At 42.6% G+C, this 144,179-nt stretch overlaps 11 protein-coding genes and 1 pseudogene across 12 annotated transcripts; 2 read left to right on the plus strand and 10 right to left on the minus strand.

The window, feature by feature from the left end:
* Positions 1 to 9,892: 9,892 nt before the first annotated feature.
* Positions 9,893 to 10,225, minus strand: LOC308426314 (developmental pluripotency-associated protein 3-like; the record flags this gene model as incomplete). Its single annotated transcript, XM_080924045.1, has 1 exon — positions 9,893 to 10,225. One exon carries the CDS (start codon positions 10,223 to 10,225, stop codon positions 9,893 to 9,895), a length of 333 nt encoding a protein of 110 aa, XP_080780171.1.
* Positions 10,226 to 13,042: 2,817 nt separating this feature from the next.
* On the plus strand, positions 13,043 to 16,881 carry LOC308426315 (protein RoBo-1-like; the record flags this gene model as incomplete). Its single annotated transcript, XM_080924046.1, has 5 exons — positions 13,043 to 13,115; positions 13,496 to 13,606; positions 14,016 to 14,168; positions 15,078 to 15,209; positions 16,655 to 16,881. 5 exons carry the CDS (start codon positions 13,043 to 13,045, stop codon positions 16,879 to 16,881), a joined length of 696 nt encoding a protein of 231 aa, XP_080780172.1.
* Positions 16,882 to 30,089: 13,208 nt separating this feature from the next.
* LOC308426316 (protein RoBo-1-like) lies at positions 30,090 to 34,950 on the plus strand (the record flags this gene model as incomplete). The annotated part of the gene is made up of 4 exons (XM_080924047.1): positions 30,090 to 30,174; positions 31,031 to 31,120; positions 31,844 to 31,972; positions 34,760 to 34,950. 4 exons carry the CDS (start codon positions 30,090 to 30,092, stop codon positions 34,948 to 34,950), a joined length of 495 nt encoding a protein of 164 aa, XP_080780173.1.
* Positions 34,951 to 39,071: 4,121 nt separating this feature from the next.
* Positions 39,072 to 45,940, minus strand: LOC308425307 (uncharacterized protein; the record flags this gene model as incomplete). Its single annotated transcript, XM_080922527.1, has 3 exons — positions 39,072 to 39,265; positions 39,779 to 39,955; positions 45,874 to 45,940. The coding sequence occupies 3 exons, from the start codon at positions 45,938 to 45,940 to the stop codon at positions 39,072 to 39,074; spliced, it is 438 nt and encodes a 145-aa protein (XP_080778653.1).
* A 2,463-nt stretch (positions 45,941 to 48,403) lies between these two features.
* LOC308426210 (olfactory receptor 2T1-like) lies at positions 48,404 to 49,351 on the minus strand (the record flags this gene model as incomplete). The annotated part of the gene is made up of 1 exon (XM_080923977.1): positions 48,404 to 49,351. The coding sequence occupies one exon, from the start codon at positions 49,349 to 49,351 to the stop codon at positions 48,404 to 48,406; it is 948 nt and encodes a 315-aa protein (XP_080780103.1).
* Positions 49,352 to 69,436: 20,085 nt separating this feature from the next.
* LOC308426317 (olfactory receptor 2T2-like) lies at positions 69,437 to 70,390 on the minus strand (the record flags this gene model as incomplete). Its single annotated transcript, XM_080924048.1, has 1 exon — positions 69,437 to 70,390. One exon carries the CDS (start codon positions 70,388 to 70,390, stop codon positions 69,437 to 69,439), a length of 954 nt encoding a protein of 317 aa, XP_080780174.1.
* Positions 70,391 to 82,337: 11,947 nt separating this feature from the next.
* Positions 82,338 to 83,345, minus strand: LOC308426206 (olfactory receptor 2T27-like; the record flags this gene model as incomplete). The annotated part of the gene is made up of 1 exon (XM_080923973.1): positions 82,338 to 83,345. The coding sequence occupies one exon, from the start codon at positions 83,343 to 83,345 to the stop codon at positions 82,338 to 82,340; it is 1,008 nt and encodes a 335-aa protein (XP_080780099.1).
* A 13,520-nt stretch (positions 83,346 to 96,865) lies between these two features.
* On the minus strand, positions 96,866 to 97,828 carry LOC308426318 (olfactory receptor 2T29-like; the record flags this gene model as incomplete). Its single annotated transcript, XM_080924049.1, has 1 exon — positions 96,866 to 97,828. One exon carries the CDS (start codon positions 97,826 to 97,828, stop codon positions 96,866 to 96,868), a length of 963 nt encoding a protein of 320 aa, XP_080780175.1.
* An 11,582-nt stretch (positions 97,829 to 109,410) lies between these two features.
* Positions 109,411 to 110,373, minus strand: LOC308426320 (olfactory receptor 2T29-like; the record flags this gene model as incomplete). The annotated part of the gene is made up of 1 exon (XM_080924051.1): positions 109,411 to 110,373. One exon carries the CDS (start codon positions 110,371 to 110,373, stop codon positions 109,411 to 109,413), a length of 963 nt encoding a protein of 320 aa, XP_080780177.1.
* An 11,659-nt stretch (positions 110,374 to 122,032) lies between these two features.
* LOC308426321 (isopentenyl-diphosphate Delta-isomerase 1-like) lies at positions 122,033 to 122,684 on the minus strand (annotated as a pseudogene). The gene has a single exon. The product of its transcript is annotated as an isopentenyl-diphosphate Delta-isomerase 1-like (transcript).
* A 1,781-nt stretch (positions 122,685 to 124,465) lies between these two features.
* Positions 124,466 to 125,416, minus strand: LOC308426209 (olfactory receptor 2T29-like; the record flags this gene model as incomplete). Its single annotated transcript, XM_080923976.1, has 1 exon — positions 124,466 to 125,416. The coding sequence occupies one exon, from the start codon at positions 125,414 to 125,416 to the stop codon at positions 124,466 to 124,468; it is 951 nt and encodes a 316-aa protein (XP_080780102.1).
* Positions 125,417 to 134,775: 9,359 nt separating this feature from the next.
* On the minus strand, positions 134,776 to 135,732 carry LOC308426222 (olfactory receptor 2T29-like; the record flags this gene model as incomplete). Its single annotated transcript, XM_080923987.1, has 1 exon — positions 134,776 to 135,732. The coding sequence occupies exon 1, from the start codon at positions 135,721 to 135,723 to the stop codon at positions 134,776 to 134,778; it is 948 nt and encodes a 315-aa protein (XP_080780113.1). The 5' UTR covers positions 135,724 to 135,732.
* Positions 135,733 to 144,179: the final 8,447 nt, after the last annotated feature.

Raw genomic sequence — 144,179 nt, forward strand, 5'->3', positions numbered from 1 at the left:
TGGCTTTTTTTGGGGAAACACGAACAACTCATGTCTAGGGAGTCCATTCACCCTAGATACAAACCAATGGCATGAGAGAAATGATTCCACACAAATCGGCTTTGGTTAGCCAGTGACTTTACCGGGTAGCTTTCAGGCACCTTAGTGAGAATTCCTTACACCAGTGGTTTCCACTTCCCAATGCTGTGGCCCTTTAATATAATTCCTCATATTGTGTTGACCCCCAAACTTGAAATTATTTAGTTGCTACTTTATAACTATAATTTTGGTACTGTTATGAGTCATAATGCAAATATCTGATATGTGGCTTTCAATGGGGTCTCAACCTACTGGTTGAGGTCTGCTGCTGTACACCAATATGGCTGAGTTGAAGGCAGCTGCATGGCTGAAAAGCCCATCCTTGTTTGGGAGAGCAGGACTGATATTCTAAAGAGCGCTGGATTACTGAACACAATCTATAGGTTTGTGTAATCCCCATAAAAAACGCAACAATATTTTTCACAGAACTTAAAAAGAGTCTCAACATTCATACCGGAGCACAAAGTGCCCTGAACAGTCAAAACAGCCTGATCATAAAGAGCAGTATTAGATAACAGAATTTCCAATCTCCATAGTAACAAGTATCCATAGTAACAAGTATCCATAGTAACAAGTATCCATAGTAACAAGATCAATGTGGTACTTTCACAAAACACATGATGACCAGTGGAGTGGAATAAAGTGCCCTGGAGTAAACCCACACAGTTGAAACCACATAACTTTTTAACAAAGTTGTCAAAGAAAGACAGACTCCTTGACAAATGCTTCTATGGAACATGAATATCCATGTAGTCTTAGCCAATGTTCTACTGTGGTGAATTGAATACCTTCAGAGGTTCAGTCCATTATCATCATGGAGAGAAGCATGGCAGCATCCAAGCAGACATGGTGCTGGAGGAGCTGAGAGTTTGACATCTGGATCTGCAGGCAGCAGAAAGAGAGAGAGAGAGAGAGAGAGAGAGAGAGAGAGAGAGAGAGAGAGAGAGAGAGAGAGAGAGAAAGCCATTGGGCCTGGCTTGGGCTCCTGAAATCTCACATCCCAACCCCCAGTGACACCCTTCCTTCAACAAGGCCACACCAACTTCACCAACACTATATCTTCTAATAGTGTCGCTCCCTTGTGACCAAGCATTCAAGTTTATGAGCCTATGGGGACCATGTTCATTTAAACTGTCACACACAGGGGTTGGAGAGATGTCCCAGTGGTTAAGAACACTGACTGCTCTTCCAGAGGTCCTGAGTTCAATTCCCAGCAACCACATGGTGGCTCACAACCGTTTGTAACAGGATCTGATGTTCTCTTCTGGTGTGTCTGAAGACAGCTACAGTGTACTTATATACATTAAATAAATAAATATTAAAAAATATAACTATCACATACATATAGATGAATAAAACTAGATCCACATCTCTGACTTTACATTGCCCCCCGCCACAAACAAAACAAAATGGATAAAAGACCTTAAGGTTAAAAAAACCTGAAACTTTGAAACTTCTAAAGAAAAACACAGAAAAACTTACAAGATAAAGACATAGTTAGTTTCTGGGGAAAAAACCCATAAAAGCCAACCAAACAAAAGACCTCTAACAGCACAGAAAAGAACCCCAAGACTTAGAAATTGGGGTGCTGTCACATTAAGAAGCTCTGCACACCATAGCAAACAAGCACCACACTAAAGAAACAGCTGCAGGACTGGGGGTGGGGGTGGGTTGCCAGCTACGTATCAGTGGATTACTATCTAGAAAATGTAAAAATCCCCCACAACCAGAAACCCATCCAATCAAAAGCTGAGCTAGTAATACAATAATTCTAGAATAAGAAATAGAAATGGCCAGTAAATGCTTTTTAAATGTGATGGGTTAACATTATATTAGGTTTTAATTACTATACTTAAGGTACCTGGCACCAAGTCTGCACCTAAGAGTGCTCCCAAGATACAGCACCTAGTCATAGAAGCCCGGGGCTTATAAAGGCAAACACATAAAGTTATAATTTCAGATCTTGCAGTTATCTTTTTGAGCACAGTAAACAAGTCTGATAACAAAAGCAGAAGCAGCAGCTAGTCTTAGACCCATTATTATCTTGCAAGAACAGCAAATTTTATAAGATCAGTCAAATTAGGAATAATATTCAGTTTCTGGGAACAAAGGAATGTGGACTGCTAGGGTACATCCTGTACAAGTTAGGGGATTACATGTTACAGGCACATACATATGCATATGTGTATATATATGAATATGTATATGCACATACATGTATATATATATGCATACAGATAAGCATATGTGTATATATACCCACATACCCCCCCACACACCGCTTAAGCATAGTAATTAAAACCTAATATAATGTTTACCCATCACATTCATGCCCTTGAGTTGTTTCAATGAGTCAAATCTTTGATTCTCTGGCAGATGACATGTTCATATTTTTAAAGCCATATAATAACCTTTTGGTAGAGGGGAACTAGTTTCGTTTGGACCTAACATTCTAGCCTTTTGTTGAATAAAAGAGATGACGTAATCTCTTCTGTAATTGCTTCTCAGCTTCTCAGGGTGTTTTTTTCAGGGACAAGAAAGTTGGCCAGGAGGGGATTCAAGTAATGGGCGGTAGGGGATAGGTAGGGACTCATCAGAAACATCTGGTTTGTTGACCCAGATGGAGAGACAGGATTCAGTCACATAGATAGAACTGGCTTTTATCAGCTTTCAGAAAATTTAGGGTTCTCTAATTTGGAGCAGTTTGTAGTCTGAAGATGATTCCTGATGGTGTCTGTCAGCTGAGTGGAAATCTACTGGGATGGATATAGACTAGGAGCAGAAGTTAAAGTTTAGGAACTCAAAGGATAACTTTACATTTGGAACTTCCACCTCGGTATACGCAGTAGGAGGGGAAGCTTAGGCTGTTGATTGACAGGAATATTTATCTGGAGCCCATTTGACCTGTGACAGGTGGATCCAAGTTGTGATTTCCTAAAGCTTCCATGAATTAAAAAATTTACAGAAAGAGATAAAAGTTTTAGATATATTAGTATTACCAATGTTTGTGATTTGTACTAAAATCTATATTGTAGGAAAAGCAGTAGACTAATGCCTTTGAGATGCAGTAAAAGCTTGGGGATCCAAAAGGTTGTTCTGAGTTTAAAATATATGGCTGGATGTGTGTGTGTGTGTGTGTGTGTGTGTGTGTGTGTGTGTGTGTGTGTGTGTGTAGAACGAAGAGAGATTTTTAGCATAAAAGAGGCATATTTATGTTTATATTTAGAAGACATCCAAAGAAAATTCAAAATTTTAAACTTGTGACTATGAATACATTCCTCAGTGCTTTATCAAGCCTAGATTAATAACTTATTAGAAAGTTATTGGTTAATATGTTAAAACTTTGAACTTTGGAAAGTTTGACATCATGTACTAATTTTAAGCTTTATTTTTTAGAATGTCTAATAAATTTATTAAAGTCCAATCAAAGTTAGCACAAGTGAGTTTTTATTTACTATGATCAATCACTATTTTTTTCTTTTGGAAAAAGAACTAAATAGCAACAGGTATTCTGAATGTCAACTTTATCTCAAATGTCATGAGCTATAATCTGGCCAGGGTTTTGGAGAGACTAAGATGGCTGAGATATTTATTATTCTTGATAATGGATAATAAAGGGTTGAAGATCACACATGCATATATAGCTGAAGAGTTAGGGCCACAGCCATAAGCACTAGAAACTTGAGATATTTTCTTTTGGTGAAGCACATAGGCCCATCTGAAGACTGTCACTGTGCCTAGGAAGCTTCTCTCTCCACACCATGAATTACTTTCTATTTGTTATTTTTACTTGAACAAAAGAAGAAGGAAAAGGGCAAAGGGTGCTAATGTACAGCCTGTATAAGCTAGGGGTATATATGTTAGAGGCATTTAAAATATTTGTACATTTTATCATCTTATACATAGCAATTCAAACCTTAAATGTAATGACTCTTCTTGCTTCACATGTACAATAAGCATGCATTTTAAAGTCTGAATATCAACATCATCGGCATCATCGTCATCATCATTATCTTCTTTCTAGTGTGGTAAGATTTAAATACATAAATAAAGTATAAAATCATCATGTGCTCTGGACTTCTGTGAAGTCTGAAGGTGCCTGACCCCCAAATTTCCACCTGAGAACTCTTAAACCTGATAAACAACTTCAGGAAAGTGGTTGGATATAAAATTAACTCAAACAAATCAGTAACCTTCCTCTACTCAAAGGATAAACAGGTTGAAAATAAATTAGGGAAATGACACTCTTTACCATAGTCCCAAATAATATAAAATATCTTGGTGTGACTCTAACCAAGCAAGTGACAGATCTGTATGACAAGAACTTCAAGTCTCTGAAGAACAAAATTGACGAAGATCTCAGAAAATGGAAAGAATCTCATGGATTGGAAGAATCAACATTGTAAAAATGGCCATCTTGCCAAAAGCAATCTACAGATTCAATGCAATCCCCATCAAAATTCCAACCCAATTTTTCATAGAGTTAGAAAGAGCAATTTCAATTTTATTTGGAATAAAAAAAACCCCAGGATATCAAAAACTATTCTCAACAACAAAAGAACTTCTGGGGGGGATCACCATTCCTGACCTCAAGCTGTATTACAGAGTGATAAAAACTGTATGGTATTGGCCCAGAGACAGGAAGTTAGATCAATAAAATAGAATTCAAGATCCAGAATGAACCCATACACCTATGGTCATTTGATCTTTGACAAAGGAACTAAAACCATCCAATGGAAAAAAGAGCATTTTCAACAAATGGTGCTGGTCCAACTGGCATTCAGCATGCAGAAGAATGCAAATTCATCCATTCTTATCACCCAGTACAAAGCTCAAGTCCTCCTCTTGGGTGTATCTGCTTCTTTTTGTTCTAGAGCTTTCAGCTGTGCTGTCAAGCTGCTAGTGTATGCTCTTTTTGGTTTCTTTTTGGAAGCACCCAGAGCTATGAGTTTTCCTCTTAGTACTGCTTTCATTGCATCCCATAAGTTTGGGTACGTAGTGGTGTCATTTTCATTAAATTCTAAAAATTCTTAATTTCTTTCTTTATTTCTTTCTTGACCAAGCTATCATTGAGCAGAACATTGTTCAGCTTCCATGTGTATGTGGTTTTTTGTTGTTTTTGTTGTTATTAAAGACCAGCCTTAGTGCATAGTGTTCTGACAGGATGCCTGGGAGCATTTCAATCTTCTTGTATCTGTTGAGGTCTGTTTTGTGACCGACTATATGGTCAGTTTTGGAGGATGTACTGTTAGGTGCTGAGAAGAATGTGTATTCTTTTATTTTTGGATGAAATGTCCTGTAGATGTCTGTTAATCCAGTTGGTTCATAGCCTCTGCTAGTTTCGCTGTGTCTCTGTTCACAGCTGTGTTTCTGTTTCTGTCTCCATGATCTGTCATGGGGTGATGAAGTCTCCCTCTATTTCTGTGTGTGGTGTAATATATGCTTTGAACTTTAGCAGAACATTTCTTATAAATGTGGGTGCCCTTGTATTTGGAGCATACATGTTCAAGATTGAGAGTTAATCTTGATAGATTTTTCCTGTGATGAGTAAAAAGTGTTCTTTCTTATCTTTTTTGATGTCTTTTGGTTGAAAATTTATTTTATTTGATATTAGAATAGTTACTCCAGTTTGTTTCCTGGGCCCATTTGGTTGGAAGGTTTTTTCCCAGTCTTTTACTCTGAAGTAGTGTCTGTTTCTGTCTCTGGGATGAGTTTTCTGTAGGCAGCAAAATGCTGGATCCTATTTACATAGTCTGATAGTCTATGTCTTTTTATTGGGGATTTGAGTCCATTGATGTTAAGAGAAATTATGGAATAGTGCTTTTTGTTTCCTGTTATCTTTGTTGTTAGAGGTAGACTTGTGTTTGTATGCTTTTCTTCTTTTGGGTTTTTTTGCGTGATTATTATTATTATTATTATTATTATTATTATTGTTTATTTATTTTGCTTTTCCTTGGGTGTAGTTTCCTTCCTTGTGTTGGATTTTTTTATTTTTAATTCTCTGTAGGGCTGGATTTGTGGACAGATATTGTGAAAATTTGGTTTTGTCCTGGAATATCTTGGTTTCTCCATCTATGGTGATTAAGAGTTTTGCTGGATATAGTAACCTGGGCTGATATTTGTGTTCTCTTAGTGTCTGTATGATGTCTGTCCAGGATCGTCTAGCTTCCATAGTCTCTGTTGAGAAGTCTGGAGTAATTCTGATTGGTCTGCCTTTATATGTTACTTGTCCTTTTTCCTTTACAGCTTTTAGGATTCTTTCTTTGTTTCAAATATTCGGTGTTTTGACTATTAAGTGTTGAGAGGAGTTTCTTTTCTGGTCCAATTTATTTGGAGTTCTGTAGGCTTCCTACATGTTCATGGTCATCTCATTCTTAAGAGCAAGAAAGTTTTCTTCTATGATTTTGTTGAAGATATTTACTGTGCCTTATAATTGATATTCTTCACCCTCTTCTACACCTATTATCCTTGGGTTTGGTTTCTCATTGTGTCCTGGATCTCCTGGACATTTTGGGTTAGGAGATTTTTTTGTTTTTGCAGTTTCTCTGACTGTTTTGTCTATGTTTTCTATGTTGTCTTCGGCCCCTGAGATTCTCTCTTTCATCTCTTGTAGTTTGTTGGTGATGCTTGCATCTGTAACTCCTGATTTCCTTTCTTTCTTTCTTTCTTTCTTTCTTTCTTTCTTTTTTCTTTCTTTCTTTCTTTCTTTCTTTCTTTCTTTCTTTCTTTCTTTCTTTCTTTCTTTCTTTTTTTGGTTTTTCATCTCCAGGGTTGTCTCTTTTTGTATTTTCTTTATTGTTTCTATATGGTTTTCAATTCCTTTATCTGTTTGGTTGTGTTTTTCGAGTGATTTTTTCTGGTTCTCCTGTAATTGTTTAAGGGAGTTACTTTGTGCTTCTCCAAGATCTCCATCATCATCATCATGAAGTATGATTTGATTTCAATTCTGAGTTTTGTTTTTCTGGTGTGTTTGGCAATCCACTACTTGCTGTAATGGGAGAACTGGGTTCTGATGTTTCCAGGTTGTCTTGATTTCCATTGCTTCCTCTTGCCATCTTGTTATTTGTGATTATAGGTAATCTTGTCTCTGTTTGAAGCCTGTTTCGCCTGTGGATCCTTCTGCATAATAAAACCTTAAATAGAAGAACATTTCAAGCAGCACAAGTGCTCACTGTCATCTCCCATCCTAACTGTACCCTTTATTCTTCCAGATGCTTCTGTTCAGGAATGTCTTTGGGACTTTTTGAACACTGACATTAATCAGAACTACAAGAAAACAAAGCATCTCTTACTCCAGTGGATGATGTCATCTGACTTTGGACCTATTTCCTTATGATAGAACATTGTCTTCCTCCTGGTTCTCTTTACACATTCATGAAGTTCCTTGTGCCTGATGATACCTGTTGCAGCAATCTAAACAGCAGGACTTTGCCTTTTCTTCACATTCAGACACTCATTCAAATCCTTCCATATAAAGATCTGCCAACTCAGTCAGAGGTCTTCACTAGATGCGCATGAAATTGCTTTAGTACATAACAAAAGATGATACTTACTGGTCCTACCAAAGCTAAGTGCCCACCATAAAAACGGGTTCAATGAGGCAATATGCAAAGAATCTCAAAAGCCACAAACTTAATCTTCAATTCCCACAGGGTAATCAAGAACATACCCAGGAGCCTCTGAGGCTGTTGTGGTCATGTGAGACATGTGGTAGGTGACAATGGACTTATTATTCTTTGGTTCCTCAGGAGCATCAGCTGACTGGAGCTTTTGCTCTGCACAATCTTATGAGGCCTCTCCAGTTGTGGAAACTTCACTTTTGTAGATGGCTGAGAAATCCAACCACATTTCTTTATTTTTTTTCTCCTATCTAGGAAACCTATGCTGTTTATTTGACTTAGACATTGGGAACAATGCTGCCACCAACACTGATGTGTAGATACCGATGTGATACCTTAACTCAGAGTCCCAAAGGAGTGCTGGTGGTAAATTATTTTTAGTTTTTTGAGAACTATCTATATTGATTTCCACAGTAGCTGTGCTAGCTTATAATCTGCTCAGGACTCTGGAATTCCTTTTGGCCCACATACTAGCCATCATTTGATATTATTTGTTTTCTTAATTAGTGACATTTTGAGGAGGATGTGATGACATCTCAACAAAGCTTCTATGTGAGGATAGAGGTTAAGGTTTTTTTGATGGGTTTGCCACGTCAGCCATGTTTCAAGGTGCCCTTGAAATCCCACTGAGGTGCGTACAGCTCTGAGGGCCAACGCTGCTATTTCAGAACCCTGTCTGTCTTTTTTTTCCCCCTCGTGCTAGGTAACCTGACTTTTCCAGCCCACTTTCCTAAACCTTGCAAGTGTTTTTAGAAAGCATATGAAATTTTATGGCTCAAAACGCCCTCACCATTTGCAGGGCTCACTGTGTTTGCTTATGGGGACTCAGAGTAGTTGCCAAAGCTCTCGGCACACTTCACCGAGTTTTGCTGTTGGGATGACTGAAATTTTGTATCACAGACTTGCAGATTCACACCCACCATTGAGACAAGAATGGGACTTTCAGACCTGAAAGAACCCAGTTTGTCTGACAATGCCTTTACTGCCAGCTTCTCTAAGGCTGTCATGTTTGAGCATTGTTCATGACATAGAATAGTTGTCAGGACCTTGTGGTTCTTGATCCCTCATTATAACTTGCCCAGAATTCTCTTTAAGAAAGAAAATGTTTAAAACTGTTCTTTGAAGCTGTTCTATCATCTCCTAATCTGCCTAAGCACGAGCTTGCAAGCACTGCTGTGACAGCGCACCACAGTGAGTTGACACACAACACCATCTGTTCCCATGATCCTGGAGGCTGGAAGTGTGACATCCAGGGCCAGCAGGCTTGGTTTCTCTGAGGCTCTGTCTTTGACTGTGGTCTTCTCCTCCATGTATTTACATGGCCTGTACTCAGCATATGTTGAGTCCTGACCTTTTGTTGGATAAAGATCCACAAGAATGACCTTGCCTTGACCCATTTCTAGGAAGACAGTGCTTTTAAATAAAGTTATATTCTGGGGCACAGAGATTCTCTCTTCTATGTTTTTTTTTTAATGTCTGTCTTTTGGAGACTCTTTTTTGTGAATATATCAACCATTTGTTTTTAAATATTACACATGAACAAATAAAAAATCAAGACAAGTATTTTCCAGATCTTGCTGAGAAGACTATGGAGCCAAACTTGGAAAACAGAGAGGCGGGAGCAGGAGTTATGAGAACAGCTAGGCCTCATGGAGACCCTGCCTCAAACAGAAATAAGCAGGGTTTGTAGCACACATCAAATTCTGGACATCACGAGTGCAAAAAGTAAAGATAAAAAATTGCCTGTATTACAAATTTCTGCAAACTAGAAAATCCAAAGATCTGTTCCAATTACCTTCTACACCAAACTACTCTGAATTCTACTTACATTATTTCTCAGCCCCGGGAGGGAGGCTTCTAAAGTTCACAGGATGCTTTGACTCACTCTCCATTCTTTGGGTAAATTTAAGCCACTTACATGAATCCAAACATCACACATCCTATAATTTAAAAGTTAATTAACAAGTTAGAAGATTCCCCAACACCAGGACAAGTTTAATCTTAAACACAAAGCAGCTTTCACATCTGCTGTGTGGCATCACTAACCGGAATGACAGTGGACAATTTAAACCGACTGTCCTAATTCTTGCCGATTGTAGCATTCTCAGAAGAATCCCGTCTTTGATAAAGGCAGAAAGTGCAGAGACATTGGAATGGTTCGCCGTTCCCTTCAATCCTACAAGCCTTTTATGTCTCTACTCAATCTGAACAAGTCTCCTCATTTTATCTATGGGATCTTTCAGCACCGGCAATGTGTGGACCTTGCTCTTGGGAAAAGTGCTTTGAATACCCCTCAAGATTCTTTCACTTCTGTTCTCCCCAGGTCCGCTCTCAATATGGCAAGGGAGGCTGTGACGATGTGCTGACCGCTTGGCACTGGGGTTCAGGGTTAGCTTTTTCATAACTGTTACTAGTGTTTCTGGGTGTAGGATTTCTAAAACTGAATTATTGGATGAGTCCCCTTTATCTTTGGTCTGAGGAGTTTCTGGGTCCACAACTGGGTTGACCTTTTCTGACGGCTCCTCCATGGCGGTGGGCAGAAACCTCAAAAACTAGCTCTGAACAAAATTGCTTAGTGTTTGAAAAGACTGAGAACCAAGAAAACCCAACCAGTAGAGGTGAAGTGAGCTTTGGAGACTCTTTGTTGCTAACAACAAGTAGATCCCAGTCTCCTTCTGCTATTACTTCATCTGCATGTTTGAACATTGGCCTGGGGGCTGGTGAATATACCCTGTCCTCAGACCAGGGAGGGTCAGAAAGGTTTAAAGTTGAAGACTGGGGACACTACCCTTGAGCCAGAACTTGTAATTGAGGAAGGGCTGTTTCTTGGCACAAAGGTCATAGCAATAAGTAGAGGAAGGCTCATAAAACACTCAGATACTTCTGTTTTAAAAAAATGTGTGAGCATTTGTGGGGATGCAGAGTGTGGTCTGATTCTGCACTATCAGCTCATTTCAGTGGATTTAGCTGAAACCCGAACTTGAATTGGCTGTGAGGCATTTTCTCACTACTGTTTGGTGCCTGGAAGCTGTATAGACAGTGCCCTGAATTTTCCGTCAAGTTCTGGCTGGTACACAAAGAGTAAATGTTGAGATAGAAATCTCAGAAAACACCAGTAGAAAAAAAAATGATTCCTTTATGGAAATTTTGCATTCTCTCTGTCTCTCCCTCTCTCTCTTCTCTTCCTTCTCTGCCTCTTTCTTCACCTCTTCCTTTCTTTCTCTCCCCTTCTTTTTCTCTTCCTCCTACACCCTCTTTATTAGACAGGGTTTTATTATGAATCCCTGAATGGCTTAGACACCATTTGTAAATCAGGCTTGTCTGTAACTCACAAGGATCTGTCAGTTTCTTCCTTCTGAGTGTTGGGATTAAAAGCATGTATCATACCATTAAGTCACACTCAATTTCCCCTGTAACATTGCTGGCTAATGCTCAGAAAGCCTGAGATTCCAGATGGGTGATCGAACGCTTAGCTGACCCAGCCATATGCAGACAAAGAGTTCAGACGAGAAAATGTTGGCACTGCTGAGCCCTCCTTGATGGTTGAGTTAGAGGTAGGAAGAGGAGTCTGTTGACCAGGTTAGGAAGTTAGACAGGCTCCTTGGTGTGGCACCAGCCAACACAAAGCAGGCTACAGTTGTGTGCAATAGAGATCAAGTCTCTCCACAGTCCATTACATAGGGAGAGTATCTATATGTGATCATGTAAAATCATGTCAGCTAGCTGGGCCTTTTAGAGCTCAGGTTATTTGAGTAGTCTTAATCTGGAAAGGGTTAGGTTTGTGTGGCTCTCTGAGTGTCTAGCTGTAGTACTTAATGACATATTGGGCAGGTCATGCCAGGCATCTGAAAGCCTGGAGAACCTCTGTTCACCACAGTGCTTGCTGGAGACACTTGTTAGGTCTGGGCACTAACAGAGACCTTGCCAGTTTCCTCGTTGCTCTTGTAGACGTGTGCTATGCCTCCATCTCTGTTTATTTCTTGGACGTGATGAACAACACTCTTGACCACCAAAAACAAAGCTCAGCTTTCTTTTTCCTTGGGGCTCCATGTCAAGGTTTGGTTGATCTTTGTGTCTGTTAAAATGTCCCCTCCAATACTCCCGTACTCCAGCCTCGGGGAGTCTGGATAGCCATTCTGTCTCTTTCCTGCAGCCCCAGCATTCTTCAACATAATGAGTTGCTAGGTGGGCTCTCTCTGATCTCCATGTTTGCCCCATAGTCCTGGATTTTGAAGAAATGTAATTAAGATCTGGACAACTGCAGAAGGGCAGATGACTTGTTGACTCTCTCTTGTTTATTTATTCATTATATACATAGACTGATACAAAGTTAGCTGGAGTTTGGCATAAAAGTAGGAAGGACGACAAAGAATACATTGTAGAGACACATAACCAGCTCTTCTGCAGCCAAGATGCATGTGGGTCCTGGGGTCTGGTTCTGGGTGGGAAGAATGGAGTCCATGAGAGGAAATTCTGGGAATTTGCACAGAGGAAAAGTAAGCCACATGCTGCAGGCCACAATCCTATACTTTGAAACTTGTGATTGCCTAAAGTGTCTCCTGTGGTTCAGTGGAGGTCCAGGACTATCGTAACCTACTCCCCATCCCCAGCAGCCAGAGGTTCAAAAGCACTGTTCTCTAGAGGATCAGGAAGTTTTGTGCACTTGGCTTCATGCCAAGATACTATTTACAGTGCCTTCATTGCAGGCAATGGTCCTCTGGGCTATAAAAGTGACAGCGAGGTAGAGAAGAGGTTCTCCATTCATTCTCTCTCTAGGCGAGATCGCTTCTTCTCCAGCTCAAGGGAGTCATTTCAGAAGAGCAGGGATTCTTCTTGGTGAGTGTTTCCATTGTGGGCTATGACACCTGGAATCCATCCATTAGGGGAAGGTGACTTAGGAAGTGGTGAAGCCATGTCTTTAGCTAAGGGTCTGATTGCTCTTGAACATCATAGCCTAGAACTTTCTTGTACATAGAGAGCCTCTCTACCTGCCTCCCCTGCCTCCAGAGGAGTAATTTCTTGGCGAATTCAGTCATTTCATTTGTGGAAGGAGATCTACCATCTTCCAGACCCGCCCAAGTGAGGAAGACTTTTCCTTAGATGCTTCCGTGACTGATACGACATCTATTATTGTGTTTTTCGGCCCCCCAAAGAGTCATATGTAGCACAAAGCTAGGGCTTTACAATTCCGGTCTACAGAATAATTGAATAAATGAACAACTGAATGAATGAACAAGTAGACTAACAACACAGCCTAGTGTGTGGGTTACTGGGTTCCATGGCTGGGCCCCTCAGCTCTGACTCTTCCGTCTTCATCTGGGTCTCATGCAGTGTTCTTGGGAGTCATGTTCTGGTCCTCAGTCTCGAAGAGCCTCCTTGCTGTCTGTGTTCTCACCGAGTTTGCTGTGATTGTTGTGGGTAAGAGTCAAAGAGAGGGGCCAGAGTGATGGCTTGGAGCTTAGGAGCACTTGACATTGCTGAGAACCTGGGTTCAGTTCTCAGCACCCACAGGACTTGTAACTGTCTGTAACTCCAGCACACTCTTCTGGACTCACACATGTGTGATGCACTTCAATGCATCCATGCAAATCACTAATACGTATAAAATAAAAATTGATAAATAAATCTTAGGAGAGTAAACAGGACTTTCCTTTCTCCCAAAGATGGGAAGAGGAGGTGAGTAGGTCATGGGCTGCTCAAGTGGAGAGCTTCGTGGTTCCTTGATTGCTAGGGCTCTTCGTATGTTGGAAACAGCAGCCACAGTGCCCTCCTTTTGCTCATGTTTATTCCTCCTTCAGCGAATTTCACTTGTGAAAGCTCTATGTGCACAAATGGATTCTGTCAGACCACCAGTGCATGTGAAACCAATCAAAGCTGCTTCAGCCAAACACAGGAACTTAGAATGCCAGGTAAGCCGCCCCTCATCCTGTGATGCCTCTTTCAATGTATCCTCCTTTCCTCTCAGGTTGGGTTGGGAGTGTGGCTGCTTCAAGCACGAGGCCAAAGCGAAGGTCTCAGAGGCACTGGTTCCCCCACCAACCTCATTCACCCGGTTTGGAGTGGTCACCCCCACCCTACCCTACTTTCCCTTGCAGTACTGGGGATCAAACTCACAGCATCTTGTATGCTAAGCCCTACCCCAGATCACCCTGTTTGTAACAAATCATCCCTCTGTAGCTTTGTTCTCCGAAACAGAGGTCCCTTTGGAGAAGTGAAACCATCAAGTGATTGAACAAAGTTTATTTCAACACTGGAGGCTTCATTCTCTCTGGGGCTCAGAAGGACCACTTTTTTATGAGGGCTTTTGGTTCTCTGCAGAGGCATCCAGAAATCTAACTCTAAATCAGAAAGGCTGTTCTCCAGATGGATGTACTGGACTAGCATTCTCGGTGACACTGGGGGACAAACGGACATTTAGATATGACCAGCAATGTTGTAGTACTGATATGTGCAACAAAGCAGACACGAAATGTGAGTGAAGTTCATCTCTGCCCCCTTGGTACCTGTCCCATGCCCCCTTGGTACCTGCTCCATGCCCCTTGATAATCTGCTCTATGGTCCCTCCATGGTTCCTCTGACTTCTGTGGCAAGAATGCTGCTCGCTTGTTTTTCCTTATGTCTGAGGCCACTGTCCTTTGGAAGCCAAGGGTAGAGACAAGCCTGGGTGGGAGAATGAGTGACAGTTGAAAGCCTTGGACTGGAGCTCATTCTTTTGAGTCTATTGATTTAAACGTGCTCCTCTCCCCCTCCCTCCATCTGAGAGATTTTTTCCCCACCTATTCAATCCCTTATCTTTGTTTTTGTTGTGAACATGGAATCTTGCCGTGTTTCCCAGGCTTGTCTTGAATTCCTAGACTTAATTAAGTAATCCTCCTGCTTCAGTCTCCTAAATAGGAATGTGTGTATTTGTTTGTGTGCATGCGTGTATCTGTCTGTCTGTCTGTCTGTCTGTCTGTCTGTCTGTCTCTCTCTCTCTCTCTCTCTCTCTCTCTCTTTCTCTCTCTCTGTATGTCTGTGTGTATGTGTGTGTTGCACCTGGCTAATTTCTTATCCTTTGATCAGCATTTTTTTTAGATCACAGATTATCTTCTTTTTCGATATATAGGAATTTTTCTCCTGCCACAGCAGAGAGGGAAGTGACTGAAGAAATGTGAAGCTATTTGGGTGTACAACCATTACCAAAGAATCTAGGGAAACCTGCCTCCCATCAACCCCCTCTGCCCCCACCTGCGCTTCCTACAGCATTTTAGTTGTATCTTTGTCTTGTTTTGTACAACCATGAAAGAACAATGATGTTGGATCGGGTGAGGTAGTGAAGAGCTCAGCTATTTTTTTTTCCCGCCTATCCCTCAAGATTAATACATTCCCCTCTCCGTCCAGCATCGCAGGTGCCTGCAAAAGCCAATGGCGTTCAGTGTCTTGCCTGCTATATGGAGGCAGGTATGCTGTGCATTCCGACTCCCCTGAAGTGCACAGGGAGCGAGACGAAGTGCATTACGGTTATCGGCACAGGTATGACGATCTCTTCAAGCATCTTGCTGTTCGCACAGTTCAGGGTACAGTGTTTCAGCCATTTACCACCGCACATTACGCCACAGCCTAACAGGTGAAAACGGGAACTGTTCATCAGCACTCGGTATCCGAAAGTCCATAGGCGCAGAACCTCATTGCTGCGCGCATGCGCAGCTGGCTCAGGGCGTCTCATCAAGCTGAGCTCTGCGAGATGGGCCTGATGAAAGCAGAGCATCCTAAAGCTGTTTTCTCCACAGAGGGAGGGCAACAAAGAGCTAAGTGTTTGGTTGTTCCTCTAAACCTTAGGAGACATTGGCTCCAAGAAAGGAGTTGACAGAAAAAAAGTTGAGGTAGGGGCTGGGAATTGAGGGAAGCAGAGAGAGAAAAAAAAATTAAGTGCTTGCCATATGGGAGTCAGGTTTGGGCACTTGTGTTGCTGGGATATTCTGGAATGGGACCTTGACCAGAAGTGCACAGTGACAACACTTGAGCTCTAGGTACCTTCATCACTGCTGTTGTGATGACTCAGACCTCATCAATAAACACCCAAGTTTTGCTTAAAGCCACTGGCTTTAGTAAAATACTTAAAATGTAGGAGAAATGTATGTATTCATTGTGAGAAACACAGATATGTTTTCAGAGATTCGCTGTAAAAACAACCGTATGGGTTTTCTGGACTGTATGTGGTTGGGATGAGTTAGCAGCTCCTGGTGAAGATATGAGATGTTGTGTGGAATGAGAGTTGTTTTAGGAGCTGATTTAGTGGTGGACAGAGAGCTTGGTGGGTCTGGAGGCAAGCTATGCTTTTATTAGGAATATACTTTAACAGAGGTTATGGGGTGAGCAAGGGAAGGGCTCTTTGTCCAGACAAGTTGAATGAATGAGGAAAACAGGCTGTCACAGAATGCAGAGGAGGGTTGAAGCCATCCACAGTGGGACAGGCTTCTACCCCAGTTTACCTTGGGAAACAGAGATGTCCAGGGGGTTCGGTAGTTATTCTCATAGGGAACTCAAAGCTCTGAGAAGAAGGGATGTCTGTTTGTGGGGGGATCCACAGTATTTTCTTCAATGAAGCCTGGGCCGAGTAGACAGATAACTTAGAAGGGTTTTAGCCAACACTGAGGCTGTACATCTGGCCTTCCTTCCTGCGTGCTTCAAGATCATCTCTCCTAGTGAGTGGGCATCCAAGGCCCCAGTGTTGGTATTGCGTCTGAGATGTGACGGTCGCTATAAGGTTCCTTCTAAACTGGGGAGGCAATAGGACCAGAGGATAGTAAAGCTGGGCCTCTGCATGCATGGGATGGAGCTGGATGCGTGCATCTCAGGAGAGAGGCAGAAGCTATGGAGTCTGGATTGTCCTAAGCACAGTTCCCTTTCCTAATGGCTGCGGGTGAGGAGGGCAGAAGAGAGGAAAGGGAAAACTAACTCCTGTGTCTTTTTCTTAGCCGCTGGAAGCAGTGGTCCCCTTTCGTTAATGATGGTTGGAATGGGCTGTGCGACAGAAAGCGCCTGCAACCGGTATATGACCGTCTTTGACACCGTCAATATCCGTACCTTCTGCTCCAGTGGGTTCCCTTTCCCGTCAGTTCCAGATAGCATGGGCCTTCGACCTACGGCCACGTCAACCGTACCAGTTCTGATTAGTCTACTCTTGCTGAAAGTCTTGTTTTGATTTTGCAGGCTCAGGCCATCCCACAGTCCTACACACACACTTGGAGGAATTCCTTCAGTGAGAATTAAAACTTGGTGACTGATGATTTTGTATTTCAGCATTAAATCTCCAATCCATTTTCAGTCCTACTTAATCTTAAAAATTGTGTGTGTGTGTGCTTGTGTGTGTGTGTGTTTGTGTGTGTGTATGTGTGTGTGTGTGATTGTGTGTGTGTGTGTGTGTGTGTGTGTGTGTTGCTAGTCCAGGTGAGTTCAGAAGAGTGTCAGATCTCCTTTGGCTGGACTTACAGGCGTTGTGAAATGCTTGGTGTGGGTGCTAAGAACTGAACTCTTGTTCGCTGTGAAAACATGATTTTTAATTGCTGACCCACCTCTTCAGGCCCCTATGAGCCATTGTGTAACAACCTTTTCTTCATTATCTGTAGCATGTCCAAGACATCTGAGATGAAATTCTACACTTAATATTGTTTCCACCATCCCTTGAGCCGTATATCCCAGAACATATCTTTTCTGATCGTTAATCTCTACTCGTAATCTCTAAATGATTCTTATTAAGGAAAATGAGTTTGAGTGGATAATTCAGGGCCTGGGAGCATCATTCCTCACAGTTTATAATAGCACAGCTCAAGTATAACTAGATATGGTACCCAAGCTCAACACTCAGGATGCTGGCCAGGAACGTATCACATGTTTCACAGTGAGTTTCTGGATAGCCAGAAAATGGACAACAAGACCTTGTTCCAATAAATAAACTAAAACAAGGCACACATCAAGTATAAGAGGAAGTGTCGGGCACTCTCAAAGCTCTCTCACCTCAGAACCATGACCATGGATTCTCATCAGCACCCACTCTGTACTCCTGTAGCTCAGGAGGGATGGGTACCAGGCGGAGGTTGTCTGTCAAAGTTGTAGATACCCGTTTGAAATGATGAAGATAGTAGCACCAAGATCCCTAAAAGCTGCCCCATCTCACTGCAGGGTTTGGACCATTGTTAGCATCTGCCCCTCCTCCTGTGATGCCAGTGAGCCGAATGGAACTCTGGGAGAGAAGTAGTCCTGCTTTAGGGGACTCACTAAGGGCTGCGGCTATCCTTGGGAGAGGATTCAGCTGACAAAGCACGGTTGACTATCAGGAGAGCAGTCCTTTGACAGAGCTGTTGCAGGACATTCTCTCCAAGGAGTTCTAGTCATGATGCATGGTGTTCCATATGATGGTTGGCGAGAAATAAGGAAACCCCTTCCATTGCCTCCCGGTGGAACTGTGCAACAGGGGGTGGCCTGTCATAGACCATCAAGTCCAGAAGCTGATGAGACACAGTCTGCCTTGTGAGCCTAAGAACCAGGGAAGGCGTTTCTCGGCCTGTAGTTGTTTGTGGTAGTTGCTATTGCTTCCTCTCTGCCCAGAGGGACATAGTGGTGCAGCCACCTGGCTCTCTGTCACTACTCCTGGCTCCTCCTTGGGTATGCTTCTATAATGAAGGCTTGGCACTCTCTAAGGTCCAGTCACACCCTTCACGTCTGTTAAACAATTCCTGGGGGTTGCAGTTAGGGCCTTCCTCTGCGCCTGTAACTAATGCTCCACTCTGCAAACCCACACCGGACACCAGAAACCTCTGCCTATTCTTGGTGGTTAACACATCCTCCTCAAAACCCCCTCTGACCTACCAGCCCTTAAGTCTGTGAGTGACAATATGTCTGGACTCTGTCCTCTCTCTGCTGCCTACATGCTCATGTGTGTGGCTGTCGTCCCTTTTGTGGTACGTCAGCTCCTTAGCCTTCCTTTCCTTTCCCGATCCCAGGACTCCTCGGGTCTGGCTGTGTCTGCATTTACATCATCTGCCTGAAAGCTGGGAGGCCGTCTCTTCTTTGGTTGTGCTGGGTCCCAGTGCCCTGTACAGCTGTCCCATGGAGCCTGTAGATACTGTATTCACAGGTCAAAGGAGGATAACGCTGGGGCTTCTAGCCTTCTGTTTCCCCGCATGTCCCTTATATTAACTCTTCTGGTCATATTCTTGCTCAGTTCAGTATATCACATTTAGTCTAGTGAGGGGAGTCTCAGAACTCTTGGTACATATTTTTAGTCCTCAATTTGCCTACCTTTCCCCCTTCAAATGAAATACATGAAGAATAACTGAGACTTCTGGGGTCAGCTTTTCCATCTTATTCAGGTCCCCTAAAGGGCTTCTCTCCAGTCATTGTCCAGAGTCTGGAGTCCAGAGACGTTCAGACCACCCCATAGTGAGATCAGCCCCTAAATGGAAGCAGTGGCCCCACAAGAGAAGTAAGTTTGTCCTTCGAGCAGGAACAGCTATTTTATGGGGACCAGACTGTTTCCTCAAGAGGCAAGTCTACTAGATGGCACAGATGTATGCAGTTACACAGGACAGAGTTAGACTCTTTGATTTTAGAGTTGCTGACTCAAGTTGCAAGCACTCGCACTCGTGCATGTGGCCACACACACACCATTAAATACATTTTGACTTGGAATTAGGATATAACTTATGATGACTTCTGAAATGTCCCTAAATACATTAGTATCTTTGATCATAAACATGAAGTCTTTATGAACTCTGGAAAACACTGGAACTGCTCTGCTTCCATGGTGAGTTCATGCTGTATCTAGGCTCAGTGCTTCCATGGTGAGTTCATGCTGTATCTAGGCTCAGGTTTAATACCTAATCTCATCTCACTGTTCTGTGGCACGCACTGTCTCTTCCTTCTCCATCCTCTGAGAAAACGAACACTTACTGTCCAGACCCGAGTAATCATTTTTATGTGCAGGGGTGCTTCTGGGTACATTCACAGTGTTTGCAACCGGCACAACCAATAACTGCATAGGCCTTATCGCCCCCAAACACATATTACACCAGTATATAATGCTATTATCTATCTGGGTGTCCTAAAATTAGCTATAGAGACGGCCATAGGTCACGTGACCTGGACCTCATATGGCTTCCTGTTGCATATCACTGACGAAAACATTGTCTCTGTCTGGAGATTTTAGTGGAAGCTATTCTATACAATAGCTCCCCAAGAACTAGTGTGCAAGGGCTGTCACCACACTGGACCACAGATAGAGGGCAGAAACATGGCCTCACAGTCTCCTCATTAATGACCTTTGGGAAGACTGTCTCCAAATGCAGTTATATTCTCAGGTATGGTGAGAGGTCGAGTCTTTCAAATTAATTTTTCTCTGTACTTCTCTTTTACACACAGACCTTTGCACTTTTATATCTGACAGAGGGTTAACACCTATAATTTACAAAGATCAAACTCAAACAATCCAACAGGCAGCCAGCCAGACAAACCAATCCCCCCCAATGAAAGATCAATAAAACAAGTAAAAAATGGGTTAATGAGCTAAACAGAGTTCTCAAGAGAGAAGAAATGCAAACAGTATTCAACATCCTTAGCTATCATAGAAATTACAATTTAAGCTATTTTGAACTATCTTAGACTGCTGTTATCAAGAAAACAAACACTAGACTGGAATTGATTGGGAAAAGAAGAAACCTTATTTCTGGTCATATAGGTACAGTATTTATTCTATAAAATTGGCTATACCCATGTTAACTCTGAGTGTATGTTGAGAATTTTAATGCCCTCTTGATGGATGATTTTCTTAATTGTAGTGAGGTGACTGTTATCTCTTCTGATTCGTTGTGCTAAGGTTTATTTTGTCAGATTTAAAAATAATAATGACCTGGTTGATTTCTAGCTACATGCTTGCAACATTCTTTCCATGTTTTTACTCCAAATTTGGCATCTGTCTTTCATCACAAAGCTTGTTCTTTTGAGGTAATAAATATATAAACTCCGTATTTTAATTTAGCTGGATAGACTATTTTTTTTAAATGTGGAATTAAGAGCACTAATACTAAGATAAATTATTGGAAAGTATGGATTAATTTACAGCATTTTGTAGAATTTATAGTGTTTAATGTTTCTTTTTTTTTTACTCCTCTCTTGCGTAACTATTGTTTCTCCAATGTTAGAAAACTTAAGCTATGACTTTACTAAAACACCCTCTCCCTGCCCCTCACCAGCTGATGCACTCTGGAGCACTGGCCCAACCCCTTCCTTGCCTTGGCAGTGTGGGAGAGCTGGCCATGGTGGCAAGGATGCAGGAGAGTTGGCCCTGATGGTGTGGCCATGGGAGAGCTGGCCTTCAGTGGTGTTGGTTTGGGGAAGGAGGGCAGGCCCCCCAACTCAACTTCCACCCAGGCCCAGATCCAGGGCTTTGAGTTGGCCCCCCCTGTCAAGGTCCCACCCTGACACCCAGGAAATGGGTGGAATGCATCATCAGACTGATCAGAAGCTGATGGCTTCTGGCAATTCAGCTCTCTTTTATGCCCCTGAGGCCAAAAGCTGATGGCTTCTTGCAATTGACTCTTTCTTACTGTTCTGGGGGCCAAAGCTGTTCCTGGCAATGTGGCTCCCCCTTGCTCTCCTGAGGCTAAAAGCTGAAGGCTTCTGGCAATTAGCTGCTGCTGATAGCAGTAGGGAACTGGGAAAAGAAATTTAGCTACTTGGGCTCTTCACTTTTTTTATTTTAATTAATCATTTTATTCACTTACATTTCAAATGATATTCCCCTTCCCGGTTTCCCTCCCCTTTGCCTCTATGAGGGTGTTCCTTCACCTACTCACCCACTTCTGCCTCACTGCTCTAGAACCCCCCCGATGCTGGGGCATCAGGCCTCCACAGGACCAAGGGCCTCTCCTCCTACTGATGCTCAATAAGGCCATCCTCTGCTACATATGTATCTGGAGCCATGGGTCCCTCCATGTGTGCTCTTTGGTTGGTGGTTTAGTCCCTGGGAGCTCTGGGTGGTCTGGTTGGTTGATATTATTCAGGGGTGGCTGGCTGACCAGGGGAGAAGCTCAGAGTTCATTAACTCTTTGTGAACTACAGAGAAAGGAAAAGAAAGTCAGGTGTACACACACACACACATACACACACACACACACACACACACACACACACACACACCACTGGATGAAGCAGGAAAGGGCTACACCAAGCTTTTAGTTTTGCTTTCACCTTTTTATAGCTTTTTAGACAAAGTCTTCTGTGTAAGAAAAAAGTACCCATAGATAAAATGTTAGGCAAAAGGGGATTGTGGCAGAATGTAGATTATAAACTAAAAGCAGCGTTTCATTCTATAAGCTCATTATGAATTCAAAGCAATAGTCTTACATGGCCTTGTTTTATCATAGTGCACACCTTCAGGTCTCATCTTTGGCCCTGACCTAGACTGAATATTTTTCCTTAACTGTAAATTTGTTCCAAGCCCATTTTCTTTTCTCAGTACAATTAACTTGTGACAAAGAACTCTGCCTGTAGCCTTTTATTCTACCGGGGGCTTGAAATTATGTGAATCAATTTGGGAGTTCTATAAAATAATTTTTAGAAATTATGAAATCATCAGTTTGTCTAAACAGAATTATTACATGAAAGTACATCTTTGTATTGATCTGCAGAAAATTTGTCCAATAGGGTGGGCTGAAGCCCAGGATGCTTTGGCTATGTATTGGTGGCAGGAAAGGTATATTAGCATCAAGAAGCAAGCCTGAGGCAAAGCCTCTGGGGTCCATGCCTCTCAGAACACGCCCACTGCAGTCATGCAAACTGCTGGACCATTTCCAGAGGCCTCACTTGCTTGCCATAGCCTTTTCTGCATGGATCCTGTCAGCCACCCAACATCTTTTCTATTTGCTAGAGTTTTGTGAAGGGACATGTCCTGCCGACCCCTACAACTCAGGGCAATGGCGGGATATCGGAGAGAGGGTCCGATATTGGTGTTGTAGCAAAAACCAGAGGTATGGAACTGGCCTGATGAGTCATTGCAACGAACATTTGTAAGTAGAGCTGTCTGGGCAAAAGGATGCACTGTGTGACACACTGCAACTTTCAAATACCGCTACAACTAAGGAGTATGTGATAGAGATGGGGGAAGATGGCGGAGTTGAATGCACAAGAACCCTGAGGTTGAAGGAGATTTTTTTTTTTCTAATTTTTTGTTTTTAAATTTTTTATTTACTTTTTGGGGCAGGTTATAAGAGCGGAAAGCAGGTATGGAAGGACTGGGAAATGAGGGGGTTTCGGGTGCATAATGTGAAATTCCCAAAGAATTAATAAAAATTGTGTTAAAATATTTTCTATGCCTTTAGAATAAAGGCGCCAACGGCTTCCTACATTCTTTCCCTTTCTACTTACGGTTTTTAGATTTGATCTTTTCATAGTGTTCTGTCTATTTTGAAAGTACTGCCTACAATAGCTCATCTGGAATGGTGCCTGGCCGACTCCACTCAAGTATCAAGAAATACAACTTCCAACTGTGGCAACAGTAGCAGAACTTATGGAGGGAAAAAACCCCAGTTTATTGAACTTTTCCTTTTTTTCCAGGTGAATTATATGGATTAAATCAATAAAAATGTTTCAAAAACCGTTACACTGTGCATGTAGAAATATACAGTGATAGAAAAGAAATAAAGGTGTTGCCCAAATCAGGTTTCAAAGGCCTTTCCTGTTCCTGAAGTGTGGTCCCATTTCCTTGCACACCAAACAGACGGCATAGTTCAATACTGCCATCCGTGTGTTTTAGACACCAGCTTCACAGAGCTGAGGCATCTCCCGGAATGGCCAAGCATCCCCCAGGCTCAGGAGGTTTCTACACTGGCACCCTGAACATTAGCTTAAGTACTGACTTAACTTAAAACCTTCAAGCTGAAACTCTGTGTAGTCAGCCACATTTCCACTAGATCCTCTTGAAGTGTGTGTGGTCCTGTGGGCTGATGTTGCAACTGCCAAGTCCTGTCTGTCACCTCTTCCACTTAGCTAACAACCTCTCCCAGCCCAGTTTCTAAATCTAGAGGACGTTTAGTGTTTTGTGATTCGATGCTTACAATGCTTGCTCTGGTCATTCACATACAGGCAGAACAGTTTCAATGAACTCTCAGACCCCGAGCCTTGATTGAATTCTTCATATTGAGGTGTGGAAACATGAAAACCTACAGATTCACACTCTCCATTGGAGTGAGAACTTGACTCTCAGACTTGAAACAGTTCACTCTCTGGTAAGGCTTTAACTGCCAGTCTGGAGGAGTCTAACTTGTGCTAACATGGACTGTCTTGGAGTACTGACGTTTGTGATATTGAATAGGAACTAGTCAGGACCCTGTGAGCTAGCCTGTGGCTCTTTCCTTGTTCCCACATTGTAGTTTGCCTAAAGTTCTCTTAAAGCATGCTCAGAGCCTTTGTAAAGCTGGATTATTCTAGTCTTCTGGTCTACCAAAGTTTGAGTGTGCAAGCTCTGCAATGCACCCCAGAGGGACAGCACTCACAGTAGGGTCTCTGACCTTGGGATCCTGGAAGGTGAAGTGTAAGATCCAGTGTCAGCACTTTTTTTTTTTCTCTGTCCACTGTAGGTGACTGCCTCTTCTGTCTTCATGTGGTTTTTTTCTCTGCCCATGGCAGTTCCTGACTCCTTGTTCTTACTGTGTTAGATGAGGTCACACAGATAGCCTCCTTTTGATTTATTTGTGGGAAGACTGTGTCCTCAAATACAGTTACATTCTAGTATATGGGTGGTTAAGTCTTTAAAAACAAACCCTGTGGTCTTGCTCTTTCCCTAATAACCAACAATGCTTATTCACCCTGCTTCTGGTCTATCCACATCCTAGAACATGGGTCCCCAGGCTGGTGAATATACTCTGTCTATAGCCGTTAGAAACAGTCAGATGCTTTGAAAGTTCAAGACAGGGGACGCCACCTTCAACTCAAATTCTATAACTGAGAAAGATGTGGGTTTTCTGCCTGTTGTCTGGCGTGGGCGTGGTACTGAGTAGAAGCAGGCTTTCAGGGCAGACCAGTAGATGTTAGTGGAGCCGGATGCTCAGTGTGTGTTGGGAGGAAGAGCGTGGCTGATGCTGCAGTGTCTGCCCATCTCACCGAGAACTTGAGTTGGCTATGGGTTATTCCCTCACTAATTTTGGGGGCCTGGTACTTGTGTCAGTTGCAGGCTGAGCACTATGAAGTCTGCTTTTTAAACTAATGGACAAAAAAAAAAAAACTGGTTTGTTTATGGGAGTTCAAGTTTGCTTGCAGTAATTTTCTTTTTTAAAGTTCTGCTATAATGTTCTGAATGCTTTATTGGTTCATGGTCAGAAGGCTGCATGCTTTCAGAAGGATGAGCTAGTAGCTAGGGACTGGACCATGAGCTAATAAACAGGTCGATATAAGAGGAATCCCAATTGCTGATGTGCCTTTGGCGACTGACTGAGTTTGATATAATGTGAAGGGTCTGTGGTCCAGGCTCTGAAGGAACACAGGATCTCTAATGTGCATGGGGTTCAAAGGAGGTGCCGTCCTGCATTTAACTACCTGTACTTGTGCAGAAAATAGATCAAACTGCCCTATAGCTCCTTATACTGGTGGAGCAGGAGTGGGGGAAGGGGAAGGGGAGAGAGAGAATCTGTGGGAAAGTGTGAGAGTGTGTCTGTCAGCAAGGTGTTTAGGCTGAAGTTTCTGTAACGGCTGTGAACATGGAAGTTTGCCGAGGAAGGCTAGCAACCCAGGATGTGATGCCGTGTGTAATGTATGATTTGGATGACCCAGTGACCCCAGACATGGGAATGCCTGGAGACCCTGACCTTCTGTTACCTTCTGCTGATGCCGTTGGGAGCTAGCTACCTTGTGACTGTCTTCATTGTTCCTGTACGTTTGGCTCCTGTGTCTGTATCTGTACTTTTTTTCTCTCTTGTCTGTGGTGTACAACACTGTGGAACTGCACGTCCAGCCAGAGAGGGTTCGTGTGATTGTGTAGATCAGAAATTCCAGAATCATCTGAGTTGTGACTCTTTCCCAGGAACGCACCAGATGTTCTCCTGAGTAGAAAAAGGCAGGCAGGACCTCCCCCTCTCCCACATGTCCCTCACCACAATGACCTTGGGGGCCTCAGGACATATTCTGAATAACCTGACATACTTGCAGATCAACTTCTTGGCATTGCAAACTGTTCAGATATGATTGGATTATTTGAATTCTAAACCGTGGTGAGTGAAAATAGCTCTCGTTTAAAGTCAAGAACCTCTTTCCCACTCTGCCTCTCTTCAGGCTTTGTTCTCTGTAATCCAACCTGGTTTGAACTTGCTGGGTATGTGAGGATGGCCTTGGACTTGCGGTCTTCCTGAGTCCTGAGATTATAGGTGTTCGTCACCATGCCCACGGTTTATGAAGTGCTGAGAATCAAACCGAATGTGTGCTGCCTAAGCATTCTACCACCTTACCTCCACCACAGCTCACCCCCCTTTTATGTTGATAGGGAGGCTGCTAAAGATGGAAAATGCTGTCTGGACAGTTTGTGATTGTTGATCCTTTGCCATCTCCTCTGCCTTCATACCCTTCATTACTGGTTTTGATATACATATCACACACACACACACACACACATACACACACACACACACACACACACACACACACACACGCACGCACACATGCACACACACATGCACACACACAAGCACCATGTATATGTCTTGACAAAGAAAAATTACTTATATTTGTGGAGTAAGATGTTGGTATCACATATACATTGTTTTACATTTACATCTTGGTCATAATACCTATCTCCTCAAACACTGGTCATCTCTTTGTCGTAAGACTATAGAAGTCTTTTCTTTCTTTCTTTCTTCTTCTTCTTCTTTTTTTTTTTGGATCTCAATACCCTTTCACCATTTCATTATTTCAAGACATTTTCATCAGTTTTTTTTTTTCCATTTCAAAATGTTGTTGCCCACATCCTTCCTTCGTTTTCATTTTATGGGTGTGGGCGTTAGTGAGTGACAGCTTGTGTGTTACAGTAGTTTCCGTTCTGTGGTCTTAGGCCTTTTTCAGACATGTTTATGTTTTCCTGGTGAGGAGATTTTTAGAATGTATGTTTGCAATCCAGATGAGACTCGACTTTGTTATTATTCAAAGTGGTGTGTGTGTGTGTGTGTGTGTGTGTGTGTGTGTTGTGACTTTCTTGTTTAGATAAGGCTGTTGGAGAGAACTTTGCTATGTACTCTCATCTGAATCTATCACTGGCTCCAGTTCACCTGCTTGCCCTGTCCTGTCAGAAGCCCCATCTTTCTGCTGTTTGCTGGCACCAACCCTTAGCATTTCCCCTTGGCCCTGGGGGAACTTAAGAGGGAGTTTTACTATCATTGTTGCTCCTTCTGACTGTATCCCTACCACCCTGCTCTCTCCACTGCCAGTTCTCCTCATTCTCTGGGGACCCAATGCCCATTAGGAACAGGTCAAGTATTGGTTGAATGTAGCACCAGCCTCCAACCATACACACACACACACACACACACACACACACACACACACACACACACACACACCTGACCTGCTGGGCAGGAAGGAGGACGTTCTAAGGAGACACGTGGGTTTGCCACTTCCACTAAGAAAATGAAAGTCCCCAGGAATCTGGTGCTGAGGGAAAAAAAGACCTTAGTCAGAGGTAGATCTGTCTCCTATAAATAGTTCCCAGTTTTGATAATTTGTTAAATTGCGTTACAGGAGACACTGGAGCCTAGACAGCTATGGGGGATATCCCTGCTTTGGGCAGAACTACTACTATAGGCATGTAACTGGCTCTATACTTAAGCATTAATCTCATGTCAGGATCCTAAAGAGAGACTTAGGAGGTAGGTCACCAAACCTCTTTGTACCTCTTCCCAGTGTGGCCACATTGAATACATCTGTTTTTCATGTTCTTGATTTTTACTCGTTTAGTTGGCTTTATTAATAGGTGTCAGACATGGGTGATTAAAGCTGTTAGGCCCAGGTTCTGATTTTCAATAACTAATTATATTTTAAAGTTGGTAGTTCATACCCTGTCTCTCAGCAGGCTTGGTGCTGGTGTTCTGGAAGTCAGATATCTCCTAAGATGAAGCCCAGGTATAAGATTTCTCTTACAGACACTAGGCCCAGGTATAATATTTCTCTAACGAGAGGAGAGGGACTTCTTAAGGCTCCCATTGGAGAAAGGCTAACCTATAACTCAGGGCTGTCAGACACACAGGATGACACCACAGCACGAGAAAGACTGTCATCTCTGGGTATCTAGGTCTCTGCAGATGCTTTTGTTGGCTGCTACAGTCTGAAGAATGATGCTTCTGGTCCCAAGAATGAGCAGGAGATGGAGAATCCTTGAGGCAGTCTGTGGGAGCATTCTGAAGCCAAATGTGCATGGGATAGAAAACATGGGATAGTGAATCCTCCAGGTCTCCAGAAAACACCCATCTTTGTGAAACTGAATCTGCCAACTTCCCCACAGTGATCACGGGTTAGCACACATACCGGATTGGTTGTCACCATGGAGGTTTCACTATGTCTTGGCCCAGGAGTGGAAAGTTGTCACATAATTGGGTAGTTCCTGGCCAGTGGGAGTGGTGTGCTATGTTCTTCACTGATAAATGACAGCAGCCTAAGGTTCACAGTGACAGAGAAAGCAGAGTTCTGACTGGCCTGCTGTGTAGAATCCAGGCCACTGGCAGTGGGTGACAGCCCAGCTGAGGTTAATTGAAGTCTCATCCCAGGCTCTCCTGTAAGTCTGGCCTCTTGGTCTCATGTCTTCTTTGCAGGAACCTTCCCTATCTCCAGCTTCCTCAGCTGGTCAGGGAGATACATGGTCCAGAGCTAGAAGCCTTAATAATCTGAGCAGGTAAGGGAGGAATGAAATGTACAGCCTTGGACATTGACTTAGGGGTACTGCAAAGGACATCAAGGTAAGTGGCTTGGGGTTGAGTTGTTAGGAAACTCATGGTTCTCTACAAGGCAGGGAGTTGGGATTTCTTTCTAGGCTGGCAAAATTCAACAGGACCCTTTCCTTGCCCAGAATTCCAGTGCCCCTCTCCTATACCTATCCGCCAACTTCTGAGGTATCTGGACATCCCCGATGTGTTTTTTCTGCAGCCTCCACCTTCTTCCACATCAGCACATCTGGGTCCCAGGAAGGTCCTCACTGCCCTCACTCAGCACACAGTCCTGGACTTTGAGAGTATGTGATCAAATTCTGGACGATTGCAGGAAGGTGGAGGATGCGAGAGTCCCCCCTAGCTTATTGTTTCTCTTCATTGCAAAGAAATGTAGTGCTTCTGTCCTAACAAGAGTTTGGCATAAGAATAGGCAGAAAGAGGAAGAAGACGTAGAGAAACACAGTCCCTCACTGGCAGATATGCCTATGTGTCCAGGAGAAAGGAAGGGATGGGACTTTGCTGAGGCAATGCTGGGTTTCTCCTGAGGAAATGCTAGCCACACACACCATGGCCAAGCTCCATTTCATAACTTTTGCACATAAGAGACTCCTGCATAGCTCACTGGAGCTCTGTGACCTTGATATGCCCCCTTCCTTCCTCTGCCAACCAGAGGCACAGGAAGAGCTGCCTTCATGGTCTCTGTCTCTGGGAGATCATGTGTGCTCAACTGTATGCAATGATTCTATAAATTTACAATGTTCTAACCTGCAAGGGAATTACTACTAGGTTATAGAAGTCAGCAGCAGTGAGGACAGAGGGAGCCTGTTCTCCACACTCATCGAACGTGGTCCTTTCCTCCTGTCTCTAGCTGAGAACATTGGGTTTTTCTCTCCTTCTCAGGAAATCAGGAATAACTCTTGGTGAACATTTCTAGTATGTGGTTGTGACAGATGGTGACTTTGGAAGTGGTGAGTCCTTAGCTGATGAACACAATGGTCCAGAACTTTCTAGCACGTGGAGAGCCTCCACCTGCTCCCCAGAGGAGCAACCTTGTGACCAACTCAACCACTTGAGCAGTAGAAGGAGATCTAGTACCTTCCAGACCCAGGCAAGAAGAACGCTTCCACGAGCAAACGTTTTTCCCAGAGATGGCACTTGCCTTGCTTCCTTGATAATGGATGTAGCATCTTTTCCAGTTTTACATCCTTCTAAATGGCCACATCTGGCATATGGGGAGTGTTTGATAAAATCTAGCTTGTAGAATAAATAAATAAATAAATAAATAAATAAATAAATAAATAAATAAATGATGAATGAATGAATGAATGAATAATGAATAAATGAATGGAAACATGAATAGACAATGTTGCTTGGGCATTTGGGTTGCTAGATTACTAAAGGTGAGCCCCTTAGCCCTGATTAGTTTGTCCTTACTTTTGTCCCTTGTGCAGTGTTCATGGGAGTCACCATGTCCTGGTTCTTGGTCCTGAAGAGCCTCCTTGCTGTCTGCATCATCTCTTACTTATCTGTCAGCTCTGTGGGTAAGAGGAGTTAGACAGTTTTTGTTTCAAGGATGGGAAAAAGTGGGAGTTGGGCAATAAGGTGCCGTAGGAGAACTTCACAGACCACTCAAGCCTCTGGGAGTACCTTCAACATTCACAGCTCCTTGACCCCTGGGAAAGGTTGTCAGTAGCTGCAGAGATTTGAGACAGCTTTCTGAATATGCTTATTTTCTGTCTGCAGAGAGTTACGGTTGTGTAAGAAAAACATGCATTAATGGAAGATGTGATCCTAATCCAAACACTTGTGAATCTTCTAAAGGTTGTTTTTCCCAACGGCAAGAAGTTGAAGTTGAAAGTAAGCCAGTCCTCAGTCTTACGGTCTTCTAGTTTATCTTTGGCTCCTTCAAGGGTGGAGCTGGGAATGTGGGCTTCTGTGAGGTAGTGGGGAAAATAATACTGGATGTAGTCACTAGGGATAGAGCTGAAAGACCCTGGTTCTGTTTCTCAAATCAGCCTCACAGGGCTACTGGAGATGAAAGAGTGAGCCCACACTTATTTCTTTTGCCATGCTAGGGGTCAAATTCATGGCACCAGACATGCTAAGTGAACAATCTACCACTGAGCCCCATCCCCATTGCAGCAAACCGTCCCTCTGCTGATTTGTTCTCTGAAACAATCGCAGAGGGACTCTTGGAGCAAAGAGATGTAAAGACAGAGAGGATAAAGGGACAGACTCCTTACTACTGGATGCTCATCCTCTCTGTGTTTCACAAGAGAACAATGCCTCTGTGTGTGTGTGTGTGTGTGTGTGTGTGTGTTTGCTTCACAGCAATTCAACCATCAAAACAAATATTTGAAGAGAAAGGCTGTTCTGAAGACGGTTGCACTGAACTAGCATTCTCAGCAACACTGGGGAAGTGTCGGACGTTTAGATTTGACCGTCAATGCTGCTACACTCAACGGTGCAACAGAGATCCCATTAAGGGTGAGTGTGGCTGTCTCTGTACCTCCACTATCTGCTCTGTGGCTCCTTTGCTTTTCCAAGGGACTCATCTCACTGTGCTGGGACACAGCTCTGATACTTGTCTTTTGTGTATAACGATCCTTGGAAATGGTCCTTCCCCAGTGAGGTAGACTGAGTGGGGATTAGACAGCAGGCGTCGGTCTTGGGGTCTTGGGAATTTTCTCTAAATATGCATCTCATGGTTTAACTGCGTTGCAATCAATGCCCCTCTGACCAACAGCCTTTTCTCACCTATTTAATTTTCCAGGTTCACTTTTTTGTTTTGTTGGGAAGTAGTCTTGCTGTGTTTTGGATGTTTGTCTTCAACTTCTTAGTTCAAGCAGTCCTCCTGCCTCAGCCTCCAAAGCCAGGGTAGCTGGAAGCACAGGTGTGTGTGGACCACACCTGGGTCACCCCTCACCCTTCGAACAGCATTGTTTTAGAAAACACAGATCATCTCCTCTCCCAAGGCAGAGATCAGAGTAACTGATGAAGGTGTTGACGGCTCTGAGTTCCCATGAGGTCCTCCAGGGCGCTCTCACCCCAGTACCTTTCTCCTGTATCTCCTCCCTGCTCAGCCTCATCGCAACGCTTTTTTGGTGGAACCATGGAAAAACCCTGCATTAGATGAGTAGTGGATAGACATGTTCTCGGCTGTTTCTTCTGCCTGTTTCCCAAGATGAAAACTTTTCTCTCTCCATTCAGTGTCTTCATTGTCTTCAGAACCCAATGGCGTTGAATGCCCCACCTGCTACAGCGAACAGGGCAGCTGTAACCCAGTTCCCCTGAAGTGCACAGGGGCAGAGACAACGTGTGTTAATATTACTGGCAGAGGTATGGTTATTCCCTTGAATGTTTTGTTAGGGGCACAGGGGGTTATTCATCACTATGTAGTGAATTATGCCAGATGTAGCAACTGAAAACAGCACACACTTGCTCTATCTCAGTATGTGTAACCCAAGAACAGCCAGGTGTTCGGGCCTGGGGTGTGGGGCATCTTTGAAACCTGTCTCCACACGGAGAAAGTGGTCGTATGGGGCCATGTGCTTCTAAGGTTTGGAGGGAGTCATTTGTTGGGAGGCTTAGGGAGTTAAGGGTGTAAGGGAAGAGACGGGCACGAAGGAATGTAACTGCTTCCCTCTGAAGAGTCAGATTGGAACATCTGTGTTGCTATGACATCCTGGAAGTGTGGGGTGATGGCACTTCAGGACCAGATGTCTTTGCCACTGCTGCCATGATGACAACCAAAGCCTGGGAACAAGCACTCACGTTTTACCTGGAGTCATTCTAAATTTAGAAAAGCATATAATTTTTTATTAAGAGAAAGTTATATATTTATTAAAAAGGGTCCTGCCAGGGGCTTGCCATGGCCTTTTGGGGTTCAGAGGGGAGGTGGAAGACAGCATTGGATGAAGGCCAAAAGACTGATGACCCCCAGCCTTTTAATTCTAACTGTACTGGGGGCTAGAAGCTGAAACTTCTGGAAACTTAACACTCTCTCGCTTATTCTGTGGCTGAAAACCACTGGCTTGTTTTCTCTTTAACTCTCTGTGCCTTATAAAAGCTGCATTTTTACTTCTTAACTCTCTGTGCCTTATTAAATTCTGTATTTTTACTTCATAATTCTCTGTGCCTTATTAAATCCTGGATTTTTACTTCACAGCTCTCTGTGCTTTAGAAAGCACTGTATCTCTATTTTATAACTCTCTGTGCCTTATTAAATGTGGAAAACTTCACTCTTTCTTACTGTTCTGTGGGTAAGTAAGTGCTGGAACTCAACTCTGTGCTTAAATAAGCAAGTTATGTGTAACTTTCTTCTCATGTGTGGTTAGTTCAGCTCTGGTTTCTGGTGATTGACACGTGCTGTTTAGGAGCGGGAAATTAGGTAAGGATTTTTCGAGTGTGCTCTTTCTCTGTCAGAGTCAGACAGGAGTCCCTGACTGGCTGGACAAGAGGCTCTGAGCTTATTAACACTTTTTGAACTCAAGAAAAAAGAAAGCAAAGGAAAGAAGTCACTCAGAGCACAGAAACTGCTACACCACTGTGTTCCTGCTTTCTAGTTTTTTTTTTTTTAAGACAAAAAATTCTCTGAGTAAGAAAAAATAGCTTCATAGATAAAATGTTACAAAAAAAGGGAGGAGTTACAGAAAGGTATCAATGACAAAGCAACAGTTTTTACATGGCCTTGCCTAGTCATAGTGCATACCTGTGGCTTCATCCTCGAATGGATTTTCTTGAACACAGATTTGTCTCCTGTTAGTGTGATCATGAAAGCTCATTGTATTTCTTGCTCTGCAACCTTCACTTACTATTTATGAGAAGTGGACACATTCTATCCTTGATTCTAACCTTATTACATCTGTCTAGCAAAACAACTAACGACATTTCTTAACACTTTCTTTTAGAAAAACTATTTGGATTAAGCCAGGAATTCAGTAAAATTATTAATTCACCTAAACAGCATTGGTTCGTGAACGTTCATCTTCATGTTGATCTGCAGGAAATTTGCCCAATAGGTTGGGCTGATGCCCAGAAATTGTTAGACTGTGGAACAGTGATGGGGAGGCTGACCAATAGCAAGAAGCAATCCTGGGATGAAGTCTTTTGGTCCTTACCTCTCTTTCTATCGTAGAGTAGGCAAAACAAAAACAAAACCCAAAATGAAACAAACAAACAAACAAACAAACAAAAAAACCAAACCAAACCAAAACAAAACAAAATGGTGGGCCAAGTTCTTAAAAGTTATCTGCTAGCCCTTAGCCTTTTCGAGATGGCTCCTGACAGAGCCCATACACCATTGAGGCAGGAACTTGGAAGCCAACTGTAGGGTTTTTCTTTCTGGAATGCACAGCCAGAGGGAGGGGCTGGCAACTTGTCTATGAGCAATATATGGAAAATTTCATGGAACCATAGAATGATTGGTGTTTGGGGTGCTGATTAAAGGGTAGACTGAGAATCTGATGGGACTGGAGGCAAGTACACTTTTACTTGGAAAGACTTTTGACAGACAGAAGTTCCCCAAGCAAGGGAAGGGTCCTTTGTCTAAATGAGTTGACGTGAATGAGAAAAAATATGGTGTCACAGTTGCAAAAGATGATTAAAACCATCCACAGTGGGACAGGCTTCTACCTCAGCTTACCTTGGGAAAGAGATATCTGGTGTGTTCTGTAGTTATCCTCATAGGGTACTCAGAGCCCTTATAAGGATGTCAGTTTGTGAGGGATTCACAGTATTTTCCTCCAGGTAAGGAAAGAAAGGCTAGAGTGGGGAAGACAGGTTACAGGAGAAGGGTTTTAGCCAACAACTGAGACCCTGCATCTGGCCTTCATCCTCACCTGCATCAAGCTCCTCTCTCCAACTGAATGGGTACCCAGAGGCCTCATTGACAGTCTTGTGCCCAAGACACCGGGGTCCTTTTAAGGATCCTTCTATACAGAAGAGATGGGGGGTGGGGTGGGGCAGAGGACAAGAAGGCTCAGCTTCTCCATGGATAGATCTGTGCTCACAACCTCGAACAGATGTGGGAGTTGTGGATTCTGGATGGAGCTGAGCAGTTTCCTTTCAAAGGATGTGGGTGAGGAAGGGAGAGGAAGAGTGACTCCTGGGTCTTTTCACTAACAGGAAGGCCAGAAAACTCATACCTCGTTGAGATACACGGGATGGGCTGTGCAACCAAGACTGCCTGCGGCCTGAAGAACAGGACCGTCTTGGGTATTCAAATTCACACCTCCTGCTTCAGTGGGAGCCCTCCACCACTCAGGCCTGTCTTGTCTGTTCTGACCAGCCTTTTCCTGGTCAAAGCTTTGCTTTGATCCTTTGGGGACTGTCACTCTCGTGATCCTTCCCATTTAAACACATCGACATTTTGTTACTCCTTTACCCAGCAGAGGAGAAATAAAAACCAGTGGTTGTTTGTACTTTAGACTGAGAACTCGTTCTTTCTTTTCTCTGTGTTCCAGGTACAGTTCACAAGGCTGATCACTCCTGTCCCTACCCACACCTTCAGCCACTATCTCCAGTGTACAACCTTTTGCAATATAGTCGGTTTTCAGAATTCTTTCCTCTTTTTCTTCCTTATCTCCCTCCTTCCCTTTCTCCTTCTTTCCTTTCTTCCTTCCATAAATCTGAAGGTCCACCTCACCCCCAGCCACTGGGATTACAGGCATGGGTGGCCAGCCATATTTAGTGCTCCCCCCCAATGTAGGTGCTGGGAATTTCAACTTGGGTCCCCAGGCTTACACAGCAAGTGCTCTTACCCATGGAGCCATCTTCCTGGGCTTAAATGCCACACAGTATCAAGCCAGCCAAGTCCCTGCCTGGATGGGAAGGGGGATCATAATGTTCCACCCTTACCCGAGGAGCCACAGACAATTGAAGTCTTCTTGGGAAGGAGAGTGAGTTTCCTCCAGAGTGATGACCTCTGAGAGGCTATGCATGTTTCAGTACACAGCCCTACATCCATGTGTGTACAGGCATCATAAAAATGGAGCATACAAAGGAAGGAAAGGGATGAGAATAGGAAAGGAATTGGAGGGGATGGAATTGAGGGGAGGGGGTTAACTAAAATGTAATATGCACATGTATGAAATTAAATGTGTTCATATCTGTAAGAAATGATAACAAATACAAAAAGGGAAGAAACGCATGCACACACACACATACACATACATACACACACATACACACATACACACATGCACACACATACACATACACACACATACACACATACACACATGCACACACACACATACACACATACACACATACACACACAAACACACACACACACACACACACACACACACACACACACACACACACACACCACAAATGTACATACACACAAGATTAGAGGAAATCCACCTTAGAGACCTAAGTTGTGGAAAGAGGCATAACGAGATAAGGGGGATGCAGTCATTGTGACCCACAGAGGCAGAGAAACAGGCAGATCTCTATGAGTTAAGGGCTAGCCTGCTCTACATAGTGAGTTCTAAGCCAGCAAAGGCTACTCAGGGAGACCTTACCTTAACAAAACAAAACCAATCAAATGGCACAAAATTTTGGGGGAACATCTTCCCCTAGTGGCCACTTATGGCATAACTGATAATTTAGCCAATTTTCGTTTTCCCTCTTTTCTCTTCATTTTATTAGCTCTAACCATGCTGCCCTTGGGCTCCATGGCACTTCTGGGAGAGCTCTGTCACTTGAAGTCAGTGTGGGTGACACCTCAGGGACCCACGAATCCCTCAGTGGATGTCTGTAGCGGAGACAGGCCAGCTGAAGTCTTCAGGGGTGATAGCTAATCAGGTTCTCCCAATTCCTGCTAAGAGGGGAAGTTATGGCTGCAGGTGGGTCTCATGGCCCTGGCTGACTTTGAAGCTTAGTGGGGACTGAAGACAGGGTTGGGATGGGCAGATGGTGCTGAGACTCAGGGGCTTCTCGGGTGTAGCGCTTGTGAAGCAGCAGAGAGCCAAGCATGGAGGCACAGTCTGGGGGTGCAGGGAAAGAACCTGGGGGGTGCAGCCTAGGCCTCTGTCTGCAGTGACTCAGCTACGCCACAATTCATATCTGCCGCCATGTCTGCTCTGTGCCGGAGGCTTCAGGGCCAGGTCGTTTGCTGCTATGTGTATGGATACAGTGTCTGGGAGGGCCCTGGGAAAAGTGAGACCTCAGAACTCACCTGTAGGCTGCTGCCACTTTGTAGGGTGGCGGCCGCTCCTTTGTGTCATGGTTTAACAGCAATTGCTGCTTTGGGGTGCCTGGTCTGGGGATTCATGGGGTGTTGAGCCACATGGGTTCTGTGGGTGTTTACAGGCATGACTGCTGGCCACCCAGTGGCAAGAGACAATGTGCCTTCTGGTGGGAGCTGCCTGGGGACCCTAGTGGTTCATTACAGGTGGCTGGTACTGACAGTGATGGCATATGCTGTATCTGCCCACTCTCAGGAGTGGAGGCATGGAAGGATAAGGGGTGGGGGTGTCGGGGTGGGGGCGACTCATCTAATCTGATCTATGGATACAGTTTGTAGGTGTACTCTATCATTTTCCCCACTGTATTTCTGTAGATTCTATAATGGTTCTTTGGGGTCATTCTGATTTATGGCTAATTATGGTTGGGCTGTCATGGGTAGATGGATGCTGGTGGTATTTCTTACTCTGATATCCTGGTGATGATTTGTGATCTGACTTTGAATCTGAAGTGTATCAGTTTCAGAGCGGATTGATCCAGTTAATGGCACTGACTCCTGTGTTCTCTAGGTATTGCTTATAAGCAACAGTGTTAGGCACAGTGTTATACTGGAGAGGTAGCTTGGCTTTAAAAGCACTTGAAGCTCTTGCCGAGGACCTGAATTTAGCTCATAATCACCTCCAGCTGCAAGGACCCAACGTCCTCTTGTGGTCTTCTAAGACACTGCAGTCACACCACAAGTAACCTTTTAAAGAATGTGTAAGTTCATTGTTATTGATTTGTCTTGTGGAAAGCTTCACCTTGGATATAAATTCTATTATTTAGCAAGATCGTGTGAGATTAAAAAATGATCAAATCAACTGACATAGGTTGGGGCTGTGTGTGTGTGTGTGTGTGTGTGTGTGTGTGATTAAAACAAGCACACTTCAAAAAGAGAGATGGTAGTTGTGGCAAAGCTTGATTCAGAGCAATCTATCCTGAGTTTCTGGTTCTCGGCCTGAGATGAGTTGTCCGGTGTCAGGTTCCTTGGCTATCCTAAGGATCAGAGGAGGATCCACATTATTCAGAGACACTTCTGTCGGGCTCTCTCTCCAGGGAACTGAAGAGCAGCTGACTGCTCTCCATTGCACACCAGCACCATGCTCGGCTCAGGAAGTCCACAGTGCTGAGCAGCACCTCCGTGGTGTATTACACACCAACCACTTGTTTGCTCTCTTTTTCTTTGTTCAGCCCCTGCTAGGAACCTCAGACACGGAGTTGTAATCTCTTCCTATCTTCATCTCTGTGTCCCAACCGTTCCCACATGACAGAACACAGATCTCACATTTTACCCATTAGCTTAGCTCAGCCTTTTCCTAGTCATGGCTACAATCTTTCATCTCCACCGAGTGTCTAAGCTGGATCCAGGGCTAGTGTATTAATTCATACATTGATTTCTAATCATGTTTGTGATTACATTTAATCTGTTCTGAATGCTCAGAAACCTTAAAGACATGGCTTGGTAGCTGTTTCCTCTAAAGTGGCGGTTCTTGACCTGTGGGTTGGGCCCATCAGAAAACACATATTTCTCAACATTGTAGGAAACCCCATCCATAAATTTAATTTTGTTGCTACTTCATAACTGTAAGTTTGCTCCTGAGCGATGTGCTAGTCCCCAATGCCATCGGAACTATGTGTTATTTGATGGTTACTCCCCAACGCTACTCTAAAGCATTTTCCTAGGAAGGAAGGAAGGAGGCTCATTAGACTCAGGAAACTCAAAAAGTTACAAGATTCACAAGGCCCCTTATGGTTCTGCAGATGCTGGGGGGGGGGGGGGACTGGTGGGATCAGCAGTCAGTTGTGCTGAGAGCTCTTAGGATGCAGCTTTTCTGAGCTGTTACCCAGGCTGGAGGTTGTCTTACTGGAGATTAGTGCCACTGTTGACACCCCCACATTCCATAAGCAACACCCAAAGCTCACCGATTTACTAAATGAGGCATGGGCAGAATCTTTCCTTTGGTTTGCCATCGGTGACCCATTTTCAGTGAATGAACAGATGCTGGGTCATTCATCACTTCCCAGGGAGTCACACAAAGGTTCTGTCCCATTCCCCGTGTGGCTGGGTATACACTAAACTCTGTAGAACCCGTAAGTAGATAATTGACTACTCTTGTATCGAAGTTGACAACCAATGAGATAAACAGACAAAAACCTGCAACTTTAATTCTTCGGTGATGGTGGCTGAGCCTCTTGCAGCTGCTCAGTGAAGCAGTTTCTTCAGGAAGAGAACAAAGAAGATGGGGGTCAGGGGTCTGATTCTGGGTCCATTACTGATGGCTGATTTACAGATTTCACTTTTGTTACTGATGGTAAAACCCATATAAGCGGTCACCGTGTCTTTGCATTGTTCCATGGTTATGCATTTCTTCAGCTGAATGGGTATGTTGTTGACACCTGCAGGAAAAACACATGACATATTTCTTTCCTTGGCCTTAGGTCCCACTTTCGACCCACACAGACTGGCCCTTAGATGGAGGCAGACCAGCTGACTTCTCACAGGACTCAGACACAGGGTCTTCCAGTCCCTAACTTTCCCTCAAGCCATGTCAGTCAAGTACTGGTAGTATGTCTTCTATACATCAGTGGACGGACCCTTCGCTACCCAGCAGTGACTCGCTAGCACCGGGGTGCTGCAGTGTTTTGGCTGACACTGTGCAGCAGTGGTGGGTAGACACCTGCAGTGTGCTGGGAGCATCCCGCATGCTGCTGCTGCTGCTGCTGCTGCTGCTGCTGCTTGGAGCTGTGCAGACTTGCACTGCAGCCAGGCACGTGTTTTAGGACCATGAAGACATTACCTCTGATTCTTGGCTCGAGCTGCTTATTATAACAGCAACAGCCACTGGAGTTACCGTTTGTGACTCTGCTCTACGCCCTTCAACGTGCTTTCGGGTCCCTTCTCTCAGGCACCTGTGTTCACGAGGCCGGAGAGCTCCACACACTTTATCTTGTTCGCGGAGCACCACTTGAGCTCTGGACTGCACTCCCTCCCCTTCACGGTGAAGCATGTGGGGCACTTGAGACCGCTGGAGGTAAATTCATCCACGTCCTTCTCCTCTAGCTCGCTCATTGTAATTTCCCAGGAGTCTGTAGGGGGAGGGGGAGGGGAGGAGAGAAGACAAGACAGAAAACTGGCTGGCCATTGGTCAGAGCTGAGAGAAATACATATGCCCAAAGAGCCACAGCTTGGTGTGGTCTTCTCCACTCGGCCTCCCCTCTACTCTACCCTTGCCCTTCTCGAGTGGAACTTTCCACTCCATGACCCCCAGGCTTCGAGGAACATGCTCTCTGATGGGGAAGACACAGCGTCTGCAATAATAATGCTACACAGAGAAATGAATGCATTGGAGAGTTCGGGGAGGCTTGCAGCACACAGGGCTCAGAGAAGCCCTCAATGAAAGGCGATGTTGTGAGTGGAGTCACAGGGGAGGTTTAGTTCCAAACACTTGCAGGAAGAATTTGGCCTTGGAAGCACAGGATAGGCTCCAAGTGACAAGGTAGAGCCTGTCACTTTTTTTTTTTTTTTTTTTTTTTTTTTTTTTTTTTGTTTTTTCTTTTTTTCTTTTTTTCCTTCCTGCGTCCTCTCTGCCTCCGGGAATCCATAACAATCTTTCTAGAGTGGCCAAGTCCTGTCATAACCCATGACAGCCACCATGGAGACATGTGATGGGGACACAGATTTGCTGCCTTTCAATAGAGAGAGAGGTCCTTGGCAGAGGAGAGAGTGAGGGGAGCTAGGAATGAAGAGGCAGAGACGGCGAAGGAAGAGAAGGCCAGGGCTCTCTGCAGAAGTGCTCTGTGGCCCCGAGGCAAGAAAACCATGAGGGTATGCCCACTGGAGCCTCCACACTGTTTCCTGACCTACCTTGGGCACCAAGAGTTTTGGGATTCCATGTTTAGAAAGAGTGAGGACTGCCCATACAGCTGGAGGAGGAACGGGCAAGTTGGCCCCGAGTCATGGTGATGCTCTCCATGGGGAGGAAGAAGGTCACACAGAGAGAAGACATGGGCTGGGTGGCAGATGGAATACCTTTGAGCTTTCTTCCCTGGCAAGGGACTATGGTAGGTGTGAAAGATCCCCGGGCCTTTGTTTTTCTGAAGGATTAGAGCATTTTAATAATTGTGCTTACTGTGTGCTTTTCAATTACTGTCCCACATTGCTCCGGCCCAGCTAATGGGAGGGTCAATATGTCTCCACTTTGGGCAGAAGCAGGAGCTGATGCAACAGGGCCCTTAGATGCCTGAATGACCCAGGCACTGAAATCCTCAGACACCCAGGGTGAGCCTAGCTTTGTCTCCCTCCAGAGTGAGACTTTTGGAGCCCAGTCCAAAGCAATGAAAATTAAAAAAAGAGAGACAAAGAGGAAAAGAGAGATAGAGAGAAATAATTTATAAAAGTACAAAAAGTTTAATACTCAAAGCAATAAAAATCTGAGAAAAAATCTCAAAAAGAATGCCAACCATTAACAGTAAAGAGATGTCCCAGAACTCTGAAAATATGGGAATGTCTCTTCCTTCTTTCTCCTGCGAATTCCCTTTCTACTACACCTAATGTGACTATTTTGATTAAAATCAAAATTAAATATAATTAAAATGTGTGTCTTGGGAGTGCTTCAGGACTGTGCAGCTAGACCATCTGTGTATATCAATCCCTGTGGCGCGCACAAAAGTTAGTGGTGAATGAGAGCCCGCTGCACCATTTAACTCTGGTAGTTTCACTGGGGCCACATGTTAAGAGGAGGGTCATTTGAGGCAAGGAGTCCAAGGGCAGGCTGGGTAACATAGACTCTGTCTGAAAGTGAAGTGACAAGTGAACAGACAGACAGACAGACAAATCCCAAACAACAAAAGTCAACAAGACATTAGCTTTACTTCTGGGGGCAGGATTTGATGATGTAGAATCAGTTTACTATCGGTCCTGTGGTGATCTGAATTTGCTTGGCCCATACGGAGTGGTACTTTTAGGAGGTGTGGCCTTGTTGGAGGTGTGTCACTTTTGGGGGTGGGCTTTGGAGGTCTCTTCCTATGCTTAGGCTCTACACCGTGTGGAAGAGAGCATCCTTCTAACTGCCTGAAGATGCTGGCCTTCTCCTGGCTGACTTATGATTGGGATGTAGAACTCTGAGCTTCTCAGGCATCATGTCTGCCTGGATGCTGCCATGCTTCCTGCCATGATGATGATGGAACCTCTGAAACTGTACGTCAGCTCCAGTGAAATGCTTTCATTTGTGTGCTTTGGTCATGGTGCCTCTCATAGCATTGGGAAACCCCAACTAAGACAGGTACCAACTGTCGAGTCCAGCAGTACCTATGCACTTCTGCTCGGTAACCGTGTTCATGTCAGCTCTTTTTTTGCAGCTGTCTGGGAGGGTAAGTGGTTGGAGATGACTATGCTCCCATGAAGAGGCCCAGCTATGAGGCAGGAGGATGCAGTGGGCATGCTTTTGATAGAGGCAGGCAGGACATCGCACACTTGGTATATAATTCTGCCCTGGAATCAGGAAAGAAACTAGTGTAGGTGTTTTCCTGAGTGGCCACCTCTGGAAAAGTCTGTAGAAAGGGGCAGCGGTGCTGTCATCAGAAGCTGGCGTGTGGTGTAGAGAGGGTTTTTTAGCCATGGGCATCTATTATTTAAAAGCTGTAAGCACAAATAATTAAAATGGGAGAAAAGGGAATATGGGTTATAGAGTTTTGCTCTTGGTGGGAAAGGGGCCTATTTTGGCTGGAGAGATGGCTCAGTGGTTAGGAGCACCTACTACTCTTCCAGAGGACTTCGGTTTGATGCCCAGCGTCCACATTGTGTTTCACAATCATTGGTAACTCCTGTTCCAGGGGGTCTTATGCCCTCCTCTGGTCGGATGCTGGCTCTCAGAGCACTGGTGCCTGACCCAGGAATGGAATTATTGAATGTGCTGTGCAGATTGGTCGGTAGCGCTTTCCCTGCTCCCTCAGCCAGATGCACACGTCACACTAACTACCATAAACCAATTATTAAACTCAACGCTTGCTTCTTTTTAAAGTTCAGGTTTGGCCTCTGTTAAGGTGCTGAGCACACTGGGCTATTTGTACAAAAAAAAAAAAAAAAAAAAGAAAGAAAAAAAAAAGGCAACCGCCCTTCCTGCCTCTTGTGAAGATGGGTGAGTCTTGACAGGAAACCCTTAGTGACAGTGGCCCTGGGTCATGGGTGTGGCAAGATATGACAGAATGGGAACGGAAAAGAGGCTTTGGGGGTTTTATACCAGGTTAAAACTCTGCACATTTCATCTTCTAGGGCTTTTCTTTTCCTAAAAACAAACAAAAGTGATTTCCCACAACCTGTTGACAGGAAGCAGGAGGGGAGAAAAATTAAGAAGATGGATATTATTCATAACAGCTACATAATGGGTTCAACAACAGAATGGATTAAAAAATGTGGACTTTTTTCAGCAATAAAGAAGTTATGTTATTTGTAGGAAAATGGATATAAGTGGAGTAACCAAATCAAAGGAGTTAAGACAGTCTCAGAAAGGCAAATGCCATGTTCCTCTAGTGTGTGGTACCTATCTTATACAGGTATATAAAATCTTTTCTGTACATATGATGTGAAAGAATCAAAACTGTCTAAAGGAAGTAAGGGGGATGGTGAGAGAGGAGTGGAAAATAATAAATGTACGTTCATGTGTGAAAATGTCCTTATATAGCATAGAATTATGATGAACATATTCAATGATTTTACATATGAAAATGTCCTTATATAGGACAGAACTTTGATGTATACAACACATATGTATACAAATGTTGTTACATAACATAGAATTATGATGTATACAATGCATGCATGTATACAAATGTCCTTACATAACATAAAATTATTATGATGTATATAATGTATGCATGTATGCAAATGTCCTTATATAGCATAGTATTATGATGTATATAATGTATGCATGCATGCAGATGTCCTTATATAGCATAGAAGTAAGCATAATAAATATATACATGTTTGCAAATATCTTTATATGCCATGGAAGTAAATATAATGAACATAAACAATGCACGCATATACGAAAACGTCCTTATATAGCATAGAAGTAAATCCAGTGACCACTGTGTGCAAAGACAATTTTAAAGCAGGGAAGAGCTAGAATTTCACATACAGCTGTAATTGGCATCAGAAGCTGCCTTTGCTAAAATGTGATGACTCCGTAAGAGAGCTCACGGAGAAACCTGGACTCTCTGTCTTCCTTCTGCTGTCTCCTTTATGGATGAAGGCGGACGCAAGTCATTGTCCCTAACTGTCCCCGAGCTCCACCCAATGCCCACAAAGCAAAACCGCAGGACACAGAGAGTGTCTGTCCAGAGAGGGTAGGCTGCCAAACTGGTCAGTCTGTAGGAGCCAGATCGGTCACCTCAAGGATGCCACCTTTGGGCCACCCTGCAGAACCTGATCTGAGACAGTGAAGGACCATTTCACGTCTTGATCAGGATTGCTGACTTACACAGACTTCAAGTCCGATTTCTCCTCTCTTACCACTGCCCTCGAACATGGACGTGGGGGTAACTGGACCCCTTGGCTTATTCCTCTCCCAGTGTGGCTGCATCAAAACTTCTGCTGTTTGCAGTCATTTGCTTCTTTATTTGAAGCATGGGGGGCGGGGTTTGGGGGGGAGCAAGTGGCAGATGGCAGGTGGCTGCCAGAGGTTCAGTCATTGCCCTAAATCTCTGCTAACAAACTTATGGTGATCTTTTGTTTACAGCAGCACCCTAAATTGACTCTTCACAAACTCTCCCTGATGGCTGTTTTTTTTTTTTTTTTCTTTTTTTTTTTTTTTTACTGTGACAATGGGTCTGTTAGTGGAAAGAAGGGGTGGATGACGCATGCAGGTTCCAGTCATCTCTCCCTTTACCTGTCAAAGTGGAAATAACTTTTTCCCACCGTACTGTGTGGAAAATGAAAATTATGAGGGTATGCATGAGTCCCTGACCATCCAATTAGTGGGCTGAGTGGTTGTGTGGTTAGCTTGGGAGGATCTGCTAGCAAGGGGAAGGTGGATATTCAAAGGAGGCGGGGTGACTTGATTCCTTGCCCTGGCTAGAACAAGGGAATGAGGGAAGGGCAGACACCCAGACACACACACACACACACACACACACACACACACACACACAGAGAGAGAGAGAGAGAGAGAGAGAGAGAGAGAGAGAGAGAGAGACTTGCTTTAAAAATTAATATGGCTCATCTATGATTCCAGCATGTGGGATGAAGAGTGAAGAGGCAGGGGCATTTTTCTGAGTGAGACCACCCTGAGTCTCAAGGATGAAGGAGACCTCATCTCAACAGTAACAACAAAAACCCATAAAGTGACCATGCTTCACTAACTGCATGCCGAGGTCTGAAACAAGAGCCCCTTGTGCTAGGATGAAAGGTAGCGGCAGCTTATACAGGGCACCCAGCTCTCGGGGCAAACAGGAAAGAGGCAGAGGTACTTCACTGGAAGCCTTGCACCTTAGTCCCCTTCTCTCAACATGAAGACCCTTCTAGCAAACAAGGGAAAAGCTCTAAGACCTTAGCGAGTGGACAGCATTGTGTTAGTCTGAGCTCATGCACGTCCCCACAATCCCAAGGAGCTGACATCACATCCTTAACTCTCTAGAAGGGACAAAGGATGCAGATAGGCTCAGCTGTCCCCCGAAGTCGGGGGTCAGGAGGGGACACTCATGACTGTCTGGGCCATAGTGCTGTCGAGTAGACTGCACGTGATCTGCAGGCACAAACCATGTGTGTTGGTTCACTGTAGGTGCCAGGCAGAGAGCACAGTGTGACATGGCACTGAAGGGGCGACACTTTGGGATTGTGAAGACACACACGCTGTTGGGAACGGTGGGGAAGGTGGAGATGTGGGGATATAAGTTAGACTAGGGTAGAGAACGCAAAAAAGAATTCAGGATGAAGAAGCTATAGAAATGTAAGCTGGGCTGGGCTGGTGGGGGGGGGCGGCGATACGATTGCTCCATTCTACCCTCACCTGTAGAGAAGGGCATGAAGGCGAGGCTACAGGCCAAGAGAAGCCTGCTCGGGGTGGCAGGGTGCATGGTCCAGACTGCTAGGTCCCGTCTCTATGGAGAGAGCATGGTCAGGTGGGAGTTCACGCAAAGCAATAAGGTCCAGTCCCCCCTGCCCCCTCCCTTCCCCATGTGGGCAGCATTGCCTCCCAGTCTGAAGCTCCTCGCAACCGGAGCCAGGGCTCTAAGTGTCCTATGCTGTATATAGAGAGCAAGCTCGGCGGCTGAGTGGGTCATGCTGACAGCCTGGCTCTGGGGGATTCTGGGGACACTAAGAAACCACCTACACTTGTAAAGCCTGAAGGGAACTCTGGCCCATTTTTTCTCCTTTTTACAAGGCTAAACTGAAATGGATGGGTGAAGGCAGTTTAACAGGTTCATTTGGATGAACATCATGTCTTCTGGATGAACTGGGAAGGTAGGGTGGCCAGGGTAAAACCAAGAACCAGTACCAAGTGCTGGGGTCCGGGGCGCTGCTCTTCCTAAAGTAGGCCAAACTGCACTGCGCATGCGTGTGGTGCGGGGGCATGGGCTCCAGGTATTATCCTGCTCTCATTGGTCTGCACCTTACACTCGTCCCGCCTTCTTGGAGTCTTGACCAATGAGATGTCACTGCCTCTAGTTCCCAAGTGACTAGAGATTATCATGCCAGGGGATTTCTGCAGGTCTGAGAAACTAGAGGCCAGAAGAGGTTTTTTAATCCACCCCTCACTACCCGGTTAAAGATGTCTCCTTGTGGCTGGCTGCCTTCGCTACTGTCTGGAAGACCCTCTGACGAGAAGTACCCATGTACTTTTAACTGACACTCGTTCCTCACCGGCAATGCCTTCCAGTAAGTGAGGCACGGAGAGTATCAACTCTTCATTTCAGGGCATTTTCTAAGCCCTCTCTGTCACTGTCATTTTTTTGAAAGGGCGTATGTGTCTGTTTTGTGTAGGCACGTGACTACCAGACCCTAGCACTGTGCCTTAGCTGTGAGCATGCTGTCAGAGACAGATCCTAAAGGTAGCAGAATTCTTCCGCTGACCCCAATGTTGAATTTTTGCTTTTCCATCAGCTGCAGAAACCCCATGTGGTTTCTTGAAACAACCATCAACAGATGAATGGATAAAGAAAAGATGCCATATATACACAACGGGACATTATTTAGCCAAAATAAAGAAGGAGGTCTTGTGTTCTGCTACAATATATGTTAGAAATGAAACTATCAGAAACTTTAGGAAGCCCAAGGGTCATTGGGCTATCAGAAACTTTAGGAAGCCCAATCGCATTGGGGAAGCGGCCTCCACTTGTAGTGAGAGTTCTCTAACCAGGAAGCAGTGGAGAGGAGGGTGCAGAGGAGGTTGGGAAAGCATGGGGTATGAGATGAGACCATGTGGCCAGACTTTCACAAGGCTTTGTGGAAGGATGAATTCGAAACGCCTCTGAAATATTCTGTGGGCATGTGGAGTTAGAATGGGTGTGTGCTGAGAGAGGGGGTTGGGAAGTCTGGCTGACTTCCTGTATGTATGTGTAGCTAACTTTGGAGCCAGGTGACGGCTGAAACCATGGCCTTAAATCGTGCGTGCGTGCGTGTGTCTGTGCGTGCGTGTGCGTGAAGGGAAAGGGCTAACCTCAGGCTTTAAAGGCCTTCATCATTTAATAGGAAAGACTTCCTTCCTGTCATTTTATAGGAAAGGGGAAGAGGTAGGGACATGGAATCATTGGCAAGGCAGGAACAAGTTCCAAGACGCTGGTAACAGGAGCAACAGTACTGAGATCGGGTAAGGAAATGTTCTTTGCAGTTTTTTTATTTATCCAGTATTTGTTACTGATCACATGCTCCAGGTTCCCTCCTAGAAGCTGACCGTGTGGCATTAAAGAAGCAAATCCCCTGCCTTCTGGGTCTGTATACTCTAATGGGGGAAAGGAAACCTCAAATCCACAAATAGGACGAGGGCAAGGTGTTCAGGGAGCCATGGTGGATGGAATAGCATTGCGGATGTTTCTGGTGTTTTAAGTGTCAGGTGCGGTTCCTGCCATAGAGGACTCTGCTGAGGACCTGTGCTGAGGGTGCTGAGGCAGGACAGTGTGCTTAAGGACAGGGTGCTGATAGGGAAGCTTGAGGAAATAGCCAGGGATGAGAGAGTTTGTGGGTCCTTGGCATTTACTGCGGCGGGAGGGGAAGCTCTTGGACCCTCAGTGATACAGAGGGGATGGGTTATTTTTTTGGTCCACAGAGAAGGCTAGGGTGTTCTGAGGTGGAGGGGAGTCAGAGTAGACAACTCTCTGAAGAAAGAAAGCAGTGACTTGGAGCTTGGAGGTGGGGTAGTGATGGCTTCTTCTTTCACTTCTCTGCATATGAATTTGGGAGTTGACTTCCTGGCTTGCTGGGGAGTCCTGGAATAGGATCCTGAAGTTACTGAAGTCGAGGCCCTTCTCCCTGCCTTGGCATTTAGTGCAGAAGCTGCTGCTGGGAGCCGAGGTACCTGTCTCTCTCTCCTCTCTCAGGTCTCAGGCATTCCTACTGAGACCACACCGCCCCATGGCTTTCTTCATTGCCCCCGTGACTTCCTTGTTCCTGAGGCTGTAGATGACAGGGTTAAGCATGGGTGTGAGAACGGTGTAAAAGACGGACACGACATCATCTTGGCCTGGGGAGTGATAGGAAGCAGGTAACATGTAGGTGTAGACGAGGGGCCCGTAGAAGAGATTGACGACTGTCAGGTGAGAGGAGCACGTGGCCAGGGCCTTCTGACGCCCCTCCACAGAGTGCATCCGGAGCACAGCAGCCAGGATGAGGGCATAGGAGGCAGTAATGAACGTAATGGGCACCAGGAGGACCACCACGCCTGTCACAAATAGTACCTGCTCATAGGCTTCTGTGTCTGCACAGGCCAGCATCAGCAGCGAGGGCACCTCACAGAAGAAGTGGGAGATCTTCCGAGATCCACAGTAGGGGAACTGAAGGGTCAGAGAAGTCTGAATGGAGGCGTTGAGGGATCCTCCCAACCAGGAAGCCACAACCATGAGCAGGCACACCTGGCGGCTCATGAGCACTGGGTAGCGCAGAGGGTTGCAGATAGCCACATAACGGTCGTAAGCCATGAGGGCCAGCAGGAGGCACTCTGCAGCCCCCAGGAACATGAAGAAAAACATCTGTGCCCCACAGCCTCCAAAAGAGATGCTTGTCCAACCAAAGAGGAAGCCTACTATCATCTTGGGGACAGTGACTGATGTAAAGAAGATGTCCAGAAAGGACAACTGGCTGAGGAGAAAGTACATGGGGGTGTGGAGTCGGGTGTCAATCCAAATCAAAAGGACCATGGCTGTGTTGCCCACCATAGCAAGGATGTAGACCAACATCACCATGCTGAACAGGAACAGGTGTATCTGGCTGTTGTTAAAAAGGCTTGTCAACACAAAGCCAGTGGTGGAGTAGTTCCAGTGCTCACTGCCCATCTCCTGCTGAGCTGCACTGTGGGGAGAAAGAATCAGTTCACTAGTGGCAGCGGGGGGAGGGGAGGGAATTTTTTTCCCTAGACTTATGCCTGACTGGAGGGCTAGATCCGCACCTGTGTGAGTTATACTGTTCAACATTCTTGCTGATGTGAGGGTTTGTGTGATTCATTTTTCTTACAAGTAAGAGTTGTGGGTGGAGGATCCTTCTGGTTTCCGCCTGCATCCAGATCTGACCCCGTGCCAGAGCACTCTGTACCCAGACCCCGGTGGGAGAGAGCCTGTCTCACAGAAGTGCTGACATATCTGAGAACACAGGTGAGACCACCACCTCTGCTAAAATCCCTGGCCTAAGAGAAGTCCGCCTGGAGCCCCCAGGACACAGAAACTGAGGAACAGCCTGGGACAGAATCCTTATGGTTTCTGCTTGTGCCTGGAACTGACTCTGTGCTACAGCTCTCTATACCTAGAACCTGCTGGGAGAGAACTGGTCCCCCAGAAGTGCCGAAACACCTGAGAGCACAGGAGGAACAAGCCACTGCCAGAATCAACAAGACCAGCAAACCCCAGAGATATTCAGATAGTGAGAGGCAAATCCAAGAACCCAAACAACAGAAACCAAGGCCACTTGGCATCATCAGAACGCAGTTCTTCCACAACAGCAAGTCCTGAATACCCCAACACACCAGAAGAGCAAGATTCTGATTTCAAATCACAACTCATGATGATGTTAGAGGACTTTAAGAACATCATCAACAACTCTCTTAAAGAAATACAGGACAACACAGGTAAGCAGGTAGAAACCCTTAAAGAGGAAACACAAAAATCAATAAAACAGATGAAGGAATTGAACAATACCATCCAGGATCTAAAAATGGAAATAGAAACAATAAAGAAACCACAAAGGGAGACACTCATGGAGACAGAAAACCTAGGAAAGAGATTAGGAGTCATAGACGCAAGCATCACCAACAGAATACAAGAGATAGAAGAGAGAATCTCAGGGGCACAAGATATCATAGGAAACTTTGCCACAACAATCAAAGAAATGTAAAATGCAAAAATCTCCTAACTCAAAACCTACAGGAAATTCAGGACACAATGAAAAGATCAAACCTGAGAATAATAGGCATTGAAGAGAGCAAATATTCCCAACTTAAAGGGCCAGTAAATATCTTCAAAAAATTATAGAAGAACTGAAAGAGATGCCCATAAACATACAATAAGCCTACAAAACTCCAAATAGAACCAGAAAATAAATTCCTCTCATCACATAATAATCAAAACACTAAATGCACAAAACAAAGAAAGAATATTAAAAGCAGTAAGAAAAAATGGTCAAGTAACCTATAAAGGGAAACCTATCAGAGTCACACCAGATTTCTTGAGACTATGAAAGCTAGAAGATCCTGGGCAGATGTCATACAGCTCTAGGAGAACAAATGGCAGCCCAGGCTACGATGTCCAGCAAAACTCTCAATTAACATATATGGAGAAACCAAGATATCCCATGACAAAACCCAATTTACACAATATCTTTCTACAAATCCAGTAATCTTCTTTCAACTAACCCAAAAGAAGACAGCCACACAAACATAATTCCACTTCTAACAACAAAAGTAACAGGAAACAACAATTATTGGTCTGCAGTATCTCTCAACATCAAGGGACTAAAATCCTTAATAAAAAGACACAGACTAACAGACTGGATATGTAAAGAGAACCCAACATTTTGCTGCAGTCAGGAAACATACCCCAGTGATAAAGAGAGAAACTACCTCAGAGTAAAAGGTTGGAAAACAATTTTCTAAGCACATGGTCCTAAGAAACAAGCTAGGGTAGCCATTCTAATGTCTAATAACATCGACTTTCAACCAAAAGTTATCAAAAAAGATAAGGAAGGACAGTTCATACTTGTCGAAGAAAAAAATTGATGAACTCTCAATTCTGAATATCTATGCTCCAAATGCAAGCGCACCTACATTCATAAAAGAAACCTTACTAAAACTCAAAGCACACATTGTAGGTCACACAATAATAATGGAAGACTTCAACACCCCACTCTCATCAAAGGACAGATCATGGAAACAGAAACCGAACAGAGACACAGTAAAACTAACAGAAGTTATGAACCAAATTGATTTAACAGATATCTATATAACATTTCATCCTAAAACAAATATATATACCTTCTTCTCAGCACTTCATGGTACCTTCTCCAAAATTGACCATATAATCGATCACACAACAGGCCTCAACAGATACAAGAAGATTGAAATAATCTCATGCATCCTATCAGATCACTGTGAGTAAGACTGGTCTTCAATAACAACAAAAAGAACAGAAATTCCGCATACACATGGAAGCTGAACAATGCTCTACTCAATGATAACTTGGTCAAGGAAGAAAGAAAGAAAGAAAGAAAGAAAGAAAGAAAAGAAAGAAAGAAAGAAAGAAAGAAAGAAAAGAAAGAAAGAAAGAAAGAAAGAAAAGAAAGTCAGAAAGAAAGAAGTTAAAGTCTTTTTAGAATTTAATGAAAATAAAGGCACAACATACCCAAACCTATGGGACACAATGAAAGCAGTGCTAAGAGGAAAACTCATTGCTCTGAGTGCCTCCAAAAAGAAACTGGAGAGAGCATATACACTAACAGCTTGTCATCACATCTGAAAGCTCTAGAACAAAAAGAAGAAAATGTACCCAAGAGGGGTGGATGGGAGGAAATAAACTCAGGGCTGAAATCAAACAAATATAAACAAAAAGAACTATACAAAGAATCATTGAAAGCAGGAGTTGATTCTTTGAGAAAATCAACAAGATAGATAAACTAACCATAGGGCACAGAGACAGTATCCAAATGAACAAAATCAGAAATGAAAGGAAAAACATAACAACAGAAACTGAGAAAATTAAAAAAAAAAATCATGAGATGCTACTACAAAAGTCTATTCTCAACAAAACCAGAAAATTTGGATGAAACGGACAATTTTCTAGACAGATACTAGGTACCAAAGTTAAATATGGATCAGATAAACCATCTAAACTGTTCCATAACCCTCAAAGAAATAGAAGAAGTCATCAAAAGTCTCCCAGCAGCAACAGCAACAACAAAGCCCAGGACCACATTGGGTTAGTGCAGAATTCTATCTTCACAGAAGACCTAATTTCAATACTCTCTAAACTATTTCACAAAATAGAAAAAGAAAAAACACTACCCAAATCCTTTTATGAAGCCACAATTACACTATACCCAAACCACACAAAGACCCAACAAAGACAGAAAACTTCAGACTATTTCCTTATGAATATTGATGCAAAAATACTCAATAAAATTCTTGCTAACTGAATTCAAGATCACATTAAAATGATCATTCATCATGATCAAGTAGGCTTTATCCCAGAAATTCAGGGATGATTCAATATATGGAAATCCATTAACATAATCCACTATATAAACAAACTCAAAGGAAAAAAAAAACCACCTGATCATCTCATTAGATACTGAGAAAGAATTTGACAAAAGTCTGGGAAAAATTAGAAATTCAAGGTTCATACCTAAACATAGTAAAAGTAATATACAGCAAACCAGTAGCCAACATCAAACTAAATGGAGAGGAACTTGAAGCAATCCCACTAAAATCAGGACTAGACAAGGATGCCCACTCTCTCCCTACCTAGTCAATATAGTACTCGAAGTCCTAGCTAAAGCAATTAGACAAAAAAAGGAGGTCAAGGGCATACAAATTGAAAAGAAAGATGTCAATATCACTATTTGCAGATGATATGATAATACACTTAAGTGACCACCAAAATTCTACTTGAGAACTCCTACAGCTGATAAACAACTTGAGCAAAGTGGCTGCATATAAAACTAACGCAAACAAACCAGTAGCCTTTCTCTACTCGAAGGATTAACAGGCCGAGAAAATAATATAAAGTACATGGGTGTGATTCTAACCAAGCAAGTAAAAGATCTGTGTGGCAAGAACTTTAAGTCTCTGAAGAAAGAAATTGAAGAAGATCTCTGAAGATGGAAAGATCTCCCATGCTCATGGATTGGCAGGATTAATACAGTAAATGGCCATTCTGCCAAGCAAGCTACAGATTCAATGCAACACCAATGGCTTATGCTCTAAGATCAAGAATAGACAAATGGGACCTCATGAAATTTCTAAGCTTCTGTAAGGCAAAGGACATTGTCATTAGAATAAAATGACAACCAACAGAATGAGAAAAGATATTTGCCAATCCTGCATCCAATAGAGAGCTATATATACAAAGAACTCAATAAGTTAGACTTAAGAGAATTAAATAACCCCATTTAAAAATGCGGGACAGCTAAATAAAGAATTCTCAACTGAGGAGTATTGAATGGCTGAGAAGCACCAAAAGAAATGTTTAGCATCCTTAGTCATCAGGGTAATGCAAATCAAAACAATCCTGAGATTCCACTTCACACCAGTCAGAATGGCTAAGATCAAAAATTCAGGTGACAGCAGATGCTGTCAGGATGTGGAGAAAGAGGAACTCTCCTCCATGTTTGGTGGGATTGCAACCTGGTACAAATGCTCTGGAAACCAGTCTGGAGGTTCATCAGAAAATTGGACATAGTACTACCAGAGGACCCAGCTATACCACTCCTGGGCATATACCCAAAAGATTCTCCAACATATAATAAGGACACATGCCCCACTATGTTTATAGCAGCCTTATTTATAATAGCCGCAAGCTGAAAAGAACCCAGATGTCCTTCAACAGAGGAATGGATACAAAGAATGTGGGAGCTTTACACAATGGGATACTACTCAGCTATTAAAAACAATGACTTCATGAAATTCTTAGGCAAATGGATGGAAGTAGACAATATCCTCAATGACGTAACCCAATCACAAAATACCGCACATGGTATGCACTCTCTGATAAGTGGATGTTAGCCTCAAAGCGCGGAATACCTAAGATACAATTCACAGACCACATGAAGCTCAAGAAGAAGGAAGACCAAAGTGTGGATGCTTCAGTCTCTCTTAGAAGGGGGAACAAAAATATTCACAGGAGAAAATATGGAGACAAAGTTTGGGGCAGAGATGAAAGGAAAGGCCAACCAGAGATTACCTCACCTGGAGATCCAGCCCATATACAGCCACCAAAACCCAGACAATATTGCTGATGTCAAGAAGTACATGCTGACAGGAACCTGATATAGCTGTCTCCTGAGAGGCTCTGTCATATTTGACGAATACAGAGGTGAATACTCACAGCCAACCATTGAACTGAAAACAGGATCCCCAGTGGAGGAGTTAAAGGACTGAAGGTTTTCAACCTCATAAGTACAACAATACCAATCAACCAGAGCTTCCAGGAACTAAACCACTATCCAAAGAGTACACATGGATGGATCTGTGGCTCCAGCTGTATATGTAGCAGAGGATGGACTTGTTGGGTGTCAATGAAAAGATAAGCCCTTGGTCCTGCCAAGACTCGATGCTCCAGTGTAGGGGAATGTAAGGGCAGGGAGGTGAGAGGGGTGGGTGGTAGGGGGCACCCCTATAGAAGCAGGGGAGAAGGGATGGAATTGGGGGTTTATGGAGGGGAAACCAGTGAAGGGGATAACATTTGAAATGTAAATAAAATATATCCAATAATAATAATAATAATTAAAAAAGAGCTGTGGGTATACCTGAGAAGGGACATTTTGTTGTCTGCCAAAGCTGCCTGCCCAGGCCCCTTTTTCCATTATGGTCCTGACCACCAGGAGACTCACATTTGGGTTTTTGTGCTTTCCGTACAGTTATCGCTTTTTATGTTCTTTTACAATATGTGTTCATCTTCACACAATTGCTTTCTCGTCTTCAATAATTTCATAAATGAGTCTTATCTCAGCCGTCAGAGCCCCTGTCACATTCTGATGCCCACCAGATGGTGAAGACACTGGCCCCTTGTAAGAAGGAAACCCAACTGGCATAACTTCTCTTAAAAGCACCAGACAAGTTCCTCTATCCTAATACTGCATTCATTCAGGTGAGCTAAAGTCTTAAAGAACAGCTCAGAGAAGCTATGATGGGAAACAAACTACCCAAAGGCAGTGTTTGGAGGCTGGAAAGGGGGAAAGCTCAGGCGAATTTCTCATGCAATAAGGATGAGGCTATAGGTAAATTCCCTTCACCCAAATCTCTCTTTTTACCATGGAATGTTGCCACAGTGTTCCCAGCATCCATAATCCCAGGGAATGCCTTAAACCCTACCCTGCGAGGGTCTGACAGCAAATGACTTAAGTGGAGGGACTGAACAAATGTAAAAGAAGCTGCCTAGAGTTCCACAAAGGAGCTGTGGACTCAAGAGAGCCCTGCTGTTGGCAGATGGGTCCCCAGGACAGAGCAGGGTGAGATGCAAATGTGACAGATGGTGGCCTACGTCCCCCACTCTTCTGAGAATCACTAACAGGGATGAAAAGTCTGAGTGGTTGTTTCCTGTCCACAGATCTTGTCTCCAAGAATGCTTGCTTGCTGGTTTTAAATTTTAACTAATTTTTTTGAGATAGGTTGCCATATATTCAGACCAGCCTCAAACTCAATATGTGGCCAAGGAAAACTTTGAACTTTTCTGATTCTCCTGCCTCTACATCCCAGGTGAAATTATAGGCATGCACCTGACGCCTGGCTTTATGAGGTGCAAGGGATGGAACCCAGGCTTGTTGCATGACAGGTAAGCATTCTACCCATTGAGGTATAGCACCATCCTTGTTTCCGACTGCTTTGATGGGTAATCTGGGTTAAGATCCACTAACTAGACCCCAGCCTCAATCTCAGCATCTCTCTGCTGTGTGTGAAACCAGGATGAGGGGGTCTCACAGTAAGACAATCAGGAGCAGGGGTAAAAAGCATCGGTCTTCTCTTACGCTCCTATAAGCAGCCCTGTCTATGACTTCAACCTCACCATTCCCAGGCTCCCCACTCTGGGAGCACAAGATCTCAAACACTATTCAAAGGTGTTCAGAGCTGGACTGTTTCAGGGTCCCAGAATCTACTCTGAAACCTGACTCGGGAGTAGAGAAAAACAAAAACAAAACAAACAAAAACACAACATAACAAAACAAAACAAACAACAAAAAAAACCAACCACAAGACAACAAGCACTCAAGACTAATTCCTAATAATATACTTGCCTGCATGTCCTCAATAGGCAAACAATCCATTCTAGATTCTACAGCCCAGCATTTTCTAGTATCAGGGGTTACAGTCTGGGACACCTATCTTCTTGTCCTAGATGATTCCAGGAGAGAGTCTGGGCAACTAGAAATGATGCCTGTATCCAGAGCCACTTCAAAGCATTTGAACCAGGACATTACCACTGCTTACCTATCTTGCTCATTCATGCTCACAGCAAAAGCAAAACCAACCAAACAAAACCAAGGGAAAGTCAGCCAGGCTGTAGTGCAGTTGGGAGTGCTTGCCTTAGTGTCCACAAGCCCTGGGTTTGATCTTCAGCTACATAAACCGGACACAGTGTTGTGTGCCTAAAATCTCAGCAGCTGAGAGGTGGAGACAGGAGGATCAGAAGTTCAAGGTCGTCTTTGTCTACAATAGTGAATTTGAGGCCAGCTGGGGATACACGAGAACTTGTCTCAAACCCAAAATAACAACAAACCAGGAAGAGTTTGTCGGCACTCCCTCTGACTCCTGCTCAACCACGGTACTTTCTGATACAACCCTGTGTAACATGGTGTGTTCCTTCCTGTTGGGGAACCGGGAGTATTTAACCATCTTGTCTATGGTCTCCTGATCTGCTGACCTTGTACTAAAATAAAAATGAAGCGTCAGGTGTGCTCAAGACTTTCCCGTAAAGAGAATAAGAACTTTTGGCATTTTGTTAGCACAGCTTGCTTTATGTCTCCAAAATCTCAGATTTTATATCTGGAAAGAACCTCGCTGTTTGCGAGCAATATGAAACATGGTCAACAACCTTGGCCTTTCATCTGCAGCTGGAGTCGTCACGGCTATCCTGCCATGCCCTCGCTCAGCCTCAGCACCGCTGGCATTCATGGCTGGGTAATCCTTTGCAGTCAGTGATGCCCGTGTGTTGTACAACACTTGGCGCCATACCTCACCGTTTCCTCTAGATGGCAGTAGCAACCTGACCAAGGCTCTCAAGACCTCATGCTGCAGGTGTAGCCACCCCATCAACCCTGGGGAATCTCTTCAGGAAAGCATTTCCCTTCCCTCCCCTCCACTGAGACAAATTAAAAAGGCTAGGAACTCACACAGTGCAATATTTTTATTCTGAACTGGCTGAATGCCCTTCAGATTTTATCTGGTTTAACGCACAGTGCTTAGTATGTTTATAAGTTGCTAGTTTGTAACCCCCTGATTCCTAGCTATGCACATTGTGCGGGGTACTCAGCTAACTCCAGGTCTCTTATCTCAAAGAATGAGTGCATGAAGCGGTGAGTGCCTGGGAGTGTCTGACCAGCATTAGCTGCTGCTGGCTGCAATGCTGTGGCCATGGCATAGCTTACACACACTTCTATGTAAGGTGGGGTGCCTGTGTACACGACCCAGGGGTATTGTGAGTGCAGAATAAAACTAGCAGGTGTGCCATTTCCAGAGCATCATGGAAAGCGACTCCTTTCATACAAACAACTTAATTTCACATCATAACCAAATGCTTCTTTCTCTGCAAAGGGCTTGCAGCCACGTGTAGACCCCCCTTTCTCTGTTTCTACCCCCATGCCATGGTCATGTGAGGTTAACATCCCATTTGGAAGAACAAGGCACTCCTGTTGACACAGCAGTGCTTCCTCTTTTGTTCCAACAAGGGTTTTCTTCCCCTGGTAGGATTTCAGAGTTGATGGACACATGTGCACTTCAATGCCTGTAACAGGTGCCTATGTGTACATTACACACTTCTCTGTATGCTCTCTCTCTCTCTCTCTCTCTCTCTCTCTCTCTCTCTCTCTGTGTGTGTGTGTGTGTGTGTGTGTGTGTGTGGGTGGGTGGGTGAGAGAGAGAGAGAGAGAGAGAGAGAGAGAGAGGGAGAGGGAGAGGGAGAGGGAGAGGGAGAGGGAGGGAGAGGGAGAGAGAGAGAGAGAGAGAGAGAGAGAGAGAGAGAGAGAGAGAGAGAGAATATTACTCAAAGAAATTCTTTTTCATCTATAATGTTCCAGAAGAGATGAGGATTTTTCCCTCTTGTCTCTTCCAGCATCTTCCAGCATGTAGAGAGCAGGACTGGCAGACTTTAGACACTGAGGACTTATAAGTAAAGGGATTCGTGGTTGTGACTTACATGTTTGCTATTACAGGCTGCATCTAGTCCAGGGTTTGCTGGGTTGTTTTGACTCCTTCTGGTTTTTCTGGGCCCACTTCACATCTTGTTCAGTCCCATGATCGGGCTGGTATTCCATCCCTCCCACCACGCACACACTCAGAAGGGATAGCCTTAATTTAACCCCATCAGGCATTTGTCGTTAGAAAAACCCGCTGACCATCAGAGATACAACTGCCGAGACCTGGAGAGAGCAGAGAACTCTTTCCCTCCACAACTCACCTCACTCCGTCCCAGTCCGTGATGCCCATCAGAAGCCTGCCTCTCTTGTTGACTTTTCTCCTTCTTCCATGTTCATGCAGAGCTGTAGGCTGAGGTCCAGAGACCAATGTGCCTCTCTTGGGATGACTGCATGGAGAGCCATGAAAGCCGAGGGTGGAACTTGTCCCCTTCACACAGGGCAAAGAACTCTCACATTCCTTAGGGCCCCTTCCCTGCACAGTATATTCTATTGAGCTTTACTGCAAGAATAGTAAAGAGGTGGCTCTCTCTCGCATGTCCACACCCCCACAACTGCCACCATTGAGAGGGTCTCATGATTGACCTGCCCTGATTCCCCTATGTTCAGGACTTCAATGACACAGTCCTGGGGACTGCTTGTCATTTCCCCATGCAGTTCAGCCTCACACAGCAAGCTTACTGAGAAGCTGGAAACAGCCACATCCTAAGTCAAGGGACTTAGAAGTCTGCGGTCTTCATTTTGAAATGATCTTCACAGTGCTGCAACCCCCAGCGCCTGTGCTATGCCTCTAAAAGCATCCACTTAACTGGCCCAGAGACACAGCCCGGTCTTTGGAAGGTTTTAAGAAAAGCTCTGAGCACTCACAAATCTACTGAGTTAGGGACTTCCTGGGCAGGAATGATAGGTAACCGCACTGCAGCAGTGGGCTCCTGAGAAGCACCATGCATCGTGTGTCTGCTGTGAAAACCCCCAGGCTCCAACTCGGATCCAACAAGTGAGAACCTGGGCGGATCTCAGAAGTCTATCTCAGCAGCCTTCCAAGTAAGCCACTAAGAGGACTCCTGAGAACCGTTGCCCTAGCTACATGTTCACAAGCAGGAGTTAAATGTCCCTCGGGGGACCTTTGTCCATGTCTGAAGACCAGTTTGGTGGTCATGAGGAAGAAGAGGGATGCTGCTGGCATCCAACTGGGGAGAAGCCAGGCACACTCCAAGGATCTCCCTACAGCCACAGTTCTGAGGCCCAGTAAGTCCCCTCCTGTTCTCCCCTTGTCTGTGGTGAGCCTGAAGTCTCCCAAACATATGTGAGGGTGCTTCTATTCCTTTTCCTGTGTAGGAGGTGAATTAGCACGTTGAGGGGTAGTGTGAATGGGATTGATCACTACAGATCATCTGAGGAGGAAAGGCTAAGAATCAGCTAGAAGACTGTGTGCATGTTTATGTGTAGGATGCATATGTGCACACACGTGTGTGATCATGTGTGTGGAGATCAGAGGACAACCCTGGGTGTCCCTCCTGAGACACTAACTTGTGTTTTGAGTCTGGCTATTTTCCAAGCAGGGGTCCTCATATCTTTTCTTTCTCAGTACCAGAATAAAAGCATACCACCATGCCTGGCTTTTTGTGTGGATTCTAGGGGATCAAACCCACGGTCTCAAGCTTGCAAGGCAAATATTTTACTGACTGCAGCATCTCAAAAGCAAAGAAGAAACCCTCTAAATACTTTTGAGTCCCATCCTCTGCAGCACCCAAACATCCTCAGCTCAAGCTTCTGGGAATTCAGACATAGTTGGCTCTAAGCAAGTAAGCAATGGCTTGGCACAAACAGCTGACTGAGCAGATGAGTATTCGGGTGTGAGAGACACAGTAAACAGGCGGAACCTTTTACCCTGCAGAGCCCAGGGATTTTCTGGGCTCCTCTGAGTATGAGAAAGCTAGAGCTGCCACAGGGCCCCTGATGATTGATAGGGCAGATGCTTGACCCACAGATAGGATATTACGGTTTTTGCTTCACTGTTCTGCAGGCTGTCTGGGTCATGATAAGAGTTGCTAATTTCTGAGACGTTTTGTCACTGGCTGGAGCAGTTCCGGGGAGGAGAGGTTGCTTCCTCTGTGCTGTACAGCCACGGGACACTGGGATTTCTCAGGTCCAGGGTCTCTGGATGCAGATGTGCTATCTTTCCTTTATGAACCAGGACCACACACATAGTTCTTCACAGCTATAGAAAGCCGAGACTCCGAGATGACGGAGTGGTGGGTTCAGACCAAAAGTCAGGTCTTGTTCTGACATTTGCTCTCCAAAACCTCACATCTCCAAAAATAGTGAACGGCAGTCTACCAATCATTTAAGAGACAGCAGTGAGCAGACTTAGCATAACTTGCAGACTGTGATCACTGTGTCCCACGACATACAACTTGCAGACAATGATCAAGCTAAACCTAGGTGCAAATATCTAAAGAAATGGAATGTCTATGGGGAGATATACAAGCTGATGAACCAGACGTGTGGTTCTCAGCTCTTCTGTGCCCCAACTAAGTACCTGAACAGAGAGAAGCTTAGGGCCAGTGAACAGAGACAGCTGGGCTCCCAGGAAGCAGGACAACCCAGCAGAGTGGGATTTGTCTTTAAAAGAGCAGGTGAAGGAAGGTTTGGGCTCTTTAACCTCCCTCAGTCAGTTCTGAGGGTGAGCTTTTCCTTACCTGTGCACAGATGTGAGGCCTGTCTGTCACTGGGTTGGTGGAATCTTCCAAATCTGAAACCCAGAGATCCTACAGGATCCTAAGTGTTTCCTTGAATTCTGAGCAGGAAACTCAAGTGGTTCTTCAAAGGGAAACAAACTAGATCTCAAATTGGAAATAGCTTGTGTCAAAATCTGCAATAGAACTCTTCAGTTCTAGAGAAGTGGAGTCTTTCACACACACACACACACACACACACACACACACACACACACACACAAACACCTCAGCTGTAGTGAAGGACTATCAGGGGCACGAGGGCCCTCAGACTATTGTTCTAAATCACATATATATTCATAAAATGCTTGGGCAATCTTGGGTGCAAGTCAACATATCAACAGAGCATCAGCTTGGTGTCTGGGGGAAACTACCTCACCAGTGAGCAATTAGAGACGTCTAAGTCTTCCCTTCCTCCCTTGTTTCTCCCCCTCCCTCTCTCTTATCTTTTTCTTATATCAGCTGAAGTTGGCTTCAGTTATAACATGTATTTATGTATGTATGTATGTATGTATGTATGTATGTATGTATGTATGTATATATGTATGTATGTATGTATTTTCTCTTTTCAGGTTTCTCTATGTAACCCTGGCTGTCCTGAAACTCACTCTGTAGATCAGGATGGCTTTGAACTCAGAGATTCACCTGCCTGTGTGCTGGGATTAAAGGCATGTGCCAACCACTCCTTGCTTTAGTTATAATTTTTTTAAAAAAGATTTATTTATTATTTATATGAGTACAATGTAGCTGTCTTCAGACACACCAGAAGAGGGCATCAGATCCCACTACAGATGGTTGTGAGCCACCATGTGGTTGCTGGGAATTGAACTCAGGACCTCTGGAAGAGCAGTCAGTGCTCTTAACTGCTGAGCCATCTCTCCAGCTCCAGTTATATTTGTTTTTCAAACGTCTTACTGTTCTAATGTGCTTTTATTTGTCAACTTGAAAGAAATTAGGATGGGAAGTGAGCTCCTCTTGCTTTAACTCCTGTATTGTGTTAGATATGTACAACCTGTCTCAGTTATACAACAGCACGACGTGGTAGGTCAGTCACTGAAAACACAGATAGTTAAGTAGTTCAGTGCCCAGGTCACCTGCACAACCAACAGCAGATCTGAGATGTGGGCACGGTCAATGGTCATCATGGAGCCCATTCCCTTCCTGGCCTTCCACATGGCCTGTGTGTACCACACCAGACCTGTGTTTGTCCTTGGGACTTAGGTCATCGCAGGTACACAGGTGCCTGAGTGAGATTGAAGCTGTTCTCTCGTGCCATGCCCTCTTCCACCTGAATCTCATATAGTCCAGGGTGGCCTTGAGCATTTCTATGTAGCCAAAGATGACTTTGACTCCAGGTCCTGCTGCTTCTATCACCTAAGTGCTAAGGTTACAGGCATTCACCGGAAATGCCAGTTTCATATGGTGCTGAGGGTTGAAACCAGGGTCTCATGCATGGGCAAGCAGGGTACCAACGGACATACACCCCAGGCCTTCTCACACTTTGCCCAACAATACTTATAAAGTACCTGCAAGGCAAGGATGCACTAGGGAAGCATAGCTTACCCTAATGCTATTCTGGTTTATAAGCATCAGATGAAGTTTTCCATGAGGTCATGTGGCCCAATTCTCTGCACAGGTAGAGTTTAAGCTAGCTACCATGGCAGAGTGCTCTGGGATGCTCCCCAGGCACACTGAACTGGTAGAAGGAATGGCTGGTAGTCTGGTTTGGCTTGCTTTTGCTTAATTTGTATCCTCTGCTTGGTGCTTCACAGAACAGAGCAGGGGCAGTCAATTCCTGTCTCCTGTTACTGAACGCTCATTAGTTTTAAATGGTGTCTTTGCAACTCTGTCCTCCATGTGTCTTTTGTCTCTTGATGACCTCCCCTCCTCATTATGTTCTAAGTTCTTTATGCTTTGTGCATGTTGTGGTCATCCAGGTTCCCTGTTCTGACTGTTAGAGATGTGGTGGTCACTTCTAGGATCTTAAATACAATTTCTGTTGTTTCTGTTTGAATCATCCCATTGCATAATTTATTGTTTAGGTGATGGTAGCTGTAGGTCCCTAGCTAGTTGCATCATTGCTTAAAACTGGCCTCATTCCACTTTGGCATAGCCTGATTTTAGATCTGTGTCTACTGTCCTGTATTATCCCCCACTGTAATGTTCTTACACAGACGAGCAACTAAATATCGTTACAGGAAATGTGGTCATTCTGGTATTTTTCCTAAAATAATGAGTATTTTTGTTAATGTACTGTTTCAGAGCCAGGGAGATGGCTCAGCTGGTGAAATGCTTGTCTTTGAAGCACAAGGACTGAGCTTGGCTCCTAGAATTTACCCAACAAAGCTGAGCTTGTTGATGTGTGCTTAACCCTAGCACTGGAGATGTAGAGACAAGTGGTAGAGGATCTTTAGGGCTCACTGACCAGCCAACCTAGTCTCGCCAGTGAGTTTTAGACCAAGGAGGGACTCTGTCTCAAAAACAAGGTAGATATAACCTAAGGGATACTATCTGAAGTTGACCTTTGACCTTCACCTGCATGTGCAAACATGTGTATTCGTGTACTCATAAGGACATACACACATACATGCATATACAGGTGTATATACTCACACAAAAGAAGAAATGTAATATTCTGAAATGAGTGTTTTCTTTAAAGATTTATTTATTTATTTTATGTGGGTACATTGTTGCTCACATAAAGTGCAAGAGGAGGGCATCGGGTCCTGTTACAGATGGTTGTGAGCCACCATGTGGTTGCTGGGATTTGAACTGAGGACCTTTGGTAGAGCAGTCAGTGCTCTAACCACTGAGCCATCTCTCCAGCCCCTAAAATGAGTGTTTTAAACCTCTGACACTTTGATTATTATTTAGCCTAACAATATAAATAGCCACCACTCATCATAGTCTTGATACGTCGGGCGTGGATGTAGGGCTTTTCATTACATCAGCAACCATGAGATATGAACCACCACATCTGTGGGCTTCAAGGCAGCAGGGACAGTCACATGACTGTCTTGGGGCCAAGAGGCTGAGCCGGGATTTAAACCAAGGAACGGCAGGCCCCACAACTTGCTCTAAAGGTAGGCTTTGAAATGTCAGACTCCAGAGCGTCAGTGAAGGTGCTTTTAAAGAACATTGATTGTGTGTCCTCATCACACACAGGGCTGTGTTGTGTAAGGACACTTGTGCACAGCGTGCACTGTGCACTGAGCACACTTCCACTGTCTCCCCCACTTCCCATGGACCATCTCTGTCCCCAGACAGTTTCTCTTCTATTTCTGTGTCACATATATGTACATGATTTTATGTCTGTATGGAATCTAGGAACCACGAATGACAGAAAACATATCGTCTTTATCTTCCATCCACAAAAGCGTTTTGCCGATGCCACCGAGGGGGATTTGGCATTCTCAGGAGCAGCTGCTGTCTCCCTGACTCCAGCAGCCTAGGTTAGTGCTGATCTGGACAGACACATCAGGAGCAGCCCTTTAGTGCTGAGTCCTGACCAGTCAAATAAGTTTACGGAAGCATTACCTCAAGTAATCGGTTTCCACGGAACCTGAAACCCCAAATTGTACGTACTAAGTTTTGTGTGCATATTCAGATTTGGTAGCAACACAGATTAACAAAATATTTAGGAAACGCTTTGGTCCTACACTTTCATTTCTGTGAACTTATGCGGAAACAGTTATGCATGAAGGTGACAAAGTCACAGGCTCATAGCTTCCACGAAGGTGACAAAGTCACAGGCTCATAGCTTCCACGGAGCTCAGACTATCACAGTCCAAGATGGAAAAAGCAAATGCTACCAAGCTATTGATACGTAAGTATGTACATGTTCTTGGATCTACCCCATGGAGTGTAATTAATCCTTAAAAATGACCATGATTAATATGTAGTGAAAGCAAGGATGGTGTGACATACAATGTTAAACCTTATTATAATTACAATGGTAAAAACTGCGTTTTCCACACATGGGAAGTGGAGGGAAATTGAACTCTGAGATAATCAGTCATTAGCATTTTACCTGCTTCCTTAATATAATTACCACAAAGTCATAATAATACATGGGGTGAGATTAAACTGAATGTTTTCACTCAGTTTAAAGTAAAATTTAAATTGTCAGGCTGTTGAGTCAGACTGAACCATGGTAAAGAAAGTGTGTATGTTTTATGCCATCCCTAAGGAACTCAGAAATTGTACAATTTCTTTTGAACTCCCCTATGTTGACTGGCAACAGTGGAGATAATTATTTCTGTGTATTGGTACAAAGTCATTTTCTAGATTTGAATTAAGGGTGGGGAGGACCAAATCCCGGCAGGGTAAAAAGCCACCATGGTGGTTCCGGACGCTCCTCCAGAGGGTTCCATCACTCTCCTGACACTCCCTGCTGTGGTGCGCAGTGATGCCTGGTGGGCAGCTCTGACAAGCAGTGACAGTCTTTGGCATACATTCAGATAATGAGAACGAACCTGTTCCCATACACTCTGTTCACGAGCTCTTAGGGACTCACAACCAACAGGGACATGAGAGACACCCAGGGAAAATTCCCAGGCCTCATGGGGACTTTTCAGAATTAGAAAATTTCCAATGTGTTGATTTTTTCATGTGGATAATTAGGGGATCTTTCACAGACAGCAAGCCTTCCCACCTCAGCCTCACACCTCAGCCTCACACCTCAGCCTCACACCTCAGCCTCACACCTCAGCCTCACACCATAGCCCTCACACCTCAGACTCATCCTTTCCACTTCATCCTTCACACCTCAGCGTTCCACCTCAGCCTTCCAACTCAGCACTCATACATCATCCTTCTCATTTTGTCTTTCATACCTCAGCCTTCCACCTCAGCCTTTCCATCTCAGTCTCACACTTACCTACCTTACCTGTCCTACCTTAGCATTCCCACCTCAGCCCTCACCCCTTGGGTTTCTCAGCACATCATACCTCAACCCTCACAGCTCAGCCTTCCAACTTTAGCCCCTCACACTCAACTTTCCCACTCACCCTTTCCCTCTCCGACCCCATACCTTTTCCCACCCCAGCCCGCACACTTCATTTAAGCCTTCCCACCTTAGCGGCCAACATCAGCCTCATACCTCAGCCCTCACACCTCAAATTCACCTTCTAGCCTCATACCTCACCCTTCTACTTTAGTTCTTCCATATCAGCCCTAACACCTCAGCTTTCCTACCTCTCATTCTGTCCTTTTACCATAGCACTCACACTCTGGCTTTCATCCCTAGGCCCTCACACCTCAGACCTCACATTTCAACCTTCCAACCTCAGCCCTCTCACCTCAGCTTTCTTTTCTTAACACTCCCGCCTCAGTTCTCTTACCTCAGCCCTGCCATCATGGCCTCACACCTTATCCCTCACACCTCAGCTTTCCTACCTCAGCCTCACACCTCTGCCCTTACCAATCAGCTTTTCCACCACAACTCTCACACCTTGGCTTCACACCTCAGCCTTCAAACCTCAGCTTTACCAACTCTGCCTCATACCTCAGCCTCCTACCTTAGCTTTTCCACCTCAGCCTCCCACCTCAGCCCTCATATCTCAGACCCCACACTGACGTCCCACCTTAGCCCTCATGCCTCAACCCTCCAACCTCATCCATTCCATTTCAACCTTCCTACTCAGCCTCATACCTCAGACCTAACACAGTCTCCTCTTTATCTTTGGAAGGCTTCATTTCTGTCCATCTGTGCCTCAGTGGAGTGGTCTACCTCTCAATTGCCATGTGATATTCACACCTCATTTCTTTTTGGTACCCCTGAACAACTTTAAAATTCAATGCATTTGACATACATAAAATATTTTATTCAAAAATTGATCAATTACAGCTTCTATGCTCATGTGGTGAAAAAGTATGTCACGGTTTTGGAATGTAACAATGTCAAAAGATTTAATCAATATAATTATATCAAAGCATATCATATCACATCAAATACCACATTCAATGATGACAATATTTAAAATTTACTCAGTAGATTGAAATCTGTAACAATAATTTGCTGTATTCATTAGGCTGTGTTATAATTCATCCCAAGTGTGAAAATACACTTTATTTCTCTTAACTGAGGTGTTGTGCTCTTTAATGAATCTTTGAAGCATTTATTTATTGTGTGTATGTGTGTGTGTGTGTGTGTGTGTGTGTGTGTGTGTGTGTGTACATGTTTGTGTGTCAGCATATGTGGAGGTCCGGGGACACTGTGGGAGTCAGATCTACCACGTGGATCCCAGGGATCAGACTCAGACCATCAGGCTTGGCAACTAGGTCTGTCACCCACTGGCCAACAACTTTTCAAACATGGTGTTTATGCTGGTTCATCTTCATCATCACCTTTCCTGGAGTCAAGAATTCTAAAGAACATTATTGTGGAACATCTTTGTGCTGGTCTCTGGGTATTTTCAAAGAGGATTAGGGGCAGACACACCCACATTGGACATCATCATGGGATGATGTCCCGGACTGTAGAACATGGAGAGATAAAGCTGTGTAAACCACAAATTCCCCTTTCTCCACCTTCCTGCTCACCCAGAAATGAGCACACAGCCTTCCACAGGTACCATGCCTTCCCTACCATGACTGTGCCCTCAGACTGTAAGCTAAAACTCACCTCTCCTGTTTAAAGTTCTGTCTTACCAGGTACTTAGAGCAAGAGAACAGTCAGTAATACACCATCTAATGCTTGGGACATCTTCGCAGGTTCTGGCGCTTAAACAGCACACTTTGCAGACTCCCTGCAGTTCTTGACCACTGAGTTTGGTTGTCCAGCTCTGGACTTTGTGTGGTCCTTATCTGCATATGCCAAGGCACACTGTCAATCAGTCCCTTAGGGAAGTCTAACAACTCTTGTCCTGGGTCTTTTGGTCTTTTATTCGGGGTGTCAGCAGGTGCAGTTCCATCCTTGGAAGGGCAGCAAACGGTCCCTTTCCCCCAGTTCTTCTGCTGTGCTGACTGAGGAGCTACTCACGACTGAGGAGCGATTCCAGCATGTCAGCGGCTTTGGGCTTGCACATTTCCATCATGAACCTTACAATACTGAAAAGGAGAGCGTGTCTCTCCTTCATTAGAGCAACATCTCACACGTAGCCCAGGGACGCGCTCCCCTTTGAGCTTACTTTGAGACATGAAGCCATTTATCACTTCATGTGTTAGGTCAGTAATACTTGCTAACCATTCCTTTGTGGAAAACACTGGTGGGAGAGAGACCAAAATAAGGAGGAAGAACTTGAGGAATTTTCCTTGTGGGAAATCCTGCAATAGCCAATCTTATTAGCTTTCATTAAACTCCAAGGACCAGAAACTGATGCTATGTCCAGGTCATCATAAAAAAAAAAAAAAAAAGCTGACCTATAGAATGTTTTCTTTATTTGTTTGGGGTTACATGATAGAGCTGGGAGCTCAGCACTTTTGCACACATTTTATTTAAATTAATGAGCCTGACCAGCTGTAGTTACAGTTTCTCTGATTCACCGTCCACTACAAGTGACCATTTCAGGAGGATCCAGTCCCTATCAAAGGACAGCAGAGTACTGCACACTGCTCCCAGCTTCCGTCTGCATCACTGCTTTCCCACAATGCATTCTTCATACTCCCATAATGCACCATTCTTCGTACCTAGAGGTATTCTCTCATTATTATTTTTTGTTACAGAAAAATGAGAGGCTGCTCCTATGATCTCCCTGAGAATGTGACGACACTGGATACAGAGCAAGTTCTCATTAAACATTTATTAATGAATTGGCCATTGATGGTGCTGTAGGGAATATGAATGGGGTGGATCATTCTTAAAATACCGGAGCAACATTCCTTGAGCCATCAACTGTTCTCTGCAGTTTGACTTGTTTTGTTACAGAGAAGGGGCTTCTTTGATGGGGTGAGAGCTGCATATAGTTGTGGGTATAAGACTACGTATGTAGAATGCAGTTTGGAATTATATTATGTCGCCCTGGTTGGCTTGGGACTCACTGCATAGATCAGGATGCCCAGAAACTCTCAGAGACCTGTCTGGCTCTGCCTCCAAAGTGCTGGGATTAAGGAGTGCACCACCATACCTGTCTTCTACTTGAAAATGAGTCGTCGACTCATTACTTTTCTCAGGGCAGCAAGCACCTCCTTGTTCCTCAGGCTGTAGATGAGAGGGTTGAGCATGGGGGTGAAGATGGTGTTAACCATGGAGAGTATTTCATCCTGTTCCGGAGTGTGGAAAGAGTCAGGGGTCATGTAGATGATCATGGCCGGCCCATAGTAGAGGCTCACAACTGCCAGGTGAGAGGAACACGTGGCCAGGGCTTTCCTCCTGCCCTCTGGAGAATTCATCCGAAGCACAGCCAAGAAGATGAGCAGGTAGGAGGCCATGATGAGTCCCAAGGGGAGGAGAACAAACACGATGCAAATTATGGATACAACTGTTTCATACAAGGAAGTGTCCTCACAAGAGAGCCTCAGGACAGCGGGCATCTCACAGAAGAAGTGGTGGATCTCCCTGGAGCCACAGAATGGGAAGTGCATAGTGTAAATGGTGTTGATGAGAGAATTCAGGGAACCTCCACCCCAGGACACTAGGGCCATCCACAGACAGACTCTAGAGTTCATGATAATTGAATATCTCAAGGGATTACAGACAGCCACGTAGCGGTCATAAGCCATGAGGGTCAGAAGGAGACACTCACTACCCCCAAGGGCAAAGAAAAAGAAAATCTGGGTCCCGCAGGCAACTTTGGAGATGCTTTTCTTTCTGGAGAAAAAGTTGACCACCATCTTCGGGACAGTCGTGGAAATTAAGGCCAAGTCAATGAGAGAGAGGTGGCTGAGCAGTATGTACATTGGGGTGTGGAGGCGAGAGTCTGCCCAGATCAAGAGGACCAGGATGGCATTCCCCGTGAACGCGATGAGATAGATCAGGAGAATGGAAATGATGAGAATGCCCAGATAGTGCAGGTCTGGGAAAAGCCCCAGGAGAATGAAGTCTGCTGAGGTCCCATTTCCTCTGCTAATGTCCTGGACTCCCAACATTGAGCTAGGTAGCACATAGAAAACATTAGAAATGTGATCAGAATCACCTCCTTAGAATAGCATTAGCAAATTCAAGAAAAACAAGGTTGACAGATGGGACCAGACTTATATTTTAAAATAAAACTGAATCTCATGAAAATATATTTAGGTATGCAAGTTGAGGTCTTAAGACTGAGTTAAGGTCAGGGTTAATTAAATATTTTGTTTGTGACATTGATGCTGATGTGGGATGGTGCAAGTATGAACAGACCAGAGAGGTGCTCCTGCCCCCCCAAATTGGCTTCAGAGACAAAGAGATAGCTCAGAGGTTAAGAGCGCTTGCTGCTCTTCCAGAGGACCTGAGTTCACATATATGTAGCAGCTAGCTCAAAACTGTCTAGAACTCCCTATCCAGGGGGATCTGATGGCTTCTTCCGCAAGTACACACACACACACACACACACACACACACAGACACACACGCAGACAGATAGAGCATTAAAAAGTAGTTGGATCCTTTTGTAATATTTGTTAAATAATCAGATTACATTTGATGATTATAAATACTTCTCAAAGTTCTTGAGATTTGAACAATTTGCCATGTATATAGCCTAGTATTGGGAGCCTTCCCTCAGGAGGAAGAGATCATGGGATGCAGAAAAGGAGGATGCAGACACGGATTGGCACCATGAACCACACAGTAGACAATGCCAGAAGAAATATGATTTGGAGTTAGGGATGCTTCTTTTAAGTCACCGTCTCCAAGGACCATATAGTGTTCTGAAGAACACTAGGGAGTTCCTCTAGCCACAGTGTATATCTTTGACAAATGCATTTTGACAGGATGGTTGTGATCTCAGGGGTCACCCAACTCATGCAGAGGAGAAAAATGTGGGACAATTAGAGTAGCAGGTGTGGGCTGTTTTTGTTTTGTAAGAGCTTGGTCTTTGCATTTCAGAAATACTTTTTTTGAAGTAAAGATAAGTATCATTGGAAAGGTCTTGTTCTACACTCACTTTTTTTGAGATATTTTTAGTCAAATGCAATCAGAGAAAATGGAACACTTTTATTTATTTATTTTTTTTTTGGTATCAGGTTCTGTTCGAATCCTGGGCTCTGGTAACTCAATGACTGATTCGTCTACATGCCAATATGGTAACATGTTGGTCTGGTCAGCACATCTTAAAGTGCAATTAGACTGTTTACAAAGATGTCCGGGAGCTAGAGTGCATCACAATGTTTGCTTTGGGTGTTCCAGGCTCTGGGTTCAACCTTCAGCATCACATACAGAAAATCTGAATTCATCATTTGCCTCAGCCTCTGCTAACAATCTTACTAATTTATTTCTGGTGGAACTACTTCCCTTGTTAGTTTCAATGTGCTTGGTGGAGGCATTTTTTAGTATCCAGATAAAGCAGCTGACAGTTCCGGATAGTCACCCCCATGATGTGGGTGCCCACCTACTCACCTGGGCACAGCACCATCTCGCTGAATGTGAGCTTGCTTTCCACCACCCCAGTTGTAATTATGGGATGTCCTTGAACTAATCTGAAATGAAATTCAATACTCAACTTTGGACCTCTCTTTAAAATTGGAGAAAATGAGGTGAGAGATCTAGGAAGCTGGTCTTTGGGGTCCTTGGTACTTCAGTATAGCAGGCCATCTCCCTAATAGCATAAGTTGTAGAGTGTTCCCAGCCCCAAGACAATGTTGCTCCAGCAGACCCTCACTCTGGCTCTGCTTCTCTCCCAGTAGAGCCTGCATGGGACAATCATCCCTCTCTAGAGAGCAGATGAGGCAATTCTAGAAACCTCTTTCATCTCCAAAGCACATTGGATGCTAATGAGAGCAAGGGGACTTGGAAGATTTGGAGCACATCCTCCTAACATGCTCTTACAGCTTGTCCCCCTTACCAGAGAGACACATTTCTTACAACTAAACTACACATCACTGTCCCACAAAGATCAGCATCTACTCTCCATCGGGTATTTTTAAGGTCATGGGAAATTAGTTTTGATCTTAAAGAGGAACTTTAGGCTTTGTGATCATGTGATAATAGGGTTTGATAATAGGGTTACTGGACAGCTAAGTGAGTAAATGAGAATTGGCTTCTTCATTGATCAGTGAATGATCAATGTTGTTTGGCTTAACCTACACAAGTAACAGGCATTTCTGGTTATGGATGAGTCGGCCTGGGAGAAGCCCTGCTTTACCATCAGGTCTGTACCTCAGCGCCATCACATGGTGACTGTGCATAAAACCATTTAATACCAAGAAAGGCAAAGGTAGGAGGAAAGAACGTATACAGGAGAAGAGGCATGAACCTGGCTGAGACCAGGCTGAGGATCCCACACATGTTATTTTAAGCACTCACCTGTGTGAATGGCGTCTGTGATTCTACCGGTTGTGACCAGTGTTCTGTCTTCTCAGACTATCACCATGTGTGGTCCCAACACTGGGGTGATCAGGTCCTAAGTCAGAGCTTCTCCTTGAAGCCTGGCATAGCAGACTTGGATGCTGCACACTGAGCTCTGGCCAACTTTCTTCTTGAGCCTGGTTAGACTCGAAGAACAGTTAGATAAAAATCATGGTTAGAGAAAGGTAATAAAGGTCATTATGAAATTCAAATACATTTCTGGAAGGGAAGAAATATCAATCTATAGAAAGATGTCCATGGTTGAAGCAGTGTGCCACACTGAGCAGGAGGGGATCCTGTGGTAAGTCCTTCGCAAATTACTCTAAAAGCTCCTTGAAGTTGCTTGGTTGTAGCTCAAACATGAGCCACCATGTTTGTCCAAGATCAGTATAGATACAGTTCCTGGATTTGATCTAGGCAGTTTGATTATGTTTGATTATTTAAGCTAGTTACTCTCTCAATGCTTCACCCACCTCCCTGGTGACTGACAACCAAGTCAGGAATGGTGCATCTGGAACATTGTTGAGGGACAGGAATTGGGGCCAGTGGGGAAGCACATCGCTGGGTGGCCTTTCTCTCCTCCCTGCCCCCACATTTCCTACTCTAGGTAGAGCCACTGTCCCTACTTGCATCTATAGATCTCAGGTTCTGGGGAGGAAACTCTCACTGATTACCGCAGGGCACAAATGACTCCATCTTGAGAGGATTTACCTGGGACTGAGCCTCCCTTCGATTCAGCAAGGAATAGATTAGACTGCTCGTACCCAGTGAGTAATGACCTCAGAAAAACGTGGCCTCCGCAAGTAGAGTCTGGCTCCTCTGGAAAATCCACTCAGTTGACAGATTGATCTGAGACACGCAGAAGAGAAGAAAGCTTGCTCAGTGCGTACCATGCCACAGCAGAGACTGTGACAGCCCAGAAATAAGGAATTGATGGGAGACTGCATCTCAGACAGGAACGCCTCTATTACATAATCACTTCTGGGAGTCCCCGCCCTGTCGCCTTTCCCCTCTGGGAATCTTGCCCCCAGACATCAATTAGTTGTATTCTTTGATAGATGCTTGCCTTTCTTTTGGTTTTCAGCATAACTGTCTGATCAAGTTCTAGGGACTTCAGAGAGTGATGCTTACATCTTATTGGGGCATCTGAGGTGACAGAGGTCAGGGATCCACCTTGGAAGCTTCCACTGAAAGGATATTCTCCCAGCTTAACATAGGTACAATCAACTATAACTGACTTCATGGTTACTTTTGAACTTCCCACATTAGATTTTATGTCTCTTTGAAATTTATTCTTTTATAGTCTTAAATATATTGCAAAATATGCTTTGATTATATTCTCCCCTATTAACCTCTCTTGCCTTTTCTCCCTTCCACCAGACCCCTATTTCCTCCCAACTAACATTCCTACTATTTTTACATCTTTTTATTTTTCTTTGTTTGTGGTCTACAACATCTATTTGAGGTTGCCTGCATGAGCATGATTGTGGCATTATTTGCTTGGGCAACTTAGGGATGACTTCATCACTGAGAAATTTGACCTCCTTCTTCCCCCAGCAACCATGAACTATTCACAGCTCCTCAGGGAGGGGTGGAGCCTCACCCCATGATGGACTGTTGATAGTCTCAGCTGGTAGACCTGAGTTCAGAAAGACCCTATCCATTTGATCTATACTCAGTTGTTTCTAAACAAGTCACACCCAGAAACTTGAATGGGTGTGAATGGGAACACTTGCTAACTGTCAGACATCAGATGGAAAGAGAGGTTGAAAACCTCCTAATTGTTGGTAATGTAGTGTACCACCAAGCCTGCCCATTGTTACCTGGCCATTCTCCATAGGAGGAGCTTGAAGAGTTCATACTGGTAGCCAATGTCTAGATTGAGGGATTCAAGGGCTCATATTTGGTTGTAGCCTAAAGCAAAATGCTGCCATTGGCCATAGATCTGGGAGTGAAAGTTTTTTTTCTTTCTTATAAGTCACTGAGATTCGAGGGTCTGTTCACATCATCACATTAATGAAGCAACACTTAACTGATAAAGACAGGTGACATGACCTTAGCATATCACATTGAACTTAGGTCAATCATAGCCATGGAGGCACTCCCAAGTCTCTTGCCCAACATGAACTATGCCAGTATCTGTACCAATGTTATCTTCCTGTTGAGCCTTGTTGCATTTTCTGAGAGCCTCCTCTTCAACCTCTTGCTATGGTGGACGTGGTGTATCATTGTCGGGTGTACTTTCTCCTCAGCCAGTTTTCCATTTTTCAGCAACAGTGTTCCAATGGTGGCAATCAACTTTTCTTTCTGGAAGAAGGACACATTTTGTCTTTATAGTCTTATATATCGTTTATTCTTGAGGATGCTCAAATCATCCTGTTGACACCCATATCCCTAAGATATCCCATTCAATATTTCTACAGTTTGTTTACCTAACCTGGACCAGCATTATTCAGTGACAGGGTCCGAAGGGAGAGTATCAGGAGATGAGAAAATAAAGAGGATATGTAAGCTGGGGTCAAGAGATCTTACATTAGCCATGTCTTATGCCAAGCAAATATATTAAGAAGTATATAGCATCTTATATACAATTTTCAAAGGAAAAATGAGACAGATTCAGTGGGAAGCTGTCATTCAGTGAGATGAAGTCAACAGGAAGCTATTTGAGTAATGTTACGTAAAGGGTATTCAGGATATCTAAAACATGTCACAGACTAAGCACTCAGTGACATTGGGACAGTTAAATTCAGTTTCTTCAGGAGGAAAAGCCAAGTTTGTAGGAATTGAATCCCTAACTCCTTCGAGCCCTGGTAGCAGCCCCACACTGGACCTTGCCAATTCTACCCCTGGACAAGGATGCAGAACTAGGCTTTTTTTTTTTTTTTTTTTTTTTGTCCTCTTATCAGGGCCTCTGAAAAGCCTTGGAGTGGCCTGGCTGTCAACATTTACCAGTGGCCATAGAGTCCTGGGTTGAGGGGACACTGTAACTTCTACAATTCCTGCATCCTATACCACGATCTGCCAATTGACAATCCAATAAAACCCACCATTTCTACTGTGATGTTCCAGGGATTGTGAGGATCTTTCACAGACTCCCCTACCTGTGAGCTGGGGGTTTTGGGGAAGGTCAGTAACATTCATGATTATCACCACCTTGGTACTATCATGGCTTCTTATACACTCATCTTCTTCAAAGTTCTTTGCATAAGTCCCTCAAGGAAGAGGCAATGTCTTCTCATTCTCATCTTTTGCTGATATATTTGCCTAAAACTGTGCCTTTATATATACACAGGACCTGTACCAACTCTACTCCTGAGAGGGTGCAGGTTGCATCTGTTTTGTAAGGTCCTCACAGTCTGATGGTCAAACATGTGTGCACTTATTTTCATGTATATACCTGCCATTTGTCCTCTCTCTCCTGAAGAGTGTCTAACCGATTCTTTCATCCCTCTCTGCTTCCTGATTGTGCATGAGATATGAGTACTTGCTTCAAATGCCTGCTGTTTTCACTCTTTCACCATGAGAGTCTATACCCTTGAACTATGAACTAAAATAATGTCCCTTTCACTTAGAAAAGTATCTACCACGTTCAATTGTAGATCAGATTATTTGTTCTTTTATACTTGATTTTGAGCTCTTTATATATTCTGGATGAACTGCCCATCAGAGAAATGCCTGGTGGATATTCTCTTCCATTTTGCAGTCTGGGCTGTCTGCACTATGCTGTTTCTCTGTCTTTTCAGCAACCTTTTATTTTGGTGCTACCATTCCCTTGGCTATTGGAGAAGATCCATGGTAATATCATATCCTGTTGTGTCCCCTGTTTTCTTATAACATGTTAAGGGATCCAGGTCTCACATCATTAGAGCTGAATTTTTACATGTGGTAAGAAATAGAGATCTAGTTTCATTCTTCTGGGTGTGAATAACCTTTTGTTGAAGGTTGTCTTTATTCCAGAGTCTGTTTCTGGTACCTTTGTAAAAAACCAGATGGTTGTAGTTGGATGGGCTTATTTTATTTCATTGGTTTAAGCATTTGTGTTACTGTCATGCTATCTTTGTTACCATGGCTCCGTGATGATAAATAGAAAATTGTAATACTCACTGCATTGCACTTTCTATTCAGGATTTTGTTGGTTATTCAGGACCTTTTCTGTTTCCATATTAATTTCAGGATTGTTTTTCTGTGAATAATATCTTCAGAATTTGATGGGTATTGCATTGAATCTATGAGATGCCTTTTGAAGAGTGACCCATTTCCACAATGTCAATCCTCCCAATCCAACAACACAGGTGTCTTTCCTTCCTTCCTACTATTTCTTCAGTGCCGGATAGCTCTAGTACTGAGGTCCTCTCATTGCTCTCAACTTTGCTGGCTGAGCTCATGCCTCAGTAACGTTTTTGTGAACAGAATTGTCTTCCTAGTCTCCTTCTCAAGGAGTCCATGATGATTTTATATTCTGCTTCTTTAATGATTAATTCATTAATTTATTCCTTATCTATTTATTTCTAAGTGTTCTTTTGTCGAGTGTTTACTGTTTTCTAGGTGTAAGATTTAGCATTCTTTGGAGTTCTTTGCTCTTTCACCTATTTAAAAAATTACGTGAATCAGTTACTATGGAATTGTTAACTTTTGGAAGAAAAGTTTTTTCTTGATTCTCAGTTATTATATGTTCCTGTGTTGGGACAAGAGCTCTTATACTTCCATGTAACAACCTTTCTTAGTGAACAGTCTTCCCTTGAAAATGTGTCCTAGTGTGTCATCTGTGGTCCAGAATTTAACTCTATATTAATTTCACTGTGCATTTTCCCCATTGTGTCTCTGGGTGTTAGTCATGAGACTTGGAATGGTTCTCATAGATCTTGCAAATAAGGAAGAAATACATGTATAGATACAGAAGTAGGACAGGGGCCCTCTACAGACACCAGGGCTTTCTTTGCATATTTTCTTTGCTAATAGAGTTCAAAGAAATAAAGGAATGTCTCACAGTTTCTTTGCAGACAGTCAAAGGTTAAGAGGGGATTGAGTTAAATGGGCCATAGTGTTAGAGTTATGCTAGTGGATTCAACACTGTAAGACTTCTGGGAATTATCATGGTGGAAGTCACCTAGCTTGTATCAACATTCACAGTCAGTACCAAATAAAGTGAGACCTTTGCAGAACAGAGCATGTGGGTAAGAGACAGACAGAGGAGGAGGCCACTTATATGTAAATCAAGTGTTGGGAAGGGAGGAAGAGCTAGAGCTCAACATAAAGAGCCTAGGACCTTGGAGGATTATTTATGGAGTGTCCCATACCTAGGGCCTTGGAGGATTATTTCTGGAGTGTCCCACACCTAGGGCCTTGGAGGATTATTTCTAGAGTGTCCCACACCTAGGGCCTTGGAGAATTATTTCTGGAGTGCCCCACACATTACCAAACCATCTGGGGAAATGTGTCCCGCAGATGGCAGGACTTTAGTGTTCACAGCTCATGACTGTTTTGTCCACATTGCTGTAAGTTGGCATCTGAGTTCTGTTGGCACCCAGTGTGGGGTAACAGGTGAAGGTCAGTAAACAGCTTCTCCTATAAACTCATGTATCATTTGCGACCCACCTGTCCAGAAACCATCCTCCCGTTCACCATCTTTAGTGAGGTATCTCATGCAAAGTGACCTCTGGATGCTCTGCTCATCCCAGTCCAGCTGCCCTGTTCATCCCAGGTCTACACCGTGGAAATTAAAGCCAGCCACCGTGTTCTTGAAGCTGCTGGGATTATCCAGTCCTAAATCAACTCCATCCTGCAGAAGACATAAATGCTTGCTGCTTGCATTCTCTGCCCATGGCTTCTGCCTCTTGACTAACTCAGGTCCTTCCTCAGATGGGTCCCCACGCTCTGACATGCCCCCTTTCCTTGCAATAGTTGAATATGATAAAGTATTCTTCCAATGACAGCCTTCTAAATAAACACATGTTTTAAAATGCTATGGGCAGCTTTACTACTGTTTGACTGTGGCCTTATGTTATGGAGACAGTGTTCTTGTGTAGCCCCGGGAAGCTTGAGACTTGCTGTGTAGCTGAGAATGACCGGGATTCATGCTCTTCCTGCCTCCACCTCTGAAGTCCTGGGATTACAGTTACGTGCCACTGTGCCCATGTCTCTTACTTTCACCCCATTGGATTGTGTCATTTATTATAATTAGCTGACCACCAATTTCAATATAGGAGATGAGTGTGTTTGTATGTATGGTGGCCATTTTCCCCTCAGATCCCTCACCTTCTCTTTTTCCCTTCTGGTTACTGCTGCCATAGGCTCATCACCTGACTGAACTTCCAAAGCCTTGCTTTCCTTCCTTCGTCTTTCTTCAGTTTCACTTCAAAGTAAACTTCCATTTTGCCTTTCTATGAATGAGACAAGGGAATCCAGACATTGCTCCCTTAGAGCAGTTCTGCAAACTTTCTTTGTTGAGAAAGCAGACGAAATCACTACAAAGTCATCGTAAGATGTGGCTGATACTGAGAAAGGAAGGAAAAGCCTCCCACCCGAGACCTCAGTGTGTGTGAGAGATTTGCGAGTCAGCTATGCATGTTTATGGCTGGCTGTGGAAGCTCTGGCAGCCTCTGTATATCTGCATTATCTGGGGAATTATTTGGGACAGAGCGCAGCATATTCAGATTTTCTGGAGAGTGGCCACCGCTCACCTGTGTTTATACCACTAACACCCTTTGCCCCTCATTCTGGCAAACACCCTTTTCTCCCGCTACCCTCTTGGAAATTACCCGTCTTCCGTATGCAGAAGTTCTTTCCCCAGAAATCCTGTTCATGGGAACACACAACACGCAGCCTGTTGAGGCTTGTCCTTTTCGCTTAGCAAAAGGCGTGAAAGGTTTCCTTGCTGTTCATTAACTTTTAAAAAAAAAGGTTCTACCAGCACTTGACCAATAGAGATGTAGATACTCACAGCCAACCATCAGGCTGAGCCCGGGGACTCCAGTGGAAGAGTTAGAGGAAGGACTGAAGGAGCCGAAGGGGGTTATAACCCCATTGGAAGAACAATATCAGCTAACTGGGCCACCTGGAGCTCCCAGGGACTAAACCACCAACCAAAGAGTATACACAAGGGGATTCATGGCTCCAATTACATATGTAGCAGAAGATGGCCTTATCTGACATCAGTGGGAGGGGAGGCCCTGGGTCCTGTGAAAGTTTGATGCTCTAGCATACGGGGGTGCTAGAGCAGTGAGGTGGGAGTGGGTGAGTGGATAAAGGAGCACCCTCATAGAGGCAAAGGGGAGGGAGAGGGGAGATTGGATGGGGGTTTGTGGAGGGGTAACTGGGAAAGGGGATATTATTTGAAACATGAGTGAATAAAATGATTAATTGAAAAAAACTTTTATTAGCACAGTCTAGTTTACTTAAATGTACAGTGTCTGAAAAGCATGATGATGTTTGTTTCTGGATTTTTAGTGATCATAAATACACCTACAATAACTACTCACACACTGGTTGGACTGTGGTGGCTTACAGTGAGTGGATACAGTGACTGTAACAGTTGCTGGCGGGGCCAGTTATCTCCTGGACTCCTCCGATAGAGTCTGTCATTCAAAGAATGTATTCGTTCAAGGGAAAAGACAAGTTTAATTCTTTCTGAAGGGACATGAAGCCATTTGGATCCGTTATCAGTCCCTGCATGTAACGCCCTGCCTTTAGCCACAGAAGGGAAATAGACTGTGGAAGCGAATAAGAGATACTAGATCAGGAAGGTAATTGTCACACATAAAACTTTCTGAGAGACTGTATTCATTTTTATATTTATCTTTATTGAATATTCTCTGTAATTACATTTCAGATGTCATCCCCTTTCCCCCTCCCCATTCCCTTCCCCCTCCCATTGCCTCCATGAAGGTGCTCCCTCTCCCAACCACCCTCTCCCACCTCAGAACCTTGGCATTCCCCCTCACTGGATCAAAGGTCTCTCCTCCCACTGATGCCAGAGAATGCTATCCTCTGCTGCATATGCACCTGGAGCCATGGGTCTCTCCATGTGAACTCATTGGTTGGTCTCTGGGAGCTGTGGGGTGTTTGGTTAGTTAATAATTTTGTTCTTCACATGGGGTTGCAGACCCTTTCAGCTCCTTCAGTCAGTCCTTTCTCTAGATCCTTCATTGGGGCCCCTGTGTTCAGTCTGATGGTTAGCTGCAAGCATCCTTTAGAGACTGTATTCTGAAGTGTTCGAGCCACCACAGGCACCGTGGGAGATGAGGGCTGGAACCAGCACACAGAGTGCATTTATATCAATGCCACAGTTCACGTGCTAAACATATGAAATTACCTTTTCATGCACACCTTAGTAGAGCCGGGAAAAGTTCTGAGAAGAACTTAAAGATGTCAAGGATTAGTTTCTCCAATGAGATGGAAAATACATGGGAAACAGAATTTTGTCCAAGTGTGGTTCTATGAGAGGAAATCAGAGGCGTGTTCTAACAGTAAGTTGTGGCATCCAGCACAATGGCTATTTAGCTGCCTTTAAAGGTCCCTGTAAATCCCCGAAACAAAGCACAGAGATGTGAAGCCACCCTGATGTGACTTGATTGTAAGACTGCCCCTGGGCTTCCAAAGTGAAAAATTCCTAGTTTTAACTTCTTCACAACTTTGGAGTCCTTCATTTCAAAAACAATTTGAATTAAAGTCCCACACAGTAAAGGCCACCATGTGATCTTTCTCCAGAAGGTGAAGGTTTGTCAGTATACATTTTTGTGACATAAAGCAACCTCAGCTATGACACATGCCTAGGGATGCTCTCAGTGGGAAGGAAGTGGGGATGCTTAAGGACGGTCACTGGGCACGTTTACATTTAGCCATAATTTTTCAAGCGATCATTTACATTGTTAAAGATTCACAAATTGATTTTTTTTTCTGTTTGTGGTTTAAATGGTGTCAACTTTTATTTTGCCACATTTATTCTTACGAGGTGATTGTGGGAGAAGGGGCCTGTAATGCCCAGTCTCTGTCCTGAAACATGGAATTTTGTTTTTGATTGTTTCTCTTAAAGACAACACAGTTGTGTGGAAATTCCGTCTACCATAGCCTCAGAAAGCACAATCAGTATCATTTCTGTGTTGGGAATTCGCTTGCTCATTAATTCGATAAATATAAATAATGCACTAAGGGCTCATGGGAAGGGGTGAAATGCAAGAAAAGGTCTCTTTCTGCCTAGTGTAATTAGTAATGCTCTCAGCTAGAAGAAAGAAGAATTTAATTGCATAGGTCATTTCAAGGGACTAAGGGAAAGCAAAAAAAAAAAAGTGAAACAGAGACACCGACAGGTCGTGTCAATCAACTCAGGATGATAGAACAGCAAATAGTTTCTGGACTTGTGACTCGACGGATTGAAACCCTTCGCCTTTGCACAGATGCCGTCATCAAAACCCATGAGATTTTACACACGAGTAACACCCACTAAGGCTCTACTACAGGCGCCACGATGTGAACTAACAACAACATTCCATCGAACTCCACTTCATGTGCGCCTCAGACGTTTCTTTCTCACAAGGCTCTGTTTCCCATGTGGATTTAGTGGGACTTAAATTCGCCTTTGAGATGAAGGATGGGACACTTCTGAGCACAGCACCGGAGGGAGCTGGCTCTGTCATGGCTGCAGCATCTGCCCGCGCTCTTCTGCAGGGCTCCTATCACTTCCTTGTTTCTCAGGCTGTAGATAAGAGGATTGAGCATGGGGGTCACTATGGTGCCCAGCACAGCACCTACCTGGTCCTGGTCCGGTGTGTGGGAAGACGTTGGAGTCATGTAGATGAAGATGGCCTGACCAAAATAGAGGCTCACGACAGTCAGGTGGGAGGAGCAGGTGGCCAAGGCTTTATTCCTTCCCTTGGGAGAGTTCATCCTGAGGACGGTGAGGAATATGAGGGTATAGGAGGTCAGGATCAAAGTGAATGGGGCCAGGAGAAAGATGATAGTTGAGACAAACTTCACCATCTCGTAGACGGATGTGTCCACACAAGACATTCTCAGGATAGCGGGCATCTCACAGAAGTAGTGATCGATCTCCCTGGAACCACAGATAGGAAAATTCATGGGGTAGACGGTATGAACCAGGGCTGCGACCACGGCTCCGATCCAGGTGGAGGCGGCCATCTTTAGACAGACCTTGGGGCTCATGAGAATGGTGTACCTCAGAGGGTTACAGACTGCCACATAGCGGTCATAGGCCATTAGGGTCAGTAAGATGCACTCAGCGAGGCCGAGGGTGAGGAAAGAAAACATCTGAGTAGCACAGGCAAAGAAAGAGATGTTCCGCCTCCCGGTAAAGTAGTTGGTGGCTGCCTTGGGCACTGTGCAGGAGATGTAAGCCAGGTCAATGAGAGACAGCTGACTGAGCAGGAAGTACATAGGGGTATGGAGACGGGGATCCAGCCAGATGAGGAGTATCAAAAGGGAATTTCCAGCTGAGGCCAGGGCGTAGATGAGGAGGATGAGGGAGATAAGGAGGTTTGGGTACCTGCAGCTGGGAAAGAGCCCCAGCAAGATGAAACCGGCTGTAGTTTTATTCTTTAGGTCCATATCTTCATTCAATTTTTTTTTAATATCAACTGAAAACCTACAGTGGTAAAATGAAAACTGTCACAGAGAAAATTTTTGGCTGAAATAATCTGAGTCTCTTGGTCAGTAGGGGCTGGAACTCTCAGATGCAGGTTTCCACAGGAGAGGACTGGGGTAGGGTGCAGGAATAGGGGGACTGGGAAGGAGACCGGCAGCAGGAGCTATAATGGAAAATGCCAAGTTGCAGGTCACTATAGCAAGTTACAAACCACTAACAGAACAGCCTGCAGTTAGCTGAAGCGTTCAAACAGTACTGACAGTAGATAGCTGTCAGCTGACCTGAGATTAAGTGTCAGGCAATCGATACAGTCAGCTATTCTCTATCTTAAACCCACATGCCAGTTTTCAGGCCACACACAACAGCCTTTTATTAACCACTCCAGAGTGTGGCTAGTTAACTTCTGTGTTTGGCCTAAGCGGCAGGAGCACGCCACTCAAACGATGTCTGCTACCCTGTGCGGATCCGTTTTCAGGTCCAAATCATAAAAGCTCTAGTCACCCCCATGACAAAGGAATTGGTTCTTCATTTTTTCCCCGTTCAGCCTGCCTTGTCCCTTTCAGGGTGCTCTGCTGTTCTTTCTCTGCTCCCTACTCAAATACTTGCTTAACTTTTCCTCTGTGCCCCATCTTCGTTTTGTCTGGGGTTATACCTCTAAGGAAGCACTCAAATGACCAAGATATTTCTCCTTTTTTCCAGCAACAAAAGCATCTTAAATTCAATTACCCAATTGACATATACTTTACCCAGGACATAGCAAGATCATAGCCTACTGTTCTGAGTGGAACAGTTTAGTAACCAGTCCCTTTGATTATAACCTATAACACAATCATTCTTTTCCCACCCATCTTTGACATTTCATATGAACAGCAGCCTCTTGAAATTCTTGAACCTTACATATTCCTTTCTCTTCAAAATTATTTCATTTTAGTAGTTTTGCCTGCATTCAGGTCTGTATCCCATGTACGAGGCCAGAAAAGGGTTTTAGAGACCTCATGGAACAAGAGCTATAGGTGTTAATGGCCACTCGAGTTCTGGAAATTGAACCCAGTCCTCTGCAAGATCAGTCAGTGTTCTAAGCCGCAGAACCACCTCTCCCAGCCCCCATAGTACTTTCTTGACTGTTTTTTTCTACCAATCTTCACTCCAGAGACTTTTAAGTTTCCCTGAAAGGCCTGCCATCCTTTAGCTATATTGGCTGATGTGACCGGAGGATCCCGGCTTATCACTGGGTCAGGACAGGCTTTGACCTCTACTCAATAACTCATCGATTGGGGCCTTTTATTTATTTATTTATTTTAACTTCCTACCTTTTTTGCTTGTACAGGAAGTGCAGTTCACACGCTCCTGACTTCACTGTGAAGCACAATCCTGTCTTTTCTCAGGACAGAGACTTACCTCTTCTTGCTTTCGCAGAGTTCTTACCCTAGCACTGTGGTTCGAGCACAAGTCACCAACCAGAGTTAACTTCCTTCAGGGAGCACAACATCTTTCTCGATAGTGATCTTCCTCCCCACTTTACTTTCCTGTTTTGTGCTGCAGTGTGAGCCTTGGGTAGCCCGAATCGCCCTTCTCCACGTGTCCCACGACACTTTGCATTAAACCAACCAGTCCTTGTCTTGAGAACTCTGACCTTAGACCTCATAGCCCATGGAAACAGACTCACTACATTTCGATCCACACCTGGCTCAGGTCTGAGAGCAGTATGTTGGCTCACTGCTGTGCTCTGGCCAGATCAAGAGCTGCCAACTCTTCTGCGTGCTGTGGAACTGGGAAACCATCAGGGAGTCTCCTGAGAGTCTGTCCCCAGACTTCAATTAATCACATACCTAGAAACCTCTGATGCAAGCAAGCCTCACTGTCCAGTATTCCTGGCTGCTTGGTAAAATAACAGTTGGGTTTTTACTGTCTCAGTGGAGATTGGAAGGGAGCAGCTTGTCAGAGGCAGAAGGAAACAGACTCTAAGCAATCAAAGCTCCTCCAGGGTCCCATGTGGCAGTGATCCCATCTAACTGAGGATGGGCTGGGATCCAGGAAGAATGGAGAAGAAACAACCAAGCTGTGATAAGGAAAAAGAAACAACAACATAGTTCTGATAATCTGGGCTTTTCATAGGATAGTCTACACTGTAAAGATCAAAGAATACACCCACATTTTGACTCTGCTCTACCAGATTCTAACACTGTCACCAGGAGTCCAGCTCCCTGGGTAGAGACACCCTGCTCAACCATAGGCCACACTGGCCAGAAAACCAGAAACCAAGGAATAAAACACCCATCCAGCAAAGACAAACTCAGAAATCTGAACCTAAACCTAGAATCATTCCAAACCCAGATGCCAAGATGCTAACATGAGAATACAAACAATCACCAAAACAATATACCATTACCAGAGGACAGATATCCTACTGCTATGTGCAAGCCCCAAAAAGTCGATAAAGCTGAAGCCAATAAAACCAACTTTATGAAGATAGTACAGGTCCTTAGAGAGAGAGAATGAATAAACCCCCCAAAGAAAGCCAAGGAAAAAGCCAAACAGTTGAAGGATATAAATAAAACTTCAAGACATAACAATGGAAATAGAAGCAATAAAGAAAACACAAGCAGGGCTGGAGAGATGGATCAGAGGTTCAGAGCACTGGATGTTTTTCCAGATGTCCTGAGTTCATTTTCCAGCAACCATATGGTGGCTTATAACCATCTATAATGTGCTTATAATGGCCTGCAGGTATAAATGTAGACAGAATGCTGTATATACGATAAATAAATACATCTGAAAAAAGAAGGATCGTACAGAGGGATTAGTAGAAAAGGAAAATCTAGGTAAGGGAACAGGAACTATAGATGCAGACATTACCAACAGAATACAAGAGAGAAAGGAGAATCTCAGGTGTTGAAGATATGATAGAAGCAATTGATACATTGGTGAGATAAAATGTTAACTAAAAAAAATTCTTTAAAATTTTGTTAGCTATAAAACATCCAGGAGAGACTAAACCTAAAAATAATAATAGAAGATAACTCTAGTTCAAAGACCAATACAATATTTTTAACAACATCATGGAAAACAAATTTCCTAACCTAAAGAAAGAGATGCCTATAAGAATACAAGAAGCATACAGGATATCAGATAGATTGGAGCAGAAAAGAAAGTCCCCATGCCACATAGTAATCAAAACATTAAACACACAGTACAAAGAAAGAATGTTACAATCTTCAAGGGCAAAAGAACAAGTAACATATGAGACAGACCTATTAGAATTACATCCAAGTTCTCAATGGAGATTCTAAAAAACAAAAAAGACTGAACAGATGTCCTAAAGACACCAAAAGATCACAGTTGCCAGCCCAGACTACTGTGCCCAGCAAAACTTTCAGTCACCATAAATGGAGAAGACAAAATATCTCACAATAAAGCCAATCCCTTATCCTACCTAACTAAAACACACAGAAATCAGAAATGAAAAGGGGGGTATAACAACAGACACCAGGAAATCCAAAAAATCATTAGGTCATAGTTTAAAATCTATTGTCCAAAAAATTAGAAAATTTAAAAGAAATGAATAATTTTCTGGATAGGTATCACCAAATTCAGATCATCAATATAAACAGATCTATAATAGAAGCAGTCACTGGAAGTTTCTCAAAAACAACAGCCCATGGCCAGACAGTTTTAGCATTCGAATTCTACTAGAATTTCAAAGAAGAGCTAACACCAATACTCTTCAAATTGTTCCACCAAACAGAAATAAGAGGAACAAGTTTATGAGGCTGCAATCACCCTGATATCCAAACCACATAAAGATTCAACAAAAAAGATAATTACTTATCTATTTTTCTTATGAACATAGATGCAAACATACTAAATAAAATTCTCACAAACTGAATACCAGAACACATCAAAAAGATCATCTATTGTGATCAAGTAGGCTTCATCCCAGAGATACTAAGATAGTTCAACATTAGAAAATCGGTCAAAATAATTCAATATATTATAATATAATATAAACACAAACTGAAAGAAAAACAAATCCACAGGAGCATCTCATTAGATACCAGAAAAGCTTTTGACAAAATCTAACATCTATTTTGTGATAAAGTATTGGAGAAATTAGGAATAAAAGAGACATCCCTCAACAAAATAAAAGCAATTTGCAGCAAGCCTATAGCTAACATCATATTAAATGGAGTGAAACAAATAGAAATTTTACTAAAATCCTGAACAAAACAAGGCTGTCCCTTTTCTCCATATTTTTCAATATAGCAATTCACATTCTATTTAGAGCAATAAGGCTGCTAAAAAAGATCAAGGGGATAGACATTGGAAAGCAAGCCAAAGCATTACTAGTCACAGTTCTTAGGACAGTATACATAAGTGATTCTGAAAATACTACCAGGAAACTCCTACAGCTGATAAACATCTTTCTCAAAGTGCCTGGATACAAGATTAACCAAAAAAAAAAAAAAAAAAAAAAAAAAAAAAAAAAAAAAAAAAAAATCAGTAGCCCTCCTGTATATAAAAAACAAACAGGCTCAGAAAAAAAAATCAGGGAAACAGTACCCTTCACAATGGTCCCAAATAATATAAAATACATGGGTCTGACTCTAACCAAGCAAGTAAAAGATCCGCATGACAAGAACTTCAAGTCTCTGAAGAAAGAAATTGATGAAGATCTCAGAAGATGAAAAGATCTCCCATGCCCATGGATTGGCAGGATTAATATATTAAAAACGGCCATCATGCCAAAAGCAATCGACAGATTCAATGCAATCCCTATCAAAATTTTCAGCTCAATTCTTCATAGAGTTAGGGAAATTTGCAAATTTATTTGGAATAACAAAAAACCTAGGATATCGAAAACCATTCTCAACAACAAAAGACCTTCTGGGAGAATCACCATCCCTGACCGTAGGCTTTATTACTGAACAATAGTGATAAAAATTGTATGGTATTGGTACAGAGACAGGAGGGTAGATCAATGGAATAGAATTATACTCCCAGAAATGAACCCATACACCTATAGTCACTTGATTTTTGACAAAGAAGCTAAAACCATCCAGTGGAACAAAGACAGCATTTCCAAGAAATGGTGATGGTTCAACTGGCAGTCAATTGTAGAAGAATGGAAATTGATCCATTCTTATCTCCCTGGACCAAACTCAAGTACAAGTAGACCAAAGACCTCCACATAAAACCAGATACACTGAAATTAATAGAAGATAAAGTGGTGAAGAGCCTTGAACACATAGGCACAGGGGAAAATTTGAACAGAACATTAATGTCTTATGCTCTAAGATTAACAATCAACAGATGGAACCTCATAAAATTGCAAAGTTTCTGTAAGACAATGGAAACTGTAAAAAAAAAAATCAAAATGTAAACCAACAGATTGGGAAAAGATCTTAACCAATTCTACATCCAATACAGGGCTAATATCCAATATATACAAAGAACTCAAGATTTAGACTCCAGGGAATCAAATAACCCTATTAAAAATGGGGTACAGAGCTAAACAAAGGATTCTCAACTGAGGAATACTGAATGGCTGAGAAGCAACTAAAGAAATGCTCAACATCCTTAGTTGTCAGGGAAATGAAAATTAAAGCAACCCTGAGATTATACCTAACACCAGTCAGAATGGTTAAGATAAAAAATTCAGGTAACAGCAGATGCTGGTGAGGATATGGAGAAAGAGGAACACTCCTCCACTGTTGGTGGGGTTGTAAGCTGGTAAAACTACTCTAAAATTCAGTCTGGTGGTTCCTCAGAAAATTGGACATAGTACTACCTAGGACCCAGCTATACTACTCCTGGGCATATACACAAATGATGCTCCAACATATAAAAAGGACACATGTTCTACTATGTTCATAGCAGCCTTATTTATAATAGCCAGAAGCTGGAAAAAATCCAGATGTCCTTCAACAGAGGAATGGATACAGAAAATGTGGTAGCTACTATTCAACTATTAAAAACAATTACTTCATGAAATTCATAGGTAAATAGACGGAATCAGAAAATATCATCCTGAGTGAAGTAACCCAATCACAACAAAACAAAACAAAACAAAACAAAACCAAAAAAAAAAAAAAAAAAAAACTGCACACGGTTTTCACTCACTGATAAGTGGATATTAGCCCCAAAGCTCGGAATACCACATGAAGTTCAAGAAGAACCAAAGTGTGGATGTTTCAGTCCTTCTTAGAAGGAGGAACAAAAATATTCACACGAGGAAATATAAAGACGAAGTTTGGAGCAGAGACTGAAGGAAAGGCCATCCAGAAACTGCCCCACTTGGGGATCCATCCTATATACAGTCACCAAACCCATACACTTTTGCTGATGCCAAGAAGTACATGCTGACTGGAGCCTCTTATAGTTGTCTACTGAGTCTCTCCCAAAGCATGACAAATACAGATGAAGATGCTTACAACCACTGAACTGAGAATGGAGTCCCCAGTGGAGGTGTTAGAGAAAGGATTGAAGAACCCAAAGAGTTTTGCAACCCCATAAGAACAATACCAACCAACCAGAGCTCCCAGGGACTAAACCACCAACTAAAGAGTACACATGGAGGGACCCATGGCTCCAGCTGCATATGTAGCAGAGGATGGCCTTTTTGGGCATCAATGAGAGGAGAACCCCTTGGTCCTGCCAAGGCTCGGTGCCCTAGTGTAGGGGAATGTCAAGGTGGGAAGATAGGAGTGGGTGGTTGGATTGGGGAGCACCCTCATAGGAACAGGGGAAGGAGGGGTGTGACAGGGGATTTATAGAGGGGATACAGGGAAAGGGACAACATTTGAAATGTAAATAAAATATATCCAATAATATAAAATTATAGTCTTTAATTCTCCATAAACCAGTGGAGCTATGACAGGTGATGAATGTTTAGCCAGATAATTTCTCCTAATGGATATGCATCTAAACATTCTCTGTTCTAAACTTTTTATTTGATTTGTGATTTGAATTTGTATGAAAACTTTTTGTGAACTTTTTACCATGCATTCATGTATTCTAAAATATATGTATGCTGAGGACAGTGATCAGAGATGAACCCTTTCTTTTCTTAGAGAACTTTCATAGGAAACTTTTTAGAACTTAGAAATAAAAGATAAAACCACTTTTTAACGTGTTTATTTTTCCTCCTGTGACTTCAGCTAGTAGGTTTGGAGTTACAGGAGAGATAAGAGTTCCTGTTGAGAACTGGAGAGATGGCTCAGAGTTAAAGGCTAGACTCCCAACCAGAAATTTAAGAGTTTCTGCAGTGTCCTTAGCCTTACAGAAACATTGCAATATCATGAGGTCCCATTTGTTGATTCTTGATCTTAGAATGTAATTGTTCTGTTCAGGAAAACTTCCCCTGTGCCTATGTGTTCTAAGCTCTTCTTCACTTTCTTTTGTAATAGTTTCAGTGTACCTATTTTTATGTGGAGGTCTTTGATCCACTTGCACTTGAGCTTTGTACAAGGAGGTAAGAATGAACCAGTTTGCATTCTTCTGCATGCTGAGTGCCAGTTGAATCAACACCATTTGTTGAAAAGGCTGTCTTTTTTTCACTGAATGTTTTTAGCTCCTTTGTCAAAGATCAAGTGACTATAGATGTGTGGGTTCATTTCTGGATCTTCAATTTTTTCCATTGATCTACATGCCTATCTGTGTACCAATACCATATTTTTTTTAATCACAATTGATCTGTAATATAGCTGAGGTTAGGGATGGTGATTCCATCCTGGAAGTTCTTTTATTGTTGTGGATAGTTATTGCTATTCTAGGTTTGTTGTTTTTCCAAATGAATTTGCAAATTCCTATTTCTAATTCTATGAAGAATTGAGTTGGAATTTTGATGGGGATTGCATTGAATTTGTAGATTGCTTTTGGTAAGACGGCCATTTTTACAATGTTGATCCTTCCAATCCATGAGCATGGGAGATCTTTCCATCTTCTGAAATCTTCCTCAATTTCTTTCTTCAGAGATTTGAAGTTCTTGTCATGCAGATCTTTCATTTGCTTAGTTAGGATACACCAAGGTATTTCATATTGTTAGTGACTTTTATGAAGGTTGTCATTTCACGAATTTCTTTTCCAGATTAAAAACTCAGGAGACAGCAGATGCTGGTGAGGATGTGGAAAAAGAGGAACACTCCTCCATTTTTGGTGGGATTGCAAGCTGGTAAAACCACTCTGGAAATCAGCCTGGCAGTTCCTTAGAAAATTGGACAGAGTACTACCTGAAGACTTCATTATTTCATTCTTGGGCATAAGTTTCTCCAACATATAACAAGGACACATGTTCATAGCAGCCTTATTTATAATAGCCAGAACCTGGAAAGATCCCAAATGTTCTTCAACAGAGGAATGGATACAGAAATTGTGGTACTTTTTCAGGGTGGAGTGCTACTCAGCTATTAGAAACAACGACTTTATGAAATTCCTAAGAAAATGGATGAAACTAGAGAATATCATTCTGAGTGAGGAAACAAAAGAACACACATGGTATGTACTCACTGATATTCAGATAGTAGCCCACCAAAACTATGAACACCCAAGAAACAATTCAAAGACCATTTGAAGCTCAAAAAGAAGGAAGGCCAGAATATGGATGCTTCAGTCCTTCTTAGAAGGAAGAACAAAACACTCATCTGAAGAAATACAAGGTCAAACAGAGGAGCAGGGATCAAAGAAATGATCATTCAGAAGCTGCCTCACCTGGGGATCCACTCCATCCATGTGCAGCCACCAAACCCAAGCACTATTGCTGATGCCAAGAACTGCTTATTGGCAGGAACTAGATATGGATGCCTCATCAGAGGCTCTGCCAGCGTCATAAAGATACAATTGGGGATGCTTGCAGCTAACCATCGGACTGAACAAGGGACCCCAATGAAGGAGCTAGAGAAAGGACTGAAGGAGCTGAAAGGGTTTGCAACCTCATGGGAAGAACATTATCAATCAACCAAACCCTCCGAACTCCCATGACTAAGACACCAACCACTGAGCACAAATGGATGCACCCATGGGTCCATGTGCATGTGTAACAGAGGATAGCATTTGCTGGCATCAATGGGGGAAAAGGCCTTTGGTTCAGTGAAGGCGCCTTTTCCAAGTGTAGGAGAACTCCAAGGCACTGAGGTGGGGAGGGTAATTGGAGAGGGAGCATCTTCACTGAAGGAAGTAAAGAGGGAGGGGGGATGGGAGAGGGTAGTTGGGGGGAGGGGATAACATTTGAAATGCAAATACTTCAAACATCCCATAAAAATAATAAAAGAGTTCCTGCAGAGATAGAACAAAGGCTACATTACATAATCATCCTCTGTTTCACTCTGAGGTGCTAAGCCAGAGACTGCAGCTTCTGATCTCAGAGTGACTCAGAGAGGCAGGTCAACTACTGAAGCAAAGGAGACCTAGACTTAAGATAGGTAAAAGTTTTATTATACAGTAATCGTACATATCTCATAAGACCAAGTCTTACTCCTGCAGATGCTCTCCCAATGTATACTTACCTTCAAGAGAGAGCCAAGAACGACGTGCCAGGGATGGAATATGGCAGACATCGAATAGTTTAAACAGCTTTATTAAGTTAGGAACTAGTTGAAGAACAAGTCTAGCTTAAGGCTTAGGCATTTATTAATAAAATATAAGCCTCCGAGTTGTTATTGGGGGATTAGGGCATGGATGGGAAAGACCTCAGCTACAAATGGCCTAAAATATAAGGGATCTTAGAATCTGGGCTTAGAGCCTGAGAAAAAGTCCTGCGTGGAAAGGTAGGGAGCAAGCACTTTCCAGAGCTGAAAGCAGTTTCCTAGAGGTGGGGAGTGGAGTGAAATGGAGGTGTGGGGGGTGGGTATGGGGCTTGGAGCATTGGGCTAAATCCCTTCAAGAAAGAACCAGAAGCCTCAGTGCATGTCAGAGGCAGAGTCTTTTAAGAAGGGGACCACGAGTTCTCTTGGGATGGAGTTTAGGGCATTTTCCAGGCAGGTCAATGAGACAGAGAAACCTGGGCCCATTAGCCTGAGGAAAAAGCCTGCAATGACTTGGGGCCCACAACAGGCAGGGGCATACTGTGACCAGAAACCACCTTCCCAGATCAGGCAGAGGTGGAGGACAGGGCATATGAGCCAGGAACTACTGGCTGGTGAAAGCCTGAAACCCTCTTTAGTTGGGCAGAGAAAGGGACAGGCCAGAGGGAGACTGAACCATGAGTCAGCAGCCTGCTTGGCTTGCTAGCTGAGTAGCAGAGAAACTTGGCAGAAGCCTGCTATAAACTTAGAAATGGTGGGTAATGCTCAAAAGTCAAAAGAATTGATAAAATACTTGGGAACTTTTTAAGGACAAAGTTAGAGATTTAAAACAAAACAAAACACTTTCCGTATTTTTTTAAAAAATGGAAAACCCAAATGACACCGTGCATCTGGGTCCCACATATTTTTGTTACAGTTATCAGCATTAAAAAAAATCATATGTTCACTAATGATTGCAATTTTGTATAACCTTTTCAAGAGAGATTGGAATAAAGAACACTTAGAGAAGGGAAAGACTGAAATACTAGAACAGACTAGATACTAAACGGACTAGAAAAGAGTCTGCAAACTCAAAGTAAAGGGTCTTTAGAGGAATCCAATCCAGAGCCTGTGGCACCACCTTGTGATGGAATTACAAAATAGCAGTTCGTAGAAATGCTAAATGAAGCGGCTTCAGCTATAAACCAACATAGTCAGACTGAAGGCATTGGTATTGTCAAGGATCGGTTGGTTACTAGAGGAAGGTCTGCATGCCTAACTAAGAATACATTCTGTTTAATGAGGTCACCTTAGAACAATGTCATACAATAGCTAATGTGTTTCATATTGTAGAGTTTGAGAATTTAAAATATGTGCATTATAAAGTTGTTGCATGCTCAGAAGTTCAAGGGGCTTCTGCCCTGAACTCTGAAAAGTATGATTCTGAGATTGCACAGTTTCTACAGGAGATGGTTATCGTGGAGATGCCTTAAGAGATTGAAGCTGATGGGGCTTCAAAATATGTATCCATTAGAATTCAATGGTTTTTTAAGACATCATGGCATGGAACATGTTACAGGTGTATTTTACAATCCTATAGGTCCACCAAATGTAAAAGACCTAACTACTACACGTTAAAGGAAATGCTCTTGGGAAAGAAGGGATCTCCAGGAAATAGGTCAAATAATGCCTTATTGACTTCAACAATTTTAAATGTCAATAAGACAGTTGCTGAAATAGACTGGACTTTTGAAGGACCAATGAATTAGATCAGTTTATTGATGCCTTAACTTCAGAATAGAAGGAGGGAAATGTGTTGTGGAAGAGGTTTTGCCCTTGTTTCAACAGGAGGGGGGAAAAAAAACCTATGTAGTCCAACAAAATTAACAATGATTAGATTTGAGCAGGGAGACCTTCTCAAAATCTTGGCAGTAAACACAAGGGATGAAACCAAGAGGAACAAAACAGGTGAAGTATATGCTGATCTCTCTCCATGGGAACAGCTTTGAGCGTGTTGAGACATGAAAGGGTCTCTGTATAGTCAATACATTCTCTTGGCTACAGAGCCCCCAAGACTTAGCATGCCAGCCTTTCATATGGCATGGATGAACATTTATATTACAGATTGGACATACAGTCCAAATGGACTCATAAAGTGTGATGCTTTTTATCTGCTCCAACACAGAGCAAAGAATCCTCTTTAGCTGACTTGTTCACACTGCATGCTCCCTGCGTAATGCAGAAATGTACATTACATTTGAAAGTTTATATGTTTGCAGAGTGAAAGGTTCAGACGCCAAGGAAAACAAGACAAGTAGTTCAGGTGATCCTGTCTCACAAGCGGCCTCAAATGCTGTTTCCTGAAGAGTCTGTGTCAAGGACAACATCAATGCAGCAGCTAGTCCAGCACCACAGACTGCTCCACTCAGGACTTCAGCTCAGCAGTTTACAGTCACACAGAGACTGAAAAGCAAATGATGCAGTTAGTTCTTCTAGGACGTGGCCAATATCCCAATTTTTTTAGCTCCTCACCCCCAAAGAACATCTCCCTCAGACAGCAGGAAGCAATTTTAAGAGAACAATACCCTATTCCCCCAAAATGGGATGGGTGGTTTTGGGTATTTTAGTGGGTGAGGGATGATTGTCATTGTTTTAGAGGACTTGGTTACAAATTGTTGATGGTCTTGGTTAGGAAGGAAACAAAGTAAAGGAGGTTAAAGTGAAGTATTTCTATTATCTTTCTTTTTCCTTTATTCTTCTTTTTCTCCTGTCTGGTGTTAGAGGAAAATTCGTGAAGAAAAGATGAAATGAAAAAGGGGGGAGGAGGGTGTTATATAAATGATAGAATAAAAGTGTAGATTATTGAATCTACTTTTAGACTAGAAATCAACAACAAGCCAAACAGGCCGCATTTGGTAGGAATTTTGTAAATTGATACAAAGTTACATTTCTATTTTGCTACCACATACTGTCTATATGCGTGAACATTGTTTTAGGTATTGTATCTATGCAACTCACTTCATTTAAACATGTAAGATGAAGTTCTAGTCCTTGGAAACTACTATCACAAACTATTTGGGATAATGAAGAAAAACAAACTAGGAGTCAATCAATGAAACTTGCAGTCATGGTATGTACTAGTTTAGTTTATTGCAGAAATAACTTTTATTTTGCTTCCTGTGGATGTTTTAAAAGTTAAGCAGAACCGAGTCCTCATGTTTCCACACGTGTAGTTGAAAATGCCTTGAGTTATGACTTATGATTTGTTTGTAATTTGTTACAGTCCATGAGACTTTGAAACATGTCATTGAGAGAAACTTCAACCCATGTTCCAGGGACCTGGTCATTCATATTTGGCTCAAGAATAAGTGATTCCTCTTTTCCTTTGACTAGAACCTGTGTTTGTTCTTGGCAGATATATTTATATGAAAATACAGATACACTGACAATTTGAAACCCTTGCATGATTTGTATTATACAAATTAAAATCTCTTTTAATCATTATTTTTATTATATCATAATACAGGAGTTGAAGGGAGAAAACTGTATCTTGCTCCTTATTTTTACCGAATTTAAATTTTACATTAATCATCAAGAGGGTATGCAGAATTATTTCAATATGCCAATGATCTCTTGTCAAATCTCGTTAATGTTGTTAAGCACTATTCCTCCATCTCACTCTATCTTTTACTAGCTGAGCACCTCATTTATTTTCAGTATGACATAATTGCAAATAGTAAGACTTTTATTCTATACAATTAAACAGCCATCATCAACTTCATTAAATGTAACAGTGGCTCAACTCACACAACTCAAATGAGACTTTTAAATGGAAAAGTATATCAGTGAAGGAAATTTCAGAACAGAGAAATAGTTCTACGAAAAGAGTTCAATATGAAAAGAGCCAGGATAAATCAGGAATTACCTCAGCCTGAGACCTGGATCAACAGATGTTCAGAGTTAAGGAGAAGAGATTGCATTTCAGATTACCTTACAAGTTTTTGCAAGAGGGTGCTCACACCCAACAATTTCTTCATAGCCTCTGTGACATTCTTATTCCTAAAACTATAGATTAGTGGGTTCAACAGAGGGGTGAGGATGGTGTAAAACACAGACACCACCATGTCCTTCTCAGGGGTGTGGAAGGAGGCAGGGAGCATGTAGGTATAGACAGCAGCTCCATAGAAGAGGATGACCACAGTCATGTGGGAGGAGCAGGTGGCCAGGGCCTTCTTCCTGCCCTCTGCTGAGTTCATCCTGAGAACAGTGAGGAGGATGGATGAGTAGGAGCCGGAAATGACCGTCACAGGGATGAGAAGCATGAGCACACAGCACACATACATGAGGGTCACATAGAGCCAGGTGTCTGAGCAGGAGAGCTTGGTCACAGCAGGGACCTCACAGAAGAAGTGATGGATCTCCCGAGAGCCACAGAATGGGAAGGTCATGGTGACAGGGGTGAGCATGAAGCCATCCAGAGATCCCAGAAGCCAACAGACAGACATCAGGAGCAGGCACACCCTGTGATTCATGAGGACAGGATACCTGAGTGGATGGCAGATGGCCACATAGCGGTCATAAGACATGGCAGCCAGAAGGAAAAACTCTGACCCTGCTAATATCACATAGAGGAACATCTGCATCCCACAGGCAGCAGCTGAGATCCTGTGGCTCCCCAGGACCTGGTCCATGAGCATCTTGGGCACAGTGACAGAAATGTACATCATGTCCATGAGGGAGAGCTGGCTGATAAAAAAGTACATGGGTGTGTGGAGGTGGGTGTCAGAGAGTATCAGCAGGATCAGGAGGGCATTCCCAGACAAGGCCATCAGGAAAATCACAAATATGAGCACAGCAAGCAGGGCAGGGTGTTTGGTTTGACTGAAGAATCCCACCAGGGTGAAATCTGACTGTCCAGTATAGTTGTTCATCCAGGTGGTGAGGTCCATGGGTGTATCCTAGGCAACCATGAAGCTTTACGGTTACTTATGGCTTACTGATATGTGTACAAGCTCACTACACTGAAAACATTTCTGAACCTGTAGATTTGAAAATGATAATCTACCTATAATGTAAAGAATTTAAAAAATTAATGATTCACATTTGTCTGTGGATAGAATCTTCTCCACTCAGAGTCAGGAACCAACAATACATGACTGTGGTTGTTCCTTATGGCAAATAGTTTCATCTATCAGCAAGCTTTTGAGATTTGCAAGATAGCCTTTTGCTCTAAAGAAAAATAGTTGATTACCAACAAAAACAAATCAACAAAAACCAGTGTAAGCAAAATGTAAACAAGTAAACAGACACATTATTCAGAAGTTTATGAATATACAGGCTAATCTTAAAATCATTGCAGTGCCCTTTATATTAGCCTCATGTTTCATACAATCCTCCCCAGTTTAGCATTCATTGCAGAAAATGGTTTTAAAACAATGTGCATTCAGCTCATTTAAAATTCACTTTGAATAGTCCTGTAGGTCTTTGTTTTGATAGATAAATGTTTTTTAAATGTGCATTCATGAAAACATATTCACATGAAAAATTATATATATATATTTTGTATACATTCACACACACACAAATACTGGTTAGAAAGAGTCAATTTAAAGTCTCACCTCTTCTGGTCTCAGCTTCTCCAGGCTCATCTCCTCACAGGATGTCCCATTTGCTCTCAGCTTCATCAGGACACCGAGGTTTACAGTCACTGCTGGTTTACAGGCCAGGCTGTGACAGCAGCATCTCTGTGAACTCACAGCCACTTCCTCATGGAGTCTGAGAAGAGAGAGAACACTTCACTGAGATGTTCCTGAGAGCAGTTCACTGTACCCTCCACTCAACACTCACCATGCGTCTGTGTTAGATGCTGAGAGAAATCCAGGGACACACTAACCTTGATGGCATTAAACAAGGACGTGTCCACCTACACTGGTAAATCACAGTGTGAATTAACTTTGAAGGTTTAAATAGAAACGACATAGTAGAAAACAGCTTCAGACTAAATGTATCACTCCTTTTTGAACAGGCTCTGTGTACTTTAAAAGGATGATTTTTAAAGGTTTTTCATCTATTAATTAATTAATTAATTATTTCTGCACAAGTAGTAAATTTTGGTAACTATAAGCAGGAGGAAAAAATAAAATCTTCTCCTTCTAAATAAAAATATTAGCAATATTTTTAATGGAGGGGTTGTTGGAACAGCAATCACAACTCTTAGGAACATTTTACATCTACGTCAGGATTCTAAAACTGAAAACCCCAAAGCAAACTAGGTACTGAGGTCCTGAAGACATTGCATACTGCCCCAGCTGCTAATGGAGCAGAGAAAGGGGTGGTTCATATAGATGCTGGGCAGATGTGAGAAGTGTGGGAAGAAATGGGCAGAGATGGAGACAGGAAATAGACTGAGAAATAGGAAGAAACAGAATATATTTCCATTTTTCAAAGGCCTATCCATGAAAGAGAAATTTATATATTTTTAAGAATGTCAGCTTTCTGACATTCAGCTTATGTTTACCTGCTGACTCAGTTCATGACTTTGGTCACAGAGAAGAAAGACAGGGAGGGAGCCACAGGCTCAGAGAAGCCCTGACCACTGTCTGCTGGCTGAGTGGAGGTCTGGAGGCAGGAGTGCTGGGAAGGTCAGAGCTCTCTGTGAAGTGGGGACCACTGGCACCAGTGTCCCCTGACAGCAGTGAGACCAGGAATGTGGTGTCTGCAGAAGGAAAGGCATTAGCAGCTGTCTTGTCCTTACTGCTGTGTTTTTGATGTGAACAGCTTGGTGCATCCTTAACCCTTTGCATTGCTCACAGTGAAGGCAGAGCAGTGGAGAGCAGCATCCAAGCCAGCAGCATCCCTGAGCCACCCTGGGGCTTCCATGGAACTCACCACTCTCTCTTTTACAGAGAAGCTCAGGGTCTCAGACACCTGCCTCACTCCACACAACAGCACAGGTGAGAGCTTACCCTGTGAGTTGGCACAGAGTGGGCACCTGCCTGGGTTCTATGGAAAATAATACTGCAGAAAGGGATAATTTAGATCACTCATTGCATGCTTCATATGATGAAACTTGAATAAAATTACAATCATTATTTTGCATCATTGCAACCCTCAAAAATTACCGACACTTGAGATTAAATAAACCACCCAAAAGACAACTTTGAAATGGATCCATTATCTTATTCACACTTAAAAATGCAGAAGGAAGGGTTGGTGTGCTGACAGATGACTACAACAATCTTAGTATTTGTGAGACTGAGGCAGGAGGATTTCCAACATCAAGTCAAGACTTGTGTGTGTGTGTGTGTGTGTGTGTGTGTGTGTGTGTGTGTGTGTGCAAGTGTGTCTTTGTATATGGAATACACATTGCTTCATTCATAACATAGAGAAATTCTCAGTAAGGAAGCACTAAAGGAAAACTTTAGGAAATTCCTGGGTGTAGGCTTGTGCACATCTTTGATCCCAGCAGTGAGAGGCAAAGGCATGTAGATGTGTGTTTGAGGCCATCCTGGTCTACAGCCTGAGTTCCAAGACAGCCAGGGAAATATAGGCAAAGTCTGTCTAAAAAAAAGAATCAAGAATAAAGAGAAGAAGTATGAATTTCTTTCCTCCTGACAATAAACCAGACAGTAAAGAATATAGGTTAAAAGCAATTCTGTAAAGAAAGAACAGACTGTCCAGTAACCACACTGTGCTGTGCAGACTTTCCTGCCCTGTCTACTCACCACCAGATGCAGGTGTATCTGTATCCTGAGCCCTGTGGACCAGGGCACAGCAGCTGGACAAGTGCACAAGGAACAGGAGCCAAGTGATGTCATCCCTGCTCCTTCTCAGATAAAGGTTTTTGTTGATAACTCTCCTCTGGGACTTTAAAGAATGATGTAACAAGAAGAGCCAGAGATCCTAACAGTAAGTTCTGCTATAGCTTGATTAACCCTAGCTTTGTTATAGTGGAGAAATCACAATCAGTATGAAAAATAACTCTGACTATCACCACCATCAAAAAAATCAGCTCTAACATGAATGAGTTATTGTATGTCAGGCACTTGTTCACTACACAATTCTCTCTCTCTCTCTCTCTCTCTCTCTCTCTCTCTCTCTCTCTCTCTCTTTCTTTCTTTCTCTCTCTCTCTCCAGACTCTTACTCTCTGTGTTCATATAAACTTTCAGCAGCCTTCATAGGCACACATGTGAAAGCTTGGGTTTCAGCTACTATATTGTGAACACAGCTAACCCTGAGTTCTCATCCCTCCTTTACAGACTGGCTCTGCCACAACCCCATCATCCCATGTTCTGCTGTCAGTCACAAAGCCTATTATTTACAGCTTCCTACAATGTATAATGTTGGTTTCATTTTAAACAGAGACCTGAAAGGTACTGGACAATCTGTATATTCAAATGACTTAGATGCAAAGGTAAATCTTGGTATTACCAACAGTTGAGCAGGAGTCATGCCCTGCCTTAAACAGTAGGCAGTTGTGTAGACACACTGAAGTTCACGGGCACTCTTGATGTGAAACCAAATTGTTCTTAACTTTTTCTGGATACTAAAGGTTTCTGTTCACTTTTAACACCATGGCACTGTCCCCATGCCATCCTCTGGTCACACAGGCCATCTTCTGAACTCAACCCTTTCAAGCCCCCATAGACTCCTTTGTTTGAATGCATGACACACAGGAACTGACACTATAAAGAGGTTGGCTCTGATAGAACAGGTGTGGCCCCGTTGGAAGAAATGTGGCATTGTGGGGTGGCCTTTGAGGGCTCCGAGTGCTCAAGCACTTCCCCGGTTGGGGAGAGACAGCTCCTCCTTACTGCATCCATATGAAGATGAGGAATACTCAGCTCCTTCTCCAGCACCACATCTGCCTGGATGCTGTCATACTTCCTGCTATGATGATAAGGGACCTTTTCTCTGAAACTGTAAGCAGACCCAATTAGATGGTGTCCTTTCTAAGAGTTGCCTAGATTACCATGTTTCCTCATAGCAATGAAACTCGACTACTACAACATCCTTCCCTGTAGCTGCTGCTCTGGGGCAGTTGCATTTACTTTGTTTGACAGAGGCTCTGTGGGACTCCAGGCTGTGTCCAGCACTTTAGGCAGATGATTAGGCATTGTTAGGACACAGCTGTCTCAGGTCCTGCATGGTGCCTGTGCAGGACCACCAGTAGTTTCTGAGTATCCAGCATCTAATGCATAGTGGGGGTACATGCAGTTGCTAAGGTGATAATATTCCATCTCAGTGCTAGCAGCCTGCCCTTTGCCCTGTATGATGTTCTCCAGCTTGAAAATGGAAGGCTTGGTAGAATCCTGGAAATTGATTCATGAGGATCTTGGCTGGAGAAGTGAAAAAAAATTAGTGTAATCAAACAAATCTTATATAATAAAAAGTGGTAAACTTATGTGACAATATGGACAAGTCATAAAAATGCAATAGACACAAATTTTTTTTTTATGACAGAAGCTTATACACAGCCCAGTATAGTGACAAATACACAGGGCCAACCAGTAGCTAGTGGAAATGACAAATCACAGGGGGAAACTTCAAATCTTTGCAAGGGGCTCTGGGTAATTACATGGGAGCCTCAATGTGGAGACTGTGTTGGTATGAGGAATTTGACCAATGCCCGAGTGTGGGAGGTCATTTTAGCTAACATTTCTGTCTATCCCTAAAAGATAGTTCTCATAACCTGAGCCTTTCAAATGGTTCTTCTGAAGTCTAAAGAGCAAAGTATAAATGCTCTTTTGACCCAGATTCTAGCCTAGTCTCCACTGGAAGTCCAGCCCAATGTGTGTGGAGATACCCTACTCAACCATGGGCCACAGTAACCAGAAGACCAGGAAGAAAACATTAACTAAGGAACAAAACACACATCAGACAAAGACAAACTCAAACATCTGTGCCCCAGTCTATAATCACTCCTAACCCAGACACCTAGATACCAGTATAAGAACACAACCAATTACAGTTAAGGCCAAATGTCACCACAAAAGGCCAGGCACACTACTCCAGCATGCCTGCCTATTACAACACAGGTGAAGCTAAGAAAAATACCTTAAAACAAACATTATGAAGATGATACAGGTCCTTAAAGAGGGAAAGAATAAATCCCATAAAGAAAGCCAAGCAGGTCAAAGAAACAAACTAAACAGTGGAAAGATATGAATAAAATTATTTAAGACCTGAAAATGGAAATTGAAACCATAATGCTAACACAGAGGGATTTGTGTAAATGACAAATCTAGGTTAGCAAACAGAAACTACAGATGAAGGCATGGCCAACAGAATACAAGAGATGCAAGAGAGAATCTCAGAGGTTATGCTAGAAGAAACTGATTCATTGGTGACAGAAAATATTAAATCTAAAAAGTTCCTAACACGAAATATTGAGGAAACACCAAACCTAAGAATAATAGGAAAAGAAGAAGGAAAATGATCCTGATTTAAAGACCCAGAATATATTTCAACACAGTCATAGAAGAAAATTTTCCTAACCTAAAGAAGGAGATGCCTGTAAAGGTACAAGAAGCTAACAGAGCACCAAATAAATTTGACCAAAAAGAAAGATCCTTTGTCATATAATAATCAAACATTGAACAGACAGAAAAAAGAGACAATATTAAAAGCTACAAGGGAAAAAGACCAAGTAACATATACAGGCAGGCTTATTAAAATTACACTTGACTTCTTAATTAAGATTCTCAAAATCATAGTGCCTGGGCAGATGTCCTTCAGTCTATGAAAACAGTGTTACTCCAGCTGAGAGACTATGCCCAGTGAAAATTTAATCACCATAGATAGAGAAAATAAAATGATATGATAAGGTCTAATTTAAACAATATTTATCCACAAATCCAACTGTAGTAAAAGGAGAAATCCAACCAAAGAAGATTACCTATCACATAAAAACACAAGAAATAAATGATCTCACACAAATAAAACCAAAATAATGGGAGAACAGACACATCACCACGACCACTACCATCAACACTACTACCACCACCACCAGCGTCACCACCAGCAGCAGCAGCACTTCCATGATCAGGACCACCACCATAAACAACAGGAAACAAGAATCATTGGTCATTGATATCTTTTAATAATACCACTGTACTTAATTCCCCAATAATAGATACAGACTAACACAATGAGTACATAAACAAAAGCATTTAATATGTAACAATATAGACTTCAAACCAAAGTTAATCAAAAGACACAGGGAAGAACACTTTGCCTTCGTCAAGGGAAAAAAAAATCTATCAAAATGATCTTTCATAATACAGATTGACCTTCAGATATTTATGGTGGGAGGCTTCAATACATAATGCTTACCAACAGCCTGGACGTCAAGGTGAAAACTGAACAGGTAAATACTGGAAGCAACAGACAAAATGAACCAGTCAATCTTCCTGCATCGTATTTATTGACTTTGCCCTGCTTGCTATCTGCAGTTGAAGCAAGAGAAACTTTTGTCCTGGTTGCTTGCTTGCTACATATGAGCCAATCTCTACAAGGAGATTCTATAATGCTCATCACATTATTTGAAGTACAATGGACATGCTGCCAAGACATCGTTAACAAATCTTAAATCAATAAAACATCTTTTAATGCCCTATTCTGTAGAGGAGCTGTGACTTTTTAAAGACTATTATATGATCTATCTACCTATCTACCTTCCTACCTACCTCCCTACCTATCTATCTGTGTACCAAAGTATCTGTACTATATATGAATTGTTTATTATTATATATCAGTCATCTATTCAACCAAGAAAGAATATTTCTGTAATGAACTAATCTGATATTGATTATGACCATAAATTTGATTGTCTGACTACTAACTTGCATCTCTTAATTATATAAACAGTTTGTAATAGCAGATTTAAAAAAACCTGGAATGTCACATAGCATAGGTACAACACTGTAACTTCTGGTTTTGTGTCAACTTGACATAAGCTGGAGTTATCACAGGGAAGGGAGACTCAGTTGAGGAATTGTCTTTATGAGATCCAGCTGTAAGGCATTTTCTCATCTAGTGATGGGGATGGGGAGGCAGGCCATTTTGGTTGGTGCCATTCCTGAGCTGGTAGTCCTGGGTAAGAAAGCAGGCTGAGAAAGCCAGGGGAAGCAAGCCAGTAAGCAACATCCCTCCATGGCCTCTGTATCAGCCCCTGCTTCCTGACCTGCTTGAGTTCCAGTCCTGACGTCCTTTGGTGATAAATAGCATGTGGAAGTGTGAGCTGAATAAATCCTTTCCTCCACAACTTGGTTCTTGGTCATGATGCTTTGTGCAGCAATAGAAACCTGACTAAGACCAACAACTTAAAAAAGAGTTGAGCTGTATATACATAGTATGTTGTAGTGAAATTTAATTCTAAATCTGTATCAATATTCAAGTACCATACTGATTTAAAAATATTGATCTTGAATTTTTTATGTGAAAGTAGATTTCTTAATCTACCTTTTAATCCTATTATTCCTGCATTATTCCTATGTTCTCACCCTTTCTCCTAACACTAGGTAGGAGAGAAAGAAGGAGAGAGGAAAGAAAAAGAAAGAGAAAAAGAATACCTGAATCTGACCTCCCTTGTTGTGTTTCCTCTCCGCCCAAGGCCATAACAGCTTGTAAACATGCCCCTTCCCCAAAATGATGACAAACATTCACTGAATGTCCCAAATCCTCTCACTTGGGAATGGTGGAATTGCTCTCTTAAAATTGCTTCCTACTGTCTGGGGTTTTCTTTTCCCTTTTTCTTTTCTTTCTTCTTCTTCTTCTTCTTCTTCTTCTTCTTCTTCTTCTTCTTCTTCTTCTTCTTCTTCTTCTTCTTCTTCTTCTTCTTCTTCTTCTTCTTTTTTTTTTTTTTTTGGGGTGTGGAAGTCCAAAGAAGATTGCCATATTAAGAAGGTTAATGTAACATCTATCATCCAGTTTTTGCATGTGGAGAAAGTTCAGGGCTTAGGTAAAATCCTGACTGAAACAGTCTGTGATGTTGGACACTCTAGCTAGCCGCTTAGCAATTGTCCCGGATGTTGATTATTTGAGGCAGTCTGAGGTAGGATAAAAAAAATGTTGGAATAAATATGTCTCAGTATTTCTGAGTCTTTTCCAGCATCTCTTTCTGCATCCCAGAGTGAGGGTGAACCTTGCTGGTCCCTCTTTAATTCACTGGTGTTCATTTATTGGTGTCTGTAAAGATATAAACTTTCACAGATAATTTAAATTTTTTCATTAACATAGGTATAGATTGTGAAGTGTGACAGATCAGTTAAAAATGATTCTCTGCTCTCTGAGTAGGTAATGCTTCTTTCTGTTTTTATGAGTCAGTTTGGAATACATACCCAGACAGTAAAGTAAATCTTTATCTATGTCAAGGCTTTAAGTTGGCTCACATTTCCAGAGTGGATAACTCCTGTCACAGTAGGAAAGGCCTGATGCAGGTCTGTCACACTGCAACAGCAGGGTATAAACAGTTTGCATGGGAAGGAGGACAGGCTGTCAGATATTATGTAAGCTATTTGGGCCATTGCACACTCAAAGAACAGCAGCATAGTGGTACACCTGTAATCCTCCTGCCCAGGAAACAGAGGCAGTGCCAGGAAAAAGTTGACTGGGTAAACTAACACAGTCCCCAAGCTCTGCATTCATGTAAAGGGCCTTGCCTCAATTTAAGATGAGAGCAACTGAGAAAGACACCTATGTCAACATTTGACCACCATACACCTAAGCACACACCAACACATATACCCACATGAAAGTGTACTTCCCCCATGCACATGCACATGTACAAAGAACACAACCAAAAACTGATCCAGCATGTGGCCAGCTACATATCATTTCTTACTGTTACCTGAAGTACTTCTAGTCAGCGCTTTCTTAAGGTGTCTACTGTAGCATGGCTCACATACACTAAGGAGTTATGGGGTCAGCCAAGGTATTCAACAGAGGCACGGGCATACACAGTGGGATTTTATTTCAGCCACAAATGGAGGACAGTAATGTCAAATGTAGAAAAAAAGAAAAAGACAGAACTGGAGATAATCTTATCCTAATGAATTGAGCCAGTATCAGAAATACACATATCATATTTCAGTCCTTTGTGACTCCTATGTGGTATGGAGACATGTAATATCATGTGTAAACCCATGACATACTGGTAGAAGTAAGATCAGAAATAATCTGAACATAGGGTATAGAAAGGACTAACAGGAGGGTAAGGTATATGGTGAGCAAAAAATATATACTTGTGTAAAAGCTTTTAATTAGAGAGAGAGAGAGAGAGAGAGAGAGAGAGAGAGAGAGAGAGAGAGAGAGAGAGAGAATTTCAGATTCAATGTTCTTTTTTGCTTTGGTTGTTTGAAACTGAACCTCTCTGTGTAGTCCTGTGTACATCAGGCTGGCCCTAAACTCACAGAGATTCACTTGCCTCTGTCTCCTGAGTTCCAGGATTTTATTCACATTTTGGTCTCCATGTCTGGGCAGGAGAGGGATGAGCCCAGGGCGACAAGGCTGTAGAGCTGATGGTGTTTGTATATGAAATGGTTAAATATGAGGAGAAAGTGGCAGCTTCTGGTTCTGGAAAGAAGCCGACACTTAAATACTCTTAAAAAATGCGGTGTGTGATGAGAAGTAGACCATGAGCAGGTCTCGAGGTGAAAAGCATTAAGAAGAAGAAGCAGATCATTTTTAAAAGAGAATGTTGGGTTCTGATCGTGACATACATGATTTATTTATGTCCACAGTAATCTAGGAGATCCGACTTCTCATGAATTTACATCCTGCTCTGCCTCCGTAGAACAGGTAATATTTGGTACATGGGGAAAAGACAATTTTCCTATAAAGGAAGTAACATGGTGCCCTGTTATTGTCTGACAAAATCTACAAGGTGTGTTTTAATTTACTTCTAACTGCAAGTCTCCTATAACCCCAGTGCAACAGATGGAGTCAAACTACGACCAATAAACAGGAATTACAAAAACATAGACACTGAAGAACAATCCTCCTTAAAATCAGAACATTCTAGTACATATGAAATTATTTCTATGTAGCCAGACTGCCAAGAGAATATAACGTTAAGAAGAAGGTAAATTATTTCAGATATTGTAAGTAGAAGAGCAGAAAGGAAATATGCAGGAAGCCTGGATGAAAGATGATTTCTGTTCTGGTCGATTCAGAAACCTGTTTCTCTCATTTGCTGCTTTTTCTGTCTTTGGCTTCACTGTTTTCTCTCTAACTTTACTTCAGGTATGACATTCCTGTGATATGTCACCTGTAAATGCTGTGTCAGATACAGAGAGCAGAAGCAGGTCAGACCCAGATCAGAATGGATGCACTAGATACCTCTCCTAAAGACTGCTGCCCTGCTCGCCCAGACACCTGGGAATGAGCTTTGTCACCACAGACCATAAGACAGTGCATGGCTTCCTCGTGCACCAAGGGTTATGCTTGGTAAACACAGGACACTAAATCTCTCAGACAACAAAGCCAAGCATTTGTTAAATATTCTGCACTTGGCAAATTGACTAGAACTCCTGTGAGCACTGGGTTTTGATCATTCCAGAAACAGAGCCCACTCACCGGGTTGTCTACAGTGTCATTAGGAACATACATTGCACACTGTGGTTTCTGACAACATTCTTGTGACAAGCAGGTGACACCTTTTGGAGTGACATGGCTTCTCAGAATGCCAGCTTCCCAGACTGAAAGCTTCCTGTGTCACCAGACAGCACCTGAGAAGCATGGCAGAGAAACCGAGTCCTGATGTTTCCACACTTGTAGCTAAAAATGCCTTGAGTTATGAATTTTGATTTTTGTGCTTTGTTACAGTCAATGAGACTTTGGAACACGTCATTGAGAGAAACCTCAACCCATGTTCCAGCGATCGGGACATTCATATTTGGCTCAAGAATAAGTGATTCCTCTTTTCCTTTGACTAGAAGCTGTGTTTGCTCTTGGCAGATATATTTATATGAAAATACAGATACACTGACAATTTGAAATCCTTGCGTGATTTGTATTATCCAAATTGAAATCTCGTTTAATCATTATTTTTATTGTATCATAATACAGGAGTTGAAGGGAGAAAACTGTATCTTGCTCCTTATTTTTACCTAATTTAAATTTTATATTAATCATCAAGAGGGTATGCAGAATTATTTCAATATGCCAACGATCTCTTGTCAAACCTCGTTAATGTTGTTAAGCACTATTCCTCCATCTCACTCTATCTTTTATTAGCTGAGTACCTCATTTATTTTCAGTATGACATAATTGCAAATAATAAGACTTTTATTCTACACAATTAAACAGCCATTTTCAACTTCATTAAATGTAACTGTGGCTCAACTCACACAACTCAAATAAGGCTTATAAATAACAAATGTGTATCAGTACAGGAAATTTCAGAACAGAGAAATAGTTCTATGAAAAGAGTTCAATATGAAAAGAGCCATGATGGATCAGGAATAACCTCAGCCTGAGACCTGGATCAACAGATATTCAGAGTCAAGGAGAAGAGATTTGCATTTCAGATTACCTTACAAGTTTTTGCAAGAGGGTGCTCACACCCAACAATTTCTTTATAGCCTCTGTGACATTCTTATTCCTAAAACTATAGATTAGTGGGTTCAACAGAGGGGTGAGGATGGTGTAAAACACAGACACCACCATGTCCTTCTCAGGGGTGTGGAAGGAGGCAGGGAGCATGTAGGTATAGACAGCAGCTCCATAGAAGAGGATGACCACAGTCATGTGGGAGGAGCAGGTGGCCAGGGCCTTCTTCCTGCCCTCTGCTGAGTTCATCCTGAGAACAGTGAGGAGGATGGATGAGTAGGAGCCTGAAATGACTGTCACAGGGATGAGAAGCATGAGCACACAGCACACATACATGAGGGTCACATAGAGCCAGGTGTCTGAGCAGGAGAGCTTGGTCACAGCAGGGACCTCACAGAAGAAGTGATGGATCTCCCGAGAGCCACAGAATGGGAAGGTCATGGTGACAGGGGTGAGCATGAAGCCATCCAATGATCCCAGGAGCCAACAGACAGACATTAGGAGGAGACACACCCTGTGATTCATGAGGACAGGATACCTGAGTGGATAACAGATGGCCACATAGCGGTCATAAGACATGGCAGCTAAAAGCAAATATTCTGACCCTGCTAGTGTCAGGTACATGAACATCTGCATCCCACAGGCAGCAGCTGAGATCCTGTGGCTCCCCAGGACCTGGTCCATGAGCATCTTGGGCACAGTGACAGAAATGTACATCATGTCCATGAGGGAGAGCTGGCTGATAAAAAAGTACATGGGTGTGTGGAGGTGGGTGTCAGAGAGTATCAGCAGGATCAGGAGGGCATTCCCAGACAAGGCCATCAGGAAAATCACAAATATGACCACAGTGAGCAGGGCGGGGTTTTTGGTTTGAGTGAAGAATCCCACCAGGGTGAATTCTGACTGTCCAGTATAGTTGTTCATCCAGGTGGTGAGGTCCATGGGTGTATCCTAGGCAACCAAGAAGCTTTACGGTTACTTATGGCTTACTGATATGTGTACAAGCTCACTACACTGAAAACATTTCTGAAACTGTAGATTTGAAAATGATAATCTACCTATAATGTAAAGAATTTAAAAAATTAATAATTCAAATTTGTCTGTGGATAGAATCATCTCCACTCAGAGTCAGGAACCAACAATACATGACTGTGGTTGTTCCTTATGGCAAATAGTTTTATCTATCAGCAAGCTTTTGAGATTTGCAAGATAGCCTTTTGCTCTAAAGAAAAATAGTTGATTACCAACAAAAACAAATCAACAAAAACCAGTGTAAGCAAAATGTAAACAAGTAAACAGACACATTATTCAGAAGTTTATGAATACACAAGCTAGTCTTAAAACCATTGCAATGCCTTTTATATTAGCCTAATATTTCATACAATCCTCCCCAGTTTAGCATTCATCGCAGAAAATGGTTTTAAAACAATGTGCATTCAGCTCATTTAAAATACACTTTGAATAGTCTTGTAGGTCTTTGTTTTGATAGATAAATGTTTTTTAAATGTGCATTCATGAAAACAAATTTACATGAAAAATTATATAGATATTTTGTATCCATTCACACACACAGAAATACTGGTTGGACAGAGTCAATTGAAAGTCTCACCCCTTCTGGTCTCAGGTTCTCCAGGTTCATCTCCTCACAGGATGTCCCATTTGCTCTCAGCTTCATCAGGACACCGAGGTTTACAGTCACTGCTGGTTACCAGGCCAGGCTGTGACAGCAGCATCTCTGTGAACTGTCAGCCACTTCCTCATGGAGTCTGAGAAGAGAGAGAACACTTCACTGAGATGTTCCTGAGAGCAGTTCACTGTACCCTCCACTTGGCACTCACCATACATCTGTGTTAGATGCTGGGAGAAATCCAGGGACACACTAACCTTGATGGCATTAAACAAGGATGTGTCCACCTACACTGGTAAATCACAGTGTGAATTAAGTTCGAAGGTTTAAATAGAAACGACATAGTAGAAAACAGCTTCAGACAAAATGTCTCCCTCCTCTTTGACCAGGCTCTGTGTACTTTAAGAGGGTGATTTTTAAAGGTTTTTCTTGTATTAATTAATTAATTATTTCTGAACAAAGTAGTACATTTTGGTAACAATAAGCAGGAGGAAGAAAATAAAATCTCTTCTTTCTAAATAAAAATATTAGCAATATTTTTAATGGAGAGGTTGTTGGAACAGCAATCACAACTCTTAGGAACATTTTACATCTATGTCAATATTCTAAAACTGAAAACCCCAAAGCAAACTAGGTACTGAGGTCCTGAAAACATTGCATACTGCCCCAGCTGCTAATGGAGCAGAGAAAGGGGTGGTTCATATAGATGCTGGGCAGATGTGAGAAGTGTGGGAAGAAATGGGCAGAGATGGAGACAGGAAATAGACTGAGAAATAGGAAGAAACAAGGTAGATTTCCATTTTACAAAATGCATGTGAAAGGAAACTTAGATCTAGTCAACAAAATGGGCATCTGACATTCAACTTATGTTTTCCTGCTGACTCAGTTCATGACTTTGGTCACAGAGAAGAAAGACAGGGAGGGAGCCACAGGCTCTGAGAAACCCTGACCACTGTCTGCTGGCTGAGTGGAGGTCTGGAGGCAGGAGTGCTGGGAAGGTCAGAGCTCTCTGTGAAGTGGGGACCACTGGCACCAGTGTCCCCTGGCAGCAGTGAGAGCAGGAATGTGGTGTCTGCAGAAGGAAAGGCATTAGCAGCTGTCTTGTCCTTACTGCTGTGTTTTTGATGTGAACAGCTTGGTGCATCCTTAACCCTTTGCATTGCTCACAGTGAAGGCAGAGCAGTGGAGAGCAGCATCCAAGCCAGCAGCATCCCTGAGCCACCCTGGGGCTTCCATGGAACTCACCACTCTCTCTTTTACAGAGAAGCTCAGGGTCTCAGACACCTGCCTCACTCCACACAACAGCACAGGTGACAGCTTACCCTGTGAGTAGGCACAGAGTGGGCACCTGGGTTCTATGGTAAATACTACTGCAGAAAGGGATACTTTAGATCACTCATTGCATGCTTCATATGATGAAACTTGAATAAAATTACAATCATTATTGTGCATCATTGCAACCCTCAAAAATTACCGACACTTGAGATTAAAAAAACCACCCAAAAGACAACTTTGAAATGGATCCATTGCCTTATTCATACTTAAAAATGCAGAAGGAATGGTTGGTGTGCTGACAGATGACTACAACAATCTTAGTACTTTTGAGACTGAGGGAGGAGGGTTACCAACATCCAGTCAAAATGTGCTCATATGTGTGTGTGTGTGTGTGTGTGTGTGTGTGTATGTTTGTATGTGTATGTGTTTCTGTGTGTGTGTGTTTGTGTGTGTATGTTTCTCTCTCTGTGTTCTTGTGTATTGAATACATATTGCTTCATACATAAGATAGAGAAATTTTCAGTAAGGAAGCACTAAAGGAAAACTTTAGGAAGATACTTCGTGTGGGCTTGTGCACATCATTGATCCAGGCACTGAGAGGCAGAGGAATGTAAATCTCTGTTTGAGGCCATCCTGGTCTACAGACTGAGTTCCAAGACAGCCAGGGCAACATAGAGAAAGTTTGTCTAAAAAAAAAAAAAAAATCAAGAATAAAGAGAAGAAGGATGAACTTCTTTCCTCCTGACAATAAACCAGAAAGTAAAGAATATAGGTTAAAAGCAATACTGTAAATAAGAGCAGGCTGTCCAGTAACCACACTGTGCTGTGCAGACTTTCCTGCCCTGTCTACTCACCACCAGATGCAGGTGTATCTGTATCCTGAGCCCTGTGGAACAGAGCACAGCAGCTAAACAAGTGCACAAGGAACAGAAAGCAAGTGATGTCATCTGAGTTCCTTCTCAGATAAAGGGTTTTTTTTTTTTTTTTTTTTTTTTTTTTTTGATAATTCTCCTCTGGGACTTTAAAGAATGATGTAACCAGGAGAGCTAGAGATCCTAACAGAAACCTCTGCCATAGCTTGATTTACCCCTCAGTTTTGTTATAGTGGGAAAATCACAATCAGTATGGAAAATAACTCTGAATATCACCATCATCAATAAAAATCAGTTCTAACATGAATCAGTTATTGTATGTCAGGCACTTGTTCACTACACAATTCTCTCTCTCTCTCTCTCTCTCTCTCTCTCTCTCTCTCTCTCTCTCTCCACACTCTTACTCTCTGTCTCTGTGTTCATCTAAACGTCCAGCAGTCTTCATAGGCACACATGTGAAACATAGCTAACCCTGAGTTCTCATCCCTCCTTTACAGATTGGCTCTGCCACAACCCCATCATCCATGTTCTGCTGTCAGTCACAAAGCCTATTTTTTACAGCTGCCTACAATGTAAATGTTGGTTTCATTTTAAACAGAGACCTGAAAGGTACTGCACAATCTGTATATTCAAATGACTTAGATGCAAAGGTAAATCTTGGTATTACCAACAGCTGAACAGGAGTTATGCCCTGCCTTAAACAGAAGGCAGTTGTGTAGACACAGTGAAGTTCACGATACTCAGAGCTGGAATACACAGGGGGAAGACAGAGACAACTCTGCACTCTTGATGTGCAGCCAAATTGTTCTGAACTTTTTCTGAATGCTAAAGGTTTCTGTTCACTTTTTACAACATGGCACTGTTCCTGTGCCATCCTCTGGTCACACAGGCCATCTTCTGAACTCAACCCTCTCAAGCCCCCATAGATTCCTGTGTTTGAATGCTTGACCCACAGGGAATGACTCTGTAAGGAGGTGGGCTCTGATAGAACAGGTGTGGCCCTGTTGGAAGAAATGTGGCAGTGTGGGGTGGCCTTTGAGGGCTCCCAATGCTCAAGCACTTCCCTGTTTAGGAAGAGAAATCTCTTCCTTACTGCATTCATATGAAGATGTAGAATACTCAGCTCCTTCTCCAGCACCACATCTGCCTGGATGCTGCCTTACTTACTGCTTTGAAGATAAGGAACCGAATCTCTGAAACTGCAAGGCATCCCCAATTTGATGGTGTCCTTTCTAAGAGTTGCCTTGATTACCATGTTTCCTCACAGCAATGAAACTCAACTACTACAGCATCCTTTCCTGTAGCGGCTCATCTGGGGCATTTTCATTAACTTTGGTTCACAGAGGTTCTGCGAGACTCCAGGCTGTGTCCAGCACTTAAGGCAGATGACTAGGCATTGTTAGGACACAGTTGTCTCAGGTCCTGCATGGTGCCAGTGCAGGACCACCAGTAGTTTCTGAGTATCCAGCATCTAATGCATAGTGGGGGTACATGCAGTTGCTAAGGTGATAATATTCCATCTCAGTGCCAGCAGCCTGCCCTTTGCCCTGTATGATGTTCTCCAGCTTGAAAATGGAAGGCTTGGTAGAATCCTGGAAATTGATTCATGAGGATCTTGGCTGGAGAGTGAAAAAAATTAGTGTAATCAAACAAATCTTATATAATAAAAAGTGGTAAACTTATGTGACAATATGGACAAGTCATAGAAATGCAATAGACACAAATTTTTTTTTTTATGACAGAAGCTTATACACAGCCCAGTATAGTGACAAATACACAGGGCCAACCAGTAGCTAGTGGAAATGACAAATCACAGGGGGAAACTTCAAATCTTTGCAAGGAGCTCTGGGTAATTACATGGGAGCCTCAATGTGGAGACTGTGTTGGTATGAGGAATTTGACCAATGCCCGAGTGTGGGAGGTCATTTTAGCTAACATTTCTGTCTATCCCTAAAAGATAGTTCTCATAACCTGAGCCTTTCAAATGGTTCTTCTGAAGTCTAAAGAGCAAAGTATAAATGCTCTTTTGACCCAGATTCTAGCCTAGTCTCCACTGGAAGTCCAGCCAGATGTGTGTGGAGATACCCTACTCAACCATGGGCCACAGTAACCAGAAGACAAGGAAGAAAACATTAACTAAGGAACAAAACACATATCAGACAAAGACAAACTCAAACATCTGTGCCCCAATCTATAATCACTCCTAACCCAGATACCTAGATACCAGTACAAGAACACAACCAACCACAGTTAAGGTCATATGTCACCATGAAAGGCCAGGCACACCACTCCAGCATGCCTGCCTATTACAACACAGGTGAAGCTCAGGACAAATACCTTAAAACGAACTTTATGAAGATGATACAGGTCCTTAAAGAGGGAAAGAATTAATCCCATAAAGAAAGCCAAGCTAGTCAAAGAAACAAACTACAGTGGAAAGATATGAATAAAATTATTTACGACCTGAAAATGGAAATTGAAACCATAATGCTAACATAGAGGGATTTGTGTAAATGACAAATCTAGGTTAGCAAACAGAAACTACAGATGAAGGCATGGCCAACAGAATACAAGAGATGCAAGAGAGAATATCAGAGGATATGCTAGAGAAAACTGATTCATTGGTGACAGAAAATATTAAATCTAAAAAGTTCCTAACACAAAATATCCAGGAAACACCAAACCTAAGAGTAATAGGAAGAGTTAAAGGAGAATGATCCTGATTTAAAGACCCAGAATATATTTCAACAAAATCAGAGAAGAAAATTTTCCTAACCTAAAGAAGGAGATGCCTGTAAAGGTACAAGAAGCTAACAGAATACCAAATAAATTGGACCAAATGAAAGATATTTGTCATATAATAATCAAACATTGAACAGACAGAACAAAGAGACAATACTAAAAGCTACAAGGGAAAAAGACCAAGTAACATATACAGGCAGGCTTATTAAAATTACACTTGACTTCTTAATTAAGATTCTCAAAATCATAGTGCCTGGGCAGATGTCCTTCAGTCTATGAAAACAGTGTTACTCCAGCTGAGAGACTATGCCCAGTGAAAATTTAATCATCATAGATAGAGAAAATAAAATGATATGATAAGGTCTAATTTAAACAATATTTATCCACAAATCCAACTGTAGTAAAAGGAGAAATCCAACCAAAGAAGATTACCTATCACATAAAAACACAAGAAATAAATGATCTCACACCAATAAAACCAAAATAATGGGAGAACAGACACATCACCACGACCACTACCATCAACACTACTACCACCACCACCAGCGTCACCACCAGCAGCAGCAGCACTTCCATGATCAGGACCACCACCACAAACAACAGGAAACAAGAATCATTGGTCATTGATATCTTTTAATAATACCACTGTACTTAATTCCCCAATAATAGATACAGACTAACACAATGAGTACATAAACAAAAGCATTTAATATGTAAAATTATAGACTTCAAACCAATGTTAATCAAAAGAGACAGGGAAGAACACTTTGCCTTCGTCAAGGGAAAAAAATCTATCAAAATGATCTTTCATAATACAGATTGACCTTCAGATATTTATGGTGGGAGGCTTCAATACATAATGCTTACCAACAGCCTGGACATCAAGGCAAAAACGGAACAGGTAAATACTGGAAGCAACAGACAAAATAAACCAGTCAATCTTCCTGCATAATATTTTTTGACTTTGCCCAGCTTGTTATCTGCAGTTGAGGCAAGAGAAACTTTTGTCCTGGTTGCTTGCTTGCCATGTATGAGCCAAACTCTAGAAGGGGATTCTCTAATGCTCATTATGTTATTTGAAGTACAATGGACATGCTGCCAAGACATCGTTAAAAATCTTAAATCAATAAAACCTCTTTTAATGCCATATTCTATTGAAGAGCTGTGACTTTTTAAAGACTATTATATGATCTATCTACCTATCTACCTTCCTACCTACCTACCTAATTATCTGTGTACCAAAGTATCTGTACTATATATGAATTGTTTATTATTATATATCAGTCATCTATTCAACCAAGAAAGAATATTTCTGTAATAAACTAATCTGGTATTGAATATGGCCATAAATTTGATTGTCTGACTACTAACTTGCATCTCTTAATTATATAAACACTTTGTAATAGCAGATTTAAAAAGATCTGGAATGTCACATAGCATATGTACAACACTGTACCTTCTGGTTTTGTGTCAACTTGACATAAGCTGGAGTTATCACAGGGAAAGGAGACTCAGTTGAGGAAATGTCTCCATGAGATCCAGCTGTAAGGCATTTTCTCATCTAGTGATGGGGATTGGGAGGCAGGCCATTGTGGTTGGTGCCATTCCTGAGCTGGTAGTCCTGGGTAAGAAAGCAGGCTGAGAAAGTCAGGGGAAGCAAACCAGTAAGTAATATCCCTCCATGGCCTCTGTATCAGATCCTGCTTCCTGAGCTGCTTGAGTTCCAGTCCTGACTTCCTTTGGTGATAAATAGCATGTGGAAGTGTAAGCTGAATAATCCCTTTCCTCCACAACTTGGTTCTTGGTCATGATGCTTTGTGCAGGAATAGAAACCCTGACTAAGACAAACAATTTAAAAAAGAGTTGAGCTGTATATACATAGTATGGTGTAGTGAAATTTAATTCTAAATCTGTATCAATATTCAAGTACCATACTGATTTAAAAATATTGATCTTGAATTTTTTATGTGAAAGTAGATTTCTTAATCTACCTTTTAATCCTATTATTCCTGCATTATTCCTATGTTCTCACCCTTTCTCCTAACACTAGGTAGGAGAGAAAGAAGGAGAGAGGAAAGAAAAAGAAAGAGAAAAAGAATACCTGAATCTGACCTCCCTTGTTTTGTTTCCTCTCTGCCCAAGGCCATAACAGCTTGTAAACATGCCCCTTCCCCAAAATGATGACAAACATTCACTGAATGCCCCAAAACCTTTCACTTGGGAATGGTGGAATTGCTCTCTTAAAATTGCTTCCTACTGTCTGGGGTTTTCTTTTTCCTTTTTCTTTTCTTTTCTTTCTTTCTTTCTTCTTCTTCTTCTTCTTCTTCTTCTTCTTCTTCTTCTTCTTCTTCTTCTTCTTCTTCTTCTTCTTCTTCTTCTTCTTCTTCTTCTTCTTCTTCTTCTTCTTCTTCTTTTTTTTTTTTGGGGGTGTGGAAGTCCAAAGAAGATTGCCATATTAAGAAGGTTAATGTAACATCTATCATCCAGTTTTTGCATGTGGAGAAAGTTCAGGGCTTAAGTAAAATCCTGACTGAAACAGTCTGTGATGTTGGACACTCTAGCTAGCCGCTTAGCAATTGTCCCAGATGCAGATTATTTGAGGCAGTCTGAGGTAGGATAAAAAAAAATGTTGGAATAAATATGTCTCAGTATATCTGAGTCTTTTCCAGCATCTCTTTCTGCATCCCAGAGTGAGGGTGAACCTTGCTGGTCCCTCTTTAATTCACTGGTGTTCATTTATTGGTGTCTGTAAAGATATGAACTTTCACAGATAATTTAAATTTTTTCATTAACATAGGTATAGATTGTGAAGTGTGACAGATCAGTTAAAAATGATTCTCTGCTCTCTGAGTAGGTAATGCTTCTTTCTGTTTTTATGAGTCAGTTTGGAATACATACCCAGACAGTAAAGTAAATCTTTATCTATGCCAAGGCTTTACGGCTCACAGTTCCAGAGTGGATAACTCCTGTCACAGTAGGAAAGGCCTGATGCTGGTCTGTCACATGCAGCAGCAGTCTATAAACAGTTTGCATGGGAAGGGAGGCCAGGCTGTCAGATATTCTGTAAGCTATTGGGGACATTGCACACTCAAAGAACAGCAGCATAGTGGTACACCTGTAATCCTCCTGCCCAGGAAACAGAGGCAGTGCCAGAAAGAAGTTGACCGGGTAAACTAACACAGTGTCCAAGCTCTGCATTCATGTAAAGGGCCCTGCCTCAATCCAGGAGATGAGAGCAACTGAGAAAGACACCTATGTCAACATTTGACCACCATATGCCTAAACACACCCCAAAACATATACCCACATGAATGTGTACTTCCCCCATGCACATGCACGTGTACAAAGAATATGACCAAAAACTGATCCAGCATGTGGCCAGCTACATATCATTTCTCACTGTTACCATCAGGACTTCTAGTCAGCGCTTTCTTAAGGTGTCTACTGTAGCACCGCTCACATACACTAAGGAGTTATGGGGTCAGCCAAGGTATCCAACAGAGGCACGGGCATACACAGTGGGATTTTATTTCAGCCACAAATAGGAGGACAGTTATGTCAACTGCAGGAAAAAAAAAAGACAGAACTGGAGATAATCTCATCTCAATGAATTGAGTCAGTCTCAGAAATACACATATTATATTTCAGTCATTTGTGACTCCTATGTTGTATACAGACATGTAATATCATGTGTAGATTGTATGCAGACATGTAATATCATGTATAAATCAATGATATACAATTTGATGTAAGATCAGAAATAATCTGAACCTAGCAGACAAAAGGGACTAACAGGAGGGTAAGGTATATGGTGAGCAGAAAATATACACTTGTATAAATGCTTTTAATTAAAAAAGAGAGAGAGAGAGGAAATTTCAGATTCCATGTTCTTTTTGCCTTGGTTTTGGTTTTTGAAACTGAACCTTTCTGTGTAGCCCTGGAACTCCCTGTGTACATCAGGCTGGCCCTAAACTCACAGAGATTCACTTGCCTCTGTCTCCTGAGTGCCAGGATTTTATTCACATTTTGGTCTCCATGTCTGGGCAGGAGAGGGATGAGCCCAGGGTGACAAGGCTGTAGAGCTGATGGTGTTTGTATATGAAATGGTTAAATATGAGGAGAAAGTGGCAGCTTCTGGTTCTGGAAAGAAGCCGACACTTAAATACTCTTAAAAAATCTGGTGTGTGATGAGAAGACCATGAGCAGTCCTCGGGGTGGGAAGCATTAAGAAGAAGAAGCAGATCATTTTTAAAAGAGCATGTTGGTGTCTGATCCTGACATGCAAGATTTATTTATTTATTTTTCAACATTAAAATAATTTATTTTTAATTTTCAATAAATACTAGCTACATAGTCATATCCCCAATGATAATTCAACTGTTCTGAGTTAGGAAGAAATTAAGTTTATAAAATTTTTATAAGAATAAATGTGCCCGTTTATAAACAAAGCTGTCTGAAGAGCTTTGACACATCTGTGGCACATTTTAAAAAGAACATTAATCAAAACACAATATCAATATATGCCTATTCTATAACTTCAAAATCTTAATATAAGCCTATTCCGGAACATCAATCTAGTTATTGTAAGTTTCCTCATTGCTACTCCCTCCTGCTTCCACCTCTATAAGCCTTGATTATAGAACAGTAGCCCACTATGGAACCCTTGGTGTCAAACTTTAAAATTGTTTGTTGCTGGGCATGTGGTGCACACCTTTAATCCCAGAACTTGGGAGACAGAGGAAGATGGGTCTCTGAGTTCTGAGGCTAGCCTGGTCTACAGATTGAGTTCTAGAATAGCCAGGGCTACATAGAGAAAGGAACCCTGTCTCAAAACACCTCTCCCCACTCTCTCCCAGTTCTTCCTTCCTTCCTTCCTTCCTTCCTTCCTTCCTTCCTTTCTTCCTTCCTTCCTTTCTCCTTCCTTCGGTTGTCTTAACAAAGGGGTGCTAATGCTACTAAACATCTGACACAGGCCAGACCTCTACAACAAGATGGCCCTGGCCCAGCAATGGTAGTGTCAAAGGTTTTCTCAACTCTTTAAAGTAGAACTCACTCCCACCTTATGACTAACCATCTTTTTCGCTGTGATTGCAAACAGATTGTGCTGAATAGCTAATAAGTTACCATTACTACCAAAAGTAACAGTTACCTTTAAGTAGTAAAATAATAATTTCAGGATGGTTACAGCACCAGATCAACTGAGAATGACAAAACGTTAGTACACAGAACTGGCCTTTCAAATCTGAGTCAAACACCTAAGGGCTCAAAGCAACTGTTGATTAATATTTGATCTGTACTCCACATGCACAGTAAGACATCATCTGTATTAGCTTTTATGCTGTGCTCAGTACTACAACCACACTGGAGATGAGGTGAAGTATGGGGGAAGATGTACATAAGTTATATGCTAGTACAGTATCATCTTCTCTAGACTTGAACATCCAGAGTATTGGTACCAGAGTACAGGAATTCCTGAGATTAATCATCCCTTGTGAAGACTGAGGGAGCCAGTTACTATCCACTGAACCTGCTCTGTCTGTTAATGTTGTTATAGTTATCGTTAGGAGTAGGGACCCAACAACCCATGGTATCATGCCTGCAAGGCAATCATGGCGCCGCTGAGCTATCCCCAGCCCTGCCCATTTAATCTCTTGGTGCTGTTTCAATGCGATTAAGCTGTGTCTTCTGTTCAATTTTCTAACCTATGATAAAAATCTAATGATACAAAAAACACTTGGTAATTAGCAAAGTGTTCTGAAAGTGTGTGTCAAAATGTGAGGAGTTCTGGTTATTTCTTCAGCCTTGTCCTAGCCATGTATTTGGACAGGTTAAATTAATCTTATTTATGGCATAATTTCACAATAACCTCTCCTAAATGTTTTGTTTTTCTACAGACATCAGTGCATATATATGTGGATATGGGATATATAATATTAAACTGTAAGTTAGTTGGGTTTTTCTTTTTTATCTTGTCTCAAAACAAATTTTGGTTGTAAAATACCTATGTGTCATACAAGGGATCCCAATTTAAAACAAAACCACACCATTTTTACTAGGTAGAAAAATCCCTAAATCACTAACACATTCACATTCTGTGTATTTTCTCATAGGCAACAAACATATTCAAATGGTTTAAGTTCTCCTACCATTTAAAGAGAAAAATGTCTGCAACAATCTTAAACCATGGAGTTAACTTAATTTCACCACTGGCTGCCTTCTTCAGAATTTCTTTAAGTTCTTCCTTTGATAAATAGCAGTAGCTTTTAATCTCGTTGGGATCTGGATTCAAGGTTACATTCTTCCTCAGAAACAATATATAATCAATTTCATGTTCACCCCAGATACCATCAGATTGGGCCTTGTAGTAAATTCGTGTTAGATAATTCATTTCATTTAGATTAACCTCTCCCATGGGTATTTCCAACTCTTCTTTTAAGCGCCTCTGTGCTGCTATTTTTACACCGGTGGCATCGGTTTTTTTCTGGCTTGCCTGGGTTACTTAATGGATGACCACAGCAACTATTGGTGAAACAACTTTGTTCGATGTTTTCATTCAGGTGACAATTTTGATTGGTGTCAGCCCCAATTTTATCGTCATTTTCATGAAAAAGAATATACATCTCTGTTAGAAGCTGAACCTGTTTTTCATAAAGATGGTTGATATTTATTTCAGGAGTTGTGACAGAGTGTCTAACCCGACTTATGTCCACAGTAAAGCAGGAGATCCGACTTCTCATGAATTTACATCCTGTTCTGCCTCCTTAGAACAGGTAATATTTGGTATATGGGGAAAGGATAATTTTGCTAGGAAGGAAGTAAAATGGTGCCCTGTTGTTGTCTGACACCTTCTACAAGGTGTGTTTTTATTTACTTCTAACTGCAAGTCTGGTATAACCCCAGTGCAACAGATGGAGTCAAACTACGACCAATAAACAGGAATTACAAAAACATAGACACTGAAGAACAATGCGCCTTAAAATCAGAACTTTCTACTACATATGAAATTATTTCTATGTAGCCAGACTCCCAAAGAGAATATAACTTTAAGAAGAAGGTAAATTATTCCAGATATTGTAAGTAGAAGAGCAGAGAAGAAGCAAATATACAGGAAGCCTGGTTGAAAGATGATTTTAGTTATGGTTGATTTAGAAACCTGTTTCTCTCATTTGCTGTTTTTTCTGTCTGTGGCTTCACTGTTTTCTCTCTAACTTAACTTCAGGTATGACATTCCTGTGACATGTCACCTGTAAATGCTGTGTCAGATACAGAGAGCGGAAACAAGTCAGACCCAGATCAGAATGGATGCACTAGATACCTCTCCTAAAGACTGCTGCCCTGCTCGTCCTGACACCTGGGAATGAGCTTTGTCACCACAGGCCATAAGACAGTGCATGGCTTCTTCATGCACTGAAGGTTATGCTTGGTAAACACAGGACATTGCACTGTGGCTCTCAGACGACAAAGCCAAGCACATGTTAAATATTCTGCACTTGGCAAACTGACTAGAACTCCTGTGAGCACGGGGCTTTGGATCATTCCAGAAACAGAGTCCACTCATCGGGTTGTCTACAGTGTCATTAGGAACATACATTGCTGACTGTGGTTTCTGACAACATTCCTGTGACAAGCAGGTGACAGCTTTTGGAATGACATGGCTTCTCAGAATGCCAGCTTCCCTGACTGAAAGCTTCCTGTGTCACCAGACAGCACCTGAGAAGCATGGCAGAGAAACCGAGTCCTGATGTTTCCACACGTGTAGTTAAAAATGCCTTGAGTTATGAATTATGACTTTTTGTGTTTTGTTACAGTCAATGAGACTTTGGAACACATCATTGAGAGAAACCTCAACCCATGTTCCAGGGACATGGTCCTTCATATTTAGCTCAAGAATAAAGAATTTCCCTTTGATCAAGAACTATGCTTGGTTTTGAGTGATACATTTATATGCAAATAGAGCTACACAGACAACCTGAAATCACAGAGGTACCTGAACCATCCTGACTCAAATTTCTTTTAAGTATTATTTTTACTATATCATAATAGAAGAGCTAAAGGGAAAAATGTAACATGTTGTTTAAGTATAATTTCAAATTTACATAAATTATCAATAAAATATATAGAGAATAAATTCCATATTCCATTTATCTCAATTCACCTCTTGTTAACATTGCTAAGCACATTTCTTTTATTCCACTTTATGCTTTGTCAGTTGAACAAATCATGACCATTTATTGTTCAATATGAAGTCATTTTGAAATGCTAAGAAAATTCACAGCACCACACAATAAAATAGACAACATTCACCTGGCAAAATGTAACAAAGCTGAACACAAACAGAGTTTGTGAATGAAAAAGAATGTTAATGAAGAAATTCTAGGGATAGACAAATAATTCTTCAAAGGGGATGAATATGAAATGAGACACGAATGAAAAGGAATGATGTGAACATACACCAGGAACAAAGGATGTGGAAAAACAAAGAAACAAACTTCATTCCTGATGATTTACTTCACTGACTCTAGAAAGAGGCGTTTTCACCAAACAATTTCTTCATAGCCTTTGTGACATTTTTATTCCTAAAACTATAGATTAGTGGGTTCAACAGAGGGGTGAGGATGGTGTAAAACACAGACACCACCATGTCCTTCTCAGGGGTGTGGAAGGAGGCAGGGAGCATGTAGGTATAGACAGCAGCTCCATAGAAGAGGATGACCACAGTCATGTGGGAGGAGCAGGTGGCCAGGGCCTTCTTCCTGCCCTCTGCTGAGTTCATCCTGAGAACAGTGAGGAGGATGGATGAGTAGGAGCTGGAAATGACTGTCACAGGGACGAGAAGCATGAGCACACAGCACACATACATGAGGGTCACATAGAGCCAGGTGTCTGAGCAGGAGAGCTTGGTCACAGCAGGGACCTCACAGAAGAAGTGATGGATCTCCCGAGAGCCACAGAATGGGAAGGTCATGGTGACAGGGGTGAGCATGAAGCCATCCAATGATCCCAGGAGCCAACAGACAGACATCAGGAGGAGACACACCCTGTGATTCATGAGGACAGGATACCTGAGTGGATGGCAGATGGCCACATAGCGGTCATAAGACATGGCAGCCAGAAGAAAAAATTCTGACCCTACCAGTGTCAGGTACAAGAACATCTGCATCCCACAGGCAGCAGCTGAGATCCTGTGGCTCCCCAGGACCTGGTCCATGAGCATCTTGGGTACAGTGACAGAAATGTACATCATGTCCATGAGGGAGAGCTGGCTGATAAAAAAGTACATGGGTGTGTGGAGGTGGGTGTCAGAGAGTATCAGCAGGATCAGGAGGGTGTTCCCAGACAAGGCCATCAGGAAAATCACAAATATGACCACAGTGAGCAGGGCAGGGTTTTTGGTTTGACTGAAGAGTCCCACCAGGATGAAATCTGAAAATTGTCCAGTGTAGTTATTCATCCAGGTGGTGAGGTTCATGATTGTCTCCTAGGCAACCAAGAAGCTTTGTGGTTAGTGACTACCTACTGATTAGTGCACATGTCTACTATGGTGAAAAGTCCCCTGGCCTCTATATCTGAGAGTGGTAATCTACCTGTAATTTAAGAAACTTAGCAATGTAAGAATTCACATGTGTGGTTAGAGCCGTCACCACTCAGAGTAGAGCTGACACAGTTCATGATGATGATCTTTGCTGATGACAAATACCTTCTCTTTCAATAAATTCTTCAAATTTGCATGATGGCTTTTTCATTACTAGTAAAAATAGTGAAAACGAACCAATGGCAATGACAGTGAAATGAAAACAAGGAAGCAATCAAACACATTATTCAGAACATTAATGCATACACAAGTTACTCTTCAGAACCACTGCAGAACTGCCTCTAATATTAACACAATATGGGACACACTCACCAGTTTAGCACTGATTTAATAATGTGATTTTAAGTAATATGGTACAATTAGTTGCGTAATGCATACAGTCCACTTAAAATTGAATTTGAAAAGTCCTAGAACTTTGTTTTGATAGATAAATATTCTTTAAATATACATTCATATAAATATGTTCATATAAAAATATAGACACAATGATACATGTAATATGTTTGCCCACACAACACTGGTTAGAAAGAGTCAATTGAACGTCTTACCTTTGCTGGTCTTTGCTTCACCAAGTTCATTTCCTGAAAGGTTGTGCCAGTCTCCTACCCAGGTTGTGTCTAAACCTGAGTAGGAGACGGAGGGTTTAGCAGTCACTGTTGATTGCCAGGCCAGGCTGTGGTAGTAGCATCTCCTTGGACTGTCAGCCACTTCCTCATGGAGTCTGAGGACAGACAACAGCCCTGACATGTTTTAGAGAGCAGTTCACTGTTCTGTCCACTCCACACCCAGTCTGCCTCTGTTTTAGATGCTGAGAGAGACCCAGGGAAACATTACCCTTGATTACATTAAGCAATCTTTATATTGCTGGGACATTTAGTACAAGAATATGAACTGAGCCTGAAAGTTTCAATAGGTCCAGCATAGTAAAAAAGAGCATCAGAAAGAATGCATTCAGCCTTCCTGATGAGTCTCAGAAATGCTTCTCCCACATATACTTCTTAAAGAAGAGAGATTTATAAAGTTTTTTTTCTATAAATTTCTAAATGAATAACATTACATTTTGATTTCCCTAAGCAATAGGAAGCAACTGAAATCTCTCTGTGAGATGTTAGCAGTAGTTACAAGGGAGGGGCTGTGAGACAGCAATCACGAGGCTGGACCTTTTTATATAACAAAGGAACAAAAGCAAACCTATTCCTGAAGCCCTTAGAGTGTCAAGCTCTGCCCAAGCTGCTGTTGACACAGAGAATGCAGCAAAGTTTTTGATGCCTTCATATAAATGTCAGAGATGTGTGACTTATGGGAAGAGATGAGCAGAGATCGAGACAGAAAACAGACTGAGAGATGGGAATAAACAAGATAGACTTCCTTTTTAAAAAGTAGTATTCCAGAATGAAAACTTCAGTCTATTAAAAGTTTCCATCTGTCAATGTTCATTTTATGTTTTCCTGCTGACCCACTTTGCAACGTTTGACAGAGAAGAAAGACAGGCAGGGAGCCACAGGCTCAAAAGCCCAGACCACAGTCTGCTGGCTGAGTGGAGGTCTGGAGGCAGGAGTGCTGGGAAGGTCAGAGCTCTCTGTGAAGTGGGGACCACTGGCACCAGTGTCCCCTGGCAGCAGTGAGAGCAGGAATGTGGTGTCTGCAGAAGGAAAGGCATTAGCAGCTGTCTTGTCCTTACTGCTGTGTTTTTGATGTGAACAGCTTGGTGCATCGTTAACCCTTTGCATTGCTCACAGTGAAGGCAGAGCAGTGGAGAGCAGCATCCAAGCCAGCAGCATCCCTGAGCCACCCTGGGGCTTCCATGGAACTCACCACTCTCTCTTTTACAGAGAAGCTCAGGGTCTCAGGCACCTGCCTCACTCCACACAACAGCACAGGTGACAGCTTACCCTGTGAGTAGGCACAGAGTGGGCACCTGTGTTCTATGGGAAACACCATTTCTCCAGGAATATATACTTCATTCAATACTTAGAAAAATTCTCAGTAAGAAAGTACTAAATGGAATTCTTAGGAAGAAGCTGGTTGTTGTATTGAACACCTTCATTCTCAGTACTGCGATGCAAGGCATGTACATCTGAGTTTGAGGCCAACCTGATCTACAGAGTGAGTTACTGGGTAGCTAGTCCTCAAAAAAATAGAAAAAAAAAAAAAAAAAAAAAAAAAAGAAAGAGGAAGAAAAGGAGGAGTGAGACTAAGAAGAGAAGGAGGAAAAGGAAGAGTAAGAAGCCAAATTTCTTTCCTCCTGAAAATCAACCAGACAGTAAAGAATAAGGGTTAAAAGAGATTCTGTAAAGAAAGAACAGACTACCTACTAACCACCTCGTGCCATGCAGACTTTCCTGCCAGGTCTTCTCACCACCAGATGCAGCTGTATCTGTAGCCTGAGCCCTGTGGACCAGTGCACAGCAGCTGGTTAAGTGTACAAGGAACAGGAGCCAGGTGATGTCATCCCTGGCTGGACTCTGCTCATTTCCAGATAAAGATTTTGTTAATAACTCCCTTCTGGGACTTAAAAAAGAATGCAAGAACCAGGGATGCTAAAGATACCTCAGCTAACCCAGATTTACCCTTCAGTTTTGTTATAGTGGGAAATCATAGCCAGTATTATCAACAATCCTAATATCACCATCATAAGTAAGAATCAGCCCCAACATGAGTACATTATTGTATGTTTGGGACTTTGTTCGCTGTTCAGTATTCTTTCCCCCTGTCATATTACTCTCTCTGTTTGTATATTACTACAAACTTTCAGTAGTCTTTGTGACATGTTATCTTCCATAGGTGTGGACTTGAAAGCTTGGGGTACAGCTGATATACTCTAAACATTGGTCCATACAGTGCATGGCAGGCTGACTCTGAGCCCTCATATCTCCTGTGCCTTCTTGTTCTTCCTTCACTACATCATTTCTGAGTTCTGTTGTCAGTCATAAACCATATTCTTTAAAGCTGCTTTCATTTTAAATGCTTGTTTCTTTTAAACAGAGACCAGAAAGTTACTGAACAAACAATAAATACAAATGGCTTAGAAGAAAATGTTAAGTTTGAAATTACCAACAGCCGATCACAATTTAAAAGCCACACCCTTCCATAATTTACAGATAATTGTGCAGACACATTGGAGTACACTGTATGGTCACATCTAGGATACACAGTGTGGAAGACAGAGCCCACACTGCGATTTTGATGTGCACCCAGATGGTTCTGAACTTTTTCTGAATGTTAAAGGTCTCTGACCACTTTCCAATGTGGCACTGTACCCATTCCATCCTCTGGTCACACAGTGTCACCTCCTGATCTCAGCCCTCTCAGGTACCCAAGGATTTTGCCTACAGATGGAACGGTGTCTTGACTCATTTCACACTTGTTTTAATTGCAGCCCTAGGTCAACATTGGCAGGGGAGGGGGAAAGAAATGTGTCGTTCCCTATAGCTACAGACCTTAGGGCAGCTAAGTTTGGTTGATAGAGGCTGTGTGGGAATACAGGCTGAGTCCAGTGCTTAAGGCAGCTGAGTTGGCATTGTTAGGACACAGCTGTCTCAGGTCCCACAGGGTCAGAAAAGGACCACCAGATCGGGGGTACATGCAGTTGTCAAGGTGATAATGTTCCATCTCGTTGCCACAAGGCTGCCCCACTCTGTGCATGAAGTTCTCCAGATTGAAAATGGAAGGCTTTGTAGAGTCTTAGAAACTAACTCATGAGGATCTCCTTTGGAAAAAGAAAAATATTAGTGTCATCAAACAATCAAACCTTATGTAGTAAAAAGTAATGAATCCATGCAATAATACAGACAAGTTATAGAAACCCAATAAAAACAGAAATGGGTACAACAGAAGCTTATACCAGCACAACCTCCCCACAAATACACAGGGTAACCCAGTATTTAGTGGAAATAACAAATCTGTGTTGCCAGTCAAAGGGGGAGTTCAAAGCCATTGCAAGAGACTCTGGGCAATGCCATGGGAGCTACAATGAAGAGACTGTGCTGGCATGAGGTTTGGATGTCAATATCTGAGTCTGTGAGGTTGCTTTAGCTATCACCACCCCAACCTCAAAAGATAGTTCTGATAACCTGGTCTTTTCAGAAGGTCATATTCAGGGTTTTACTGCTGTGAACAGACACCGTGACCAAGGTAACTCTTATAAGGACCACATTTAATTGGGGGTGGTTTAGTCCACCCTAATCAAGGCAGGGGCATGGCAGCATTCAGGCAGGCATGATGAAGAAAGAATTGGAAGTTCTACATCTAATACCGAAGGCAAACAGAAGCCTGGCTTTCAGGGAGCTAGGATGAGGGTCTTAATGCCCATACCCACAATGACATAGTTCCTCAACAAGGTCACACTTAATCCAACAAGGCAACAACATGTAATAGTGCCACCCCATGATCCTAGTACTAATCATTAGAAAAGGTTAGTGTAAAATTGAAAAGGCAAAGTATATACCCACTTATTTATTCTGCTTTACCAGATTCAGACCTAGTCACCAACAGAAGTCCACCCCAACTAGGGTAGAGACACCCTGTTCCAATACAGTCTTACCTGGCCAGAAAACCAGACAGGAAACAGAAACCAAGACACAAAACACACATGTAACAAGACAAACTCAGAAATCTGCACCTCAAACTTTAATCATCCCAAATGTAGATGTGTAGATGCCAGCACAAGAACACACCCAACAACAGCGAAGGTAATATGTCATCACTAAAGCTGAAGGATAGTACTGTATCAGGCATGACTATTTCAACACAAGTGAAGCTCAAGAAAGGTACCTTAAAACAAACTTCATGAGATGATATAGGTCTATAAGGAAGGAATTAGAAAAGCCAAGATAGTCAAGGAACCAAACCAAACAGTTGAAGGATATGAATAAAACTGTTCAAGACCTGAACATGGAATTTGAAGCAAAAAAAAAAAAAAAAAAAAAAACAGAGACTTTGTAAATGAAAAAAATATCTAGGTAAGCAAACAGGAATTACAGATGCAGGCATCACTAACAAGAATACAAGAGATGCAAGAGAGAATTTCAGGTGGTGAGGATATGATAGAAGAAATTGATACATTGGTGACAGAACATACTAAATCTAAAATTTCTGACACAAACATCCAGGATAAATTAAACCCAAGAATAATAAAAATAAAAGAAAGAGAATAATCCCAACTTAAAGGCCTCAAATTTATTTTCAACAAAATCATAGAAGAAAAATTTTCTAACCTAAAGGAGTAATTTCTATAAAAATACTGGAGGCTTACAGAACACTAAAGAGATTCATTGGTTCAGAATAGAAAGTCTAACTTCCACATAATAATCAAAACACCAAACAGATAGAACAAACAGACAATATTAAAAGCTGCAAGAAAAAATACTAAGAAACGTAAAGGAAAACCTATTAAAATCCCCCAGACTTCTTAATGGAGATTCTCAAAATCAGAAGTGCTTGGACAGAGGTGCCCAGTCTGTATGAAACCAGAGATACCAGCCAAAAGACTATGCCAAGCAAAATTTATGATGCCACAATCACCTCGATATTCAAGCCACACAAAGATTCAACAAAAAGAGAAGTACTGATCAAATTTCTTTATGAACATAAATTAAAAGCTCTTGGTCCTGTCAAGGCTTGATGTCCCATAGTAGGGGAATGTCAGGGCATGGAGGTTGGTGGGAAGGAAGATGGGATAGGGGATTTCTGTTGGAGTAACTGAGAAAGAAGATAACATAATATATGTAAATAAACAATATCCAATAAAAAGGAAAAAACAACAACAATAAAAAACAAAACAAACAAACAAACAAACAAAAAACCTCAGTAAAACTCTGGCAAAAACTGAATCCCAGAACACAATAGTAACATCATTCATCATGACCAAGTGGTCTTCATTCCAGTGATAATAAGATGGTTCAACATTTGAAATGTAAGTAAAGAAAATATGCAATAATAATGATAAAAAATTAAAAAAGAAAATCAGCGAATGTAACTCATGAAATAGACCAAGTGAAAGAATAAAACAAACACGATCATCTTACTAGGTGCCAAAAGAGCTTTGGACAAATCCAACAGCCTGTTCTGACAAAGGTATGATAGGGATTAGAGACTCAAGAACACACCTCAACTTCATATAGGCCATTTACAGCAAGCCTACAGCTATGATCAAATTAAATGGAGGTAAACTCAAAATGGTATCATTAAAATTGGGAACAAACCAAGGCTGTCTACTCTCCCCATATATTTCCAATATAATGCTTAAAGTTCTAGCTATAACAATAAGATAACTGAAGGAGATTGAGAGGATACAAAATTGGAAGGGAAGAAGTCAAAGTATTGCCGTTCACAAATGATGAAACAATATGCATAAGAAACCCCTAATTTACACCAGGGAACTCTTAAAACTGTTAAACCATTTTAGCGAAGTGTTTGGATAAAAGATTAACTTAAAAAAAATCAGCACTTCTTTGAGTTCTTTGTAGGAAGTTATACTCTAGAGAATCAAATAATTTTTTGAAAATGGGGTACAGAGCTGAACAAAGACTTCTCAAGTGAGGAATATTGAATGGCTGAGGAGCACTTAAAGAAATGCTCAGTATCTCTAGTCATCAGGGAAATGCAAATCAAAACAACCCTAAGATCCTACCTCACACCAGTCAGAATGGCTAAGATCAAAAACTCAGTTGACAGCAGATGCTGGCAAGAATTCAGAGAAAGAAGAACACTCCTCCACTGTTGGTCAGGTTGTCAACTGGTACAACCACTCTGGAAATCAGTCTGGTGGTTCCTTAGAAAATTGGAAATAGTACTACCTGAGGATCCAGCTATACCACTCCTGGGCACATACTCAAAAGCAGCTCTAACATCTAACAAGGACACATGCTCCACCATGTTCATAGCAGCCATATCTATAATAGCCAGAAGCTGGAAAGAACCCAGATGTCCTTCAACAGAGGAGTGGATACAGAAATTGTGCTACATATACACAATGGAGTACTACCCAGCGATTAAAAACGAGTTCATGAAATTCCTAGATAATGGATGGAACTTGAAGCTATTGTTCTGAGTGATATAACCCATCACAAAAGAGCACTCATGGTATGGACTAACTTAAACGCAGATACTAGCCCCAAAAGCTTGGAATGCCCAAGAAACCATCCACAGACCTTATGAAGCTCAAAAAGAAGGAAGACCAGAATGTGGATGCCTCAGTCCTTCTTAGAAGGGATAAAAAAACAGGGGAGGAAATACAAGGTCAAATGAAGGATCAGGGATTGAAGAAAAAAATCTACAGAGACAGCCTCACCTGGAGAACCACCCCATATGCAGCCACCAAGCCCAAGCACTACTGCTGATGCCAAGAAATGTTTACTGGCAGGAACCAGACATGGATGTCTCCTCAGAGGCTCTCCCAGAGTCATACAGATACAGATGAGGATGCTTGCAGCTGAACATCAGACTGAACACGGGGAGCCCAATGAAAGAGCTAGAGAAAAGAATGAAGGAGCTGAAAGGTTTGCACCCTCATGGGAAGAACAACACCATCAACCAACCAAGGCATTGAGGTAGAGAGGGTGATTGGGAGCACCTTCATGGAAGCAAGTTGAGTGGAGGAGGGAGGGGAGTTGGGGGGGCATAATATTTGAAATGTAAACACAGAGAATATCCAATAAAATTGATAAAAAATCGGTGACTGTCTCACATATAAACAACAAAAGGGCTGAGTAAGGAAGCAGGAAACAAAACCTTTCACAATAGCCACAAATAATAGAAAATATCTTCTGGGTAACTCTGATCAATAAAGTGAAAGACTTGTGATAAAAACTCAATTCTTTGAAAAGAACTTGGAGAAGATACTGGAAGATGGAAAGATCTCCCATTCTCATGGGCAAGTAGGATCTGCACAGTGTAAATGGCCATCCTATAAAGTCAGTCTACAGATTCAAATAAATACACATCAAATGATCAGCACAGTATTCGTAGATGAGGAAATGACAGTCCTCAACTTCAATGTAAAAGACAACAGTAACAAAAACAAACAAACACCACAGGATAGCCAGCACAACCCTGAACAATGTAAGAACTGTGGAGGGAATCACCATCCTGATTTGAAATTGTACTTCAGAGCTATGGTCATCAAACCCACCGGTATCGCTTAAACTATAGACATATTGATTAATAAAATCAAATAAAAGACGCAGACATAAATTTACACAACTATGGATATGTGGTTTTTGATTTAAAAAAAGGCAGAAAGACACACCTTTAAGAAATGGTGCTGGTCTGAGTTAGCATCTGTATACAGAAAACACAAATAGATCAGTATCTATAACCCTGCACAAAATTACAGTCCAAATGGAAGAAAGACCTCGACGTAAAACCAGATACAATGATCCCAGTAGAGGAGAAAGTGGGGAGTATCCATGTGCTCATTTGCACAGGAGACAATTTCATCAACAGAACATAAATAGTGCACACACTTAAGCCAACAATTAATAAGTGGGACCTCGTGGAACTCTAGAGCTTCTGGAAGGCAACGAACCATTAACAGGAAAACACTGCAGGCTTTAAAGCGGGGTAGATTTTCACTGTGTCCACACTGAAAGAGAGCAAATATCAGAGATGGTCACCCACGCATGGCTCAAGAATAAATGGTTGCGAATTGTCTTTGAAGTGAGGTGTGTGTTGCATTTGAGGGATTCATGCATATGCAAACACCGCTACACTGACAATTCAAAACCCTCAGGGCCATTTGGACTATCCAGATTTAAATGTCTTTTAACCTTCTTTTTTTACTATATCACAATGCAGGAGCTGAGGAGAGAAAACTCTATCTTGTTCTTTATTTTCATTCCAATTCATATACATTATCAACAAAGTACACAGAATTACATCAATATGCCAATTATATGAACTAATTTCTTGTTAACCATGTTAACCACGGTTCTTTCAACTCTCTTTGTTTTATGAGTTGCACACATCGTGGGCAGTGTGACTTGACATTTGAATGACAAGACTATTGACACACAAAATTAAACATCCATTACCAACTTCATAAAATGTAACATTTATAGACTACATATAAAGAGTTTGAAAGCATAAGAAGTAGAATAATGAAGAAGATTTTAGAACAGAGAAATAATTCTACAAAAGTGAATGTGAAATGAGCCAGGATGGATCAGGAATAACCTCAGCCTGAGACCTGGATTAACAGATGTTCAGAGTCAAGGAGAAGAGATTTGCATTCTGGATTACTTTACAATTTCTTGCAAGAGGGTGCTTACACCCAACAATTTCTTCATAGCCTCTGAGACATTTTTATTCCTAAAACTATAGATTAGTGGGTTCAACAGAGGGGTGAGGATGGTGTAAAACACAGACACCACCATGTCCTTCTCAGGGGTGTGGAAGGAGGCAGGGAGCATGTAGGTATAGACAGCAGCTCCATAGAAGAGGATGACCACAGTCATGTGGGAGGAGCAGGTGGCCAGGGCCTTCTTCCTGCCCTCTGCTGAGTTCATCCTGAGAACAGTGAGGAGGATGGATGAGTAGGAGCCTGAAATGACTGTCACAGGAATGAGAATCATGAGCACACAGCACACATACATGAGGGTCACATAGAGCCAGGTGTCTGAGCAGGAGAGCTTGGTCACAGCAGGGACCTCACAGAAGAAGTGATAGATCTCCCGAGAACCACAGAATGGGAAGGTCATGGTGACAGGGGTGAGCATGAAGCCATCCAATGATCCCAGGAGCCAACAGACAGACAACAGGAGGAGACACACCCTGTGATTCATGAGGACAGGATACCTGAGTGGATGGCAGATGGCCACATAGCGGTCATAAGACATGGCAGCTAAAAGCAAAAATTCTGACCCTCCTAGTGTCAGGTACAAGAACATCTGCATCCCACAGGCAGCAGCTGAGATCCTGTGGCTCCCCAGGACCTGGTCCATGAGCATCTTGGGCACAGTGACAGAAATGTACATCATGTCCATGAGGGAGAGCTGGCTGATAAAAAAGTACATGGGTGTGTGGAGGTGGGTGTCTGAGAGTATCAGCAGGATCAGGAGGGCGTTCCCAGACAAGGCCATCAGGAAAATTACAAATATGACCACAGCAAGCAGGGCAGGGTTTTTGGTTTGACTGAAGAATCCCACCAGAATAAAATCTGAAAATTGTCCAGTGTAGTTATTCATCCAAGTAGTGATGTCCCTCGGTATCTCCTAAGCAACCAAGAAGCTTTGTGGTTAGTGACTACCTACTGATTAGTGCACATGTCTACTATGGTGAAAAGTCCCCTGGCCTCTATATCTGAGAGTGGTAATCTACCTGTAATTTAAGAAACTTAGCAAAGTAAGAATTAACATGTGTGGTTAGAGCTGTCACCACTCAGAGTAGAGTTGACACAGTTCATGATGATGATCTTTGCTGATGACAAATACCTTTTCTCTCAATAAATTCTTCAAATTTGCATGATGACTTTTTCATTATTAGTAAAAATAGTGAAAACGAACCAAAGGCAATGACAGTGAAATGAAAACAAGGAAGCAATCAAACACATTATTCAGAACATTAATGCATACACAAGTTACTCTTCAGAACCACTGCAGAACTGCCTCTAATATTAACACAATATGGGACACACTCACCAGTTTAGCACTGATTTAATAATGTGATTTTAAAGTAATATGGTATAAGATCCTAACTGAGTCATGCACACAGTCCATTTAAAATTTATTTTGAAATTTTGGTACCTCTTTGTTTGAACAGATCAGTGGTCTTTGAATATACATTTATATAACATATTCATATGAAAGTATAGACCCCATGATACACCAATGTATTTTCTCATCTGACATTTGTTAGACAGAGTCAATTGAAAGTTTCACCTTTTCTGCACTCTGCTTCTCCAAGTTTATCTCCTCACAGGTTGTTTATTTCCTCTAAGTTTCATCAGGAGACCGAGGGTTTAGCAGTCACTGCTGGTTACCAGGCCAGGCTGTGACAGCAGCATCTCTGTGAACTGTCAGCCACTTCCTCATGGAGTCTAAACAGGAGAGAGAACTCAGCCTTGAGTGGTTCCTGAGCCGTCTTCACCGTTCCCCCCTCTCTACACTCAGCCTGCTTCTGTGTTAGATGCTGAGAGTAATCCAGGGATAGTTTAACCGTGATGGCATTAAACAAGGTCAGTGTCCACTTAAACTTGGGAAATAGTACAAGAATGTGAACTAAGTTTGAATGTTTCAATAGGTACAGCATAGTAAGAAAGAGCTTCAGACAGAATGTTTCCAGTCTTCCTGATGAGGCTTACTGAGTGCCTCTTCTACATGCACTTTTAAGAGAGAAAAATTTAAAATTATTTTATTTGTAAACTAGTAGACATTATATTTTATATAATTATATATCTTATCTAAGCCATAAGAAGAAATTGAAATCTTTTTTTTCTGATACATTAGCAATTGTTTCAAGGGGAGGGTTGTTGGGACAGCAATCACACTTCTTAACAACATTTTATATCCATCACAATTCTAAAAATAAAAACACCAAGCCACCCTGATACTGAAGTCCTTGAATCACCATGTTTTACCTGAGTTGCTGATGGTACTGGGAACACTCAAGGTTTTTCATGTTTACATATAAATGCCAGACAGATCTGAGACCTATAGGAGGAGATGGGCAGATTATAGCCAGAGAATAGGCTGAGAAATAGAAAGAAACAAGATAGATTTTCATTTTACAAAAGCATATTCATGAAAGAGCAATTTATATATTTTTAAGAATGTCAGCTTTCTGACATTCAGCTTATGTTTACCTGCTGACTCAGTTCATGACTTTGGTCACAGAGAAGAAAGACAGGGAGGGAGCCACAGGCTCAGAGAAGCCCTGAACACTGTCTGCTGGCTGAGTGGAGGTCAGGAGCAGGAGAGGGGCAGGAGGTGTGCTGGGAAGGGCAGAGCTCTCTGTGAAGTGGGGACCACTGGCACCAGTGTCCCCTGGCTGCAGTGAGACCAGGAATGTGGTGTCTGCAGAAGGAAAGGCATTAGCAGCTGTCTTGTCCTTACTGCTGTGTTTTTGATGTCATGTGAACAGCTTGGTGCATCGTTAACCCTTTGCATTGCTCACAGTGAAGGCAGAGCAGTGGAGAGCAGCATCCAAGCAAGCAGCATCCCTGAGCCACCCTGGGGCTTCCATGGAACTCACCACTCTCTCTTTTACAGAGAAGCTCAGGGTCTCAGGCACCTGCCTCACTCCACACAACAACACAGGTGAGTGCTTACCCTGTGAGTAGGCACAGAGTTGGCACCTGCCTGGGTTCTATAGGAAACACCATTTCCCCAGGAATATTTAGTTTAATTTTAGATCACCCACTGTTTGTCCCATGTGTTAAGATTTGCGGTGGTTATTTCACATTATTTCAACTCCCAAGAATTTCTCACAGTTAAAATTAAATCTCAAAGGAATGGAGGACTAATGCATTTTCATACTTAAAACCACAGAAGGAAAGGTGGGTGTGGTGGCAGATGCCTACAGTAAGCTGACATTCATGAGACCGAATGGGTATCATCAATGAAGTCAAGGGAAGTCTGGTGTGTATGTGTGTGTGTGTGTGTGTGTGTGTGTGAGAGAGAGAGAGAGAGAGAGAGAGAGAGGAGAGAGAAAGAGAGACAGAGAGAGAGAGACAGAGAGAGACAGACAGAGAGAGACAGACAGAGAGACAGAGAGAGACAGACAGAGACAGAGAGAGAGAGAGAGAGAGAGAGAGAGAGAAAGGAGAGAGAAAGAGAGACAGAGAGAGAGAGAGACAGAGAGAGACAGAGACAGACAGAGAGAGACAGAGAGAGAGAGAGAGAGAGAGAGAGAGAGAGAGAGAGAGAGAGAGAGAGAGGGAGGGAGAGAGAGAGCACTTCATTTATTAGTTAGACTCAGTTCCCCCAAAGAGAAACTTTAGGAAGATGCTGGATGTGGTAATGCATAGTTTTAATTCCAGCACTAGAGTTGCAGAGGCATGTAGATTTCTCAGTTTTAGGTCAGTCCTCTCCTAAGAGCACATTGCAGGGCAGCGGGGATATACAGAAAAATCAAAAACCGTGACGAAGAAGGAGCAAGAGGAGGAGAAGAAAGGGAATGTGATGAGGAGGAGGATGGAAGGAAAAGGTGGCAACGTTCTTTTGTTTTCTCTCTAATTTGGTAAGACGGTAAAGAATGAAGGATAACCTGGGCCTGGTAAAGAGAGCACGAACTGTCTAGCGTGCCATGCAGACTCTCTAGTCAGATCTACTCACCTCCAGATGCAGCTGTCTCTGTAGCCTTTGCCGTGTGCAAAGCAGCTGGTTAAGTGCACAGTGAATGAGACCCAGATGACGTCATCCCTGGCCGGACTCTGCTCATTCCCAGATAAAGATTTTCTTAATAATTTCCCTCAGGGACGTTAAAGAAGAATGTAACCAAGAGATCCGGGGATGCTAAATGAATCCTGTGCCACAGGCTGATTATTACCTTTCAGTTGTGCTGAAATAAAAGAAAACTCATAGCTAGTATTAATGATAACTTGGAACATCACCACCATAGGTAAATATTAGGCAAGACATGATGACTGTATGTCAGTTATTATATTTTGGGTTATTGTTCATTGTACAGAATTCTCTCCTCCTCTTTTTCTTCCTTATTTCCCTTTCTCTGTCTGTCCGTCCATCCCTCCCTCCCTCCCTCTGTATATGTTCTATAAACTTCCAATAGTTTTTGTGATATGCTTTTTTCCTTTTTCATATATGTGGGCTCAGAGGCTTGGGGTTCAGCAGCTATGTTGTAAACACTGACTCCTTTTTCATTCATATATTCAGTTACTTATGTTTCATTTTGATACCAGCAGTCCCTTTCTTCTTCTCCCAGTCCCACCATTGCAAGGTTTCTCCTCAGAGACAGGAAATCACCCCATTGAGTACCATTCCATTTTGGGACATCAAATTGCCACAGAACAGGGTACATCTTCTTCCACTAAGACTAGACAAGGTAGTACAGTTGGGGAAGGGGATTCTATGGCAGACAACAGATTCAGAGACAGCCCCTACTCCAGTTGTTAGGGGACTCACATGAACACCAAGCTGCACATTGCTAAGAGTGTGTAGGAGGCCTTGTGGTGTCCTTGACCCCTCCAGCTAGCTCCACTCTTCCACAAGACTCCCCAGGTCTGCCTGATGTTTGCTTAGGGTCTCTGCATCTGTCTCCATCCGATGCTGGATGAAGCCTCTCAGAAGCCAGTTATGCCAGGCTCCTGTCTGCAAACATAGCAGGTATCACTAATAGTGTCAAAGATGGCGCTCTCCCGTGGGATGGGTCTCAAGTTGGGCCAGTCATTGGATGGCCATCCCCTCCATCTCTGCTCCATCTTTATTCCTGTGCATCTTGTGCGCAGGACAAATTTTGGGCTGAAAGTTTTGTGGGCAGGCTGTTGTCCCTCCACTGGAAGTTCCACCTGACTTCAGGAGGTGTCCCCTTCAGTCACCATATTTCTAGCTACTAGAACCTTTACCCCCACAAGCTCCAGGGAGCATTCCTTGTTCCAAGTCTCTGTTCCAGAAATGTCCCCATCAATTTCCATATTTTCTTCCAGCCCTTGCATGCCCCTCCTCACCACACCTGAGCGCCATCCCTAACCCTCCACACACCCTCTCCCACTGGTTCCTCCGTCCATCCATCTCCAATGCCTTTTATTTCCCCTTCTGAGTGAGATTCTTACTACTTAGCTTCTTTGGGTCTGTGTATTATAGTGTATTTACCCTGTACTTTATGGCAAATGTCCATTTACAAGGGAGTACATACCATGTGTATCTTCTGGGTTACCTCACTCGGGATGGGTTTCTTTTCTTTTCTTTTTTTTTTTTCTTTTTGGTTCCATCCATTTACCTGTACATTTCATGATGCTTTTGTTTTTAATAACAGAATAGTATTTCATTGTGTTAAAATACCACATTTTCTTTATCCATCCTTCAGTTGAGGGACATCTTGGTTCTTTCCAGGTTTGGCAATTATGAATAAAGCTGTCATGAACATAGTTGAGTAAGTGTCCCTATAGTATAGTGGGGCATCTTTTGGGTATATGCCCAGGAGTGGTATAGCTGGGTCTTGGGGTAGAACTATTTTCAATTTTCTGAGAATCCGCTGAATTGCTTTTTAAAGTGGTTGTACTAGTTTGTGCTTCTAGATGTGATTTCCCTTGCTCCATATACTTGCCAGCATGTGATGCCTCTTGAGTTTTTTTCTTAGCCATTCTAATGGGTATAAGATCTCATAGTCATTTTGACATGCATTTGTATGATGAGTAAGGATGCCGAACATTTCTTTAAGTGCTTCCCAGCCATTCGAGATTTCTCTGTTGAGAAATCTGTTTTTCTCTATATAGTTTCGTTATCTGCCTCTCCTCTGACAGGGTACCTGGCACTGCTGGCACACCAGCTCAGAGAAGGCAGGGCACAATCCAGGACAGGGGTCTGCAGCCTCCATTGGGATGTTAGACATTGCTGCACACAAGCCTGGAAGTGGAAAGTGGAGTTCTAGACAGACAGGATTCTCGTCTGGTTGAGTGAGTGCCAAGAACTAGAGGGGTGGGAGAAGTGAGAAGGCCTTCTTTGGGAGTCTTAGTGTCAAGGCTCTTTTGAGTGAAGGCCTTCCCTATGGCAGTCTCTAATGAAGCAGCTTTCTGAGACAATCTTTGCTTGCTCATATTGCTTTATTGAGGGAAGTATTTGGATACATATGCTTTATTTGGGGTGAACCAGGGATTATATCATTTTAGAGAAGGGTGTGAAAATATCTAGGAAGGGAAGGTCATTGGCTGAAGGCTAAGGCTGTTGTGATGCCTCATTAGCATATAGAGGCATTCCAGGTGATGTGCTATATGACTGACTGCCTGTGGTCACCTTACTTAAAGGTCATGATTATGTTCACTAGAGCAGGCATAGAGGCAGGGAGGGAGCAGCTCTACTCCTGGCTTCTCCCATCTCTGAGATTCCTGGGGTTTGAGCATGCTTCCTGCTCACAAATCCTATACTCACCTTGTGACACTGTTCATGTGCCCTAAAGCTCTGTACCCCATTTTCATTTGGGTTATTTGGTTTGTTGGTGTCCAATTCTTTGAATTCTTTATATGTTTAGATTAGTCCATGGTTGGGTGTAGGGTTGATGAATATCCTTTCCCATTCTGTAGGCTGCCATTTTGTGTTATTGATGGTGTCCTTAAACTTGCAGAAGTTTTTCTGCTCTGTGAGATTCTTTTTTTTTAATTGAAAAACTTTATTTTAAAAAACAAAGATAAATGTACAAATTTTCAATACTTTTGCATAAAAGTATACAAATACAGTTTTTAAGGTTGTAATTAAATATTTGTGGGTACATATACATACACATATGTATATATGTAACAATAATATAGGAAAAGAGGCTATTAATTTGAGGGGAGAGGAGAGAAACTGGGAGGGGCTGTAGGGAGGAAAGGGGGATGTGATTCAGTTCTATTTTAATTAAAATATTTTTTTTCTTGAACTTCACACAGTCTGTGAGTTGTTTCTGGGGTGTTCAGAGTTTTCTGGGGTTAGTATCCCATTATCAGTGACTGCATATTATGTCTGTTCTTTTGTGACTGGGTTATCTCACTCAGGATGATATTCTCTAGATGCATCCATTTTTCTTAAGAATTTCGTTAAGTCATCTTTTCTGATAGCTGAGTAGTACTCCATTGTGTAAATATACCACAAATTTTGTATCCATTAATCTACTGAAAGACATCTGGGTTCTTTCCAGCTTCTGGCTATTATAAATAGGGCTGCTATGAACATTGTGGTGCATGTATCTTTGTTGTATGTTGGAGCGTCTCTGGCATAAATGCCCAGAAGTGGGATAACTGGGTCTTCAGGTAGTACTATGTCCATTTTTCTGAGGAACCGCCTAAATGATTTCCAGAGTGGTTGTACCAGTTTACAACCCCACCAACAGTGGAGAAGTGTTCCTCTTTTTCCACATTCTCGCCAGCATCTGTTGTCATCTGAGTTTTGGATCTTGGCCAATCTGACTGGTGTGAGGTGGAATCTCAGGGTTGTTTTGATTTGCATTTCCCTGATGGCTAAGGATGTTGAGCATTTCCTTAGATGTTTGTCAGCCATTCAATATTCCTTGATTGAGAACTTTTTGTTTAAGTCTGTACCCTATTTTTTAATAGGGTTGTTTGATTCTCTGGTATCTAGCTTTTTGAGTTCTTTGTATACCTTGGATATTAGGCCTCTATCTGATGTGGGGTTGGTAAAGATCTTTTCCCACTCTGGTGGCTGCCGTTTTGTTTTCTTGACAGTTGCTTTAGCCTTATAGAAACTTTGCAATCTCATTAAGGCCCATTTGTTAATCTTTGACCTTAGAGCTCGAGCCATTGGTGTTCTGTTTAGGAAATTTTCTCTTGTGCCTATGAGTTCTAAGGTTTTCCCTACTTTCTCATCTAATAGTTTCAGTGTACCTGGTTTAATGTGGAGATCTTTGATCCACTTACACTTGAGCTTTGTACAAGGAGATAAGAAAGGGTCTATTTTCATTCTTCTGCATGCTGAGTGCCATTTGGACCAACACCATTTGTTGAATAGGCTGTCCTTTTTCCATTGCATGTTTACAGCTCCTTTGTCAAATATCAGGTGACCATATACATGAGGGCTCATTTCTGGATCTTCTATTCTATTCCATTGATCCACGTGCCTATTTCTGTACCAGTACCATGAAGTTTTCAGCACAATTGCCTTGTAATATAGCTTGAGGTCAGGGATAGTAATTCCCTCAGATGTTTTTTTGTTGTTGAGAATGGATTTCACAATTCTAGGTCTTTTGTTATTCCAGATGAAATTGTACATTGATCTTTCCAACTCAATGAAGAACTGGGTTGGAATTTTGATGGGGATTGCATTGAATCTGTAGATTGCTTTTGGTAAGATGTCCATTTTTAAAATGTTGATCCTTCCAATCCATGAGCATGGGAGATCTTTCCATTTTCTGAGATCTTCCTCGATTTCCTTCTTTAGAGGTTTGAAGTTCTTGTCATACAGGTCCTTCACTTGCTTATTTAGAGTCACACCAAGGTATTTCATAGATTTTTGTGACTATTGTGAAGGGTATCTTTTCCAGAATTTCTTTCTCCACATGTTTGTCTTTTGAATATAGGAAGGATACTGATTTGTTTGAGTTAATTTTAAATCCAGCAACTTTGCTGAAGTTGTTTATCAGCTGTAGAAATTCTCTGGTAGAATTTGTGGGGTCGCTTAAGTACACTATCATGTCATCTACAAATAGTGATATTTTTACTTCTTCCTTTCCAATTTGCATCTCTTTGATTTCCTTTTGCTGTCTAATTGCTCCAGCCAGGACTTCCAGTACTATGTTGAATAGGTAGGGGGAGAGTGGGCAGCCTTGTCGAGTCCCTGATTTTAGTGGGATTGCTTCAAGTTTCCCACTGTTAAGTTTGATGTTGTCTGTTGGTTTGCTGTATATTGCTTTTATTATGTTTAGGTATGGGCCTTGGATTCCTGTTCTTTCCAAGACTTTTAACATGAAGGGGTGTTGGATTTTGTCAAATGTTTTCTCAGCATCTAGTGAGATGACCATGTGGTTTTCTTCTTTGAGT

Source organism: Micromys minutus (assembly GCF_963924665.1).
Source record: "Micromys minutus genome assembly, chromosome: 10".
Lineage (NCBI taxonomy): Eukaryota > Metazoa > Chordata > Mammalia > Rodentia > Muridae > Micromys > Micromys minutus.